At 40.6% G+C, this 144179-nt stretch overlaps 3 protein-coding genes across 3 annotated transcripts; all 3 read right to left on the bottom strand.

Annotated features, from left to right (window-relative positions):
- Positions 1-49175: 49175 nt before the first annotated feature.
- LOC138823770 (zinc finger X-chromosomal protein-like) lies at positions 49176-72954 on the bottom strand. The gene is made up of 6 exons (XM_070017325.1): positions 72896-72954; positions 61048-61136; positions 55052-55201; positions 53352-53501; positions 52249-52389; positions 49176-51174 (listed from the first exon to the last, which is right to left on the bottom strand). Exons 2-6 carry the CDS (start codon positions 61106-61108, stop codon positions 50579-50581), a joined length of 1098 nt encoding a protein of 365 aa, XP_069873426.1. The 5' UTR covers positions 61109-61136; positions 72896-72954; the 3' UTR covers positions 49176-50578.
- An 11668-nt stretch (positions 72955-84622) lies between these two features.
- On the bottom strand, positions 84623-108188 carry LOC138823771 (zinc finger X-chromosomal protein-like). Its single transcript, XM_070017326.1, has 6 exons — positions 108130-108188; positions 96333-96421; positions 90336-90485; positions 88636-88785; positions 87533-87673; positions 84623-86458 (listed from the first exon to the last, which is right to left on the bottom strand). The coding sequence occupies exons 2-6, from the start codon at positions 96391-96393 to the stop codon at positions 85863-85865; spliced, it is 1098 nt and encodes a 365-aa protein (XP_069873427.1). The 5' UTR covers positions 96394-96421; positions 108130-108188; the 3' UTR covers positions 84623-85862.
- An 11163-nt stretch (positions 108189-119351) lies between these two features.
- Positions 119352-143432, bottom strand: LOC138823772 (zinc finger X-chromosomal protein-like). Its single transcript, XM_070017327.1, has 6 exons — positions 143374-143432; positions 131563-131651; positions 125567-125716; positions 123867-124016; positions 122764-122904; positions 119352-121689 (listed from the first exon to the last, which is right to left on the bottom strand). Exons 2-6 carry the CDS (start codon positions 131621-131623, stop codon positions 121094-121096), a joined length of 1098 nt encoding a protein of 365 aa, XP_069873428.1. The 5' UTR covers positions 131624-131651; positions 143374-143432; the 3' UTR covers positions 119352-121093.
- Positions 143433-144179: the final 747 nt, after the last annotated feature.

Raw genomic sequence — 144179 nt, forward strand, 5'->3', positions numbered from 1 at the left:
TATGTTCAACTAAATACTATTTCTATATACATTTGAGAAAGACAAAAAAGTTAAAGGGAAAAGGAAAGACAAGAAAGAGGCTTCAAAAAAGGAATGAAGGAAAAAATACAGCAAAAAAATGAGGAAGGTATTAATGAAAGGAAGAACAAGGCAATGAGTGAAGAAAGAATAAAGAAAAGAAAGATTGAAAGGAAAAAAGAAGAAAAATTGCAAAAAAGGAAAGAAAAAATAACAGAGAAAGGAAAGAAGGAAAATGGAAGAAGTTTAAAAAAGTGAAAGAAAGGAAGACACAAAGAATAAAAGGAAGAAGAGAATTAAAATCAAGATGTAAAAGAAGAAAATTAGGAGGCAAACCTGGCTCAATATATGCAAATCAATTAATATTATTCATCACCTCAACAGGAGCAAGGATAAGAGCCACATGGTTATCTCAATAGATGCAGAAAAAGCATTCGACAAGATCCAAGATCCCTTTATGATGAAGATTTTGGAAAAAGTAGGAATCCATGGAACATTCCTCAATACAATAAAGGCTGTATATGACAAACCTACAGCCAGCATTATACTTAATGGTGAAAAATTAAAGCAATTTCCTCTTAACTCAGGATGAGACAAGGATGTCCACTCTTTCCACTTCTCTTCAATCTAGTATTAGAATGCCTAGCTACAGCAATAAGACAAGATGCAGACATAAAGGGGATCCAAATAGGGAAAGAAGAAATAAAACTCTCCCTCTTTGCAGATGACATGATCTTGTATTTAAAGAATCCCATAGACTCCACTCCCAAATTACTCAAGCTGTTTGAAAATTTTGGCAAAGTAGCAGGGTATAAAATTAACCCTCAAAAATCAATGGCTTTTCTGTATGCCAACAATGAGAAAAGTGTGGCTGAAATTAGAAAAGCAACTCCATTTTTAATAGCCCCACAAAAAATAAAATACCTAGGGATTAACTTAACTAAAGAAGTGAAGGACCTCTATGATGAAAACTTTAAAATCTTGAAAAAGGAAATCAAAACAGAACTTAGAAAATGGCAAAAACTCCCATGCTCCTGGATTGGAAAGATTAACATTGTGAAAATGGCAAAAGTTCCCAAGGCTATCTAAAAATTCAACACAATACCTATCAAAATTCCAACCTCATTCTTCAAGGAAATAGAAGAGGCAATCCAAAAATTCATATGGAACAATAAAAAAACCCCGAATAGCAAAAACACTCCTCAACAGAAAGAACACTGCTGGAGGAATATCAATACCAAATTTCAAACTCTACTATAAAGCCATAGTAATCAAAACAGCTTGGTACTGGACAAGAACAGACCTCAGGACCAATGGAATAGAATTGAAAACCCAGAAATGAACCTACAGACCTATAGCCATCTAATCTAAGGGAGCTAAAACAACAGAATGGAAGAAAGCCTCTTCAGTAAATGGTGCTGGCAAAATTGGTTAACTACTTGTAGAAAACTAAAGCCAAATCCTTACATATCACCCTGCACCAGAATCAACTCCAAATGGATCAAAGACCTTGGAGTCAAAGCAGGCACTCTGAAAACATTACAGGATGGAATAGGAGAAACCCTAGGTCTCCTTGGCACATGGCAAAATTTTCTTAATAGAGACCCAGAAACACAACAAATCAAAGGAAGGTTGGACAAATGGGATTGCATGAAGTTGCAGAGTTTCTGCATGGCAAAGAACATAGCTAGCAAGATCAATAGAAAGCCCATGGATTGAGAGAAGATCTTCACTAGCCATACAATGGACAAGGGTCTTAAATCTGAAATATACTTGGAACTCAAAAAATTAAATCCCCCAACAAATCCTCAAAGAAACAACAGCCCAATAAATAAGTGGGCTAAAGACTTAAAGAGAAACTTCTCTGAAAAGGAAAGAAGGATGGCCAATAGACACATGAAGAAATGCTCACCTCCCTAGCCATAAAAGAAATGCAAATCAAAACAACATTAAGATACCACCTCACCCCAGTTAGAATGACAGAAATCAAGAACTCTAATAAAAACAGATGCTGGAGGAGATGTGGACAGAAGGGAATCTTACTTCATTGTTGGTGAGAGTGTAAACTCGTTCAACCACTGTGGAAAGTAGTATGGAGGTTCCTCAAAAGACTCCACATAGAGCTCCCCTATGTCCCAGCAATCCCACTTTTGGGCATTTACCCAAATGTTTACAAGCAAGACCACACTAAAGCTACCAGCAGAACAATGTTTATTGCAGCATTATTTACCATAGCTAAGATATGGAACCAACCGAGATGCCCCTCAGTAGATGAATGGATCAAGAAAATGTGGTATATATACATTCTTTCCATCAGAAAGAATGACATTGCCCCATTTGTTAGGAAAAGGAAAGGCTTGGAAAAATTATATTAAGTGAAGTAAGCCAGGCCCAAAGAAACATAGGTCCCATGGTTTCCCTTATTTGCAGTATCTAGTATATGTCTGAGTTAAGCAGAAAAGGTCAGATAAGGTGATGTTAGGAAAATGAACCCTAAGATATGTACTTAAATGTTTTTTTTCTTTCATTCAATTGTTTCTAATACATTTATAAGATTATTTCTTTGTTGCTTTGTATGTCCCTCCCCTATGGTATAACCCCTGCTTTAACTGTTTTTGATGCTGGTATAATTTGTGGAGGGGAAGGGGAAAAAGAAATCATTTAAATAGGGATACAGGTGGACCCATTGCAACAATGAGATGTACAACTGATTATGTCAAAAATTTACAAATTTACAAATTTGATGCGGGGAGGGGGGCGCGGGGAGGATTGCAAAGTTGGGCAAGGGGGAAGGATGGAAAGGGATGGGAAGGGGAAACAAAGGAGGAGGCTACAATCCTTGATAAGAAATGTACTCATTATCTTGCCCATGTAATTTTAACTCCTTTGTACAGTATTTTCACAATAAAAAAGAAAATCAATACTTAGTGTAAAAGATGATGGTTATAATACCACTTGTAATTATTCCACAATCAAGATATTTCTAAGTACTGTATTTAAATGTTTTTTTCTTTCATGCATTTGTTTCTAACGCATTTATAAGATTATTTCTTTGTTGCTTTGTATGTCCCTCCTCCCCAGTATAACCCCTGCTTTCACTGTATTTGATGTCAGTATAATTTGTGGAGGGGAAGGGGAAAAACAAGTCGTTTAAATATGGATACAGGTGGACCTGTTGCAACAATGAGAAGTACAAGTTGTCATGTCGAAAACGATCTTTACTACTTTGGTGGGGGGGTGGGGAGAGGATTGGATGGGAGTGTGAGGGGAGGCTGGGAAGGGATGGGAAGGGTAAACAAAGGAGGAGGCTACAATGCTTGATAAGAAATGTACTCATTATCTTGCCCATGTAATTATAATCCCTCTGTACAGTATGTTCACAATAAAAAATAAAAAAATCAATAAAAAAGATACTTCTAAGTAGAAGGGAGATATATGAGAAAAAGAGTCAGATACCATTAAAAAATAATAGATGTAGAAAAGGAAAACACATACAGAGGGAAGGACAAGGGATTTTTACTGAAACAGAGATCTTCAATACAGTCACTGCAAAGGAAAACTGTTGAAGGCTTTTGTTTCTTCTGCAGACAATTTTTTTTTTTGGGGTCCAGTCGTGGGGCCTGAACTCTGGGCCTGGGCGCTGTCCCTCAGCTCTTCAGCTCAAGGCTAGCACTCTACCACTTGAGCCACAGCGCCACTTCCGGCTTTATTTTTTGCTTATGTGGTGCTGGGGAATCGAACCCAGGGCCTCAGGCATGCAAGGCAAGCGCTCTACCACTGAGCCACCTTCCCAGCCCCTGCAGACAAATTTTTTTAAATACATTTTTTAATGTAACCATAGTGCACAGAGGAGTTAGTTACATGAGTAAGGTATTGAGTTATTTCCTATCAAGCATTGTTACCTCCTCCTCTGTTTTTCCCCTATCTATCATTCCCTCTCTCCTCACCTCCCCAACTCCTCCCTCTTCCCCCCCAACAAGTTGTGAAGTTCGTTTTCAACATAGTGTCTTTTACATCTCTTGATTACAATGGGTCAATCAGTACCCCTACTTAAGCATTTTGTTTTTTCCTTTCCCCTCCCCAAATTATAAAAGTATATATACAAGATGCAGGGCACTGGAATCAAATTCAGTGGAAATGGGATATACCATGGAGGAAAAACATACAAAAGAAAAAAAATCACATAGTATGTTATAACTATGTTATAGCAAGAAAGAAAAAATCTTATCTCCCTGTCGGGGTTCATTTCATTAACATCATCTTATATGGTCATTTGTACATAGCTTTTGACCTTTTCTGCTTGTCTTAGACATATACTAGTTATTGCAAATAAGTGAAACCATGGTACCTATGTATCTTTGGGCCTGGCTTACTTCACTTAATATATTTTTTCCAAGTCTTTCCATTTCCTAACAAATGGGGCAATGTCATTCTTTTTGATAGAGTCATAGAATTCCATTGTGTGTGTATGTGTATGTGTATACATATATATAAGTATATATATATATATACACACATATAAATAAATAAATAAATAAATATTTCACATTTTCTTGATCCATTCATCTACTGAGGGGCATCTGGGTTGGTTCCATATCTTAGCAATAGTAAATAATGCAGTGAAAAACATAATTGTGCTGGTAGCTTTAGTGTGATGTTGTTTGTAAACATTTGGGAAAATGCCCAAAAGTGGGATTGCTGCGTCATAGGGGAGCGCTATGCGGAGTCTTTTGAGAAACCACCATACTGTTTTCCAAAGTGTCTGAACAAGTTTACATTCCTACCAACAATGAAGTAGGGTTCCCTTTTGGCCACAAGCCCCTCCACCATATGTTGTTATTAGAGTTCTTGATTATAGCCTTTGTGACTAGGGTGAGGTAGAATCTTAATGTTGTTTTGATTATGGCTACAGAAGTTGAGCATTTTGTCATGTGTCTATTGGCCATTCTTATTTCCTCTTTAGAGAAGTTTCTCTTTAAGTCTTTAGTCCACTTATTTAACAAGCAGTTGTTTCTTTGAGGATTTGTTTTTTTGGGATTTAATTTTTTGAGTTCAAAGTATATATATATATATATATATATATATATATATATATATAAAGAGTGTTTATTAAAAGGTTTTTGAACATAAATTTTTTTATTATTTTTTATTGTGAAAATACTGTACAGAGAGGTTACAATTACATGGGCAAGATAATGAGTACATTTCTTATCAAGCATTGTAGCCTCCCCCTTTGTTTACCCTTCCCATCCCTTCCCATCTTCCCCCAGCCCTGCACCCCCCAATCCTCCCTACCCACCTCCCAAAGTTGTAAAGTTGGTTTTCGACATGACAACTTGTACTTTTCATTGTTGCAATGGGTCCACCTGTATCCTTATTTAAACGACTTTTTTTCCTCCTTCCCCTCCACAAATTATACTGACATCAAATACAGTGAAAGCAGGGGTTATACTGTGGGGGAGGGGCATACAAAGCAACAAAGAAATAATCTTATAAATGTGTTAGAAACAATCGCATGAAAGAAAAAAATATTTGAATACATATCTTAGGGTTCATTTTCCTAACATCACCTTATCTGACCTTTTCTGCTTGACTCATACATATACTAGTTCAAAGTATATTTTAGATATGAGACCCTTGTTCATTGTATGGCTAGTTATCTCCCAATCCATGGGCTTTCTATTGACCTTGCTAGCTATGTCCTTTGCCATGCAGAAGCTCTGCAATCTAATGCAATCCCATTTGTCCAACCTTCTTTAATTTGTTATGTTTCTGGGTCTCTATTAAGAAAATTTCGGCCTGTGCCAAGGAGCCCTAGAGTTTCACCTATTCCTTCCTGTAATGTTTTCAGAGTGATGCAGATAAAGTATCTTTCTGTTTTTCTTTCTTTCTTTTTCTTTTTTCTTTTTTTGTTTAAATTTCTTTATTTACATTGTTATGGTAAATTATACACAATAACTTTGAATAAAAGTTTTTGCTTAATACCTCCTAATTTTGCACAGATATTCTTAACTGCATTTTAAAGAAAAGGATATATGCTTTATATATGATATATATGTGTTACATACATCAACATGTACATGTATATTTTATCTACAAAATATGTGTATGTGTGATATATATGGATATATTTCACACACATATATGTATATGTGATATTTATTATTATATCCATGAATAGTATATATGTATACATGCAGGTATATATATGCATAAATATATTTGTGTTTATAAATGTGTACACATATAAAATCTAATATGACAGAAATAATGTATATTTCTTTAAATATAATCAAACATGAAAATGAGTCTCTATAGACTGAGTATTATGGGGCCCTCTGGTAATCCCAGTGAAATGGGAGGTATAAGGATAAGAATTGAGGTTCAATATAAACCTGGGCAACGTCACAAGATACTATCATAAAAATATAATTAAAAATAAATCTTGCCTAGAATATTCAAGGTCTCTGTTTCAAAGCTCAGCTGCCAAGCAAAAGTATTTCTTACACTGTTGTCAAGCTGAGTCAAGTTGTCAAGTTAAGACACACAGCGTGTGATAAGTAGATGAGTCACATCTATTCCAAAGTGATAGCTAAGGATTTTGTTTTATACATTAAAAAAAGAACAAGAAGAAAACTAAAGAAAGTTGTTTTAATTAAATTGTCCCAAGTTAATAATAACCATGGCTCAATCATTATGTGTTGCTTCTGAGTTAGGTAAGAATGAGACCAACAATCACAAGGTGTTCTCTGAGCTGTTCATACTCTAATAACATCCATATGTCTATCAGGAATTAAGTTCCAGGAGGTGAAAATTGAATTAATGGGCCCATAAGATTTTGGGATCTAGGCAAGTGTGTTTTCTGCTGTACACCCAAATCCCACTAGGCCTGATAGAAATTTTCAAGGCCCTTCCTTTTTTTCCTTTATGTCTTCATTATTGAAGTAGCTTTACCTTTGACAGGTAAATATTTTTTTTAATTTTTTATTGTAAAGATACTATACAGAGGGTTACAGTTATATGAGCAAGGTAATGAGTACACTTCCTATTGAGCATTGTTACCCCCTCCATTGTTTTCCCCCTACCATCCGTTCCCTCCCTCCCTTCCCCGAGGTTCTTTTTTTTTTAATTGTGATTAAGTGATTACATAATTTCCCAAATTTCACAGTATTGTGGAATAATGATGTTCATTTAAAGTCCCAAGTTCATTCTAACTTTCCTGGAGCAAATTGTCTATCACAGTCTATAACATATAACGGTGTACACATATACACCATACATGTGATCAGCAGCATGGGGATATGTAGTAGTGGTTGGACCAGATGAGTGGGAGTTCTTTGTTTCTTAAGTGACAGGTAAATATTTTAAATAATAAACATTTAAATTGAAAATTAAGAATAGGTGACTTAGATAGCCATGTTTCTACTTGAAAGAAAATCCCCCATGTTAAATAAATGTTCTATAAATACATAATTACATCATGATACATCTTCAAACATCAAGCATCTTTTTTCTTTTTTTGTCTGTGGGGCTTGAACTCTGGGCCTGGGCATTGTCCATCAGCTCTTCAGCTCAAGGCTATGCTTTACCACTTGAACCACAGCATACTTTTTAGTTTTCTGTTGATTTATTGGAGCTAAGAGTCTCACTGACTTTTCTGCCCAGATTGGCTTTGAACCATGATCCTCATATCTTAGCCTCCTGAGTAGCTATGATTACAGGCGTGAGCCACCAATGAACACTGAGTTATGTAGACAAAACTCTTAATGAGGACCGTGTAGTCAGTAAGGGTTATCATTAGGAAAATATTCATTCCAAGTCATGTCCTGAATGGGTCACCTGTTGGTGAGAATATACACATTTAAATTCAACTTATATGTATTGGTGTTTGAAGGAAGAAAGGTTGCTTGGAATACTGCATGAAAAAATAGAGTTTAGCTATTGCTAAATTAAAACACTGAGAGAAAAAAAATCATGAAATCACAAAGAAAAATTCCAGATGAATATTAAAGAAAAATTTCCAGACTTCAGTGAATTAACAACAGAAAAAGGAAACCCAAGCAAGAAGAGAACATGGCTGTACTGCAAGGCTGCAGCTTGCAGAAACTGAGGCTTTGGACTTAAACCAAATGAACTGCCTCAGTTGAGTATCTTCTAGTCTTTTCAATTTCCATAACATACATGGTACATGCTGGATAAGAATCTGTTTGCATTCAGACAGGTCATCTTCTCCTCAAAAAAATTTTTTTGCCTGTCTTAGGGCTTTAAGTCTATCTAGACCTGAGCTCTGTCCTTGAGCACCATTTGCTAACTTTCTAACACTCAAGCTACTTCTGGTTTTCTGGTGGTTAACTGACATGTTGTCTCATGGACTTTCCTGCTCAGGTTGGCTTTGAACCACAATCCTCACATCTCAGCCTCTGAGTAGCTAGGATTATAGGCATCAGCCACCAATGCATAATTCTTTTTTTCCTCTTTGAGAGCCTTTTTATCTTTCTTTCCTCGTTTCTTAATTTTTTTCCTTTCTCTCAATTGAGGACAATAAAAAGAAAAAGGAAGGAAGACGTCCACAAGTGGTGAAAAAATTAGGATTAAGATCACTACATCAGTTTTCCACAATTACTTTAACTGAAAGATTGAGATAAAGGAGATTAAGCATGATATTAATCATAGAAAAAAATAAAATATATAGAGAGAAGTATGTGTGAAGACTGAAAAAACAATTATAATTATGAAAACATAAGTGCTCACCCCTGACTTGAAATGGTCACCTGCTGATATGAACACGCACATATTCATTGAATTTAACTGTGTTGGAAGTCTGAAGGAAGAAAGGCTGCTTTGAATATTGCAGTGGAATTGACAAGCTATAGGCTAAATTGAATCCCTGTGGGAAATCAGCTAGAATATATCACAGAGAAGGACTCCATGTTGAGGGAAGAGAGGAAAGGAAAAAACAGATGTCAGTAAATCAATAGTAGGGAAAGGAGACCAGAAGTGGAAGAATCAATAGTTGGAATTCTAAACTAGAACAGTTGGAGAGGACCACACCACTGAAGCTCTTCTGTGGACTACTGAAGCTCTTCTATGGACTAGTGGGGTAGATAGAAGAGAACTAGGATGTCTGGTGTGGGCCTATTGTCTGATAATTAAGACTACTGAAAATAGAAAAAGAGTGATAGGGAAAGAACTTTGCTTTAAAGAACCACCCACTGTAATCACACTGTTACCAGACAGACAATGGCAAGGAAACAGTCATACACCAAGACCTTTCTATAGCTCAGAGCCACTTAGAAACAGAAATGGCATGGTAAACTTGTTTGACCAGTCAGCCAGAATGAGGTATGGAGCCCTTCCTGTGAAATTACAGGGTTTATACAAACCTACTGAGAAGTATAGAGAGAAGGGAGATTTCTTCTTGGGGAAATAAGGAAAGTTTCACTAAGATTCCCAAGCTACTCTTTGTCAAGTTGGGCTCATTTCTTCTCAGATTTTACTACTCCCTTGTTTAATACACAAAGCAGATTGGGCAATTTCATATTTCTCTAAACCTGCAATGGAGAGCCAGACTGTCAAATCAGCCCAAGATCTCTGTGAAAAACTAGATTTGTCCCATATTGTTGGCCCTTGTACTTTTTGCCAAAAGTCAGTCTTGAGCTGTTCAAGTAAAGGGGCATTTATATTTGGTTTTTATCCTGGTATTCTGTCATGTGCTGAATTCACAGCTTGCATAGTTCCAAATGGGTTTGCACACTTCAGATACCAGAACCAAAATTCTAATACAAAGAGCCAATGATTCATTACTATGAGTTCAAATATCTATTCAAGATATTATGTCATAAAAGGAAGGAATTAATGGAGGAAAAAGGAAAGATGAACATGAAAGTAGGAAGAAGAAAAAGAGTGAAAGACAAAAACACAAAATAAGAGAGCAAAAGAGACAGACAGGCAAATGGACAGATACACAGAGGGCCAGGCAAAGAAAGGGATAGAGGAAAGGAGAGATACAGAGAAGAACAAGAGAAAGAGGAGGGGAAAGATAAGCATTATTGGGATAAAAAAGGATGAATAAAATAAAGCCGCTATTAACATGTGGGGAAACAGACTAGTAATAATTGGTACTTGTCTTTATTACACATTTATTTTGACTTAGTCTAATATGAAGAAATTATGAGAGGCAAACTCACCAGAATATTAAACATAAAAGCTTTTCATGGCCATTGGGGGGAAATGGGAAAGTTTTGTTCACTTTGCATACAGTAATGTGCTTCAGTGCTGACACCATTTTAAAATGACATTTGGAGGCCTAAAGAGACTTTGTCATCTATTCTGAGAACACATTATCTTCAAGAAGAACTTGAGAGGAAGAAAGATTCCTTTTGGAATTCACACAACTTTAGTTGTAGATTAAATGAAATCCCTAAGAAGAAAGGATCTGTTAATTATAAAAACTATTTCCAAGTAAGGAAGGCTGGAAGAGGAATGGAATAGACAGAGTAGGAGGAACTAGAGGATGAAAAGTGGATAACTGTACTCTAAGGCTGGGATTTTCAAAAAATAAAATTCAATTCCATAAAACTATCTAGTGGTAGAGGTTGTAAAGAACTAAGGAGACCTCTACTGAATGTACTACCTGGGAGTTAGAGGTACATTGATAATATGGATAAGAAAATAGCTTTCAGGAGAAGGTCAAGGGGACTCCATTGCAAATAACCCATTTGCAATTAGCAACACAATGACAATGAAAAAGCTACAAGCAACTAATCTGCCAATGCTGCTAATGCTCACAGTACTAATTAGGAGAGCAGTATTATTTCTAGTTAGGGATAATACTTGGGTCAATTGTTTTAAGCAGTAAATGAAAGTGGAACAGTTGTACCCAAAATGCAAAAATCCTAGGGCTTAGAGGAAGTAATGTGGAATACTAGGGTTTTCTTACAGCACAGAGGAACTCTTTCTCACCGGGATTTATACTTCTTCTTTGCCCATTTTTATCTCATTCATCCCTTAAGAAGGTTTCTCACTTCTTATTCAAGTACACAAAGTAGACTTAGGAGTTTTTGTTTTTTTTTTTAATTTTTTTCCCCCAAACTTTGTTTGTAACTGTTCCAGAACACACCACCAGAAGATTTCCAGTCCTGGAAATTTGTGTTTAAAACATCAGAATGCAAGGTTACAGGTTAGACAAACCCATCCAAAAATTCACTCTTCTCAATTCATCCCTTTATTTTTAAAAGCATTGTAGAGATGAAAATAATGTATATATAAAAGAATACACCAAAGAAAAAAAGAAGAGACAACAAAATGAAGCAAGGATAAGAAAATGATGAGGAATAAATGAAGGAGAGAGGGAAGGAACTAACAAAACAAGAAAAGAAAGGAATGAATGAAAGAAAAGGAGGAAGGAGAGAAGAAGAAGAAAGGATGGAAGAAAGGAAGCAATGAAGGAAGAATACATATGACCATATAAGATGATGTTAAGCGAAATGAACCCTAAGATAGAGACACAAATACCTTTTTTTCTTTCTTGCTATTGTTTCTAACGTATTTATAATGTACCATGTGATTTTTTTTTGTTGCTTTGTATGTTCCTTCCCCATGATATAACCCCTATTTTCACTGTATTTGATGGCAGTGCCCTGCATTTTGTATATACACTTCTCTAATTCGGGGAGGGAAAGGAAAAAAACAAAATGCTTAAATAAGGATACAGGGTGAACCACTGTAACAATTGCTTGAAAAGGAACTTTACAACTTGTGGAGGGTGGGAGTTGTGGAGGTGGGAGGGAAGAGATGGCAGGGTGAAAACAAAGGAGGAGGCAATGATGCTCAATAGGAAATGTACTCATTACCTTGCTCATGTAACTGTAATTCCTCTGTACATTTTTTACAATAAAAACGTAGAGAAAAAAGAAAACAGGCAAACCAAGACTTGGTGAAAAATAAGACCATTAAGTACTACTTTTCATTATTCCACAATTACATTGTCTCAAAAGAAGAGATAAAGTATGTAAAGCAAGAAAAATGATAGCTACAAAAAATAATATTACAAATAGTCATTTCTAAAATTTATCTTTGGTTCAACTCAATCTTCATTAACAATCCAATAACATTCCTCACAGAAATGTAATGGTCATATTGACCTTAACTAAAGCAATGTCTTAGTGAAAACAACAATCTTGGGGGTATTCAAATACTTGACTTAAATTCTTACTTACAATTCAGAGTAATAAAACAAGTACTGTAAGGCATTAAAAATACATACTGCCTGGTGCCAGTGGCTCACTCCTGTAATCCTAACCGTGATCTGAGGATCACGGTTCAGAGGCAGCCCAGGCAGGAAAGTCCATGAGACTCTTATCTCCAATAAACCACTAGAAAACCAGAAGTGATGCTGTGGCTCAAGCGGTAGAGTGCTCACCATGAGCTGAAGAGCTGAGGGATAGTGCCCAGGCCCAGAGTTCAAGCCCCATGACTGACAAAAAAAAATACATATAGAACTACAGGATATAGGACTGAATCCAGAAATAAGCACACACATAATTATAGCTACTGGATTATCCACAAAGTTGACAGAAACTGTTGAAGAAAAGACACTATCTTCAATAAGTAGTGAAAAAAATCACTTTGTGCACATGGAAAGCATTAAAAAATTTCTCTAACATGTAAACAAATCAGTTAAAATAGTTTAAAGACAATAATGTAAACCTAACACTATGAAACTACAAGAAGAAAATGAGCATACTTGGATAAAATACTTTAAGTAAAAGTAGACACAACAACTTTAAAGACAGAACTTCAATAACTCAAGAAATAATAAGAATTTATAGGTGAAAACACTGGCAACAGTGGCTAACACCTATAAGACTAGCTACACAAGAGTCTGAGATTAGAGAATGTAGTTCCAAGACAACCAAGGGACTCATATGTCTAATTAACTACTAAGAAAGCTTTAAGTGTAACTATGGCTCAAAATAGAATATTAGCTTTAAGCAGAACAGCTTATATGCAATGCCCAGCCCTGAGTTCAAGCCCAGGATAGCCTCATCTTTTATGAAAATGAATTGACAGGTAAGGTTTAATCAATATTTTCATAAATGTCACAAATGTATTTAGTGATAGAAGCCAGTAATCCACTACTTATTTTTTTTAAAGTAAATGTCTCTTTACAGAATGGAAATAAAGTTAGAATTGAGCAGAATGAGAAAACCATCAATGAATTTCATTTTTAGAAAGCTGATTTTGAGCAGGCTTTGAGGGCTCCATCCTATAATCCTAGTTACTTAGAAGAATGATATCAGAAAATAAGAGATTCCAAACCATCCTAGGAAGAAAATTTTGTGACCTTCTCCCATTTATTTGGTGATGGTGGCTCAGCAATGTCATCATAGCTCCCAGTAGTCTGATATCTCAGGATCATGGCACAAAGCCAGGCTGATAAGGAAAGTCCAGGAGACTTATCTCAATGAACCAACAAAAGAGCCAGAAGTAGTGCTGTGGCTCTTATGGTAGAGAGACAGCGATCAGTACAAAAAGCACAGAGACAGCCAATGTCCCTGAACTTATAGACCAGGATTGACAAAACAACAACAACAAGGAAACTTAAAATATATTGAGCTTAAAGTGAGGATCTAGTGAATCTGAGTAATGGTAGTAAGCTTGTGAATGACCTACGAAGTACAAGCCAGAGTACTGGGAAAACAGAAGGAAAAAAAAAACGCACCAAAGCAATAAAAACTTAAAACACCTAAGATTTTAAATCTTTATCATCTCCTGTGTATTGCTTTGATTTCTACAAGATAAACACCAGTGGCTCATGCCTGAAAAATCAAACTTCTCCAGAGGTGAGATGTGAGGATGGATGTTCAAAGTGAGTGTAGGCAGAAAAATCTCTACAGAGATTGTTATCTCCAATAACCACTAAAAATCTGGAAGAAGACCTGTGACTAATGTGATAGAGCTCAAGCCCTAACCAAAAGTGACCAGGGAGGGCACATAGGCCTGTGTTCAACTCCAACAACTCACAAACAAACAAAAACCAAAGATAAACCAAAAGAAACTCCTATTTTATTTCAAGCAATTCCTTTGTACCAGAAGGAGCTAACATTGGACATTCTTTTAACCAATTATCTTTTAGATTGCTTGATTGTTTAAAATGTATTTCTATCTGTTTGTTTTAATGTAGGGTCTACATATTCCAACTGAAATTGAAGAAATGAAATGATCCTGTTGTCTAGCTTCTCTAGTTTATTACAGATCTTTTCAGATATCTGAAAAGACTGTCTGTCTGAAGAGATGAGTCTGTCAACATTTACCTCTGAAACAAAGACCAAATGTTTCACTATGGAATTCACACCAACATTTGAAGAATTAAAACCAATTCTTATCAAACTTTTCCAAAAATTTGAAGAGGATGAAAGACTGCATCATTGCTAGTATACTAGACCCTTGGTACAGATAGTACAAGGTTCCCAGGAGACCATTACTGAGAAAAGCCCTTAGAAGGTCAGGATGCAAAAAGCTCAGTACTCCACAACCACTCATTAACTTATACCACAGGAGCATTACAGATGAACATCCTTAAACTGAAACCTAATGGAATGGTAAACTGAAACCTCATGGAAAGGTGACATTAATCTCACTGAATTGTTAGGTTCTTATTTATTGGCTCTTAAATTTTTTGGGGGGGGTCTGGTCGTGGGGCCTGAACTCTGGGCCTGGGCGCTGTCCCTCAGCTCTTCAGCTCAAGGCTAGCACTCTACCACTTGAGCCACAGCGCCACTTCCATTTTTTTTCTTTTTGCTTATGTGATTCTGAGGAATCAAACCCAGGGCCTCAGGCATGCAAGACAAGTGCTCTACCACTGAGCCAACTTCCTAGCCCCATTGGCTCTTAATTTTTATTTTTAAAAATTTTTATTGTGAAAATACCATACAGAGGGGTTACAATTACATGAGCAAAGTCAAGCATTGTTGCCTCCTCCTTTGTTTTTCCCCTACCATCCCTCCCCTCCCATCTCCACAACTACACTCCCCCACTTAATTTTTAATACTTGATTCATTTTCCCATAACACTAACTAGTACCTACAAAGAACATACTGCTTTCATAAAATCTAATTTCCCATTATCATTTATATTACACATAATGTATCTTTATGGCAGGGGAGGTTACTGTTACTGTTTGCCTTGCTTCATTGAAACAGTATGTATTTGTTAAGCTTGGCTGAGCATGCTACTGCTAAGTGGATAGGAAACCATGACTGTGATAGGCTTACTGTGTAATGCCAACAGTATGAGAGTATCACAGCCAGACAAAGATATTAAAAGAACACAAAATGAATTGGTCTCTGTGCCAAGCATCCCTAAAGTTCTTCTGTCTGGTCTCTTTGTGATAGGTCAGAACACTGAGTGATGATTGGTTGAATCATAATGGATGTCTTCATGAATGAACTAATTCACTGATAAATAAATAAGTAAATAAATAAATAAATAAATTTCTGGGAAAAGATCCTGATTTACTTATTATTTTTTTCACTACATCTGGCAGTTGACCTTTGGGGCCAGGTGCTAGCCCTGACTTTTGGTGCACGAAGCTACTTTATCCACAGCACTGCTTCCCAATTTTTCTGGTTAACTGGAGTTAAGAGTCTCATGGTCCCTTCTCCCTGGGCTGTATTTGTACATGAACTTCAGATCTCAGCTTCCTAAGTCATTAGGATTATAGGCCTCAGCCACCAGTACCCAGTAAAGATGGACTTCTCAACGGCCTCCATTTCCATTTTCTGTCTCTCTCTGTTTAGAACTGAAATATGGTGAACAGGTGCCCTCACCTCATCATCTGAGATACGTACATTTCCACCACATTCTTCTTAACCCAGATCCCTAGGCAGTAATGTGGTGGTAGACTGAAACCTCAAACACCATGAGCCAAAGTGAATTAATTATCATTTAAGATTTTACTTTTCAGGGGCTGGGAAGGTGGCTTAGTGGTAGAGTCATTAATTTGCAGGCATGAGGCCCTGGATTTGATTCCTCAGCACCACATAAACAGAGAAAGCCAGAAGTGTTGTTGTAGGGCAACTGGTAGACCATACCCTTGAGCTGAAGAGCTCAGGGACAGCTCCCTGCCCAGAGTTCAAGCCCCATTACTGACAAAAAAAATTACATTTCACATGATGGAAGACTGACCAACTATATTCCTCATTCATGATAGGATGCCAGGTCATAAAAAAACTCTAGGGTTTGTAGCTCACTAAGATAAATATTCATATAAAATATTTAAAAATGAACTTAGTATATACAAACATGATAAATCTCAATTGATTAAGTATTTTAAAAAGTCACAGGGGATTTGTATTTAGCTCTTTATAGTATGAGAATAACAGTGTTAGCTGGAAGCTAAACAGAATTGAGTGTGGCTCAAGTGGTGGTCATCACCTATGAAGCCTAATTCCCTGAGAATCATACTAAATTTGATGAAATAAAAAAATTCTCTTTTTGCATGTCATTCTAAAACACACATTTCCAACAATGCATACATTTACGTTTCTTAAATAATTGATATTTTAAGTAACGTGTGCAAAAGTACATAAAATATCTAATAGGAAATATCAGTGAAATCATAACTTGCCATGCTAAGATCTTCTACTCTTGGAAATTTTTAATGGAAATAACTTCTTTAACTTAGCCAACAAATTTAAAACAAAAACCAGGCTATAATCCCAACATTCTAGTAATCTGGAAAAATTTCATTTTTCTTTGAGGCAATTTTTTATTATTTACTTGTCCAAAGTTTTCTTTCTTTTCATTCTGCAATTCCACAAGCTCAAAGCAACACAATTATGACTCCAGTGAGGCTGAGAAACAGGAAGCATGTAAAATGTTCTGTTATCTTTCTGTTTAATGAATGTCACCATATTAATGTTTTCGTACTTTTTAAATATCTCATGTTAAATTTTCATCTGAATATTTTTTATTAAAAATGAAATTCAAAGAAAACTTTGAAAACATCCTTACACATACAAAAATTTATTCTCCACAATACCTTAATATTAGACTAAAAGCCAAGGGAATATGTAGAGGTGATAGGAAGGCATAAGAGGCTTCAAAACTCAATCTGTATTTATGGTTGGATGTCAGCCTTGAAAATGAGAGTGAAGAAATTGTGTGTGTGTGTGTGTGACACTGGAAAATAAAATAAAAGCCTATTAGCAGATGTAGATTGGAGTATCATGAACCAGAAGATCCTTCTCAGGTCAGAATATGCTTTTTAAAATCAATTCTATTAGATGCTTCATTTGGCAGTGTCCCTTTGTATTTTTTTTCAGAATTTATTTTTATTTTTATTTTTTTTAATTGTGAAAATACTGTACTGAGGGTTACAATTACATGGGCAAGATAATGAGTACATTTCTTATCAAGCATTGTAGCCTCCTCCTTTCCCCCCCCTTCCCTTCCCATCTGCCCTACCTCCCACTCCCCCACCCAACCTCCTCTCCAGCCCCCAACCAAAGTTGTAAAGTTCATTTTTGACATAACAACTTGTACATCTCATTGTTGCAATGGATCCACCTGTATTCCTATTTAAACAATTTGTTTTTTCCCTTCCCCTCCACAAATTATACCAACATCAAATACAGTGAAAGCAGGGGTTATGCCATGGGGAACAGATATACAAAGCAACAAAGAAATAATCTTATAAATGTGTTAGAAACAATTGCATGAAAGAAAAAAAGCATTTGAATACATACTTTAGGGCTCATTTCCCTAACCTCAACTTATCTGACCTTTTCTACTTGACTCAGATATATACTAGTTATTCCAAATAAGGGAAACCATGGGATCTATGTTTCTTTGGGCTTGGCTTACTTCACTTAATATAATTTTTTCCAAGTCTTTTCATTTCCTGACAAATGGGGCAATGTCATTCTTTCCAATGGAGGCATTGAATTTGATTGTGTATATATACCACATTTTCTTGATCCATTCATCTACTGAGGGGCATCTGGGTTGGTTCCATATCTTAGCTATAGTAAAGAAGGCTGCGATAAAAGTAGTTGTCCTGGTAGCTTTAGTAAGGCTTTGTTTGTGATCCTCTGGATAAATGCCCAAAAGTAAGTTTGCTGGGTCATTGGGGAGCGCTATATGTCGTGTTTTGAGGAACCTCCATACCCCTTAGGGACTATCTTATGGGCACATTCATATCGAGACCAGAAAATGCCTTGCTTCCAAACTCAGTAATCTCCTAAAGGGGTCAAGTCACCAGTCATGAATCAGCATAGTCTGTCTCTTTCTAATATAACATTAGCCACCCAGGAAACTCAGGGCAAAATCCGTAGGGAAAAAAGAAAACCCATCTGAGAGTTCCTCACCTCTCCTTAAACCAACACAAATTCATTTCCCACTGCTAAACTCTCAATAGCACAGATGCCAGTTTTTTCAATAATCAGAGACTCAATTCCCCAAATTCTATGCGACTTACCATAAACTGCTGCCCATGTGATTGGCCTCAAGGCTTTCACCTCATGTCACCCACTTGCTGTTCATGTATAGCAGAAGATGCTGATGCTACAGCTGCGGCATCTTCCTCTCCTGCAATCACATCTATATATCCTTCACCAGTAATTTCAGCAAAACCTAAGTACAAAATTAAGTAAATGCACAAAAATATTACTGAGATGAATTGTTAATTTCTGAGACTCTGCTGTAATTCATACTTTGATTTTTTATACAGAATCTTGCTAGCCCAGGCTGGCTGAAATCCTCCTGTCTCAGTTTCCCAAAGTGCTATGAATGAAGGTGTACCCCACAAACCCCTTCCATAAACTTTCAAAGCACCCATGTAGCAAAGGAGGGCTCATATGTGTAACCTTAACTTCTGTGGAGGCTGAGATGTGAAGATCTGAGGTTCAAAGCCAGACTGGGAAGAAAAGCATGTGTCACTCTTGTCTACAGTTAAACATCAGAACCTCAAGCTGTAAGAGATGCTGTTGCTCAAGTGATAGACCTCCAGTCCTGAAAACACAAAGGTAAAGCACAGAATTCCACCACTGAATGTAAACCCCAAGGGGAAGAAAGGGAAAGACAGAAAGAAAATGAGACAGAGAGGAGGAAATATGGAACAAAGGAAGAAGGGAGGGAAAGAAGAAAGGAAGAAAGGAACAAAGAAAGAGAAGCAGGGAGGAAACAAGAAAACAAAGAATGAAAACAGGAAGGAAGAAAATAAGTAACAATGGCGAGAAGAATAAAGGCAAAAAGAAGAACAGAAAGAAAGAGTTCATGAAAGAAAGCAAGAAGGAAAGAATCAACAATCTAAGGATTTCTTGCTGACTTAAAAGACAAGGATGCCTTCTTTGAAAAAAGAGACCATAATAATTACTGAAACAGTGTTCCTTACTTCATTCAAATACTGCTTGCATTAGTTACCATGTGTATAATCCAGCCATTAAAGAAGAGAACAGCCCTTGGAAAAAATGCAGACAGCCTGTGTGTGTGCCCCAGCTACTTTCTCAGTAGACTATATTTAGGAGTAATACAATCTGAGACAACAACAATCTGGATGTGTGATTCGAGCTACGCAAGAGGGTACAGTTAGCAGCAATATAAGCTGAGGCTGTCCTTGGACAAAAATGTTAGTTCTGCCTGAAATATAATAATAAAATGGAGGAAACATTCAGTTAGCGGAGTGCCTTCATAGTAAAACTTACTGTCCAAAATACAAAATTCGAGTAGCTCTTTATCCCCAAAACTTACAGACATGTTTCCCACCACATGCCTTCTTCTTACTTAAGACTTCTTCTTGCCTGGAGTCCCTGACAGGCATATTCATTATCTTTTCCCTGGGAACACAAATTCTTTTGCTTTGATACACTAGTTCCACTCCAAGATTACTCTCAGGTGGCACTTTCTACCATATCTGCATGGCCACCGGTCAGGGAATAAGACAAGAAATTCATTTGAACCTTCATTTCAACACTGTCATCTGTAATACTTTTACCATACATTGCAAATAAATCTTAAAAGATGTCTCCAAAGAAAATATTAATTATTGTGGTCTAGGAAAGCTAAGGTTCAACCATTTAAGGAATTAAGATGAGTAATTTGGGTCAGCATATACAACATGCTGAAGTTTTCCTCTTTACCTAAGTCATCTACTCCACCATCAGATTTTAAAGTGGACATCTTCATGACTTCAGGGCAAGTGTCATCTACTTTACAAGAACTGGCTTCTGGTTCCATGTCCGTGTTCAATCTAATGGAATCACCATGATCTAGTTTGCACGCATCATCCACTACAGAGCTGGGAAATAAATTAGAATCATTACATTTATATACATGAAGTACTGCTATTTTCTTACATCTTTTTCACAAACACAATCTCTAACCTGATTCACAAAAAACTAAATAATAGATCTTTGAGAAAAAATTGTCCCAGCATATCACATAAATTTATTGTATTGCTAAATTGGGAAATAGTAAACAAGAGATATACTTTATTTTCATTACTTTTGCCTTATACCCTGATCCTCCACTCAACCTCCTGAGTATTACAGGCCTGATCCAACAGTGCCCAGCTGAGTATCTCCAATTCTTAATCCTAGTTTTAAATAACTGCTTATTTTGGAGCTAGGTGAGCTAGGTTTTGGAATCTTGGAACTATTTTAAAATCGTCTAATTAAAATTGCTTCATTATTTGTAGCAATTGCAAAGCCAACATTATAAGCAAAACAGCAGTAAAAGTTAAACCTCTTGACATCTTTCTTTACAAAGAACCAAGACTGTCAGGTAAGAATATACTGAAACCTTCCTTCTTACAAACATGCTGTAAAATGTAGCAATCAGACAAGCAATAATCCCAAAATCTTAGGCCCTACAACAAGTGATATTATTAGTTGTTGTTTATTTTAGTATTTTTAAATTGTGATTAAGTGATTACATAAATTTCACAGTATTGTGAGATAGTGATGCTTAGTGAAAGTCACAAACACATTAAACTTTCATGAGGCAAATTATCTTTATCGTGTTCTATAGAGTTTATGAGTTCTAATATGAGCTTTGACAATACAGTTATTTCTTCCACATCAGGTGATATGTACATTTCTTTCCTTTTGCTCTCAGCTGTTCCCTCTTTCCTGCTCATTCATGCTCTCCCATTGCTGCCATTGAGATGAGTCCCATTTCCTTCTGTTATTGTGTCCTTTTCTTAGTATCTCTCAGATGTGCATATATATATATATATATATACCATATATGTGCAAAACCTTTTACACTCAGTAATATACCTCCAAGTCCTATTATCCTTATCCTTTTCCTCCTTCCCTCACTCCATTTCTTACTTCCTCTCTTACTCTCTCAGTTTTGTCCTCTCCTTCTTGCTTTTCTATTCAGTTCCTCTTTCCCTTCTTACCTCATCTCTTCACACACTACCTTTTTTCTTTGTGGGCCTGGAATCGAGAATTGATTCTCTTGTGAAACCTTTAAAAAATATGATTTCAGGCGCTGGGAAGGTGGCTCTGTGGTAGAGCACTTGCCTTGCATGCACGAGGCCCTGGGTTTGATTCCTCAGCACCACATAAGCAAAAAGAAAAACGCTGGAAGTGGCACTTTGACTCAAGTGGTAAAGTATTAGCCTTGAGCTGAAGAGCTGAGGGAAAGTGCCCAGGCCCAGAGTTCAGACCCCATGACCGGATAATATCCCCCCCCACACCAAAAAATATGATTTTATTGTTAGTATTAAAAAGTTGTGGAGAGGTGTCACAGTTCCATCCATGAGTCTGGTTATGAGTATAATACTCTAGATAATGTATCTCCTTCCTTTTTTCCTCCCAGTTTCATCTTGCCTGCCACACTTACCCACAAGTTGCTTATTACACTGTTCCTGTAAGGTATACTGAATATCACATCTACATTTGTCCACCTTCTGTTTGCCCACCCTAAAAGTACAACCAATCTATCAGGAAAACAGAAAAAGAAATATCACCAATAAAATGAATTGCATTTGATGGAAATCATTTTCATAAATAGTAATTAAGATGTACACTTTTGGGTTCCTCAAGGAAGAGTATACTCTTTGAGTCTGTCTGTTGTGTCTGCTCATGAGTAAACACACAGAGCCCTGTAGAAGTTATCATGTACCACTGAACTTTAGGAGGCAGCATCCACATATGAGAGAAAATATCACATAACATTTTGGACAAGACGAGTGCCCTAAAATTTATGCCTCATCCCCACTTCCTGCTCTTTGGTCCTTAATTGGAGAGAAGAGTTCCCTGAATTTGCTGGCCATAGTTGGTTTCAAAGCAACATCCTCAGATCTCAGCTCCTGAGTAACTACGATCAGAGACATGATCTACCAGTGCGTGCATGGCTTGCAAGCTACATTTTTAAACACAATTAGTATCAGAATCAAAATGTGATTCATTTCACAACCTATTGTATGAAAAGTAAGCAATTTCTTACAAAAATGTACAACAGCTAGCAAATCCCAGGTGGTGGTGCATGCCTACATGCAGTAAGAAAGCTGAGTTCTAAGGATGGGGATTTTAAACCAGTCCAGGAAAAGAAAGTCTGTAAGACTCTTTCTCCAATATATTATCCAAAAGAAACAGAATATGAAACTGTGGCTCATTTGCAAGAGAGTTAAACTTAAGCAAAAGAATACAATGACAGGAAAAGAAAACACTCTGGGACAGCACCCACTCTCAGAGATCAACCTCTAGCACATGTACATACATGCATGCAAGCACGCATATACACACACACACACACACACACACACACACACACACACACACACAGGTGCATGCAACAGTTAGGGGTTATAGACCAAAAAGAAAACGTAAGTAAAATTCAGAGACAAAGACAGCAGAAATTCAAGGTAGACATACATCAGAAATGCAACCGAATCTCAGGATAAACATACTTCAGACAAGTTGAATACAGCTGAGAATACAAAACAAATAGAAGCATGTGTGGTAAGCTAACTTTTTTAATAATAAGAGTTCTAAAAATGATGTAGGACAAAGAATAATATCTTCATGAAAGGATGACTTGAATTTTGTGTGCTTAATTTTCTTGTTTTTTTAGGAACCTGTCCTGGGAATGGGGCTCAGGACCTGGATACTATCTCTGAGAGTTTTTGCTCAGGGCTAGTGCTCTACCACTTGACCCACAGCTCCACTCCAGGCACTTTTTGGTAAGTCATTGGAGATAAGAGTCTCACCAGCATTCTTGCCCTGGCTGCCTTTGAAACACAATCCTTAGATCTCAGCCTCCTCATTAGCTTAGATTGGGCAGGAGCCAACAGTGCCTGGATTCCTTAATCATGTTTAAGACAAGGTCTCACTATATAGCCGGGGTGCTTTCAAACGTAAGATACTCCCACTTCAGTCTTCTGAGGACCCCAATTACATGTGTGTAGCACTAGAGCTAGCTAAGATGGCTTTCCCCAGAAAGTCTTCCTGTACCTCTACCAATGCTACTACCTCCTAAAACTGTCTTTTGTAATTTCCCTTTTCTTTTTCCTATGTTGTCTTGCCTTTCCTGGGGCTAAAATTAACGACTTGACAATGTCTCTGAGAGGACTTTGGCTCCAGCTTAACTCTCTATCTTTCCTGCCCAGAATGGCTTGGAATCAGAATCCTGAGATCTCAACATCCTGAGTAGCTTGCATTGCAGTTAGGAGACACCTGTGAACTGAGGTCTTTCTCCATGTTTATCAGGTGTCAGGCAATTTGTGTTTGTAACTTTTGTCAACTCAGAAGAGAAACTGTACTGCAGAAGGTTGTTGCACTTCCTAACCTTGTTGCACTTCCTAACCTATGCCCACAGGATCTTTAGTATCAGACTTAAATGTTCTTTTACAACTCAAAAGGGCTAAACTTCAGTGCAATTTCAGTGACATTCATGGACTGGAAACACTGAGAATGGCCTTTTATATTTCACTAATTAGGTAGGTACCACATGGTACCTCTCATGGTAGAAACTCCTACTTCCTGATATTGTAAAAATGACATTTGACTGTATATGTGAGATTATTCTGTGAGCACATGTGTGTGTGTGTGTGTGTGTGTGTGTGTATGTGTGTGTGTGTGTGTGTGTGTGTGCATACAAAAGAACTGGAAATGTAATTAAGAGGATAAATTCTAAAGCTAGAACAATAGCCTGGATTTCTAAAGATAACCATACCAATTCTTAGAGGGAATAGTTTTCTGGCTGGAGTCCAGATGTGATGGAGGACACAGCATGGAAAATACAATACATGAGAAAACTCCTTTCACTGTTGCCTGAGGGAATCCTGTGCAATGTACAAGGAGCAAAAATCTGGTGGATAAATGGAAAGCAAAGAAGGACTGAAACCTTACAACCAAAGGAATTTAATGTGGCCCCAAATCTGCATAGTGAGGAGAATCTAAAGGAAGCCAGACAGAAACCCTGAGTTTGCCCTTATGGAAGAAACTCCAGAATCCTGAAGTCAAATACTACCAGCGCTGCTGGTAAAGAACTGTGGTAATACACTAATAGACACATCCAGCACATTCAACTAGAAACACTTTGATTGTGATAGCTACTAGGATGGAAGTGTGTAACCGGGATAATTAGAGAAACCAAGTGACCAGAGTAAAAGATCAATGAATTAACTATAAGAATCTGGCAGAATAATAAGGCCAATAAATCTTAGATCAGGACATTTCTTCTCTTAATAAACAACTCCAATAGGACATGGTAAGACACACTTATACTATTGCTGGACAGAATGAGTTTGGTTCTTTTTTTTAATTTATTTTTTATTGTGAAAATACTGTACAGAGGGGTTACAATTACATAGGCAAGATAATGAGTACATTTCTTATCAAGCATTGTAGCCTCCTCCTTTGTTTCCCCTTCTCATCCTCCCCCTGCAAAACCACCAAAGTTTTAAAGTTCGTTTTCGACATGACAACTTGTACTTCTCATTGTTGCAATGGGTGAGTTTGGTTCTTGTGACTGCATCTCAAATCCATATTCATCCATGACCTTTTTGTTGAGTGGTCACAGCACCTACGACAAGGCATAAAGTACAACCACCAATCATATTCATAAATCATTAAAAGGATCATGATTTGGGCTCAACCTGAGCCCATAAAGTACGACAAGGCATAAAGTACAACCACCAATCATATTCATAAATCATTTAAAGGATCATGATTTGGGCTCAACCTGAGCCCATTACTATAGGGATTTCTGTAAGTGTTCATTATATCTTAAATGGTAACAATTACAAATATCTAAGAAGTATAAACGCTTTCTGTATTTTTGGGTTGTCACCTGTGTCACTTTATAATGACCTTCTGATTACAGCAACAGTAAGGAATATGTAATTATATGTCAATCTCTTTCATTCATTCCCTGGTGTAAAAGCAAACTCTTCTCGGCCATTAAAGAAGAAAAATTCATATACGCACAATAAAAACCCACTTTCATAACCTGTGTGAAACCCTAACTAAGCAACCCTCTCTCTCACTGTAGCTGAAATGTATAGAAAAAGAGTAAAATTATTCACTGTATATTTAGTTTCCATGAGAAAATTAAACTCTCAGATATAGATAGATACATAGACACATTCATACATAGATAGGTAGATACATAGATACATAAATTGATAGGTATTTCTATTCAGAAGATATGCTAGCTGGGCAACAGTAGCTCACATATGTTATCCTAGCTACTCAGAAGGCTAAGATCCAAACTTGTAGTTTACAGAAAATCCAAATAAGAAAGTCTGTGACATCTTGTCTCCAATAAGCTATTCAGAAAAAGCGATAACTGTTGCTGTGGCTCAAGCTTTCAATACAGCCAGGCTCAGGGACAGAGACCAGGCCTAGTACATGCAAACATTAAAAAAAAAAGATTATGTGTCCTGAAAACAAATGCAAGTAGGTGACTCAACTGTAATTTATATATAAACAATGGCTTTTCAACATTCCATTTTATTTACTATTCACTGGTAAGAAACATACTTTAGGACAATCACATTGCTTCAAATTACAAGACCACAGTGGCTATACTAATGTATCATCAACCCAAAGGAAAAGGGAACACATACTGGCTATAAATCCATAATTGATGTTCTTGATTTCAAATCTAGGTTTCATTCCATATTTCTATTATTTCTCTTAAAAATGTAAATGCAAGTAAGGTACGTGCTCCTGGCTCAAATAATATGACTCATTCAAAATTTGAGCTCATACTTTGAAGCTAGTCTGGCTAGAAACAGTGTTTGCAAGGATGCTTTCTCAATGAAGAGCCTGATAAATGCCATGGTCCTGTTATGCTAGCTAGTAGGGGATCTAAAAATGAATCTTTTTTCAGGCTCATGGACAGTGTCAAGGCCCTGAGCTCTATTTCCAGGACTGGCACTCACACAACAATTAAACCCAAATTAATCTTCTCTAACAAAATAGATGCAACTTAATTAAGGGAATTTTCAGTTTATCTAAAAAAATTCAATACAATTAATGTAATAAAATGCTAATGCTCAGGAGGAAGGGACTGCTCTGCCATGCTGGCCCATAGAAAATTTAAGGCCAAAACAAAAGCTTGCTACATATATAAGTAGACTCTCTCTAAAAACCAACACAAAGGCACACATGGAAACATGGAAACAAACAGAGTTCAATTGATAGAGGAGAGTCCACAACACTGTTATTTCAAAATCCACAAGGGAAGCTAAGGCTCATATAGTAGTGTTCTCACCTTGAGCTGAAGACCTCAAAGACAGCACTCATGTCCATAGTTCCAGCCCCATGACAGACAAAAAAACACTTCCATTGACATAGTAGCTTTTCTTTTTAACTACTTATCCTTTTGGCTGCTCAGGATTTGGCACACAATTCCTTCCCTTTCCTTAAGTGATAGCCTAGTTTTCCTCCCATGTTTCTCAGGGCTACTGTAGCCTTGTCCTTTCACATTTCTGATTTTCTCCCATATTGTTGCTTTTGTTTTTCCAACAGGAAGAACATGTCCAAACCCACAAACTAAGGGAGAGTCCTAATGTATAACACATTACAGTTTTCTTCACTCCCTGCCAGACTCGGTATCATCTCTTGTCAATTCCTCATTCACAATTTCTCTTCCTTTTACTTCTTTTTTTAACATAACAATACATAATTTCCTGATGTCTGAAACCAATACAGTCCTTCAAGTGGATTTAATACTTCAAGACACAACCACATCTGACTAGAAACCCTATAAACAAAAGTTGATTTTTATGTATAAATCCTACAATTGTGTTGAGCAGAGGGTATCCCAACAATCTGTAGGCAGATGAGTATTCCAACAGAATTCCTTTGATCCCAACAATCTGTAGGCAGATGAGTATTCCAACAGAATTCCTTTGATCATCCATAGAGGTTTGCTGCTCAGAAAATTTTACACAGATGTTAATATTCCAAAGACCCTGCACTATTAGGCTAAGCCTATCACCGGCTTACCTGCTATAAATACTAATTTTGCCTGGTAAGAGGGTGCTAAGTACATCACTACTCCAACAAGAGGTGTGTTTGCTTCCTTTCCACTTTGGAAAGGTTCTTTGGTGCTCAGCCTTCTGAGATTCACTTGTACTTTAATCATTTGTGACCAACCAATGAAAAAGATGAAAGAGCTCCAGCACATAGGAAAGAAATCAGCCAATGCTACATGCTGTAGACGATCTGGCAAAGACAGCAACTATTTTTAAAGCCTGAAGTCTGGGTCTGTGAAGAGTCACTGAATGCTTTCCTTTCCTAACACATACTGGGGCACAGGAGAGGTGAACACACCTCTCATATGAGCAATTTCTAATATGAGCAACCATCTCCTCTTTTTATAGGAAGCAACAGTGCATTTGATGTCCTACTTTCCCCTTCCCCCATTATCGTCAGAACAAAAGAAATAGGGATGCAACCTATCAGCAGAACATATGTTCTCCATGTATGAGGGGCCTGGATAAAATTCCCAGCTCAGGTGTAGTAGTGGAGGTACTAGAAGAGTTTTTACTTTCTATTTCAGAGCACCTTAAACCTCTTCTGGTAATGTTTTAGTGGGAGCCCACTACTGCTAACTTCCTCTAATTATTCAATGACACCACTCTTATCAGTGAAACATATGGCAAATGTATCTACAAGAAGGGAGAAAGAATATACTAGTAACATTGGACTGAAACACCCACAACAATACAGCCAGCACAAGTAAGTGTCTCAAGACAGATGATACAAGGAGTCCAAGTCTATATGCAAATGTAGAAGAAGACCAAGTGATCACACGGGTCACCAGATGGTTGCCCTGAACACACTATTTGACCCTCAGTCTGTTTCTCTCTATCTCTCCATATGAGTCTGACTCTCAGCCTTCACTGTACCTTAAACTTCACGAAGACTTGCAAAATTAAGACCATAAACCTCCTGTGAAGAGCTCATTTGGAAGTTTTAATTAAGGAACAGAATCTAGGAAATACATGGGGAAAAACATGTACGTTAATTAGACTTTGAGAAAAACTGTTAAATAACACATGTACTACCTTTTTACTACACATATTACTTTCTCAGCCTACCTTATCTTGTCTACATGTTCTCCACATTTCCACAGCTTAAAATAAGGCTGCAAAGGAAAACCAAAGGCTTAAAAACACATTCAACGAGGCACTACCTTTCAAAGTGACACATTTACTCAGTCAGGTATGTAAAAAGATAACTTAGAGCTTTTCTTTGTGGACCTTGTTTTAAAATCTACTGTGTCTAGATACTCAGATACCTTGATTTAAAATTTCCTATATCTAGATACTAATATCTAAAGATCACAGTTCAAAGCCAGGCTGTCCATGTATGAAAGTCTACAGTACATTCTTGGCTCCAAGTAAATAACCAAAGCAGGAAGTGGAGCTGTGGCTCAAGTAGTAGAGTGCTAGTCTTGAGAGAAAAATTTAAAGGAAGGACAGTGCTCAGGTCCTGAGTTCCAGGTCCCAAATCCCAGAATTCAAACAGAATAGAAACAGCACCAGTGCCAGCACTCCATCTACTCCACCCAAACTAATGAAAATGTAAACAACAACAACAACAAAAATAAACCAAATATGTATTTTGAATTTTTTTCTTTTTTTTGGGTCCGGTTGTGGGGCCTGAACTCTGGGCCTGGGCGCTGTCCCTCACGTCTTCAGCTCAAGGCTAGTGCTTTACCACTTGAGCCACAGTGCCACTTCCGGCTTTTTTCCTATGTGGTGCTGAGGAATTGAACCCAGGGCTTCATGCATTACAAGCCAAGCACTCTACCACTGAGCCACCTTCCCAGCCCCTAAATTTTTTTTCTTTCATGCATTTGTTTCTAATGCAATTATAAGATTATTTCTTTGTTGCTTTGTATGTCCCTCTCCCACAGTATAACCCCTGCTTTCACTGTATTTGATATTGGTATAATTTGTGGAGGGGAAGGGGAAAAACAAGTCGTTTAAATAAGGATACAAGTGGACCCGTTGCAACAATGAGAAAGTACAAGTTGTCATGTCGAAAACGAACTTTACAACTTGCGGGGGGGTGGTGGTGGTGGGGGTGGAAGGATTGAATGATAGGGGAGGAAGGATGGGAAGGGATGGGAAGGGTAAACAAAGGAGGAGGCTACAATGCTTGATAAGAAATCTACTCACTATCTTGCCCATGTAATTGTAACCCCTCTGTACAGTATTTTCACAATAAAAAAATTAAAATTAAAAAAAAACCAAAACAAGTGGAAATCCTTAGCATACTTTGATCACTGACTTACATTTGGGCTCTCCCCTGTTCTACTCATTATAAGAGAACAATTTTATAAAATGACAAAAATGAGATAATACTTTAGTGAAAGAAAATTGTATGAATATCAACTAGACAAATACAATTGAGTCTGTGGCAACCAGCATATAACTTCAGTTCCTCTGGAGACACTGGCCAAGAGGACCAAGACTGAGAAAAAAAAATCCAAGAAAAACAGAACAAAACAAAAAAGTGTATTCCTCATGCAGTACAATATTTCTAAAGCAAGCTTTGGTTACTCTTATTGTAAGCGTACATATGTACAAAAAAAGTAATTTTTAAAGATACTTTATATTTTCAGTCATGGGACCTGAACTCTAGGCCTCAGCGCTGTCTCTGAGCTTTTCAGCTCAAGGCTAGTACTCTACCACTTGATCATTTATTGGAGATAAGGTTCATGGAGTTTCTTGCCCAGGCTGGCTTTGAACCATGATCCTCAGATTTCTGCCTCCTGAGTAACTAGGATTACAGGCGTGAGTCTCCGGCACCTGGCTTCTACTCAATGCTGCTCAATTATTTTGCAAAAGTACTATACTGAGATTTTGTACTACTGCAGTATAAAAATCATGTCAAATCATAATCTAGCACAATTCAAATTTTTATTTAGGTATTAATTCAGAATAATGCTTACCTTGTTATATCTGAGTCTATACCTGGTTTGTTTTTAAAACATCTATACATGTGTTGGCCTAGGAGAGCTGCTAGTTAAGGTATGGTACTTTGGAAAGTGAGAGAGAGGCAAGATTATGGTTCAAAGCCAGTCTGGCAACTCCTGGTCTCCACAGAGACCAGGGGACACACTGAGACATGCCTGTAAAGCAAGTCACCAGGAGGAGAACTAGAGTCAGAGCCTAGCCCAGTCAAAAAGAGAAGGCTCTGTTTCAAAAATAACTAAAGCAGTTCAAGGGCCTGTAATCCTAGCTATTGAGGAGGCTGAGATGTGACCGGCCATGTTTGAAACCACACTGGGCAGGAGAGCCTGTGAGACTACTAACTCCAATGAATTATCACCAAAAAAGCCCAAAGTGGAGTTGCCACCGATGCCTAGCCCTATAAACCAATTTTATGCAAGCCAGTGGACATGAACCTATGAGGGGCACACAGTGACCCAGTTATCTGGCTGAAAAGACGTTTTTGACCATGCAATATCAGACACCCACTACTAATTAGAACCGTTGTTGAAAGAGGTCTACAATTGTCGGCAAAGTTCAAACTTTGAAACTGTACTCACAACAGATGACATCATTTCCACTTTGATAATACATTTATTTATTGATGTGTTATTTAGTTATGTAATTAGATAGCTGGCTAGCTAGTCAGTTAACATAGACCCTTCCCTACTGTTAGGCTCTTGTGATCCTTTGGCTTCAACTTCTCAAGCAGCTGGATCAACTGAGTTCCCAGGCATCCAGCGCAATTCCTCCTAAAACAACTGAGAAAAACTGTGCAAACCTCCTCATAGGAGAGGTGAGGATAAGTGGCAAGAAAAACTAAGATAGAAACCCCTCACCAACTGATTCCTGACAAATGGGGCACCTGTAGTCCTAGCTACTGAGGAGGTTGAGAGCCAGCATGGCCAGGAAAGTTCCTGACATTCTTATCATAAATTAGTCACTCAGAAAGGTAGAAGTGGTGCTGTGGCTCTAAGTGGTAGAGTGCTAGCCTTGGGAAAAACTGCTGAAGGACACAACCCAGGTCAAGCCCCAGGACTGCTCTCCCAAACCCCCATCCGCCATACCAAAAGAGAGAGACAGAGACAGAGAGACAGAGAGACAGAGAGACAGAGAGAGACAGAGAGAGACAGAGAGAGACAGAGAGAGTGAGAGAGAGAGAGAGAGAGAGAGAGAAGAAAAAAAAGAAAGAAAACACCAGCTTCTTTACAACTTATTTAGTATACTCAGCCATTTCAAACTTCTAATAAATGTCAACAAAAATAACGCCAATAATCAAGAGCACTTAGAACATTCATCCTTACCTACTTTGGCCTTCCAGTTCTTTGTGCTCTCCTCTCTAGCACATTGAGAGCTACTTCTCAAATACACTATTGAGCACCTTAAAAAGTCATATACAATATGTTTACCTAAATTATCTGAATGGAAAGTGATCAACAAAATGATGAGACAAAGGAAAAAGGGCAAACCAAACAACAGTAATACTCACAAGACACTATGTTAAAAATGTACTGTACAAGAGGGGGGACCAAGATGGCGACGGGACAGTAGGGAAACGCCACAGCTCTCTCCAACCAAAAAGGGAGTTTGAGTTCCAACGCTTAATCTCCCCAAGAGACCGACAACAACAAAAAGACGAACACTTAGAGAAAAACCAGAGGCGGAGAACAACAAAAAAAGAAAGAGAGGAAAAGAAGAATTTCAGAACAGAGAAAAGCGAAGACCCCTCCCCCAACCTTTACTGGCCGCGCGGCAGTGCGCCAAGCCGCTGGCCAGCTGGCCCGGCGGGGGCTGGCGGGGGCTGCGGGAGCCCCAGAGACACAGCAGAGACACAGGGGGGCGCTTTCAGATCACCAGGTACTGGTTTGCAGAACAGCGGATCGCCAGGAACAGAGAAACCTACCAGCCAGGAGTCTCCTCGAGGATCCCACCCCCCACCCCTCACTATCCACCCAAGCAGAGAGGCTCCATCCCACCAAAGCCGCTCGGCACTAGCACCGCAACAAAGGGACCTGTCGGCAGACCACACGCCCGCCTGATCGCCGCCTGCCCGATCGCCGCCCGCCCGATCATGATCGCAATGACCCGGCGGGGCGCTCTGGCCCCAGAGGTACCGCAAAGAAGCTGCCTGAGCATGGACACTTTTGACCCAACAGCTTCGACAGAGGCAGAGACAGAAAAGAATCACACAGAGCCACCACCGCCCAACCCAGCCCGGATTGCAACAACAACTGACGACCTACACCACACAGAAACAACCAGCTCCAGGGTGAGTACCCCACAGGGGAAGTGTATCCCTCAAGGGAGACCAGAGCTGGAGGGAATCCCCAGACCCTGACCTAGACTCCCTACCCCAACACCCGGACCACAGGACCCACTAAAACTGGGAACTGTTTGAGAGCTCCACCAGCCTGTGGAGCACACTCAGCTGGCCAGGCTAGAGCAAGAGCACCCCTGGAAGGGAGCTTAAATGCCCAAGCCAGGAACAGCGCCCCTGGGTCAAGACTACCAACAGTAGAAGAAATTTGAACTGTGTCCCCCAGGCTGTATAACCTAGGTGGTATACACATCAGCACAGGCCTAACGAGTGCGCTCCAGGCTGCATAACCTAGGTGGTACACACATCAGCACAGGCCTAACAAGCGCGCTCCAGGCTGGGGCCAGAACCAGGCCTGGGGATCCGGCGCCTGAACAACACAACCAACTCCTCCCAATTGAAGTAAAAAGCTGAGCATACGCCTCAACAGAGGGGAGAAAACCAGGAAACAACAATCCCCAGGAAGCACGCCTGTGACAACAAAAGACCTGGAGGCCCAGGACAAGAGAAGCCCAAACCCCACCAAAACTCCACCCATATACCCTAGACTGGGAATTGGACAACACAGGCTGCCAGCACCTGATAGTAAGCAGGAGCTCAGACTGTTAAGGCGGCTCAGCAATAGAGTGATAGTCTTGGATGTATGAGGCCCTGGATCTGATTCCTCAGCATCACAAAAGCAAAAAGGGTCAGAAGTGGTGCTGTGGCTCAAATGGTAGGGTGCCAGCCTTGAGCTGAAAAGCTGAGGGACAGCACCCAAACCTAGAGTTCAAGCCCACAACCAGCCCAAAACAAACAAACAAAAACACATCAGGAGCCCATAGCAGACTCCAGTATTTGGGAGAGTGCATCCAGAGCATCTGTTCTTCACAAGAGCACCCGTAGGAGCAAACACAAGCAGTCTAGGCTGCTCAACCCTTCCAAAGGCGGGAACTGCCAGCAATCTACAGCAGAGAGCTGAGAATCCTAAGTAAGTCAGAATAGCAGCTGGAAATAGGCTCCCAACAGAACCCAGATCAGGCACAGACTCTCTCTACCAATACAGAATCAGCAACCAAGCAAAGACAGACACACCAAAACAAAATTGAAGAGCAGTCTCCTGAACCTCCATGCGAAAATCACAGAGAAAAATCACAAGGTTTACCACCACCCAGGACAGCAAGCTCACCTCAAAAGCCAGCAGCCATGCAGGGGAGAGCCCCAGTGGGAGCAAAGCAGGAATGGAAGACAAAAGCTACATTCAAGGGTTGCTGGAGGCAATGACTCAAGAAATAAAGCGAGAAATTGATCAGAAATTGAAAGAGCACAAGGATGAACTATCCAAAGAGATACAAGGTATCAAACAAGAGATGCATGCAAAAATAGAAGCTGCACAAACCTCAGTAAGAAGTGAGATAAATGCCAAATTAGAGGTAATGCATACCTCATTGAGAGGTGAGATCAGTACTCTGAGAACCAACATTGAATCCATAAAGGGATCCATTTCCTCCATGCAAACCACAATAGAAGCCACTGTCAACAGAGTGAATGAAATGGAAGGTAGAGTGTCAGATACAGAAGACAGAATACACCAACTGGACCAAAAAGTGACAGATATGGAAAAATCACTCAAATTAAACCAAAGGGATATTCAAGAGCAAGCAGATAATGCTAAAAAATTTAACCTTCGCATAATTGGAGTGGACGAAGGTGAGGAATTCCAGAGCAAGGGAATGCAACACCTATTTAACAATATAATTAATGAAAATTTTCCCCACCTCAAAAACGACCATCTTAACTACATCACAAAAGCTTACCGAACACCCAACAAGCAAGACCCCAGGAGAAACACTTCTAGACACATTATAGTAAAAATGATAGATCTGAATAATAAGGAAACAATCCTGCCTGCAGCAAAAATGAAGAAGGAGCTATACTACAACGGGAAAAGAATAAGAATTACTGCAGATCTCTCCACACAAACAATGAATGCAAGAAAAGCCTGGGAAAGCACCATACGACCCCCGAGAGCCAATAACTGCCAACCCAGACTGATCTACCCGGCAAAGCTAGCATTCACATTCGATGGAGAACTGAAAACTTTTAATAGCAAAGAAAAACTAAATGAATACATAAACATTAAGCCAGCATTACAAAGAATTCTAAGAGGGGGGACACAACCTGAAGAAAGCAACCAGGAACTGGGGCCTGCCCCAAACAGGCGTTACTCAAAGTCTAACTGAGCAAGCACAGGAGGAAAGGAAAGAAGAAAAACTTAGGAAAACGGAATGGCAGGGACAACAATGCATCTCTCTATACTTTCTCTTAATATAAATGGGCTGAATTCGCCAATTAAAAGAAAACGAACTGAGGACTGGATCAGAAAACAAGACCCATCCATCTGTTGCCTTCAGGAGACCCACCTCTCAGCCAAACATACAAACAAACTCAGAGTGAAGGGGTGGAAAAGGATCTACCAATCAAACGCCCCCAGTAACAAAGCAGGTGTAGCTATCCTGATATCTGACAAAATAAACTTTTCATTAAAATCAGTACAGAAAGACAAGGACGGACACTACATACTAATAAAGGGAACAATCCAAGAGGAGGATATAACCATCATCAACTTATATGCCCAGATATGTCAAACAAATGCTCTCAAACTTACAGAATAAAATAGATCCCAATACGATAATACTAGGAGACTTTAACACACCACTCTCACCAAAGGACAGGTCTACCAACCAGAGGATTGGCAAAGAAGCTACCGAATTAAGAGAGGCCATACTTCAAGCGGAATTAACTGACATCTACTGAGTATTTCACCCTAAAACAACACAGTACACATTCTTCTCAGCAGCTCATGGAACTTTCTCCAAAATAGACCATATCATAGTTCATGCAAGGAACTTAAGCAAATACAAAGGGATCGACATAATCCCCTGTATCCTATCTGACCACAGTGGAATCAAGCTAGCTCTCAATAACAAAGCATACCGCAGAAATTTCTCTAATACATGGAAATTGAACAGCACACTCCTTAACAATGCCTGGATAACAGAAGAGATCAGAGAAGAAATAAAGCATTTCCTACAACTCAATGAAAATGAAAACACCTCACAAAGAAACTTGTGGGACACAGCAAAAGCAGTCCTGAGGGGCAAATTTATTGCCCTCAGTGCCCACATCAAGAGAATGGAGACAGACCAAGTAAATAATCTCATGTTGCAATTAAAACAGCTAGAAAAACAAGAAAAAATGGGACCTAAAGCTACTAGATGAAGCCAGATAACCAAATTAAAAGCAGAGATTAACCAATTAGAAAATCAGAAAACCATAACCAAAATAAACCAAACAAAAAGCTGGTTCTTTGAAAAAATAAACAAAATTGATGGCCCATTGGCTAGATTAATTAAAAAAAGAAGAGAGGAAACCCATATTAATAGGATTAGGGATGCCACGGGAAACATCACAACATGTACCCAAGATATCCAAACAATTCTAACAGACTACTTTCAAAAGCTATACTCTCTAAAGGAAGAAAATCAGGCAGAAATGGACGCATTTTTAGAGAAATACAAGTTGCCCAAACTGAGCAAAGAAGAAGTTAACCAATTAAATAAGCCAATATCCTATAATGAGATACAGGAAGCTATCAAAAGTTTTCCAACAAGAAAAAGCCCAGGACCAGATGGATTCACAGCAGAATTCTATAAGACCTTTAAACAAGAACTAATACCCATACTCCTCAACCTCTTCAGAGAAACAGAGAAGGAGGGAGCTATCCCAAACTCATTCTACGAAGCCAATATCACACTCATCCCCAAACCAGGCAAAGACCCAACCAAAAAGGAGAATTACAGGCCAATCTCCTTGATGAACACAGATGCAAAGATCCTTAACAAGATTCTAGCTAACAGAATCCAGAAACACATAAAAAAAATAATTCATAATGACCAGGTAGGCTTCATCCCAGAGACACAGGGATGGTTTAACATACGTAAGTCAATAAATGTAATCCAACATATCAACAGAGCCAAGGTCAAGAATCACATGATTATCGCCACAGATGCAGAAAAGGCCTTTGACAAAATTCAACATTCATTCATGCTAAAAGCTCTGGAGAAAATAGGAATAGAAGGAACTTTCTAAAAACAATAAAAGCCATTTATGACAGACCAATAGCCAATATTATACTTAATGGGGAAAAGCTACAACCAATTCTCCTAAAATCAGGAACAAGGCAAGGATGCCCACTGTCTCCACTCCTCTTCAATATAGTCCTAGAACCCTTAGCCAGGGCAATAAGGCAAGAAAAAGACATTAAAGGGATCCGCATAGGGAAAGAAGAAGTTAAGCTATCCCTTTTTGCAGACGACATGATACTATACCTCCACGATACCAAAAACTCCATCCCCAAACTCTTAGAAATCATAAATCACTTTGGCAAAATAGCAGGATACAAAATAAACCCACAAAAATCAGTTGCCTTCCTATACACTGATAATGTACAGGAAGAGAGGGAAATAAAGGGAGCAACCCCATTCACAATAACCTCCCGAAAAATAAAATATTTAGGAATTAACCTAACCAAAGATGTAAAAGAACTATTTAATGAGAACTATAAAAAGTTAAAGAAAGAAATTGCAGAAGACACTAGAAAATGGAAAGACCTCCCATGCTCTTTGATAGGCCGACTTAATATAGTAAAGATGGTAATACTTCCAAAACTAATATACAAATTCAACGTAATTTCTATTAAAATCCCAATGATGTACATCACTGAAATACAGAAAACAGTCCAAAAATTCATATGGAACAACAAAAGACCTAGAATAGCCAAAACAATTCTAGGGGATAAAGACAATATGGGAGGGCTATCCATGCCGAACTTCAAACTCTACTACAGAGCTATAATAACAAAGACAGCATGGTACTGGCACAAAAACAGACCCGAAGACCAATGGAACAGAATAGAAGATCCAGAAATAAATCCGCAGGCCTACAGCCAGCTGATATTCGACAAAGGAGCCAAAGACATACAATGGAAGAAACACAGCCTCTTCAACCGCTGGTGCTGGGAAAACTGGGCAGCCACATGCAGAAAACTAAAAGTGGACCCCAGCCTATCACCATGCACCAACATCAACTCAAAATGGATTAAAGACCTTAACATTAAACCTGAATCTCTGAAACTACTGCAGGACAGAGTAGGAGAGACACTTGAACTAATAGGCACAGGAAGGAACTTCCTGAACAGAGTCCCAGGGTCACAACAAATTGGAGAGAGACTCAACAAATGGGACTACCTTAAAATAAAAAGCTTCTGCACAGATAAAGCTACACAACCAAACTAGAAAGACAACCAACTAAGTGGGAAAAAATATTTACCAGCAATATATCAGACAAGGGGTTAACATCCTGTATATACAGGGAACTCAAGAAACTAATCCCTCCCAAACCAAACAAACCAATTACTAAATGGGCAAGGGAACTAAAGAGGGACTTCTCAAATGAAGAAATAAAAATGGCAAAGAAACACATGAGGAAATGTTCATCATCCCTGGTGGTGAAGGAAATGCAAATAAAGACAACCCTGAGATACCACCTTACCCCAGTCAGAATGTCCCACATCCACAAATCAGCCAATGACAAATGCTGGAGGGGATGTGGAGAACGAGGAATGCTATTACACTGCTGGTGGGAATGTACACTCATACAACTACTTTGGAAAGCAGTCTGGAGGGTCCTTAGAAAGCTAAAGATTGACCTCCCTTACGACCCAGTCATACCACTTCTAGGCATCTACCCTGAACAACAGGAACCAATATACAAGGACACGTGCACCTCCATGTTTATTGCAGCACTGTTCGCAATAGCTAGGATATGGAAACAACCTAGATGCCCCACCACAGATGAATGGATCCAAAAATTGTGGTATCTATACACAATGGAATACTATGCAGCCATTAGAAATGACAAAATAATGGCATTTGCAGGGAAATGGATGGAGCTAGAAGGAATCATGTTGAGCGAGGTAAGTCAAGAACGAAGAGACAAACAGTACATGGTCTCCCTGATTAGTGGAGATAAATCCAAAATGTTAGGTGATATGACAAAACTAACAGGACTTAAGAAACAAAGAACTCCCACTCATCTGGTTGAACCACCACTAAATATCCCCATGCTGCTGATCACATATATGGTATATAACATGTGAGCACCGTTATATATTACAGACTGTGATAGACAATTTGCTCCAGGAAAGTTAGAATGAACTTGTGACTTTAAATGAGCATCATTATTCCACAGTACTGTGAATTTCCAGAAATTAAGTAATCACTCAATCACAATAAAAAAAAAAAAAGAACCTGAGGGGAAAAATGTACTGTACAACTTGAGGCGATTGGGAAGGATGGAAAGTGGGAGACTAATGAGGTATGGGGTAATGGGTATGACAAGAAAGGGAGTGGTTGCTTTTCATTTGTAACTCTAAATCCTCTGTACACCACCTTGAAGATAAAAGTAAATTGACAAAATTGACAAATTGACAAGTCCCATTCCCAGAACACAAGCTGTGAATATATATAGGTATGTATATATGTACAAAGGAAATATATTTATACACAGCAAAGATATATGCACATATATAAATACATAAATTTATATACATACATATATATATATGGGATGAAAGGAAGAAAGGAAGGAAGCAGCAAAGGAAAAGAGAAAGGAAGAAAAGAAGGATGAAAGTCAATCAGTCAGTCATATACGAACAATTTTTGGGCTCAACTATGACTTCATCTCAGCTTTTACCATCCCTAGACAAATACTTGAGGCAAACATCCAGCTTCTTTGGCTTGGGTTACTTTTCAGGGAAGCTAGCCTAGTTTCAGTTCAAGATACTCTTACCTCATGTAACTGGGATCAAAATCCTGTGTCATGAGTCCCAGTTTACATGTCATCTTGCTAGCATAACCTTTTGCCCTTCCAGGCTTCAAAGTCATCCCGTTATGCAAGTATCATTACAAGCAAAAGCCACCATACTCAGCCCTCAAAACACTAATTTTTAAACAGGGAAAGGGACTGTCTTTCTAAAATGTGTGTATATTATAAAATAACACATAATTTTGACCAAAAGCAATTACTACCAAACTAAGTATCCCTCCAGTTTTCCAGCTCATCTCAGTCTACCCTGCTAAGAAAAAAAATAAAACAGTACAAAGAAAATAAAAGAAGTACTGCTGTAAATATGCACACATATAAAATCATTTTCATAGGACTGCCTGCCAAAGACAATCGCACTTCTTTCTAACGCTTCAGTCTGATTTACTCTTCATCGAGCACCTGTCCTGAAACACCTCTGACAGATGTAATGTTCACGATATAATTCTCTCTTCTCTGTAGGACTTCAGCTCTCCCAATACAAATCAACTACTTCTACAGTCCACAAAAACAATGGCATAAACAATTTATTTCATAAGGCAGCAAAAAATGCCTGTACAAATAGCTGCTTCTCTGTTTTTGCCATACTCCTTTCCAAACCTCTACCTGTTGTAGTAAACATGGACAACTGCTAAAAGCATTGCTGCTGTAATCTGTTGCAGTCCAGAAAAGGTGTGGAAAGCTTGGTATTTATACCATAACATTGTCGGAAACACGTGCTCCTCTTGTTCAGGAATGCCCGTAACTCAACTACTAAGTCACAAGAGGTGCTTAAAGGTTTGAACAAGTAAAGAATGATGCAAGGGTTATTGCCTTTCAGTAAGTTTCACCAGGACAGAGTTTTTGTGAGGACAATGGAGGCTACCCAAGTTCAGGAGCTGTTTTATAAAAACCAATGTCTCCAAAATTAACCTAAGGATCGGACAGACTTCCTAAATATCCTCTCAGTAAGCCACCTTAACACCCTTGCTATTAAGTGTACTGCTGTACTTGGGGAGATAGGAAAAATAGTAGCAAGCAACCATGAGAGAAGAGGCACCATTTCTTGGTAACCGTTAGTAGTGGGAGCACATATTGAATTCCTTGGTATATTTCTCAGCCTTGAAACTTCTGCGGTGTACAAGAGCTGCTAGTCAAATGTCACACATATCTCAGAAATGATGATCACAACTGCACCCTCATGAACTTTCTAGTCTAAATATCTCAGATTGTCTGAACTGGAGCCATCCTGTAAATAATTGCAACTTTCCCAGTTTTCAACTTACAGATGGATGCCTTTTCCCTTCTTCTGCCTCTATACTGTATCTCAGTAATTCTTGATCAAAATACCATCATCCTACTTTTTCTTAATGCTATGCAATAAGCTAAGATGAGGTGACACTGTTCAAAGACATATATACTGATTATATGTACTGTGTAACTGTAACCACTGTGTACATCTCCTTTATCATATGAACAAGTAACGCTTTTGGGAATTGTAAACACAGAAGATTTACAGTTACATGAATCCTACCCACAGGATACACAGTCCATTTTCCACAAAGGGCCTAGTGAGTATCCCTATTGCATATGTTCATCCTTGTTCCACCTTTGCAGTGCCCTTTCTTACCTTCCCAAATACAAATAATCCAAGAAGCCAGACCAAAAGAAAATGAAAGTGAAACAGCAACAATGTCTTGTTTCCCTTTCTTGAAGTACCGTGTCATAGAATATTATTCTGTATGGTCATCTGTACATAGCTCGCGATTCTTTATGCACCACTCCGAAGCTTGCTCAATGTGTTATATTAGTTGGAATATTCAAACTTGTATGGAAAATAATAAGACTTAACACACAATACCAGTTTGTCTGGGGCACAACAAAGGCAGTACTCAGAGGAAAATGTAGAGCTCTGAGTGCTGACTTACTTCAAGAAGTTGGCGAAAATTCAAGTCAGCATTTTAGTGATGCAGCTCAATCTCCTGGAAAAACAGGAATAAGCCAAATCGCCTATCAATAGATGGAAACAAATAATCCAAATCAAATCAGAAATAGCTAATTAGAGCATAAAAGATCATATAATCAACAAAACAAAATGCTGGCTCTCTGAAGACATAACAAAATGGACACCCTATCAAGGAAGCACACCCAAATAAAAGAATTTAGAGATGAAAGTGGGACACATCCCAACAGAAATATGCAAGATTCCAAGCATTATACTTCACAAATCTTTATGCCAATAACTTTGAGAATCTAGGAGGATGGTGGCATTCCTAGAGAACATTGACAGCCCCAACTGGCCCCCAAAGTGAAGATTTAACTTTAATTTAGATCAGTAACGAGTAATGAAATTGAAATGGCAGTAAAGGACCACCCATCCAAGAAAAGCCTGGGACCAGATGGATTCACAGCCTGAGTCTATAAGACCTTCCAAGGAGAACTCTTTCCTAATCTCTTCAAACTCTTCAGTGAAATAGAAACGGCTATATCACCTCCAAACACACTCAACAAATAACTTTTTTTTTTTTTTTTAAAGGCCCAAGACGTTATTCTGTAGTTGACTACAGGAGTAAGTTTAACTACTGGTAAATTGTTTTGCTTCCTGGTTGAAAGTGGTTAGAATGTCTATGCTACTGGGTGTGCATGTGTGTGCATTTGGGGGTGGGGAATGATTGAACTCAGGGCTTGGGTGTTCTGATCAAGGCTACGCACTCTTCCACTGGAGACACACTCCACTCCGTGTCTTCTGGTGTTGAATTGAAGATAAGAGTCTCACAGCCTTTCCTGCTCCATCTGGCATAAAACTTCAATCCTCATATCTTAGCTTTCTGAGTAGCTAGGACTATAGGCCTCACGTGGCACTTGCAAATGGCTCAGCTCCACTCTTTCATGGCACTAACAAATAGCTACTTGGCAATCTCATTGTACATTAACCTAAAACAAAGTCCTGTGAGCGAGAGAAAAAATAAAGATACTGAAGATGAGAAGTTGATGTGATAGGAAAATACAAACAATAATGCAGAAATAATCTAGTAGGCCCTTGATTCAATCTATGAACTTACCAGAAACGGTCATTATGCATGTTATGTGGTATTTTCAAGATCTTATTTGAAGGGCCCACTACATTCTATATTGTGTTTTTGTTGTTCACTGCCTTATGACAAAAATTCAGAAACGGAGGTCACCACATATTTGCTGAGTAACTGCCTTTGAAACACTTTTTACAACGAATTTTTTGGGGGGTGGCAAGTGCAGCATAAGCTGTAGGGTGACTGCCCAAGACCCTGAGTTCAACCACCAGTACAGCTTACAACAACAGCAAAATGCCTAGTAGCCCAACTACTCAGAGGCTGATGTCTGAGAATTAGGCTTCAGAAATAGCCTAGGCAAACAAATCTGAGATACTCTGATCATCACAAAGCAATCAGCAGCAAGCTCTGCTATCAGGAACAGCAACAACAACAGCAAAAACAACAGCTTCAAACAAACAGACAAACCCACAAAATCCACAATAGACAAGAGGAAAAAGATTCTACATGGTTTCCATTGTACTTTTACAAATAAGCACCAAGGAAAGGCTATCTATTGGTGGAGACAAGAACATTCCAGAAGCACATGCTGTGAATACAAAACAGGTAGCTGTGAAGGAGGCAAGGATTTTGGTTTTGATTTGTTTGTTTGTTTGTTTGTTTAACTGTAATAGGTACATGGGTAGGACCTCTGGGCCTTGAGCTTGCTCTGCCTGTGTGCTTGCTTGCATGCCTGGCTCTCTAGGACATGAGACAGGCCTTCTGACGGGCTTTGTGTTGGTAATTGTGGAAAAGGGTTGTAACCGACTTTTCCCTCCAGGCTGGTTTTGAACTTGATCCTCCAGCTTCTCAGAGATCTCAACCAACTGTCCTCTCCTGAGGATCAGGCAGCTGGCTACACCAGAGAATTCATCTGTTGCTCAGAACTGCTCATGGTCACAAACCTATCCCATATCAAACTTAAACACATTTGATTGGGCTTAAAGACAACAAAGATAGCATGGGAAGTAGAGAGACACATGGATTTGTTCATGTGCTTATTTCTAGAAACTGAACACAAGCCTTCATTCATTATATTGGTAAATACACTTCCACAGAGCAAAGTTGGTGACATTGTTTTTCCCAAAGAAAATGAGGTAAAAAGCAAAGCATAGCAAAGCAAAACAACAACAAAATCCAGTGGCTTTACATTTTACATCACACCACTGGCTTGTACATAAGATAGAGAATAGATTTGAGTAGGCTGAGACATTTCAATATAACAATAACTCCTTTCTTTTTTATTTGGAAGTTTACAAACATGTAACATCCAGTGCAAAGGTTGTTGAAGGTTTACTGAATTAAGTGCATTAATATAGAAAGGTTGCCATAATATGCTCCAACTGGTGGCTCAAATAACACAAACTTGTTCTCTCACACTTTTTAAGTCTCAGAATTTTTGGGGGGGTTGGGGGGCCCGGTCATTGGGCCTGAACTCTCGGCCTGGGCACTGTCCCTCAGAAATTCAGCTGAAGGCTAGCACTCTACCACTTGAGTCACAGCGCCATTTCCGACTTTTTTCTTTTTGCTTATGTGGTGCTGAGGAATCGAATACAGGGCCTCAGGCATGCAAGGCAAGCGCTCTACCACTGAGCCAACTTCCCAGCCCAAGTCTCAGAATTTTTAAAGTGCTTGATTTCCTCCTAGAGACAAAGCAGCATTCTCACTGTTACCTCTTCACAAGCTCTTCCTTCTGTATGTTTCTGAGTCCTAACACCAAATATAGCCATTAGTTATGTAAGCCTAGGCCCTATGCTTAGTACTTTTTGTGGATTTTATGGAATGATTGCTGTGACTATCCTATCACTTATGTAGGTGCTGAAGAGCTCTGGTCTCCCTAGTTTACTAGGACATGTAATTCACTCCATAATGTTGTTCTCTACTTTACTCAACTCCAAATTCTTTCACACCAGTTAAAGATGTTCAATCATGCCCACTAATAGTGTCTGGAGCCACCGCCTTCCCTTCTCTTCTCTTTCTGAGGGCGAACCTGCATTCTGACCACCCTTCCATGGGCCCTAAATGCTGGAGGAGCTCCATGCTGGATTTCTCGGCTTTGGCATTGCTGGCCCTACATCCACATCACACCACTCTCTCCCTACCCCTTTTTGTAGTGATAACTACCTGTGGGCCCTCTGACTCTCTCTGTTTCTCTCTTGATGTGGCACTCCAGAAGCATCCTTATGCCTCCTTGGCCGGTCCTTCCCGTTTGGGACAATGTGAAGCTCAGTATAAGATAATCTCTGGGTGCACATTGTACAAATAAATACAGCCATCCACTCTAGCCTCTTTTCACTCACCATACTCCACTGGGAGATACCAGTTCCTTCCCACCTAAGACACTCCTTTAGGGTGTCTCCTCGGCTCCCTGGATGTCTTTTCACTCAAGGAGTCTATAAAGACAATACACCTTATGTTTTATTGAAATAAGGCTTAGCCAGTATACATACCACACAACCAGGCTTAATGGCCCCTAAACCAGACTTGTGGTTAAAATATTCTCGGAGACTTGGACAATTATTGCTACAACCGTGGTAATTGGCTAGTAGTTCTATACAAGTTCAGGCTTTCCTTGCTCTCCATGCTTGTTCTTCCCTCTGCCCATCCTGTCCAGCTTTCCCTATGCTCCTGGCACATGGGTAGCAGCCCATCGCTGACAAGTCACCAGGGAGCCCAAAGATTGCCCAGAGACCCAGTGACTATCCATTTGAATTTCTGAATTGCCTCAAGGTGGTGCTTCAGCACTATACTTAGTTGGACCCAGAGTCAAAGGAAAGCATCATTGTTTTTAAATTTCACTCTATACAATAAGGACCAACCATGGCCCTCAAACCCCACAAGATCAAGTGAGCATGGCCTTTCGGGTTTTCATTAGGAGATGCCTGATAAGGCTGTCTGGAATTGGGGAAAGATCCTGCTCCTGGTGGCTGCTCTCTGGACTACTCAACCAAGAGGCACCCAACACACACCACCCAGCCTAAAACTTGCCCTGCTAAGCAATCACTGCCTGGATCTTGTGCAACCGGGAGTCAGAGTCAATTGTCCTCCCCATCTGTACAAGGTGGGCCATACTCTAGCTAGTACCTTCAAAAGGCATACTGCCTTTCATTAAATCTAATTTCCTATTATCATTTAAATTAAAGATAACATGTACCTTTATGGCAGGAGAATTTATTGTTACTGTTTGCCTTGCTTTATGGAAACAGTATGTTTTTGCTAATCTTGGCTGAGCATGCTACCTCAAAGTGGTTAGGAAAAGATGTTTTTGGTATACTTACTATGTAATGCTAACAGTATGAGAGTATCACAGCCAGGCAAAGATTAAAAGAACACAAAATGAATTGGTCTCAGCGCCAAGCATCCCTAAAGTTCTCCTCTTGAAAGCCTGGCCTCTGTAGTAGAGCAAAACACTGAGTTATGATTGGTTGAATCATAATGGATATCTTCATGAATGGATTAATTCACTGGTAAGTAACTATGGTATTTCTGTGAAAAGATTCTGGTTTATCATTTTTTCCCACTACATCTGGCAGTTGACCTCATGGCCGGTGCTGTCCCTGACTTTTGGTGCACGAAGCTACTTTATCCACAGCACTGCTTCCCAATTTTTCTGGTTAACTGGAGCTAAGAGTCTCACGGTCTCGTCTTCCTGGGCTGTACTTGTACACAGAACTTTGGATCTAAACCTCCTGGGTCACTAGGATTACAGGCCTCAGCCACTGGTACCCAGCAAAGGTAGACTTCTTAAAGGCCTCTATCTCCATTCTCTTCTGTCTCTCTCCATTTAGAACTGACATGAGGTGAGCAGGTGGCCTCACCTCATCACCTGAGATACCCAGTTTTCCACCATGTTCTTCTTAACCTAGATCACAAATAAGGCAGCCAGGTGGCAGTGGACAGAATCCTTGGACACCATGAGCCAAAGTGAATTGTCTCTTTTCGGGCTAGGAAGGTTTCTCAGTGGTAGAGCGCTTGCCTTGCATGGCTGAGGCCCTGGGTTCGATTCCTCAGCACCACATAAGCAAAAAGAAAAAAGCCGGAAGTGGCACTGTGGCTCAAGTGGTAGAGTGCTAGCCTTGAGCTGAAGAGCTGAGGGACAGCGCCCAGGCCCAGAGTTCTGGCCCCACGCTGAACCCCCCGAAATTTATTTTTAAAAGAGATTTTACTTTTCATGTAATGGAACAGTGATCAACTATTATTCCTCATTAATAGTAGGATGCCAGCTCCTAAAGAAACACTCTAGAGCCGGGCCCTGGTTGCTCACGCCTGTAATCCTAGCTACTCAGGAGGCTGAGATCTGAGGATCGCGGTTCAAAGCCAGCCCGGATAGGAAAGACCATGAGACTCCTATCTCCAATAAAGCACCAGAAAACCGGAAGTGGCGCTGTAGCTCAAGTGGTAGAGCGCTCGCCTTAAGCTGAAGACCTGAGGGACAGCACCCAGGCCCAGAGTTCAAGCCCCACGACCGACAAAAAAAAAAAGAAAGAAAGAAACACTCTAGGGGTTTGGCTTACTAAGATCAACATTCATATAAAATATGCCAAGTTAAAATATAAAAGACAGCGCAGGGAAGGTGGTTCAGTGGTAGAGTGCTTCCTTTGCATTCATGAGGCCCTGGGTTCGATCCTCAGCACCACATAAGCAATAAGAAATAAGCAGGAAGTGGTGCTGTGGCTCAAGTGGCAGAGCACTAGCCTTGACCTGCAAAGCTGAGGTACATCACCCAGGCCCAGAGTTCAGGCCCCATAACCGGACCCTCCCCCCCCAAAATAAAAAAAATATATATATAAAAGAAACAATGTGATGAACATGAAGAAGATAAACCTCAACTGATTAAGTACTTAAAAAGTCACCGGGCTTTGTATTTAGCTCTTTATAGCATGAGAATAACAGTGTTGTCTACCATCAATTTGAGATACTATCTCAAACAGAATGGAAGCTAAACAGGGCTGTTTGTGGCTCAACTGGTGGCTCATCACCTATGAAGCCCAAATCCCTGAGAGTCATATTAACCTTTTATAAAACAAAAATATTCTCATCTAATTTTTGCAATCAAACACATATTTCCAACCATGTATACACTAGCATTTCTTAAATAATTGATATTTTTCACAACGAGTACAAAAGGACATAAAATATCCAAAAGTGAATTTCAGTGAAATCATAACTAGCCATGCTAAGATCTTTCTACTCTTGGAAAAGTTTAACAGAAACAACTTCTTTAACTTAGCCAACTGAATATAAAACAAAAAGCAGACTATTATCCCAACAGTTTAGTAATCTACAACAATTTCATTTTTCTTTGAAGTGATTTTTTAATTGTGAAAATAGTGTACAGAGGTGTTACAATTACATGAGCAAGATAATGAGTACATTTCTTATCAAGCATTGTAGTCTCCTCTTTTGTTTCCCCTTCCCATCCCTTCCCATCCTCCCCCTGCCTCCACATGCATTCCTCCCCACTCCTTCACCCTCCTCCACTCACCAGTTGGTTTTGGACATAACAACTTGTACATCTCAATGTTGCAGTGGGTCTACCTGTATCCCTATTTAAATGATTTGTTTTTCCCCTTCCCCTCCACAAATTATACCAACATCAGGTACAGTGAAAGCAGGGGTTATACTGTGGGTGGGTGGCATACAAAGCAACAAAGAAATAATCTTATAAATGTGTTAGAAACAATCGCATGAAAGAAAAAAAAACATTTGAATACATATCTTAGTGTTCATTTCCCTAACATCACCTTGTCTGACCTTTTCTGCTTTACTTTGAGGTGATTTTTTTTGTCCAAAATTTTCTGGCTTTTCACTCTGCAATGCCACAAGTTAAAATCAACACACTTGACTCCAGGGAGGCTGAGAAATATGAAGCATGTAAAGTGTTCTCTTATCTTTCTGTTTATTTAACAAATGTCACCAAATTAATGTTTTTGTACTTTTTAAATATCTTATGTTAAATTTTCATTTGAATATTTGTATTAAAAATGAAATTCAAAGAAGACTTTGAAAATTGTTACACATACAAAAATTTATTCTCCACAATACCTTACCATCGGACTAAACACCATGGGAATATGTAGAGGTAGTAAGAAGCTATAAGAGGCTTCAAAACTCAATCTGTATTTATGGTGGGATGTCAAACTTGAAAATGAGTGTGAAGAAGTTGTGTGTGTGTGTGTGTGTGTGTGTGTGTGTGTGTGTGTGTAACACTACAAAATAAAAGCCTATTAGCACATGTAGCCTGGAGTATCATGAACCAGAAGATTCTTCAGAATGTGCTTCTTAAAATCAGTTCTATTAGTTGCCCCATTTGGCAGTGTCCCTTTCTATATTAAGAGATGTAAAAAATTTCCTCTTTTCTAAAAAGCTTAATGCCTCAAGACGAGCAAAGTGAATTAATTTCATATTTCATTTATAGTCAAGTTAGTGACTTAACATGGAGTGAACTCTTAGACAAAATGGAAAGACTGGCTGATATTTGAAAGCCAAACTTCACATCTGAACTCTGTGTGTGTGTATGAGTGTGTGTGTGTGTGTTTGTGTGTGTGTGAAGATGTGTGTGTGTTGGGCTTATCGTCTGTCTGTCTGTCTGCCTGCCTGCCCAAACTCAGGCCTTAGGTGCTGCCTCTGAGCTTCTTTTGCTCAAGGCAAATCTGAGCCCCTCCACTGCTTCCATCTTAAGCTTTAATAAAAGCCAGCCTGCATAGGAACTCTTCAAGCATTGTTTTCTAACAAACAAAAAGAAGGCTTAATCTGCCACTCTAGGAATTACTTCTCATTCATTTATTAAATGGAGTTATAATTCCTCCTCATGTCCCTTTCATTGCAAAACAGAAAGTATCTTTACCAGCTTCTCAGAACAGAAGGACCATGTCTGAGTTAATTTCCCAGAACAATTCAAGGCAGGAATAAAAGTTATTAGGGAAAACTTTCTACACAGTTCACTCGTTTTATCTCTCTACTTCACATGAACTCTACTCTTTTATATCAAGTTTACAGAAAGATCGCAGACATTTCTAGATATTCAAGCTCTATATTGTCGAATAGTTTTCACCCTAGACATAAGATTTGAGGAATACCCAAGAAAAACAGCTAAGTGGCCAAAAGTGTCACCAGGTACCATGCACTTCTGAGAGTCTTATAAAGCCTGACTACATGAGGTCTCATTTATAAAACACAATCTGAACACACAGAGCAAAAATCAAAATTACTTGGAAAGGTAGCTCTGCTGAAAAATAGAGAGACAGTACAAAGGAAATCTTATGCTCAGTAGTAGCATTCTTTTCCCACTGGACAAAATGAAAACTTTGGGCAAATACGGTCAATGTGTATTCAGCTTCACTAGTGTGCTCACACGGAAAGTCTCACAGTCCAAAAGGCTGAAGAAACTAAGACCAGGAAATGATTCCTTGTAAAGTTCAGTTAAGATCTGACACTATTTATATTACCAAAATCATCTCATCTCCAAGGAATGTGAAAATGTCTGCCCCAACCTGGTTAAGATGATTACTTTTTAGAGTGACTCATCTTGTTGAGATGAGGAAAGTTAGGTAAGTAAGCATGCATTAAAGCTTCAAAGACTAAAACTTCAGTAAAGAGAAGGATTGGCTACTTTCTACAAAGCAACTTGTTGATGATTTTTAATCTTTTTTCTTTTTGCTCATCTGTTAAAGAAAGAGAGTAAGATCCAGAACGCTCTACTGAATAAAGCCTACAGAGAACTCAGCTGTATTTGTACATCAACAGCTGCCTATGACCAAGGATGACTGCCTTTAAGAAAGTCTCTTGCTTCACAGCACAGGTTTATAAAGATCCGTGGACACACTGAGAGGACAAGCTCTCATCTGTATGGTGTCGCTGTATGTGCTGGTTCTTTTCAGAGGGTCTTCGAAATCCCTTCTTGCAGTACTCACAGCGGTGAGGGTAGTCTTTTGTATGAATGGAGATAACATGCCGTTTAAAGCCTGAGGCATCTGTGGTGCTGTACTCACAGTGCTCACACTGAAACACTTTCCGACCACTGTGTGTGTTCATGTGCTTTTCAAGCTCATCCTGTTGTTGAAATCCCTTTCGGCACCTCTTACATCTAAAGGGAGGATCCTTGGCGTGAACTGACAGAATGTGGCTACTTAGCAGAAATGGATCTGAAATCTTGAAATCACAATGTCTACACTGATGCATTTTTTCATCCGTGTGGACAGCGGCATGTTTCTTGAGTTCGGAAGGCCTGTGAAAACCTTTACCACACATGTCACACTTATGGGGGTACTCCTTGGTGTGAACTGAAATTATATGTCGTTTCAAATCACCTGAGCTTGAGCTCCTGTGGTCACAATACCAACACTGGTGTCTTTTGCTTCCTGGGTTGATAAAGCCATGTTGCCTTGCTTCTCTGGTATCTGGGGAAGTCAGAAGATAAATGTCACCCTTAAATGGCATCTCTTTGCTGGGCTTAGACTTTGGATGTGTTTTCAAGTTAGAAGAGTCCGCAGACTCATATTCCCAGGACAAGTGCTAATAGAGCTCCCTCCGCCCCATCTCCCTACTCCCCCCCCCCACCTCCACAACCCATAACCTCTCCAATGGATTCTCATGTGGATTCTGTGCTCTAATACGGGCCAAAACATTTTCTGCACCCTACACAATTGTGGGGAGAGTTCTTGCTAAAAGGTGATGACTCAATATCCCTTGTAAAACAGCTGTCTCGCATTCACAGAATTTACACCTAAGTACCTTTTGGTGGCACCTTTTCTTTACATATCACTTTATGATAAAACAAAAGTCTGAGAATGAGAAAAATATCATCCTATATGCCTGCAGAGGGACCACAGCTGTACTTGACGATTTGGTTCTTTGTCTATTGGAGATAATGGTCTCATGTATTTTCCTGCCCAGGCTGGCTTATCTTGACAATAATGAGTGAAATTTGAGTGCATGTGGCTCATGCTAGTAATCCCAGATACTCATGAGCCTGAGGATCTGAGGATTGAGGTTCCAATCCAGACAGGGCAGAGAAGTTCCTGAGACTCTTATCTCCAATTATACATATGAGAGAGCTGTAAGGGATGTGCCAGCTCACTTCATTCAGTGCTAGACCCAAATAAGAAAAAAATGCAAGGGGAAAAAGAAAGGAGAGCTAGCACCCTAGCCATGTACCTTAGCTCAGGGGTCGATGACCTAGAATAAAACAAACAAACAAGAAAAATCCTGTGAGTTGAAACTCACAGGACCCTAAAAACAATGACCAGACCCATAAGGTGGGTTGGGAATTTTGTTTCATCTCCACTAAAATCAGCTTACAGTTTTGATTCCTTTCCTTCATTCTGAACCACAATCAGATTTTTCCAAGGAACTCATTCATGACTCTCCCTGAATTCTAGAAACTCTATTTTCAAAAACAAAAGCTACTTGTAGCTCATCAATTTCTTCTAAAACCTCACCAACGTGTGGAGTGAAAACTACCCTTCCCTCACCCATTTGCTGTTGCTGGGAATCATCTCTCTTCCTTTTCCCTGGGTTTTGTTTAGCGAGTCGATCTTGGCCACCACACTCATCTGCATGCAAGAGGGTACCTGCTCCAGAAGTCTGGTTTTCAGGTCCATCAGAGATATCACCTAGTAAGTGAGTATTAAAAACATTTTTACAAAGTATTATGAGGCATAAAACAGTAGGGACTCTTAGCCCCAAACATGAAAACAAGTGCTGACACTCATGAGATATAGAAACTCCTTATTTCAGTCACTGTGTCTTTTTAAAATTCTTACTTTATTTTTAATGTGTACAGTAGCAACAGGGGATATGCCATAGGGGAAAGAACATACAAAGAAACAACAAAAACAACAGAAAGTAATAAAATCACATGGTACTTTTAAAACAGTAACAATTAAGACAGACCTCTTGTGTCCATATCTTGGGGTTCCTTTCACTTGGCACCAGCTTATATGGTCATTTGTACAAGGTTTCTGAGCTTTTCAGCTCTCTGATAAGATTATCCTCTATGGATACTAATTATTGCAAATAAGGGAAACCATGAGACCTAAATGTCCTTGGGACTGGTCAACTTCACTTAATACGATCTTTTCCAAGTCTTTCCATTTCCTAACAAAAGGGACAGTATGGTTCTTTCTGATGGAAGCCAGAATTCCATTGTATATATGTATAATATCTTCTTGATCTACTCTTCTACTGAGGGGCATCAGAAGTCAGATTGCTGGGTCACAGGGGAGCTCTATGTGTTTTGAGGAACCTCCATACCGCTTAGGGACTGTTTATGGACACATTCATATCGAGACCAGGAAACACCTTGCTTCCAAACCCAGCAATCTCCTAAAGAGGTGGTCAAGTCATGAGCCATGTACAAGCAAAATTATAAGCTAACACATTGAAAGTCTGTCCCTTTCTAACGTACCTGGAAACTCAGAGCAAAATGCATAGGGAAAAAGAAAACCCATCTGAGAATTCCTCACCTCTCCTTAAACCACCACAAATTCATTTCTCAGTGCTAAACTCTGAATAACACAGATGCCAGTTTTTTCATTATTCAAAGACTGAATTCTTCAACTACTATGTGACTTACCGTAAGCAACTGTCCATGAGACTGGCATCAGAGCTTTCATTTCATTGTCACCCACTTGCTGTTCATGTATAGCAGAAGATGCTAGAGCGGTAGCATATTCCTCTCCTTTAATCACATCGATATATCCTTCATCAGTAATTTCAACAAAACCTAAGTACAAAATTAAGTAGATGCACAAAAAGTTAGAGATATTAATTTCTGAGACTCTGCTGTAATTCATACTTTGATTTTTCATACAGAATCTTGCTAGCCCATGCTGGCTGAAATCCTCCTGACTCAGCTTCCCAAAGTGCTATGAATGAAGGTGTATACCATCGACCCCTTCCATAAACTTTCAAAGCACCAATGTCGCTGGGCACCGGTAGGCTCATATGTGTAACCCTAACAGCTCAGGAGGCTGAGATGTGAAGATCTGAGGTTCAAAGCCAGACTGGGAAGAAAAGCATGTGTCACTCTTTTCTGCAGTTAAACACCAAAACCTCAAGCTGAAAGAGACACTGTTGTTCAAGTGATAGACCTCCAGTCCTGAAAACACAAAGGTAAAGCACAGAATTCCACCACTGAATGTAAACCCCAAGGGGAAGAAAGGGAAAGACAGAAAGAAAATGAGACAGAGAGAAGGAAAAATGGAACAAAGGATGAAGGGAGGGAAAGAAGACAGAAAGAAAGGAAGGAAAGCGGGGAGGATAGAAGGAAAGGTGCAAGAAAACAAGGAATGAACACAGAAAGGAAGAAAGGAAGTAACAAAGGCTGAGAAGGAAAGAATAAAGGCAAAAAGAGGACAGAAAGACCGAGTTCATGAAAGGCAAGAAGGAAAGAATCAACAACCTAAGGATTTCTTGCTGACTTAAAAGACAAGGATGCCTTCTTTGAAAAAAGAGACCATAATAATGACTAAAACAGTGTCCCTTACTTCATTCAAATACTGCTTGCATTGAATACCCAGTGTAGGCTGGGTAGAGCATCTTACGTGTATAATCCAGCCACTAAAGGAGAGCTGCTTGGAAAAAACGCAGAGACAGCATCTCAACAGACATCCTGTGTGTGAGCCCCAGCTACTTACTCAGTAGACTATATTTAGGAGTAATACAATCTGAGACAACAACAATCTGGATGTGGGATTCCAGCTTCGCAACAGTCTACAGTTAGCAGCAATATAAGCTGAGGCTGTCCTTGGACAAAAATGTTAGTTCTGCCTGAAATATAATAATAAAATGGAGGCATAGACACATTCAGTTAGCAGAGTACCTTCATAGTAAACTTACTGTCCCAAATACAAAATCCTGAGTAGCTCTTAATCCCCACAACTTATGGACATGTTTCCCACCACATGCCTTCTGCTTACTTAAGACTTCTTCTTTTGCCTGCAGTCACTGACAGGCATACATGTTTCTATTCCCTGGAAGTAAAAATTCTTTTGCTCTGACACACTAGTTCCTCTCCAAAATTACTCTCAGGTGGCACTTTCTACCATGTCTGCATGGCCACCGGTCAGGAAACAAGACAAGAATTCATTAGAACCTTCATTTCAACACAGTCCTCTGTAATACTTTTACCATACATTTCAAGTACATCTTAAAAGATGTCTCCAAAGAAGATGTCAATTATTCTGGTCTAGGAAAGCTAAGGGTCGACCATTTAAGGAATCAAGATGAGTAATTTGGAACAGCATATAAACATGCTGAAGGTTTCCTCTTTACCTAAGTCATCCATTCCACTGTCAGATTTTAAAGTGGACATCTTCATGACTTCAGGGCAAGTGTCATCTACTTTACAAGAACTGACTTCTGGTTCCATGTCCATATTCGGTCTAATGGGACCACCATGATCCAAGTTGCATGCATCATTCACTACAGAGGTGGGAAATATATCAGAATCAACCAGCTGATATACATGAAGTAGTGCTATTTTCTTAGTCTTTTTGTCCAATACAATCTCTAATCTGACTCACAGAAAAGAAAATAATTTAAGAGATGTTTGAGAAAAAATTGTCCCAGCATACCACATAAGTCAAATTTCTGGTATTGCTAAATTAGGTTACAGTAAACAAAAAACAAGACATATACTTTCTTTCCTTTACCCAAAGGTGCCCAGGCTGATCCTCCAATCTGAACCTCCTGAATACCTAGTATTATAGGCCTGATCCAACGGTGTTAGGCTGGGTATCCCCAATTCTTTTTCTAAATTTTTATTATTATTACTTTTTAATTGTGAAGATACTGTACAGAGGGGTTACAATTACATGGGCAAGATAATGAGTACATTTCTTTTTTTTTAAATGTATTTAAATGTATTTTTCTTTTTTTGTGAACATACTGTACAGAGGGGTTACAATTACATGGGCAAGATAATGAGTACATTTCTTATCAAGCATTGCAGCCTCCTCCTTTGTTTACCCTTCACATCCCTTCCCTGTGTCCCCCCACCCCCTCACCCAATCCTCCCCACCCCCCCCCCCACCAAAGTAGTAAAGTTCGTTTTGGACATGACAACTTGTACTTCTCATTGTTGCAACGGGTCCACCTGTATCCTTATTTAAACGACTTGTTTTTCCTCGTCTCCTCCACAAATTATACCGAAATCAAATACAGTGAAAGCAGGGGTTATATTGTGGGGGAGGGACACACTAAGCAACAAGGAAATAATCTTATAAATGGGTTAGAAACAAATGCATGAAAGAAAAAAACATTTAAATACATATCTAAGGGTTCATTTTCCTAACATCTCATTATCTGACCTTTTCTGTTTGACTCATACATATATTAGATATTGCAAATAAGGGAAACCATGGGACCTATGTTTCTTTGGGCTTCTCTTACTTCACTTAATAGAATTTTTTCCAAGCCTTTCCATTTCCTAACAAATTGGGCAATGTCATTCTTTCTGATGGAGGCATAGAATTCCGTATCCCCAATTCTTAATCCTAGTTTTAAATAACTGCTTGTAAACAGGTGAGCTATGTTGTGGAATCTTGGAACTATTTTACAATCTTCTAATTAAAATTGGTTCATTGTTTGTAGCAATTGTAAAGCCAACATTATAAGCAAATCAGCAGTGAAAGTGAATCCTCTTGACTCTCTTTCCCTACAAAGAACCAAAACTGATAGGTAGGAATATACTGAAATCTTCCTTCCTACAAACATGAGGTGTAAAATGTAGCAATCAGACATGCAATAATTCCAAAGCCTTAGGCCCTATAACTGGTGATTTAGTTGTTGTAGTTGTTTTAGCAAATTTTTTATTGTGACTAAGTGATTACATGAATTCCACAGTATTGTGAGATAGTGATACTTAGTTAAAAGTCACAACCACATTCTAACTTTCATCAGGCAAATTGTCTTTATCATGTTCTATAGAGTTTATGAGTTCTATGAGCTTTGACAATACAGTTATATCTTCCACATCAGGTGATATGTAACATTTCTTTCCTTGTGCTTAGTATCAGCAGTTTCCACTTTCCTGCTCATTCCCTTCCCTCCCATTGATGCCATGAGTTGCTTAGTTTGTTTTGATCAATGACCTGTGAAGCTGATGGGTCCTTCTGATGGATTTTTTTCCATTTCGCTCTGTTTTTGTTTTCTCCATCTAGTATCCATCAGATGTGCACACATGTACCATATATGTGCTAAAACTCTTTACACTCAGGAATATAATTCCAAGTCCTATTATCCTTATGCTTTTTCTCCTTCCCTCCCTCCATTTTTTTTTTATTGTGAAAATACTGTACAGAGGGGTGACAATTACATGGGCAAGATAATGAGTACATTTCTTATCAAGCATTGTAGCCTCCTCCTTTGTTTCCCCTTCCCATTTCTTCCAATCCTCCTTCCCCCCTCCGCCCCCACAAAAGGTCTAAAGCTTGTTTTCCACTTAAGGACTTGTACATCTCATTATTGCAATGTATCCACCAGTATCCCTATTTAAATGATTTGTTTTTTCCCTTTCCCTTCACAAATTATACCAAATCTCAAATACAGTAAATGAAGGGGTTATACCATGGGGGAGGGACAAACAAAGCAACAAAGAAATAATCTTAATACTGTGTTAGAAACAATCACATGAAAGAAAAAAACATTAGAATACATATCTTAGGGTTCATTTCCCTAACATCAACTTATCTGACCTTTTCTGGTTGACTCATACATACACTAGTTATTGCAAATAAGGGAAAGCATGGGACCTAAGTTTCTTTAGGCCTGGCTTACTTCACTTATTATCCCTTCCTCCATTTGTTACTTCCTCTCTTACCCTCTCAGTTTTGTCCTCTCCTTCCTGCTCTCCTATTCAATGCCTCCTTCCCTTCCTACCTCGTCCCTTCACACGCTCCCTTCCTTAGTTGTGTTCCTGGAACTGAGGTTTCATTCTCTTGTGTAACTTTTTTCTTTTTTGGGGTCCGGTCGTGGGGCCTGAACTGTGGGCCTAGGCACTGTCCCTCAGCTCTTCAGCTCAAGGCTAGCGCTCTACCGCTTGAGCCACAGCGCCACTTCCGGCTTTTTTCTTTTTGCTGATGTGGTGCTAAGGAATCAAACCCAGGGCCTCAGGCATGCAAGGCAAGCGCTCTACCACTGAGCCACCTTCCCAGCCCTCTTGTGTAACTTTTTAAAAATACAATTTCTTTTTTAATATTAAAGAGTTGTACGGGAAGATGAAGGGGTGGGTCACAGTTCCATAAGTCAGGTTATGAGTAAAATACTCTCTAGATAATGTGTCACCATCCGTTTTTCCTCCCAGATTTGTCCTGCCGTCCTTGCCCACAAGTTGCACATAGTACATTGTTTCTATAAGGTATATTGAATATCACATCTACATTTGTCCACCCTAACAGTACAACTAATCCACCAGGAAAAAAGAATAAGAAACAACACCAACGAAATGAATTCCATTTGTGGCAATCGTTTTCATGAACAGTATTTAAGATGTACACTTTTGGATTCCTCAAGGAACAGTATCCTCTTCGGGTGTGTCTGCTGTGTCTATTCATGAGTAAACACAGAAGGCCCTGCAGAAGTTTTCATGTACCACTGTTGTTTAGGAGGCTTCGTTCACATCTGAGAGAAAACGTAACAGTTTGGACCAAGACCTTAAGCCACATCCCCACTTCCTGCTCTGTGGTGCTTAATTGGAGATAAGAGTCCCTTGAATTTGCTGGCCACAGTTGGCTTCAAACCAACATCCTCAGATCTCAGCTTCTTGAGCAATAAGGATCAGAGGCATGATCCACCAGAGCCTACTTGGCTTGCAAGCTACATTTTTAAACACAATTGGTCTCAGAATGAAAACATCTTTTAATGAAAGGAAACTGATATATTTCACAACCTAACGTATGAAAGGTAAATATTTTCTTACAAAAATGTTCGACAGCTAGCAAATCCCAGGCAGTAGTGCATGCCTATAATCCTCCTTAGTAGGAGATCTGAGATCTGGGGATGGGGTTTAAACCAGCCCCTGGAAAGAAAGTCTGTGAGACTCTGAATTCCAATACATTATCCAAAAGAGCCAGAAGTGGATCTGTGGCTCAACCCCAAGAGAGTTAGCCTTAAGCAAAATAACACAAAGACAGCAAAGGGAAACACTCTGGGATAGCACCTATTCTGAGCGATCAACCTTCAGCACACACACACACACACACAAACACACACACACACACACACACACACACGCACACACGCACACACGCACACACGCACACACACAAACACCTGTCCAGTCCCCTGGTGCCTTCCTCCTCCAACTCCCGCACTGGGCTGAAGGCAACAGTAAGGAGCTAGAGACTAAAAAGAAAAGGTAGGTCAAATTAAGAGTTAAGACAGCAGAAATTCAAGATAGACATACATCAGAAATGCAACAGAATTTCAGGATAAACATACTTCAGACAAGTTGAATAGAGATGAGAACACAAAACAAAGTTAATCTTGTGTGGCAAGCTGACTTTTTCTTATAACAAGAGTTCCAAAAATTATGTAGGTCAAAGAGTAAGACCTTCATGAAAGGATGAGTTGAATTTTGTGTATTTTAATTTCTTGTTTTTTAGGGTACCTGTCCTGAGAATGGGGCTCAGAACCTGGATACTATCCCTGAGAGTTTTTGCTCAGGGCTACTGCCATTTGACCCACAGCTCCACTCTAGGCTCTTTTCAGCAAGTCAGTGGAGAAAAGAGTCTCACCAGCATTCTTGCCCCGGCTGCCTTTGAAACACAATCCTTAGATCTCAGCCTCCTGAGTAGCTTAGATTAGGCAGGAGCCAACAGGGCCTAGATTCCTTAATCATGCTTAAGACAAGGTCTCACTATATAGCCGGGGTGCTTTCAAACGTAAGATACTCCCACTTCAGTCTTCTGAGGACCCCAATTACATGTGTGTAGCACTAGAGCTAGCTAAGATGGCTTTCCCCAGAAAGTCTTCCTGTACCTCTACCAATGCTAATACTTCCTAAAACTGTCTTTTGTGCTTACTTTCTTTTTCTTTTTCCTGTGTTGTTGTGTCTCTCCTGGGGATAGACTAAAAGACCTGAAAATGTCTTGGAGAGGATTTTGGCTCCAGCCTAACTCTCTATCTTTCCTGCCCAGAATGGCTTGGAATCAGAATCCTGAGATCTCAACATCCTGAGTAGCTTGCTTTGCAGTCAGGAGACACCTGTGAACTCAGGTGTTTCTCCATGTTTATCAGGTGTCAGGCTATCTTGAACTTAGTAACAGGCAATTTGTGTTTATAACTTTTGTCAATTTACAAGAGAAACTGTATTCCAGAAGGTTGCTGCACTTCCTAACCTATGCCCACAGGATCATTAGTATCAGATTTAAATGTTCTTTTACAACTAAAAAGGGCTAAACTTCAGTACAACTTCAGTGACATTCATGGACTGGGAACACTGAGAATGGCCTTTTATATTTCACATTTGTGAGAGAGATAACAACAAACTCCTACTTCCTAATATTGTAAAAATGCCATGTGTCTGTATATAAGAGGTTATTCTGTGTGTGCATGTGAGTGCATGTTTGTAAATGTGTGTGCCCACCTGTGTCAGTGTGTGTATACCAAAACAACTGGAAATACACATAATAGGATAAATTCTAAGGTTGGAGCAATGGCTTGGATTTCTAAAGATAACCGTACACATTCTTAGGGGGAATAGTTTTCTGGCTGGAGTCCAGAAGTGATGGAGGACATGGTATGGAAAATACAATACATGAGAAAACTCCTTTCACTGTTGCCTGAGGGAATCCTGTGCAAAGTACCAGGAGCAAAAATCTGAAAGGGAAAATCAATATGGTGGATAAGTGGAAAGCAAAGAAGGACTGAAAAAATCTTTATAGTCAGGAGAATCTAAAGGAAGCCACACAGAAACCCTGAGTTTGCCCTTATGGAAGAAATTCCAAAGGGAATCCAGTTATGTATCTCAGAATCCCGAGGTCAAGTACTACCAGTCTTGCTGGTAGGAACTGTGATAATACACTAATAGACACAAATAACACATCCAACTACGAACACTTTGATTGTGATAGCTACTAGGATGGAAGTGTATAACTGGGAAAATTAGAGAAGCCAAGTGACCAGAGTAAAAGACCAATGAATTAGCTATGAGAATCTGGCAGAATTACAAGGCCATCAATGAATCTTAAATTGGGACATTTCTTCTCTCAATAAAAAACTCCAAGTTTGATACATTAAAAGTAGGATCATGTAAGACACACTTATACCTATTGCAGGACAGAATGAGTTTGGTTCTTGTGGCTGCATCTCAAATCCATCTCCATCCATGACCTTTAATGTTGAGTCGTCACAGCACCTATGACAAGGCATAAAGTACAACCAACAATGAAACGTTAAAAGTATCATGATTTGGCTCAACCTGAGCCCATTTAATAAAGGGATTTCTGTGAGAGTTTCTTATACCTTAAGTTTAAGGTACCTTAATCTTGCTATCACCAATTCACAAAATGGTAACAATTCAAAATATCTAAGAAGTGTAAACACTTGTTGCATTTTTGGGTAGTCACTGGCCGCCTCCCTTTATAATGACCTTGTGATTACAGAAATAGGGAGGAACATGTAACTGTATGTCAGTCTCTTTCATTTGCTCTCTGGTCTAAAAGGGAACTCTTCTCCGCCATTAAAGAAGACAAGTTCATATGAGCAGAATAAAAACCCACTTTCATAACCTGTGTGAAACCCTAATCCCTCTCTTTCTCTCATTGTAGCTAAAATGCTAACAGAGGTATAGAAAAAGAGTAAAGTTATTCACTTTATATTTAGTTTCCAGTAGAAAAATTAAGTCTCAGGTATAGATAGATATGTACATAGACACATCAATACATAGATAGGTAGATACATAGATACCTACATTGATGTGCATTTCTTTCTTTCTTTCTTTCTTTCTTTTTTTTTGTCCATGGTTGAGTGCTGTTCCTGGGCTCTTCAGCTCAAGGGGAGAACTCCACTGCTTGAGCCACTGCACCACTTCCTGTTTTTGAGTGGCTTATTGGAGATAAGAGTCTCACAGCCTTTCCTGCCCAAGCTGGCTTTGAACTGTGATCCTCAGATCTCAGCCTCCTGAGTAGATAGGATTACAGGTGTGAGCCACTAGTGCCCGGCTATTAATATGCATTTCTATTCAGAAGACATGCTACCTGCCCAACAGTGGCACACAAGTTATCCTAGCTACTCAGGAGGCTCAGATCTGAACATCCTGCTTCACAGACAATATAAAGGAGAAAATCTTTGACATCTTACCTCCAATAAGCTATTCAGAAAAAGCTGTTGCTGTGGCTCAAGAGATAAGGTCTTATCTTTGAGTACAACAGGCTCAGGGACAGAGATCAGACCTAGTATATGAAAAGAGTTTATTTTTTTCAAAAAAGGTTATGTGGTCCTGATAAACACATACAAGTAAATAACACACTCAACTGTAATTTATATATAAACAATGGCTTTTCAACATCCCAGTTTTTCTCTATTCACTGGTAAGAAACATAGTTTAAGACAATCACGTTGCTTCAAATAACAAGACCACAGTCATCAACCCGAATGAAACAGAGAACCAATACTGGCTGCAAATCCATTATTGTTATTCCTGATTTTCAAAACTAGGTCTCACTACATATTTCTATTTCTTCTCTTAAAAATGTAAATGCAAGTAAGGTACGAGCTCCTGGCTCAAACATAATTCATTGAAAAGTTGAGATTACTAACTGGCATTATACTTTGAAGCCAGTCGGCGTAGAAACTGTTTGCAAGGATGCTTTCTCAATGAAGAGCCTGATAAAGTGCCAGGGTCCTGTTATCCTAGCTAGTAGGGAGCCTAAAAGTAATCCTTTTTCAGTCTCATGGACACCAGGCCCTGAGCTCAATCTCCAGGACTGGCACCCACACAATTAAATCCAAATTAATCTTCTCTAACCAACTAGATGAAACTGAATTAAGGGCATTTTCGGTTTATCTACAAAAGCCAATCCAATTAATGTAATAGAAATGCTAGTGCTTTGGATGAAGCGTGTGCTCTGCCATGCAGGTCAATAGAAAGTTTAAGGCCAAAGCAAAAGCTTGCTACATATGGAAGTAGACTCTCTCTAAAGACCAACACAAAGGCACACATGGAAACAAAAGTGCCATTGATATCCATAGCTGATGGTCACGTCTGTAATCTCTAGCTACTCAGGAGGATGAGATTGGAGGACTGTGGTTCAAACTAGTCCCCGAGACACTTATCTCCAAAAAAACACACAAAAAAACAGAAGTGAAGCTGTGGCTCAAGTGGTAGTGTTCTAACCTTCAGCTGAAGAGCTCAGTTACAGCGCCCAGGCACAGAGTTCAAGCCCCATGACAGACAAAAAAAAAAAAAAAATTCCATTGATATAACAAGATTTTCTTTTTAACTACTTATCCTGTGGCTGTTCAGGATTTGGCACACAAGTTCCTTTGACATACCAGCTTTTCTTTTTTAACTACTTATCCTTTAGGCTGCTCAGGATTTGGCACACAATTCCTTCCCTTTCCTTAAGTGACATCCTAGTTTTCCTCCCATGTATCTCAGGGCTACCTTATCCCTGACCTTTCACCTTTCTGATTTCCTCCCATATTGTTGCTTTTGTTTTTTTCCAACAGGAAGAACATGTCCAAACCCACAAACTAAGGGAGAGTCCTAATGTATAACACATTACAGTTTTCTTCACTCCCTGCCAGACTCGGTATCATCCCTTGCCAATTCCTCATGAACAATTTCTCTTCCTTTTACTTCTTTTTTAACATTACAGTTCATAATTTCCTGATGTCTGAAATCAATACAGTCCTTCAAGTGGATTTATTCCTTCAAGACACAACCACATCTGACTGGAAACCCAATAAACAAAAGTTGATTTTTATGTAGAAATCCTACAATTGTGTTGAGCAGAGGGTATCCCAACAATCTGTAGGCAGAATTCCTTTGATCATCCATAGAGGTTTGCTGCTCAGAAAATTTTACACAGATGTTAATATTCCAAAGACCCTGCACTATTAGGCTAAGCCTATCACCGGCTTACCTGCTATAAATACTAATTTTGCCTGGTAAGAGGGTGCTAAGTACATCACTACTCCAACAAGAGGTGTGTTTGCTTCCTTTCCACTTTGGAAAGGTTCTTTGGTACTCAGCCTTCTGAGATTCACTTGTACTTTAATCATTTGTGACCAACCAATGAAAAAGATGAAAGAGCTCCAGCACATAGGAAAGAAATCGGCCAATGCTACATGCTGTAGACGATCTGGCAAAGACAGCAACTATTTTTAAAGCCTGAAGTCTGGGTCTGTGAAGAGTCACTGAATGCTTTCCTTTCCTAACACATACTGGGGCACAGGAGAGGTGAACATACCTCTCATATGAGCAGTTACTAATATGAGCAACCCCATCTCCTCTTTTCATAGGAAGCAACAGTGCATTTGATGCCCTACTTTCCCCTTCCCCCATTATCGTCAGAACAAAAGAAATAGGGATGCAACCTATCAGCAGAACATATGTTCTCCATGTATGAGGGCCCTGGATAAAATTCCCAGCTCAAGAACCGTGGTGGAGGAACTGGAAGTGTTTTCATTTTGTATTTCAGAGCACCTTAAACCTCTTCTGGTAATGTTTTAGCAGGGGCCCACTACTGCTAACTTCCTCTAATTATTCAATGACACCACTCTTATCAGTGAAACATATGGCAGATGTATCTACAAGAAGGGAGAAAGAATATGCTGGTAACATTGGACTGAAATACCCACAACAATACAGCCAGCACAAGCGTCTCAAGACAGATGATACAAGGAGTCCAAGTCTATATGCAAATGTAGAAGAAGACCAAGTGATCACACGGGTCACCAGATGGTTGCCCTGAACACACTATCTATTTGACCCTCAGTCTGTTTCTCTCTGTCTCTCCATATCAGTCTACCTCTCAGCCTTCACTGCACCTTGAGCTTGACTAAGACTTGCAAAATTAAGACCATAAACCGCCTGTGAAGAGCTCATTTGGAAGTTTTAATTAAGGAACAGAATCTAGGAAATACATGGGGAAAAACATGAATGTTAATTAGACTTTGAGAAAAACTGTTAAATAGCCCATGTACTACCTTTTTTACTACACATACTACTTTCCCAGCCTACCTTATCTTGTCTCATGTTCTCCACATTTCCACAGCTTAAAATAAGGCTGCAAAGGAAAGCCAAAGGCTTAAGAGCACCTTCAACAAGGCACTACCTTTCAAAGTGACACATTTACTCAGTCAGGGATGTAAAAAGACAACTCAGAGCTTTTCTTTGTGTACCCTGTTTTAAAATCTCCTATATCTTGATACTCAGATACCTTGACTTAAAATTTCCTATGTCTAGATACTAAGGATCACAGTTCAAAGCCTGGCTGTCCATGTATGAAAATCTACAGTACATTCTTGGCTCCAAGTAAATAACCAAAGCAGGAAGTGGAGCTGTGGTTCAAGTAGTAGAGTGCTAGTCTGGAGAGAAAAATGTAAAGGAAGGACAGTGCTCAGGTCCTGAGTTCCAGCTCCCAAATCCCAGAATTCAAGCGTCCCAAACAGAATAGAAACAGCACCAGTGCCAGCACTCCATCTACTCCACCCAAACTAATGAAAATGTAAACAACAACAAAAATAAACGAAAAACCAAAACAAGTGGAAATGCTTAGCACACTTATGATCACTGAATTTCATCTAGGGCTCTCCCCTGGTCTACTCATCATTAGAGAACTATTTTACAAAATGACAAAAATGAGATCATATTTCACAAAAGAAAATTGTATGAATATCAACTAGACAAGTACAATTGAGTCTGTGGCAACCATCATATAATCTCAGTTCCTCTGGAGACACTAGCGAGAGAACCAATAGTAAGAAGGCTCATGTCCCACAGCCAGTGTGACCAAACTTCAAAAGCATATTCCATAGGCAAAAAACAAGGGTAGGGATAGAAAGTTTGAAAAAAAATAAGAAAAACAGAACAAAACAAAAAAGTATATTCCTCACGCAGTACAGTATTTCTAAAGCAAGCTTTGGTTACTCTTACTATATGGATACATGCATACAAAAAAAGCAATTTTAAAAGATACTTTTTTTTCTTTCAGTCGGGGAACTTGAACTCTGGGCTTGAGCACTGTCCCTCCGTTTTTCAGCTCAAGGCTAGCACTCTACCACTTGACCTACAGAGCCACTTCTGGTTTTCTGATGGTTTATTGGAGATAAGAGTTTCATGGAGTTTCTTGCCCAGGCTGGCTTTGAACCATGATCCTTAGATCTCAGCCTCCTGAGTAACTAGGATTACAGGCGTGAGTCTCCGGCACCTGGCTTCTACTCAATGCTGCTCAATTATTTTGCAAAAGTACTATACTGAGATTTTGTACTACTGCAGTATAAAAATCATGTCAAATCATAATCTAGCACAATTCAAATTTTTATTTAGGTATTAATTCAGAATAATGCTTACCTTGTTATATCTGAGTCTATACCTGGTTTGTTTTTAAAACATCTATACATGTGTTGGCCTAGGAGAGCTGCTAGTTAAGGTATGGTACTTTGGAGAGTGAGAGAGAGGCGAGATTATGGTTCAAAGCCAGTCTGGCAACTCCTGGTCTCCACAGAGACCAGGGGACACACTGAGACATGCCTGTAAAGCAAGTCACCAGGAGGAGAACTAGAGTCAGAGCCTAGCCCAGTCAAAAAGGGAAGGCTCTGTTTCAAAAATAACTAAAGCAGTTCAAGGGCCTGTAATCCTAGCTATTGAGGAGGCTGAGATGTGACCAGCACATTTTAAACCACACTGAGCAGGAGAGCCTTTGGGACTCTTAACTCCAATGAATCATCACCAAAAAAGCTGAAAGTGGGAGTTGCCACCAGAGCCAGCCCTATAAACCAGTTTTATGCAAGCCAGTGGATATGAACCTATGAGGGGCACACAGAGATGCAGTTATCTTGCTGAAAAGACATTTTTGACCATGCAATATCAGAGAAACACTACTCATTCGAACCGTTGTTGAAAGAGGTCTACAATTGTCGGCAAAGTTCAAACTTTGAAACTGTACTCACAACAGATGACATCATTTCCACTTTGATAATACATTTATTTATTGATGTGTTATTTAGTTATGTAATTAGATAGCTGGCTAGCTAGTCAGTTAACATAGACCCTTCCCCACTGTTAGGCTCTTGTGATCCTTTGGCTTCAACTTCCCAAGCAGCTGGATCAACTGAGTTCCCAGGCATCCAGCGCATTTCCTAAAACACCTGAGAACACTGTGCAAACCTCCTTACAGGAGAGGTGAGGATAAGTGGAAAGAAACACTAAGACAGAAACCCCTCACCAATCGATTCCTGACAAATAGCACATCTATAGTTCTAGCTACTCAGGAAGCTGAGAGCCAGCATGACCAGGAAAGTTCCTGACATTCTTATCACAAATTAATCACTCAGAAAGCTAGAAGTGGTGCTGTGGCTCTAAGTGGTAGAGTGCTAGCCTTGGGAAAAACAGCTCAAGGACTCAACCCAAGTCCTACTTCAAGCCCCAGGACTGCTCTCCCAAACCCCCGACCACAATACAAGAGAGAGAGAGAGAGAGAGAGAGAGAGAGAGAGAGAGAGAGAGAGAGAGAGAGAGAGAGAGAGAGAGAGAGAGAGAGAGAGAGAGAGAAGAAAAAAAAGGAAATACCCAGCTTCTTTACAACTTATTTATTATACTCAGCATCTCAAACTTCTAATACAAAAGTAACAAAAGTAACAAAAGTTAACAAAAGTAACACCAATAATGAAGAGCACTGGGAACCTTAATTCTTACCTACTTTGCCTTCCAGTTCTTTGTCCCCTCCTCTCTAGCACATTGATAGCTACTTCTCAAATTCCCAAAAAGTCAAATACAATATGTTTACCTGAATTATCTGAATGGAAAGGGATCAACAAAGGAAACAAAGGAAAAACAAAGGAGACAAAGGAAAAAAGCTAAACCAATGCCCAGTGATACTCACAAGACACTATGTTGGAAACGCACTGTAAAACTTAACTGAGTTGGGAAGGATGGAAAGTGGGAGACTAATGAGGTATGGGGTAATGGGTACGACAAGAAAGGGAGTGGTTGCCTTTCATTTGTAACTCTAAATCCTCTGTACACCACCTTGAAGATAAAAGGAAATTGACAAAATTGACAAATTGACAAGTCCCATTCCCAGAACACAAGCTGTGAATATATATATAAAGATATACATTAATGTAGAAAGTATATATATATATATATATATATATGTATATATATGCATACTTACATACATAAAAAAGAAAGGAAGAAAAAAAGAAAGGACGCAAGTCAATCAGTCAGTCATATACGAACAATTTTGGGGCTCAACTATGACTTTATCTAGGCTCTTACCAACCCTAGACAAGAAATTCAGGAAAACATCCAGCTTCTTCGGCTTGTATTACTTTTCAGGGTAATCTAACGTATCCTCAGTTCAAGATGCTCTTACCTCATGTAACTAGGATCACAATCCTGTGCCATCAGACCCAGTTTACATGTCATCTTGCTAGCCTAACCTTTTGCCCTCCCAGGCTTCAAAGTCATCCCGTTATGCAGGTATCATTACAAGCATAAGCCACCATACTCAGCCCTCAAAACACTAAGTTTTAAACAAGGACAGGGACTGTCTTTCTAAAATGTGTGTAAATTGTATGGCTGAGCAAACGGCTGTGCATACTTCCGGAGATATGTACAGTTTCGTGGCTCTCATGCCCAGGAACTGTAAATTTAAAACTAATATTTAGTCGCGATTACTCATTTTTAGAGTTAGAATATATATAGTTCTTTTATATCTTCGACTTTGTATTTTATAAAATACTCTGTAATGTGGCATTTTTACTTAGAGTTTGACTTTTATTCCCCTCATGGCGTTTTGTAAAGTATCATCCTCCTATGTTAAATCTTGTGAATCATTCTAATTATCCTTTCCAAATTATTTTATCAACTATCTGCCTCACTTTTATAGCTTTAAATAAATAATTAGTTTATGCAAAAAATAAACTGTGTGTAAGTTATAAAATAACACATCCTTTGGCCAAAAGCGACTACTACCAAAATATGTATACCTCTGGTTTTCCAGTTCATCACCGACTACCCTTCTAAACACACAAAATAAAAACAGTAAAAAAAAATAAAAGAACTACTCATATAAACATGGACACATATAAACTCATCACATGATTTCCTGCTAAAGATAATCTCACCTGATTCTTTCTTATGCTTGAGGCTAATTTACTCTTCATCAGCCACAACTAACCGATGTCCTGAAACACCTCATGTTGATGTAATGTGCAGGATATCATTCTATCTTCTCTGTAGGACTTCAGCTCTCCCAATACAAATCAGCTACTTCTATAATCCACAAAAACAATGGCCTAAGCATTTTATTTCACAAGGCAGCCAACAAAGCCTGTACAAATGGCCGCCTCTCTGTTTTCACTCACTCCTTTCAAAACCTCATCCTGATGTAGTAAACATGGAGAACTGCTGAAACATTGCTGCTGTGATCAGTTGCAGTCCCGAAAAGGTGTGGAAAACTTGGCTTTTATACCATAAGATTGTTGGAAACACATGCTCTACATGTTCAGGAACTCCAGTAACTGGACAGTCACAGGAGGTGCTTCAAGATTTCAATAACTGAAGAATAATGAAAGGGTTATTGCCATTTGGTAAGTTCTTTCACCAGGCAGGGTTTTTGTGAGGACAGTGTAGGCTACACAAGTTTAGGAGCTACTCTGTAAATACCTGTGTCTTCATAATTAACCTAAGGACAGGGCAGACATCCTAAATCTTCTCTCTAGTCAGCCACCATAACACCCTTGCTATTAAGCGCATTGTTCTACTCAGCAAGATAGGAAAAATCAGAGCAACCAACCATGAGAGAAGAGGCACCATTTCTTGATAACGATTAGTAGTGGCAGCCCACATTGACTCCCCTGGTATATTTCTCTGCCTTGAAACTTCTGCAGTGAACAAGAGCTTCTAGTCCAATGTCACACATACCTCAGCAATGCTGCTCACAACTGCACCCTCATGAACTTTCTAGTCTAAGCATCTCAGATTGTCTCAACTGGAGCCATCCTGTAAATATCTGCAACTTTCCGAGTTTTTAACTTACAGATGGATTACCAAAAATTTACATGTATGCTTGATTCCAGTCTTCATGAAAAGGAGAACCAAAACAAAATCCCTCAAGAAAACTTCCACACCACACGCCCACTGTGACTCGGCAACCGTCAGTGCCCCCTGCTGCTTCCCATGGACCAGGCTACAAAGCACACAACCCACAACTATAGCTCACGGAAGGGGTACAAAGACAGGTCTACACCATTTGTCATTTGCTGTGATATACCAAACCAGTTCCTACTTATCAATGGTACATACCAACGAGTACAGCAATATGAGATGTGTGAGCCACCTACAAGTGTCCACCAGTGATGCAGTGACAGGAGGGACCAACCAGAGGCATCAATCAGAACACCAACTCTTCAAGAGAGCAATCGCTCAAAATTCATGTCTGATGAATCATGGCCAGATTCTTATTCCTATATTTCCAACGGATAAGGTATCATCACACAATTTTACAAGCTAAAATGTCACTTGTGACTATGGTATCTCGGATTCTATAACCTGAGACACTAAAAGAAAAAAAGTATGAAAGCCACATGTCATTAGCTGTATGTGACAGAGCAAGAGTTCACACGCACCCTCACAGCTTCCTATGGTCAAAAATTCTCATTATTTTCTGAGTGGAAAACCTCAAAGCGTATTATCATATAATTTTTTTTCATGCCATATAGCTATTTGGCTTATCTATTAATTAAAAAGATATCCAAGCACGATTTCATCTCCCAGAGCCAGGCTGTCCCACTGATTAGCAGTAATTAAAGTGTCCAACTCATCTGAGCAGCAGTGGTGTCCTGGCCACGGTGCCCCCTGTCTCATGCCCACAGCCCCTGAGTGCAGCTGCTGAGGAACTGCTGGCTCTACCAACACGGACTTGTGGCACTGCTATGCTCATGCCTGGGAATCTCTCTAAAAGCCAAGGTGTAACTCCATGAGCACTGGAAGCTGGGGGTGAAGAGCAGAGGATGGTGGACCCTGCTCACCCCCTCCTCCAGCCAAAATGGGACCCCAAGGACCTGCCAGCATCTATACAATATGTTAGTCTGAGCTCAACAGATCAATTATTTCTGACTTTGTTTGGTCAGTAATCTGACAACTCTAAAAGTTAATTCCCATGTTTCTTTAACAGGCATTTGAAGCGTATTAGCACCGCATGTTTCTATGTATTTAAATAATGACAATTGATACATCAGGTATGGTTTCCATGGCAGGATAAATCACACTTAGCAATATATGATTTCATTAGAAGATTATTTTTTACTTTCATTTGAAGGAACTGCCAGTTTCTACTTTCCAAATTGTGTTCTAAACCATTTCCCATTAGACATGATTAGCACTTATTCACATACTTCTTACAAGAATGGAAAAATCTGGATGATCTAATACTTTCCATTTTCTTTATTGCAGCAAAGAGGCAGAAACAGTTCCACACACCAGTATAAGAAAAAAAAAAAAAAAGAACACCTCAACACATTAAAATACCTACTTTTTCATAATGCTGTGCATGTAAGCTAAAATCCCCAGCGGCCAGCTTTCTGAGCCGTATACTGCCCCACAGAAGACCCTAGTCAGCTCTCCTTACACCTTCCACAGTGCATCGACTATGGTTCTCTCACTGCTCAGCAACCAGTAAGACCAAAGTCCTCTGAGAGAAGAACGTTTTTATTTTGCTCTCGTCCCCCAACCCCCACCACTAGAGGACAAACACCCCCATAAGCATGTAAGGTCTCCAGTATGCACTAATAACACTTAGCATTTCTTCAGAGGAAAAAACGTACAGCCAACTTCCAAACCCACTGTCATGCCAAGGATATTGAAAGGAAAAAGGGACAGGAAAACGACAGGGAAAAATAAAAGGGAAACAAAAAGATAAATCATCGTTCATTCAAGAAGTGAAAAACTTTCTCCCGATACATGACAATATAACCTCCAGACCTTTTCATTGTCCTAATTTACACTAGTCTTCCACTGGACACACTAGGAAGCAGTTTTTTCGCATCGAATTTGAGTTTGCATTTTCAGACAGTGGGGGCAATACTGGCTGAAATCGGCACCGCCTCAACTTAAGGGCTCATATGAGTGTACTCGAGCAAAAATTGAATTTCCTGGGGTCTCACTGCAGCCACCCAGGGGACAAACCATGTGAGAAAGCGCCAGGCAGCAACGGGCAGCACCAAGCAGCACTAGGCAGCACCAGGCAGCACCAGGCACCACTAGGCAGCACCAGGAAATGAAGCTGAAGTGCAGAGAAAGACAGCCCAGCAAAGAAGGCGCACAGGCAGAGAGGGCAGGGCCGGCTCACTGCGCGTGCGGCCTCCCACTCTCTTGCTGTACATCCTCCTCACCCACCAGAGAGAAATCTTTCTCTCCAGAGGCCGCCTTCAGAATGGTGCTCCCCCTCTCCTGCAATCCCTGGTCGTTTCCTGGAGAAGGTAGGCTTACAGACACTCCAGCATCTTTTCCCCCACAGGGAGTTAGTCCACCACTGCCGATGTTTACACAGTGAAAAATGTGTGCGGCGCGGCTGCGGCCTTCGTCGCAGGCCTGGACCTTTGGCCTTTGCCCGTCTCCTTTCGCCCCCACTTTGGATCACTTGTCGGTCCACTAGGGCCGCTTCGGCTGCCTCGCACCGCTGGGCCACCCAGCCACCACCTCCACCCGCTTCCTCCCAAGAGCGCGCCATGGCCACCACTCCCTGCAGCCGACTCCCACTGCGGCCTACTCCCACTGTGGCCTTCCCCGGCCTGCTCGGCATCGCAAGCTGCGTCTTCAGGGCCTACTGAGGCTCTGGAGCAGCGTCGCCCAGCCCGACGCAGGGGAGGGACCATGGGGGGCGCCGCCCAGACCACCGCACTGACACTAGGGCCCAAGGACACAGAGGCGTCCAGGACTCACCGGACTACACCGGCTGAGCAAGGGTCGGAGATGGCGCGGATAACACGGGAAGGCCTTGCCCAGGTGGCACTGAGCCAGGCTGTGGCTGGTGGGGCAGGGGAGGAACGAAGGGGTCCGAGCTCCCCAGCACAGGACAACCGTTACCAAGTACGTCACTTACTTACGTCATCACCAGACAGACACACCCGGGAACAGGCGGAAGGGCACATAGGCGCCTCCTGCCGGCTCCTGGAGGACCTCTTGGAGGACCCCTTGGTGATTGACAACAGGGGACCCGCTGGTCACGTGAGGCGGGGTCTCCTAGGGGCGGGTCACAAGGTTCTCTTTGCCTCCACAGCCACCACTGACCTGCGCCCAGACGCCTGCCCTGCCCCAAAGCTGCAGCAAGGCCCTCCTTCAAGCAAGCCCCCTTGGAGAAGTTAGCAGTCCAGGCCATGGCCTGACCTAATCTTCACCTCCAGTCCTACCTGGCAGGCCTGCAGACCACCTCAACGAAACCTTTGAATGGAAAGGGAAGCCGGAGAGGAGGTCCCAGTGCAACACTAAACCGTTTGCTCACAACCTTATTAAGGCAGTCGGCAATCTGAGATTCTGACTTGAAATGTGGAAAGACAGTGCATTCTAACGATGGCATCCGCACATTTTCCATATTCGTCGATACACGAAAAGGAACAGGATTACATGTGAACCTCCGTCAGCATCATGGGATATGAATCCTGGATGATTACAAACCAACTACACATACTCATACCTACGCTGGATTCCACAGGATCGACCAGCTCTCAAATCCTATAGTTCTGGTTTGCATTGCATTCTGTTCATTGATGTATTTAGTTATTTGCCACAATGCGCTTACTTACTCGTTTACTGCTTCATTCGTTTCAACACATGATCTGCCTAGGAAGCTTTACTACACCAAACTTAGGATCTTCCATCCTTCCTCTCGAGGTCTTCTCAGAGATGGGCTCACAGGCCTTCATTCCCTTAAAATTGGACAGACAGAGTGAGAGAGAAAGAGAGAGAGACACAGACAGACAGACAGACAGACAGAAATACACGCAGAAGGAGAGAGTTCGCTTGCCCTTTGAAATGGAGATCTGCAGGTGTGACTCCTGTGGCAGAGGTCTTAGCATCAGCAAGAGACCAGGCACAGCTGTCACCCGAAGTTTCAGGCCCCAGTGCTGGCACACATGTGGAGACAAAAGGTACCTAAAGGAAAACACCCAGTAAGTAGATGTGAAATCTTTAAATGGCCCATGTTTAGTTTTGCTTTTTAAATTTTCTATCATACTTCACTAGTGTATCGCTTGTACTCTCATCTAAGTACAAAAACCAACCAACACATAGGAGGCACATGCTTGTCATCCAAGCTACTCAGGAGGCTGAGATCTGAGGATTGAGGTTGAAAGCCACCCTGGGCAGAAAAGTTGGTGAGACTCCTATCTTCAATAAACCACGCAAAATATCGGAATTGGCTTTGTGGCTCAAGTGGTAGAGTACTAGCCATGAGGTGAAGAGCTGAGGGACAGTGTCCAGGCCCAGAGTTCAAGCCCCAGGAACCCACAAAAGAAAAAAAAAAGAAAAAAGGCAAAAAGAACCAACAAAACATAAACACCACTTAAGAGAGTAAAACATCTTACAGACGAAACCCAAAGCTCTGCAGAAGTCACTGGAAATGTTCTACATGGTTACTTACCTTTCAAAGCTTCAGTGTTTTCTGACAACTGAGTGAAGTTGGTATTTTGTTGTTCTGTTCTGATCTGTTCTGTTCTTTGCTTTTGTTTTGTTTTTAATGTGAAGTGATAATATGTTTGTGTTTATACTAAGACCTCACTAGCATATCACCTAACCAGTATCCTTCATGGGAGACTAGCACCCTTTTCCAAGTAAAAACTACAACTCCTTTACCTGTATTAAAGACATACTCCACCTTGCCTGCTATATTGTGGAGGCATACATTGTATACATTCAGTACGCAGTACTGAAATGCTTCCCCCCTAACCCATGTAATGCTTCACTACAAACCAAAGAGCAAGCCAGGCATGGTAGTACACTTCCGTGATTCCAGAAACTGGGCAGGTGAGGGGGAAAGTGAGTTGGGAGGCAGCACCAGTAATTGAGTGAGAGAAAACTGCTCAAAGAAAACAGAAAAGAAAAATCGGAGACAAGGCAAGTAATGGTAGATTACTTGTTTTGTTTCGGTAGATATTCCAAGAGCAACTTGGTTGTGCAGGCTTGGCAAGGACAGTGAAGCCCTAGTTGTGAGCAGGAGTGAAAGGGCCACCTGGAGAAGCCAAATGAGGGCCCTGAGGCCTTGAGGTCAAGCCCCAGGCCTGGCACAAGTCACTCTATCAAACAAACAAACAAAACACCCACAAACAAGTTCAACAACAATTCAGGGTGCAAAAGCAAAAGCAAAACCAAAACATGATAAAAATCAAACCCATAAAGCCACTTTCTAAATGTTCATGGATATTACTTTCCATTGGTAAACTCAGCTTTAATGAAAGGATGTTACCCAGACTTACACATTGCACAAAATGTCACTTGGCACCCTCTTAATATGTACACATTTTAGACAATCTGTAGTAACTACTTTTCATACATCCATGGAAAATACATTCACGCTCAACTGGGTGACGTGTGCCTGTAACTAACTCATAGCTGCTCAGGTAAAGAAAACTAGAGTATTTCAGTTTCCGTAGGCATACAAAATGTTGGGGCCTCATCTAAACAAGCTGTGCAAGTGGTGCATGTCTGTAATCCTTGAGTCTCCAGAGGACACAAGCAGGGAAAGTGCAGTTAGACACAGGTCTATAATAAATAAAGAGAAAAACATGCAGACCCTATCCCTGTGTCTATGGCTAAACCCTACAGGCCTAGGGACTCAAACAGGCCAATGTTAGAAGCCAGCAATCCAAGAGACCCTTCTCATTTTTTCCCAGCAAAGAACTCAAAGTAATAGTAGAGATGTGGCTCAAGGGACAAAAAGCCATGAGCTTTGGCTGCAAGTTTAAACCCCAGACCTGGTGCAGCACACACAAACACATTGCCACACACAGAACAACACATCAAACATTGTCTAAAACTAAGCATACTGAAAAAAAGAGAAGCGGGCATGGGGGCATTGGGATTTGGTGTGTGATGCAAAACACTGCTTGCCTAGCCAACGAGACCAGGCCAAGTTCAAAACAGAGGACAGCCCCCAAAAGATAAAGTAGAAAAAGCAACTTACAATAAAAAGAACAGAATGTTAAAAAAGAGGGGGGAAGGGGAGTGAGATGAGAAGGGATGGTAAGGGGAAACAAAGGAAGAAACAACAATATTGGATACAAAATGTACTCAAGGACTTGCTCATGTAATTATAACCCTCTAGACTGTATTTCCCAGTAAAAAAAAAAATTAAAAGAAGAAATTGTATGGCTGGTAGTATGTTAAGAAATCCTTTATTAAAAGCCCAAGAAAGCAGAGTGGGGATGAGGTGACACTGTTCAAAGACATATATACTGATTATATGTACTGTGTAACTGTAACCACTGTGTACATCTCCTTTATCATATGAACAAGTAACGCTTTTGGGAATTGTCACGGCAAAGTTTAAACACAGAAGATTTACAGTTACATGAATCCTACCCACAGGATACACAGTCCATTTTCCACAAAGGGCCTAGTGAGTATCCCTATTGCATATGTTCATCCTTGTTCCACCTTTGCAGTGCCCTTTCTTACCTTCCCAAATACAAATAATCCAAGAAGCCAGACCAAAAGAAAATGAAAGTGAAACAGCAACAATGTCTTGTTTCCCTTTCTTGAAGTACCGTGTCATAGAATATTATTCTGTATGGTCATCTGTACATAGCTCGCGATTCTTTATGCACCACTCCGAAGCTTGCTCAATGTGTTATATTAGTTGGAATATTCAAACTTGTATGGAAAATAATAAGACTTAACACACAATACCAGTTTGTCTGGGGCACAACAAAGGCAGTACTCAGAGGAAAATGTAGAGCTCTGAGTGCTGACTTACTTCAAGAAGTTGGCGAAAATTCAAGTCAGCATTTTAGTGATGCAGCTCAATCTCCTGGAAAAACAGGAATAAGCCAAATCGCCTATCAATAGATGGAAACAAATAATCCAAATCAAATCAGAAATAGCTAATTAGAGCATAAAAGATCATATAATCAACAAAACAAAATGCTGGCTCTCTGAAGACATAACAAAATGGACACCCTATCAAGGAAGCACACCCAAATAAAAGAATTTAGAGATGAAAGTGGGACACATCCCAACAGAAATATGCAAGATTCCAAGCATTATACTTCACAAATCTTTATGCCAATAACTTTGAGAATCTAGGAGGATGGTGGCATTCCTAGAGAACATTGACAGCCCCAACTGGCCCCCAAAGTGAAGATTTAACTTTAATTTAGATCAGTAACGAGTAATGAAATTGAAATGGCAGTAAAGGACCACCCATCCAAGAAAAGCCTGGGACCAGATGGATTCACAGCCTGAGTCTATAAGACCTTCCAAGGAGAACTCTTTCCTAATCTCTTCAAACTCTTCAGTGAAATAGAAACGGCTATATCACCTCCAAACACACTCAACAAATAACTTTTTTTTTTTTTTTAAAGGCCCAAGACGTTATTCTGTAGTTGACTACAGGAGTAAGTTTAACTACTGGTAAATTGTTTTGCTTCCTGGTTGAAAGTGGTTAGAATGTCTATGCTACTGGGTGTGCATGTGTGTGCATTTGGGGGTGGGGAATGATTGAACTCAGGGCTTGGGTGTTCTGATCAAGGCTACGCACTCTTCCACTGGAGACACACTCCACTCCGTGTCTTCTGGTGTTGAATTGAAGATAAGAGTCTCACAGCCTTTCCTGCTCCATCTGGCATAAAACTTCAATCCTCATATCTTAGCTTTCTGAGTAGCTAGGACTATAGGCCTCACGTGGCACTTGCAAATGGCTCAGCTCCACTCTTTCATGGCACTAACAAATAGCTACTTGGCAATCTCATTGTACATTAACCTAAAACAAAGTCCTGTGAGCGAGAGAAAAAATAAAGATACTGAAGATGAGAAGTTGATGTGATAGGAAAATACAAACAATAATGCAGAAATAATCTAGTAGGCCCTTGATTCAATCTATGAACTTACCAGAAACGGTCATTATGCATGTTATGTGGTATTTTCAAGATCTTATTTGAAGGGCCCACTACATTCTATATTGTGTTTTTGTTGTTCACTGCCTTATGACAAAAATTCAGAAACGGAGGTCACCACATATTTGCTGAGTAACTGCCTTTGAAACACTTTTTACAACGAATTTTTTGGGGGGTGGCAAGTGCAGCATAAGCTGTAGGGTGACTGCCCAAGACCCTGAGTTCAACCACCAGTACAGCTTACAACAACAGCAAAATGCCTAGTAGCCCAACTACTCAGAGGCTGATGTCTGAGAATTAGGCTTCAGAAATAGCCTAGGCAAACAAATCTGAGATACTCTGATCATCACAAAGCAATCAGCAGCAAGCTCTGCTATCAGGAACAGCAACAACAACAGCAAAAACAACAGCTTCAAACAAACAGACAAACCCACAAAATCCACAATAGACAAGAGGAAAAAGATTCTACATGGTTTCCATTGTACTTTTACAAATAAGCACCAAGGAAAGGCTATCTATTGGTGGAGACAAGAACATTCCAGAAGCACATGCTGTGAATACAAAACAGGTAGCTGTGAAGGAGGCAAGGATTTTGGTTTTGATTTGTTTGTTTGTTTGTTTGTTTAACTGTAATAGGTACATGGGTAGGACCTCTGGGCCTTGAGCTTGCTCTGCCTGTGTGCTTGCTTGCATGCCTGGCTCTCTAGGACATGAGACAGGCCTTCTGACGGGCTTTGTGTTGGTAATTGTGGAAAAGGGTTGTAACCGACTTTTCCCTCCAGGCTGGTTTTGAACTTGATCCTCCAGCTTCTCAGAGATCTCAACCAACTGTCCTCTCCTGAGGATCAGGCAGCTGGCTACACCAGAGAATTCATCTGTTGCTCAGAACTGCTCATGGTCACAAACCTATCCCATATCAAACTTAAACACATTTGATTGGGCTTAAAGACAACAAAGATAGCATGGGAAGTAGAGAGACACATGGATTTGTTCATGTGCTTATTTCTAGAAACTGAACACAAGCCTTCATTCATTATATTGGTAAATACACTTCCACAGAGCAAAGTTGGTGACATTGTTTTTCCCAAAGAAAATGAGGTAAAAAGCAAAGCATAGCAAAGCAAAACAACAACAAAATCCAGTGGCTTTACATTTTACATCACACCACTGGCTTGTACATAAGATAGAGAATAGATTTGAGTAGGCTGAGACATTTCAATATAACAATAACTCCTTTCTTTTTTATTTGGAAGTTTACAAACATGTAACATCCAGTGCAAAGGTTGTTGAAGGTTTACTGAATTAAGTGCATTAATATAGAAAGGTTGCCATAATATGCTCCAACTGGTGGCTCAAATAACACAAACTTGTTCTCTCACACTTTTTAAGTCTCAGAATTTTTGGGGGGGTTGGGGGGCCCGGTCATTGGGCCTGAACTCTCGGCCTGGGCACTGTCCCTCAGAAATTCAGCTGAAGGCTAGCACTCTACCACTTGAGTCACAGCGCCATTTCCGACTTTTTTCTTTTTGCTTATGTGGTGCTGAGGAATCGAATACAGGGCCTCAGGCATGCAAGGCAAGCGCTCTACCACTGAGCCAACTTCCCAGCCCAAGTCTCAGAATTTTTAAAGTGCTTGATTTCCTCCTAGAGACAAAGCAGCATTCTCACTGTTACCTCTTCACAAGCTCTTCCTTCTGTATGTTTCTGAGTCCTAACACCAAATATAGCCATTAGTTATGTAAGCCTAGGCCCTATGCTTAGTACTTTTTGTGGATTTTATGGAATGATTGCTGTGACTATCCTATCACTTATGTAGGTGCTGAAGAGCTCTGGTCTCCCTAGTTTACTAGGACATGTAATTCACTCCATAATGTTGTTCTCTACTTTACTCAACTCCAAATTCTTTCACACCAGTTAAAGATGTTCAATCATGCCCACTAATAGTGTCTGGAGCCACCGCCTTCCCTTCTCTTCTCTTTCTGAGGGCGAACCTGCATTCTGACCACCCTTCCATGGGCCCTAAATGCTGGAGGAGCTCCATGCTGGATTTCTCGGCTTTGGCATTGCTGGCCCTACATCCACATCACACCACTCTCTCCCTACCCCTTTTTGTAGTGATAACTACCTGTGGGCCCTCTGACTCTCTCTGTTTCTCTCTTGATGTGGCACTCCAGAAGCATCCTTATGCCTCCTTGGCCGGTCCTTCCCGTTTGGGACAATGTGAAGCTCAGTATAAGATAATCTCTGGGTGCACATTGTACAAATAAATACAGCCATCCACTCTAGCCTCTTTTCACTCACCATACTCCACTGGGAGATACCAGTTCCTTCCCACCTAAGACACTCCTTTAGGGTGTCTCCTCGGCTCCCTGGATGTCTTTTCACTCAAGGAGTCTATAAAGACAATACACCTTATGTTTTATTGAAATAAGGCTTAGCCAGTATACATACCACACAACCAGGCTTAATGGCCCCTAAACCAGACTTGTGGTTAAAATATTCTCGGAGACTTGGACAATTATTGCTACAACCGTGGTAATTGGCTAGTAGTTCTATACAAGTTCAGGCTTTCCTTGCTCTCCATGCTTGTTCTTCCCTCTGCCCATCCTGTCCAGCTTTCCCTATGCTCCTGGCACATGGGTAGCAGCCCATCGCTGACAAGTCACCAGGGAGCCCAAAGATTGCCCAGAGACCCAGTGACTATCCATTTGAATTTCTGAATTGCCTCAAGGTGGTGCTTCAGCACTATACTTAGTTGGACCCAGAGTCAAAGGAAAGCATCATTGTTTTTAAATTTCACTCTATACAATAAGGACCAACCATGGCCCTCAAACCCCACAAGATCAAGTGAGCATGGCCTTTCGGGTTTTCATTAGGAGATGCCTGATAAGGCTGTCTGGAATTGGGGAAAGATCCTGCTCCTGGTGGCTGCTCTCTGGACTACTCAACCAAGAGGCACCCAACACACACCACCCAGCCTAAAACTTGCCCTGCTAAGCAATCACTGCCTGGATCTTGTGCAACCGGGAGTCAGAGTCAATTGTCCTCCCCATCTGTACAAGGTGGGCCATACTCTAGCTAGTACCTTCAAAAGGCATACTGCCTTTCATTAAATCTAATTTCCTATTATCATTTAAATTAAAGATAACATGTACCTTTATGGCAGGAGAATTTATTGTTACTGTTTGCCTTGCTTTATGGAAACAGTATGTTTTTGCTAATCTTGGCTGAGCATGCTACCTCAAAGTGGTTAGGAAAAGATGTTTTTGGTATACTTACTATGTAATGCTAACAGTATGAGAGTATCACAGCCAGGCAAAGATTAAAAGAACACAAAATGAATTGGTCTCAGCGCTAAGCATCCCTAAAGTTCTCCTCTTGAAAGCCTGGCCTCTGTAGTAGAGCAAAACACTGAGTTATGATTGGTTGAATCATAATGGATATCTTCATGAATGGATTAATTCACTGGTAAGTAACTATGGTATTTCTGTGAAAAGATTCTGGTTTATCATTTTTTCCCACTACATCTGGCAGTTGACCTCATGGCCGGTGCTGTCCCTGACTTTTGGTGCACGAAGCTACTTTATCCACAGCACTGCTTCCCAATTTTTCTGGTTAACTGGAGCTAAGAGTCTCACGGTCTCGTCTTCCTGGGCTGTACTTGTACACAGAACTTTGGATCTAAACCTCCTGGGTCACTAGGATTACAGGCCTCAGCCACTGGTACCCAGCAAAGGTAGACTTCTTAAAGGCCTCTATCTCCATTCTCTTCTGTCTCTCTCCATTTAGAACTGACATGAGGTGAGCAGGTGGCCTCACCTCATCACCTGAGATACCCAGTTTTCCACCATGTTCTTCTTAACCTAGATCACAAATAAGGCAGCCAGGTGGCAGTGGACAGAATCCTTGGACACCATGAGCCAAAGTGAATTGTCTCTTTTCGGGCTAGGAAGGTTTCTCAGTGGTAGAGCGCTTGCCTTGCATGGCTGAGGCCCTGGGTTCGATTCCTCAGCACCACATAAGCAAAAAGAAAAAAGCCGGAAGTGGCACTGTGGCTCAAGTGGTAGAGTGCTAGCCTTGAGCTGAAGAGCTGAGGGACAGCGCCCAGGCCCAGAGTTCTGGCCCCACGCTGAACCCCCCGAAATTTATTTTTAAAAGAGATTTTACTTTTCATGTAATGGAACAGTGATCAACTATTATTCCTCATTAATAGTAGGATGCCAGCTCCTAAAGAAACACTCTAGAGCCGGGCCCTGGTTGCTCACGCCTGTAATCCTAGCTACTCAGGAGGCTGAGATCTGAGGATCGCGGTTCAAAGCCAGCCCGGATAGGAAAGACCATGAGACTCCTATCTCCAATAAAGCACCAGAAAACCGGAAGTGGCGCTGTAGCTCAAGTGGTAGAGCGCTCGCCTTAAGCTGAAGACCTGAGGGACAGCACCCAGGCCCAGAGTTCAAGCCCCACGACCGACAAAAAAAAAAAGAAAGAAAGAAACACTCTAGGGGTTTGGCTTACTAAGATCAACATTCATATAAAATATGCCAAGTTAAAATATAAAAGACAGCGCAGGGAAGGTGGTTCAGTGGTAGAGTGCTTCCTTTGCATTCATGAGGCCCTGGGTTCGATCCTCAGCACCACATAAGCAATAAGAAATAAGCAGGAAGTGGTGCTGTGGCTCAAGTGGCAGAGCACTAGCCTTGACCTGCAAAGCTGAGGTACATCACCCAGGCCCAGAGTTCAGGCCCCATAACCGGACCCTCCCCCCCCAAAATAAAAAAAAAATATATATAAAAGAAACAATGTGATGAACATGAAGAAGATAAACCTCAACTGATTAAGTACTTAAAAAGTCACCGGGCTTTGTATTTAGCTCTTTATAGCATGAGAATAACAGTGTTGTCTACCATCAATTTGAGATACTATCTCAAACAGAATGGAAGCTAAACAGGGCTGTTTGTGGCTCAACTGGTGGCTCATCACCTATGAAGCCCAAATCCCTGAGAGTCATATTAACCTTTTATAAAACAAAAATATTCTCATCTAATTTTTGCAATCAAACACATATTTCCAACCATGTATACACTAGCATTTCTTAAATAATTGATATTTTTCACAACGAGTACAAAAGGACATAAAATATCCAAAAGTGAATTTCAGTGAAATCATAACTAGCCATGCTAAGATCTTTCTACTCTTGGAAAAGTTTAACAGAAACAACTTCTTTAACTTAGCCAACTGAATATAAAACAAAAAGCAGACTATTATCCCAACAGTTTAGTAATCTACAACAATTTCATTTTTCTTTGAAGTGATTTTTTAATTGTGAAAATAGTGTACAGAGGTGTTACAATTACATGAGCAAGATAATGAGTACATTTCTTATCAAGCATTGTAGTCTCCTCTTTTGTTTCCCCTTCCCATCCCTTCCCATCCTCCCCCTGCCTCCACATGCATTCCTCCCCACTCCTTCACCCTCCTCCACTCACCAGTTGGTTTTGGACATAACAACTTGTACATCTCAATGTTGCAGTGGGTCTACCTGTATCCCTATTTAAATGATTTGTTTTTCCCCTTCCCCTCCACAAATTATACCAACATCAGGTACAGTGAAAGCAGGGGTTATACTGTGGGTGGGTGGCATACAAAGCAACAAAGAAATAATCTTATAAATGTGTTAGAAACAATCGCATGAAAGAAAAAAAAACATTTGAATACATATCTTAGTGTTCATTTCCCTAACATCACCTTGTCTGACCTTTTCTGCTTTACTTTGAGGTGATTTTTTTTGTCCAAAATTTTCTGGCTTTTCACTCTGCAATGCCACAAGTTAAAATCAACACACTTGACTCCAGGGAGGCTGAGAAATATGAAGCATGTAAAGTGTTCTCTTATCTTTCTGTTTATTTAACAAATGTCACCAAATTAATGTTTTTGTACTTTTTAAATATCTTATGTTAAATTTTCATTTGAATATTTGTATTAAAAATGAAATTCAAAGAAGACTTTGAAAATTGTTACACATACAAAAATTTATTCTCCACAATACCTTACCATCGGACTAAACACCATGGGAATATGTAGAGGTAGTAAGAAGCTATAAGAGGCTTCAAAACTCAATCTGTATTTATGGTGGGATGTCAAACTTGAAAATGAGTGTGAAGAAGTTGTGTGTGTGTGTGTGTGTGTGTGTGTGTGTGTGTGTGTGTAACACTACAAAATAAAAGCCTATTAGCACATGTAGACTGGAGTATCATGAACCAGAAGATTCTTCAGAATGTGCTTCTTAAAATCAGTTCTATTAGTTGCCCCATTTGGCAGTGTCCCTTTCTATTTTAAGAGATGTAAAAAATTTCCTCTTTTCTAAAAAGCTTAATGCCTCAAGACGAGCAAAGTGAATTAATTTCATATTTCATTTATAGTCAAGTTAGTGACTTAACATGGAGTGAACTCTTAGACAAAATGGAAAGACTGGCTGATATTTGAAAGCCAAACTTCACATCTGAACTCTGTGTGTGTGTATGAGTGTGTGTGTGTGTTTGTGTGTGTGTGAAGATGTGTGTGTGTTGGGCTTATCGTCTGTCTGTCTGTCTGCCTGCCTGCCCAAACTCAGGCCTTAGGTGCTGCCTCTGAGCTTCTTTTGCTCAAGGCAAATCTGAGCCCCTCCACTGCTTCCATCTTAAGCTTTAATAAAAGCCAGCCTGCATAGGAACTCTTCAAGCATTGTTTTCTAACAAACAAAAAGAAGGCTTAATCTGCCACTCTAGGAATTACTTCTCATTCATTTATTAAATGGAGTTATAATTCCTCCTCATGTCCCTTTCATTGCAAAACAGAAAGTATCTTTACCAGCTTCTCAGAACAGAAGGACCATGTCTGAGTTAATTTCCCAGAACAATTCAAGGCAGGAATAAAAGTTATTAGGGAAAACTTTCTACACAGTTCACTCGTTTTATCTCTCTACTTCACATGAACTCTACTCTTTTATATCAAGTTTACAGAAAGATCGCAGACATTTCTAGATATTCAAGCTCTATATTGTCGAATAGTTTTCACCCTAGACATAAGATTTGAGGAATACCCAAGAAAAACAGCTAAGTGGCCAAAAGTGTCACCAGGTACCATGCACTTCTGAGAGTCTTATAAAGCCTGACTACATGAGGTCTCATTTATAAAACACAATCTGAACACACAGAGCAAAAATCAAAATTACTTGGAAAGGTAGCTCTGCTGAAAAATAGAGAGACAGTACAAAGGAAATCTTATGCTCAGTAGTAGCATTCTTTTCCCACTGGACAAAATGAAAACTTTGGGCAAATACGGTCAATGTGTATTCAGCTTCACTAGTGTGCTCACACGGAAAGTCTCACAGTCCAAAAGGCTGAAGAAACTAAGACCAGGAAATGATTCCTTGTAAAGTTCAGTTAAGATCTGACACTATTTATATTACCAAAATCATCTCATCTCCAAGGAATGTGAAAATGTCTGCCCCAACCTGGTTAAGATGATTACTTTTTAGAGTGACTCATCTTGTTGAGATGAGGAAAGTTAGGTAAGTAAGCATGCATTAAAGCTTCAAAGACTAAAACTTCAGTAAAGAGAAGGATTGGCTACTTTCTACAAAGCAACTTGTTGATGATTTTTAATCTTTTTTCTTTTTGCTCATCTGTTAAAGAAAGAGAGTAAGATCCAGAACGCTCTACTGAATAAAGCCTACAGAGAACTCAGCTGTATTTGTACATCAACAGCTGCCTATGACCAAGGATGACTGCCTTTAAGAAAGTCTCTTGCTTCACAGCACAGGTTTATAAAGATCCGTGGACACACTGAGAGGACAAGCTCTCATCTGTATGGTGTCGCTGTATGTGCTGGTTCTTTTCAGAGGGTCTTCGAAATCCCTTCTTGCAGTACTCACAGCGGTGAGGGTAGTCTTTTGTATGAATGGAGATAACATGCCGTTTAAAGCCTGAGGCATCTGTGGTGCTGTACTCACAGTGCTCACACTGAAACACTTTCCGACCACTGTGTGTGTTCATGTGCTTTTCAAGCTCATCCTGTTGTTGAAATCCCTTTCGGCACCTCTTACATCTAAAGGGAGGATCCTTGGCGTGAACTGACAGAATGTGGCTACTTAGCAGAAATGGATCTGAAATCTTGAAATCACAATGTCTACACTGATGCATTTTTTCATCCGTGTGGACAGCGGCATGTTTCTTGAGTTCGGAAGGCCTGTGAAAACCTTTACCACACATGTCACACTTATGGGGGTACTCCTTGGTGTGAACTGAAATTATATGTCGTTTCAAATCACCTGAGCTTGAGCTCCTGTGGTCACAATACCAACACTGGTGTCTTTTGCTTCCTGGGTTGATAAAGCCATGTTGCCTTGCTTCTCTGGTATCTGGGGAAGTCAGAAGATAAATGTCACCCTTAAATGGCATCTCTTTGCTGGGCTTAGACTTTGGATGTGTTTTCAAGTTAGAAGAGTCCGCAGACTCATATTCCCAGGACAAGTGCTAATAGAGCTCCCTCCGCCCCATCTCCCTACTCCCCCCCCCCACCTCCACAACCCATAACCTCTCCAATGGATTCTCATGTGGATTCTGTGCTCTAATACGGGCCAAAACATTTTCTGCACCCTACACAATTGTGGGGAGAGTTCTTGCTAAAAGGTGATGACTCAATATCCCTTGTAAAACAGCTGTCTCGCATTCACAGAATTTACACCTAAGTACCTTTTGGTGGCACCTTTTCTTTACATATCACTTTATGATAAAACAAAAGTCTGAGAATGAGAAAAATATCATCCTATATGCCTGCAGAGGGACCACAGCTGTACTTGACGATTTGGTTCTTTGTCTATTGGAGATAATGGTCTCATGTATTTTCCTGCCCAGGCTGGCTTATCTTGACAATAATGAGTGAAATTTGAGTGCATGTGGCTCATGCTAGTAATCCCAGATACTCATGAGCCTGAGGATCTGAGGATTGAGGTTCCAATCCAGACAGGGCAGAGAAGTTCCTGAGACTCTTATCTCCAATTATACATATGAGAGAGCTGTAAGGGATGTGCCAGCTCACTTCATTCAGTGCTAGACCCAAATAAGAAAAAAATGCAAGGGGAAAAAGAAAGGAGAGCTAGCACCCTAGCCATGTACCTTAGCTCAGGGGTCGATGACCTAGAATAAAACAAACAAACAAGAAAAATCCTGTGAGTTGAAACTCACAGGACCCTAAAAACAATGACCAGACCCATAAGGTGGGTTGGGAATTTTGTTTCATCTCCACTAAAATCAGCTTACAGTTTTGATTCCTTTCCTTCATTCTGAACCACAATCAGATTTTTCCAAGGAACTCATTCATGACTCTCCCTGAATTCTAGAAACTCTATTTTCAAAAACAAAAGCTACTTGTAGCTCATCAATTTCTTCTAAAACCTCACCAACGTGTGGAGTGAAAACTACCCTTCCCTCACCCATTTGCTGTTGCTGGGAATCATCTCTCTTCCTTTTCCCTGGGTTTTGTTTAGCGAGTCGATCTTGGCCACCACACTCATCTGCATGCAAGAGGGTACCTGCTCCAGAAGTCTGGTTTTCAGGTCCATCAGAGATATCACCTAGTAAGTGAGTATTAAAAACATTTTTACAAAGTATTATGAGGCATAAAACAGTAGGGACTCTTAGCCCCAAACATGAAAACAAGTGCTGACACTCATGAGATATAGAAACTCCTTATTTCAGTCACTGTGTCTTTTTAAAATTCTTACTTTATTTTTAATGTGTACAGTAGCAACAGGGGATATGCCATAGGGGAAAGAACATACAAAGAAACAACAAAAACAACAGAAAGTAATAAAATCACATGGTACTTTTAAAACAGTAACAATTAAGACAGACCTCTTGTGTCCATATCTTGGGGTTCCTTTCACTTGGCACCAGCTTATATGGTCATTTGTACAAGGTTTCTGAGCTTTTCAGCTCTCTGATAAGATTATCCTCTATGGATACTAATTATTGCAAATAAGGGAAACCATGAGACCTAAATGTCCTTGGGACTGGTCAACTTCACTTAATACGATCTTTTCCAAGTCTTTCCATTTCCTAACAAAAGGGACAGTATGGTTCTTTCTGATGGAAGCCAGAATTCCATTGTATATATGTATAATATCTTCTTGATCTACTCTTCTACTGAGGGGCATCAGAAGTCAGATTGCTGGGTCACAGGGGAGCTCTATGTGTTTTGAGGAACCTCCATACCGCTTAGGGACTGTTTATGGACACATTCATATCGAGACCAGGAAACACCTTGCTTCCAAACCCAGCAATCTCCTAAAGAGGTGGTCAAGTCATGAGCCATGTACAAGCAAAATTATAAGCTAACACATTGAAAGTCTGTCCCTTTCTAACGTACCTGGAAACTCAGAGCAAAATGCATAGGGAAAAAGAAAACCCATCTGAGAATTCCTCACCTCTCCTTAAACCACCACAAATTCATTTCTCAGTGCTAAACTCTGAATAACACAGATGCCAGTTTTTTCATTATTCAAAGACTGAATTCTTCAACTACTATGTGACTTACCGTAAGCAACTGTCCATGAGACTGGCATCAGAGCTTTCATTTCATTGTCACCCACTTGCTGTTCATGTATAGCAGAAGATGCTAGAGCGGTAGCATATTCCTCTCCTTTAATCACATCGATATATCCTTCATCAGTAATTTCAACAAAACCTAAGTACAAAATTAAGTAGATGCACAAAAAGTTAGAGATATTAATTTCTGAGACTCTGCTGTAATTCATACTTTGATTTTTCATACAGAATCTTGCTAGCCCATGCTGGCTGAAATCCTCCTGACTCAGCTTCCCAAAGTGCTATGAATGAAGGTGTATACCATCGACCCCTTCCATAAACTTTCAAAGCACCAATGTCGCTGGGCACCGGTAGGCTCATATGTGTAACCCTAACAGCTCAGGAGGCTGAGATGTGAAGATCTGAGGTTCAAAGCCAGACTGGGAAGAAAAGCATGTGTCACTCTTTTCTGCAGTTAAACACCAAAACCTCAAGCTGAAAGAGACACTGTTGTTCAAGTGATAGACCTCCAGTCCTGAAAACACAAAGGTAAAGCACAGAATTCCACCACTGAATGTAAACCCCAAGGGGAAGAAAGGGAAAGACAGAAAGAAAATGAGACAGAGAGAAGGAAAAATGGAACAAAGGATGAAGGGAGGGAAAGAAGACAGAAAGAAAGGAAGGAAAGCGGGGAGGATAGAAGGAAAGGTGCAAGAAAACAAGGAATGAACACAGAAAGGAAGAAAGGAAGTAACAAAGGCTGAGAAGGAAAGAATAAAGGCAAAAAGAGGACAGAAAGACCGAGTTCATGAAAGGCAAGAAGGAAAGAATCAACAACCTAAGGATTTCTTGCTGACTTAAAAGACAAGGATGCCTTCTTTGAAAAAAGAGACCATAATAATGACTAAAACAGTGTCCCTTACTTCATTCAAATACTGCTTGCATTGAATACCCAGTGTAGGCTGGGTAGAGCATCTTACGTGTATAATCCAGCCACTAAAGGAGAGCTGCTTGGAAAAAACGCAGAGACAGCATCTCAACAGACATCCTGTGTGTGAGCCCCAGCTACTTACTCAGTAGACTATATTTAGGAGTAATACAATCTGAGACAACAACAATCTGGATGTGGGATTCCAGCTTCGCAACAGTCTACAGTTAGCAGCAATATAAGCTGAGGCTGTCCTTGGACAAAAATGTTAGTTCTGCCTGAAATATAATAATAAAATGGAGGCATAGACACATTCAGTTAGCAGAGTACCTTCATAGTAAACTTACTGTCCCAAATACAAAATCCTGAGTAGCTCTTAATCCCCACAACTTATGGACATGTTTCCCACCACATGCCTTCTGCTTACTTAAGACTTCTTCTTTTGCCTGCAGTCACTGACAGGCATACATGTTTCTATTCCCTGGAAGTAAAAATTCTTTTGCTCTGACACACTAGTTCCTCTCCAAAATTACTCTCAGGTGGCACTTTCTACCATGTCTGCATGGCCACCGGTCAGGAAACAAGACAAGAATTCATTAGAACCTTCATTTCAACACAGTCCTCTGTAATACTTTTACCATACATTTCAAGTACATCTTAAAAGATGTCTCCAAAGAAGATGTCAATTATTCTGGTCTAGGAAAGCTAAGGGTCGACCATTTAAGGAATCAAGATGAGTAATTTGGAACAGCATATAAACATGCTGAAGGTTTCCTCTTTACCTAAGTCATCCATTCCACTGTCAGATTTTAAAGTGGACATCTTCATGACTTCAGGGCAAGTGTCATCTACTTTACAAGAACTGACTTCTGGTTCCATGTCCATATTCGGTCTAATGGGACCACCATGATCCAAGTTGCATGCATCATTCACTACAGAGGTGGGAAATATATCAGAATCAACCAGCTGATATACATGAAGTAGTGCTATTTTCTTAGTCTTTTTGTCCAATACAATCTCTAATCTGACTCACAGAAAAGAAAATAATTTAAGAGATGTTTGAGAAAAAATTGTCCCAGCATACCACATAAGTCAAATTTCTGGTATTGCTAAATTAGGTTACAGTAAACAAAAAACAAGACATATACTTTCTTTCCTTTACCCAAAGGTGCCCAGGCTGATCCTCCAATCTGAACCTCCTGAATACCTAGTATTATAGGCCTGATCCAACGGTGTTAGGCTGGGTATCCCCAATTCTTTTTCTAAATTTTTATTATTATTACTTTTTAATTGTGAAGATACTGTACAGAGGGGTTACAATTACATGGGCAAGATAATGAGTACATTTCTTTTTTTTTAAATGTATTTAAATGTATTTTTCTTTTTTTGTGAACATACTGTACAGAGGGGTTACAATTACATGGGCAAGATAATGAGTACATTTCTTATCAAGCATTGCAGCCTCCTCCTTTGTTTACCCTTCACATCCCTTCCCTGTGTCCCCCCACCCCCTCACCCAATCCTCCCCACCCCCCCCCCACCAAAGTAGTAAAGTTCGTTTTGGACATGACAACTTGTACTTCTCATTGTTGCAACGGGTCCACCTGTATCCTTATTTAAACGACTTGTTTTTCCTCGTCTCCTCCACAAATTATACCGAAATCAAATACAGTGAAAGCAGGGGTTATATTGTGGGGGAGGGACACACTAAGCAACAAGGAAATAATCTTATAAATGGGTTAGAAACAAATGCATGAAAGAAAAAAACATTTAAATACATATCTAAGGGTTCATTTTCCTAACATCTCATTATCTGACCTTTTCTGTTTGACTCATACATATATTAGATATTGCAAATAAGGGAAACCATGGGACCTATGTTTCTTTGGGCTTCTCTTACTTCACTTAATAGAATTTTTTCCAAGCCTTTCCATTTCCTAACAAATTGGGCAATGTCATTCTTTCTGATGGAGGCATAGAATTCCGTATCCCCAATTCTTAATCCTAGTTTTAAATAACTGCTTGTAAACAGGTGAGCTATGTTGTGGAATCTTGGAACTATTTTACAATCTTCTAATTAAAATTGGTTCATTGTTTGTAGCAATTGTAAAGCCAACATTATAAGCAAATCAGCAGTGAAAGTGAATCCTCTTGACTCTCTTTCCCTACGAAGAACCAAAACTGATAGGTAGGAATATACTGAAATCTTCCTTCCTACAAACATGAGGTGTAAAATGTAGCAATCAGACATGCAATAATTCCAAAGCCTTAGGCCCTATAACTGGTGATTTAGTTGTTGTAGTTGTTTTAGCAAATTTTTTATTGTGACTAAGTGATTACATGAATTCCACAGTATTGTGAGATAGTGATACTTAGTTAAAAGTCACAACCACATTCTAACTTTCATCAGGCAAATTGTCTTTATCATGTTCTATAGAGTTTATGAGTTCTATGAGCTTTGACAATACAGTTATATCTTCCACATCAGGTGATATGTAACATTTCTTTCCTTGTGCTTAGTATCAGCAGTTTCCACTTTCCTGCTCATTCCCTTCCCTCCCATTGATGCCATGAGTTGCTTAGTTTGTTTTGATCAATGACCTGTGAAGCTGATGGGTCCTTCTGATGGATTTTTTTCCATTTCGCTCTGTTTTTGTTTTCTCCATCTAGTATCCATCAGATGTGCACACATGTACCATATATGTGCTAAAACTCTTTACACTCAGGAATATAATTCCAAGTCCTATTATCCTTATGCTTTTTCTCCTTCCCTCCCTCCATTTTTTTTTTATTGTGAAAATACTGTACAGAGGGGTGACAATTACATGGGCAAGATAATGAGTACATTTCTTATCAAGCATTGTAGCCTCCTCCTTTGTTTCCCCTTCCCATTTCTTCCAATCCTCCTTCCCCCCTCCGCCCCCACAAAAGGTCTAAAGCTTGTTTTCCACTTAAGGACTTGTACATCTCATTATTGCAATGTATCCACCAGTATCCCTATTTAAATGATTTGTTTTTTCCCTTTCCCTTCACAAATTATACCAAATCTCAAATACAGTAAATGAAGGGGTTATACCATGGGGGAGGGACAAACAAAGCAACAAAGAAATAATCTTAATACTGTGTTAGAAACAATCACATGAAAGAAAAAAACATTAGAATACATATCTTAGGGTTCATTTCCCTAACATCAACTTATCTGACCTTTTCTGGTTGACTCATACATACACTAGTTATTGCAAATAAGGGAAAGCATGGGACCTAAGTTTCTTTAGGCCTGGCTTACTTCACTTATTATCCCTTCCTCCATTTGTTACTTCCTCTCTTACCCTCTCAGTTTTGTCCTCTCCTTCCTGCTCTCCTATTCAATGCCTCCTTCCCTTCCTACCTCGTCCCTTCACACGCTCCCTTCCTTAGTTGTGTTCCTGGAACTGAGGTTTCATTCTCTTGTGTAACTTTTTTCTTTTTTGGGGTCCGGTCGTGGGGCCTGAACTGTGGGCCTAGGCACTGTCCCTCAGCTCTTCAGCTCAAGGCTAGCGCTCTACCGCTTGAGCCACAGCGCCACTTCCGGCTTTTTTCTTTTTGCTGATGTGGTGCTAAGGAATCAAACCCAGGGCCTCAGGCATGCAAGGCAAGCGCTCTACCACTGAGCCACCTTCCCAGCCCTCTTGTGTAACTTTTTAAAAATACAATTTCTTTTTTAATATTAAAGAGTTGTACGGGAAGATGAAGGGGTGGGTCACAGTTCCATAAGTCAGGTTATGAGTAAAATACTCTCTAGATAATGTGTCACCATCCGTTTTTCCTCCCAGATTTGTCCTGCCGTCCTTGCCCACAAGTTGCACATAGTACATTGTTTCTATAAGGTATATTGAATATCACATCTACATTTGTCCACCCTAACAGTACAACTAATCCACCAGGAAAAAAGAATAAGAAACAACACCAACGAAATGAATTCCATTTGTGGCAATCGTTTTCATGAACAGTATTTAAGATGTACACTTTTGGATTCCTCAAGGAACAGTATCCTCTTCGGGTGTGTCTGCTGTGTCTATTCATGAGTAAACACAGAAGGCCCTGCAGAAGTTTTCATGTACCACTGTTGTTTAGGAGGCTTCGTTCACATCTGAGAGAAAACGTAACAGTTTGGACCAAGACCTTAAGCCACATCCCCACTTCCTGCTCTGTGGTGCTTAATTGGAGATAAGAGTCCCTTGAATTTGCTGGCCACAGTTGGCTTCAAACCAACATCCTCAGATCTCAGCTTCTTGAGCAATAAGGATCAGAGGCATGATCCACCAGAGCCTACTTGGCTTGCAAGCTACATTTTTAAACACAATTGGTCTCAGAATGAAAACATCTTTTAATGAAAGGAAACTGATATATTTCACAACCTAACGTATGAAAGGTAAATATTTTCTTACAAAAATGTTCGACAGCTAGCAAATCCCAGGCAGTAGTGCATGCCTATAATCCTCCTTAGTAGGAGATCTGAGATCTGGGGATGGGGTTTAAACCAGCCCCTGGAAAGAAAGTCTGTGAGACTCTGAATTCCAATACATTATCCAAAAGAGCCAGAAGTGGATCTGTGGCTCAACCCCAAGAGAGTTAGCCTTAAGCAAAATAACACAAAGACAGCAAAGGGAAACACTCTGGGATAGCACCTATTCTGAGCGATCAACCTTCAGCACACACACACACACACACAAACACACACACACACACACACACACACACACGCACACACGCACACACGCACACACGCACACACACAAACACCTGTCCAGTCCCCTGGTGCCTTCCTCCTCCAACTCCCGCACTGGGCTGAAGGCAACAGTAAGGAGCTAGAGACTAAAAAGAAAAGGTAGGTCAAATTAAGAGTTAAGACAGCAGAAATTCAAGATAGACATACATCAGAAATGCAACAGAATTTCAGGATAAACATACTTCAGACAAGTTGAATAGAGATGAGAACACAAAACAAAGTTAATCTTGTGTGGCAAGCTGACTTTTTCTTATAACAAGAGTTCCAAAAATTATGTAGGTCAAAGAGTAAGACCTTCATGAAAGGATGAGTTGAATTTTGTGTATTTTAATTTCTTGTTTTTTAGGGTACCTGTCCTGAGAATGGGGCTCAGAACCTGGATACTATCCCTGAGAGTTTTTGCTCAGGGCTACTGCCATTTGACCCACAGCTCCACTCTAGGCTCTTTTCAGCAAGTCAGTGGAGAAAAGAGTCTCACCAGCATTCTTGCCCCGGCTGCCTTTGAAACACAATCCTTAGATCTCAGCCTCCTGAGTAGCTTAGATTAGGCAGGAGCCAACAGGGCCTAGATTCCTTAATCATGCTTAAGACAAGGTCTCACTATATAGCCGGGGTGCTTTCAAACGTAAGATACTCCCACTTCAGTCTTCTGAGGACCCCAATTACATGTGTGTAGCACTAGAGCTAGCTAAGATGGCTTTCCCCAGAAAGTCTTCCTGTACCTCTACCAATGCTAATACTTCCTAAAACTGTCTTTTGTGCTTACTTTCTTTTTCTTTTTCCTGTGTTGTTGTGTCTCTCCTGGGGATAGACTAAAAGACCTGAAAATGTCTTGGAGAGGATTTTGGCTCCAGCCTAACTCTCTATCTTTCCTGCCCAGAATGGCTTGGAATCAGAATCCTGAGATCTCAACATCCTGAGTAGCTTGCTTTGCAGTCAGGAGACACCTGTGAACTCAGGTGTTTCTCCATGTTTATCAGGTGTCAGGCTATCTTGAACTTAGTAACAGGCAATTTGTGTTTATAACTTTTGTCAATTTACAAGAGAAACTGTATTCCAGAAGGTTGCTGCACTTCCTAACCTATGCCCACAGGATCATTAGTATCAGATTTAAATGTTCTTTTACAACTAAAAAGGGCTAAACTTCAGTACAACTTCAGTGACATTCATGGACTGGGAACACTGAGAATGGCCTTTTATATTTCACATTTGTGAGAGAGATAACAACAAACTCCTACTTCCTAATATTGTAAAAATGCCATGTGTCTGTATATAAGAGGTTATTCTGTGTGTGCATGTGAGTGCATGTTTGTAAATGTGTGTGCCCACCTGTGTCAGTGTGTGTATACCAAAACAACTGGAAATATACATAATAGGATAAATTCTAAGGTTGGAGCAATGGCTTGGATTTCTAAAGATAACCGTACACATTCTTAGGGGGAATAGTTTTCTGGCTGGAGTCCAGAAGTGATGGAGGACATGGTATGGAAAATACAATACATGAGAAAACTCCTTTCACTGTTGCCTGAGGGAATCCTGTGCAAAGTACCAGGAGCAAAAATCTGAAAGGGAAAATCAATATGGTGGATAAGTGGAAAGCAAAGAAGGACTGAAAAAATCTTTATAGTCAGGAGAATCTAAAGGAAGCCACACAGAAACCCTGAGTTTGCCCTTATGGAAGAAATTCCAAAGGGAATCCAGTTATGTATCTCAGAATCCCGAGGTCAAGTACTACCAGTCTTGCTGGTAGGAACTGTGATAATACACTAATAGACACAAATAACACATCCAACTACGAACACTTTGATTGTGATAGCTACTAGGATGGAAGTGTATAACTGGGAAAATTAGAGAAGCCAAGTGACCAGAGTAAAAGACCAATGAATTAGCTATGAGAATCTGGCAGAATTACAAGGCCATCAATGAATCTTAAATTGGGACATTTCTTCTCTCAATAAAAAACTCCAAGTTTGATACATTAAAAGTAGGATCATGTAAGACACACTTATACCTATTGCAGGACAGAATGAGTTTGGTTCTTGTGGCTGCATCTCAAATCCATCTCCATCCATGACCTTTAATGTTGAGTCGTCACAGCACCTATGACAAGGCATAAAGTACAACCAACAATGAAACGTTAAAAGTATCATGATTTGGCTCAACCTGAGCCCATTTAATAAAGGGATTTCTGTGAGAGTTTCTTATACCTTAAGTTTAAGGTACCTTAATCTTGCTATCACCAATTCACAAAATGGTAACAATTCAAAATATCTAAGAAGTGTAAACACTTGTTGCATTTTTGGGTAGTCACTGGCCGCCTCCCTTTATAATGACCTTGTGATTACAGAAATAGGGAGGAACATGTAACTGTATGTCAGTCTCTTTCATTTGCTCTCTGGTCTAAAAGGGAACTCTTCTCCGCCATTAAAGAAGACAAGTTCATATGAGCAGAATAAAAACCCACTTTCATAACCTGTGTGAAACCCTAATCCCTCTCTTTCTCTCATTGTAGCTAAAATGCTAACAGAGGTATAGAAAAAGAGTAAAGTTATTCACTTTATATTTAGTTTCCAGTAGAAAAATTAAGTCTCAGGTATAGATAGATATGTACATAGACACATCAATACATAGATAGGTAGATACATAGATACCTACATTGATGTGCATTTCTTTCTTTCTTTCTTTCTTTCTTTTTTTTTGTCCATGGTTGAGTGCTGTTCCTGGGCTCTTCAGCTCAAGGGGAGAACTCCACTGCTTGAGCCACTGCACCACTTCCTGTTTTTGAGTGGCTTATTGGAGATAAGAGTCTCACAGCCTTTCCTGCCCAAGCTGGCTTTGAACTGTGATCCTCAGATCTCAGCCTCCTGAGTAGATAGGATTACAGGTGTGAGCCACTAGTGCCCGGCTATTAATATGCATTTCTATTCAGAAGACATGCTACCTGCCCAACAGTGGCACACAAGTTATCCTAGCTACTCAGGAGGCTCAGATCTGAACATCCTGCTTCACAGACAATATAAAGGAGAAAATCTTTGACATCTTACCTCCAATAAGCTATTCAGAAAAAGCTGTTGCTGTGGCTCAAGAGATAAGGTCTTATCTTTGAGTACAACAGGCTCAGGGACAGAGATCAGACCTAGTATATGAAAAGAGTTTATTTTTTTCAAAAAAGGTTATGTGGTCCTGATAAACACATACAAGTAAATAACACACTCAACTGTAATTTATATATAAACAATGGCTTTTCAACATCCCAGTTTTTCTCTATTCACTGGTAAGAAACATAGTTTAAGACAATCACGTTGCTTCAAATAACAAGACCACAGTCATCAACCCGAATGAAACAGAGAACCAATACTGGCTGCAAATCCATTATTGTTATTCCTGATTTTCAAAACTAGGTCTCACTACATATTTCTATTTCTTCTCTTAAAAATGTAAATGCAAGTAAGGTACGAGCTCCTGGCTCAAACATAATTCATTGAAAAGTTGAGATTACTAACTGGCATTATACTTTGAAGCCAGTCGGCGTAGAAACTGTTTGCAAGGATGCTTTCTCAATGAAGAGCCTGATAAAGTGCCAGGGTCCTGTTATCCTAGCTAGTAGGGAGCCTAAAAGTAATCCTTTTTCAGTCTCATGGACACCAGGCCCTGAGCTCAATCTCCAGGACTGGCACCCACACAATTAAATCCAAATTAATCTTCTCTAACCAACTAGATGAAACTGAATTAAGGGCATTTTCGGTTTATCTACAAAAGCCAATCCAATTAATGTAATAGAAATGCTAGTGCTTTGGATGAAGCGTGTGCTCTGCCATGCAGGTCAATAGAAAGTTTAAGGCCAAAGCAAAAGCTTGCTACATATGGAAGTAGACTCTCTCTAAAGACCAACACAAAGGCACACATGGAAACAAAAGTGCCATTGATATCCATAGCTGATGGTCACGTCTGTAATCTCTAGCTACTCAGGAGGATGAGATTGGAGGACTGTGGTTCAAACTAGTCCCCGAGACACTTATCTCCAAAAAAACACACAAAAAAACAGAAGTGAAGCTGTGGCTCAAGTGGTAGTGTTCTAACCTTCAGCTGAAGAGCTCAGTTACAGCACCCAGGCACAGAGTTCAAGCCCCATGACAGACAAAAAAAAAAAAATTCCATTGATATAACAAGATTTTCTTTTTAACTACTTATCCTGTGGCTGTTCAGGATTTGGCACACAAGTTCCTTTGACATACCAGCTTTTCTTTTTTAACTACTTATCCTTTAGGCTGCTCAGGATTTGGCACACAATTCCTTCCCTTTCCTTAAGTGACATCCTAGTTTTCCTCCCATGTATCTCAGGGCTACCTTATCCCTGACCTTTCACCTTTCTGATTTCCTCCCATATTGTTGCTTTTGTTTTTTTCCAACAGGAAGAACATGTCCAAACCCACAAACTAAGGGAGAGTCCTAATGTATAACACATTACAGTTTTCTTCACTCCCTGCCAGACTCGGTATCATCCCTTGCCAATTCCTCATGAACAATTTCTCTTCCTTTTACTTCTTTTTTAACATTACAGTTCATAATTTCCTGATGTCTGAAATCAATACAGTCCTTCAAGTGGATTTATTCCTTCAAGACACAACCACATCTGACTGGAAACCCAATAAACAAAAGTTGATTTTTATGTAGAAATCCTACAATTGTGTTGAGCAGAGGGTATCCCAACAATCTGTAGGCAGAATTCCTTTGATCATCCATAGTGGTTTGCTGCTCAGAAAATTTTACACAGATGTTAATATTCCAAAGACCCTGCACTATTAGGCTAAGCCTATCACCGGCTTACCTGCTATAAATACTAATTTTGCCTGGTAAGAGGGTGCTAAGTACATCACTACTCCAACAAGAGGTGTGTTTGCTTCCTTTCCACTTTGGAAAGGTTCTTTGGTACTCAGCCTTCTGAGATTCACTTGTACTTTAATCATTTGTGACCAACCAATGAAAAAGATGAAAGAGCTCCAGCACATAGGAAAGAAATCGGCCAATGCTACATGCTGTAGACGATCTGGCAAAGACAGCAACTATTTTTAAAGCCTGAAGTCTGGGTCTGTGAAGAGTCACTGAATGCTTTCCTTTCCTAACACATACTGGGGCACAGGAGAGGTGAACATACCTCTCATATGAGCAGTTACTAATATGAGCAACCCCATCTCCTCTTTTCATAGGAAGCAACAGTGCATTTGATGCCCTACTTTCCCCTTCCCCCATTATCGTCAGAACAAAAGAAATAGGGATGCAACCTATCAGCAGAACATATGTTCTCCATGTATGAGGGCCCTGGATAAAATTCCCAGCTCAAGAACCGTGGTGGAGGAACTGGAAGTGTTTTCATTTTGTATTTCAGAGCACCTTAAACCTCTTCTGGTAATGTTTTAGCAGGGGCCCGCTACTGCTAACTTCCTCTAATTATTCAATGACACCACTCTTATCAGTGAAACATATGGCAGATGTATCTACAAGAAGGGAGAAAGAATATGCTGGTAACATTGGACTGAAATACCCACAACAATACAGCCAGCACAAGCGTCTCAAGACAGATGATACAAGGAGTCCAAGTCTATATGCAAATGTAGAAGAAGACCAAGTGATCACACGGGTCACCAGATGGTTGCCCTGAACACACTATCTATTTGACCCTCAGTCTGTTTCTCTCTGTCTCTCCATATCAGTCTACCTCTCAGCCTTCACTGCACCTTGAGCTTGACTAAGACTTGCAAAATTAAGACCATAAACCGCCTGTGAAGAGCTCATTTGGAAGTTTTAATTAAGGAACAGAATCTAGGAAATACATGGGGAAAAACATGAATGTTAATTAGACTTTGAGAAAAACTGTTAAATAGCCCATGTACTACCTTTTTTACTACACATACTACTTTCCCAGCCTACCTTATCTTGTCTCATGTTCTCCACATTTCCACAGCTTAAAATAAGGCTGCAAAGGAAAGCCAAAGGCTTAAGAGCACCTTCAACAAGGCACTACCTTTCAAAGTGACACATTTACTCAGTCAGGGATGTAAAAAGACAACTCAGAGCTTTTCTTTGTGTACCCTGTTTTAAAATCTCCTATATCTTGATACTCAGATACCTTGACTTAAAATTTCCTATGTCTAGATACTAAGGATCACAGTTCAAAGCCTGGCTGTCCATGTATGAAAATCTACAGTACATTCTTGGCTCCAAGTAAATAACCAAAGCAGGAAGTGGAGCTGTGGTTCAAGTAGTAGAGTGCTAGTCTGGAGAGAAAAATGTAAAGGAAGGACAGTGCTCAGGTCCTGAGTTCCAGCTCCCAAATCCCAGAATTCAAGCGTCCCAAACAGAATAGAAACAGCACCAGTGCCAGCACTCCATCTACTCCACCCAAACTAATGAAAATGTAAACAACAACAAAAATAAACGAAAAACCAAAACAAGTGGAAATGCTTAGCACACTTATGATCACTGAATTTCATCTAGGGCTCTCCCCTGGTCTACTCATCATTAGAGAACTATTTTACAAAATGACAAAAATGAGATCATATTTCACAAAAGAAAATTGTATGAATATCAACTAGACAAGTACAATTGAGTCTGTGGCAACCATCATATAATCTCAGTTCCTCTGGAGACACTAGCGAGAGAACCAATAGTAAGAAGGCTCATGTCCCACAGCCAGTGTGACCAAACTTCAAAAGCATATTCCATAGGCAAAAAACAAGGGTAGGGATAGAAAGTTTGAAAAAAAATAAGAAAAACAGAACAAAACAAAAAAGTATATTCCTCACGCAGTACAGTATTTCTAAAGCAAGCTTTGGTTACTCTTACTATATGGATACATGCATACAAAAAAAGCAATTTTAAAAGATACTTTTTTTTCTTTCAGTCGGGGAACTTGAACTCTGGGCTTGAGCACTGTCCCTCCGTTTTTCAGCTCAAGGCTAGCACTCTACCACTTGACCTACAGAGCCACTTCTGGTTTTCTGATGGTTTATTGGAGATAAGAGTTTCATGGAGTTTCTTGCCCAGGCTGGCTTTGAACCATGATCCTTAGATCTCAGCCTCCTGAGTAACTAGGATTACAGGCGTGAGTCTCCGGCACCTGGCTTCTACTCAATGCTGCTCAATTATTTTGCAAAAGTACTATACTGAGATTTTGTACTACTGCAGTATAAAAATCATGTCAAATCATAATCTAGCACAATTCAAATTTTTATTTAGGTATTAATTCAGAATAATGCTTACCTTGTTATATCTGAGTCTATACCTGGTTTGTTTTTAAAACATCTATACATGTGTTGGCCTAGGAGAGCTGCTAGTTAAGGTATGGTACTTTGGAGAGTGAGAGAGAGGCGAGATTATGGTTCAAAGCCAGTCTGGCAACTCCTGGTCTCCACAGAGACCAGGGGACACACTGAGACATGCCTGTAAAGCAAGTCACCAGGAGGAGAACTAGAGTCAGAGCCTAGCCCAGTCAAAAAGGGAAGGCTCTGTTTCAAAAATAACTAAAGCAGTTCAAGGGCCTGTAATCCTAGCTATTGAGGAGGCTGAGATGTGACCAGCACATTTTAAACCACACTGAGCAGGAGAGCCTTTGGGACTCTTAACTCCAATGAATCATCACCAAAAAAGCTGAAAGTGGGAGTTGCCACCAGAGCCAGCCCTATAAACCAGTTTTATGCAAGCCAGTGGATATGAACCTATGAGGGGCACACAGAGATGCAGTTATCTTGCTGAAAAGACATTTTTGACCATGCAATATCAGAGAAACACTACTCATTCGAACCGTTGTTGAAAGAGGTCTACAATTGTCGGCAAAGTTCAAACTTTGAAACTGTACTCACAACAGATGACATCATTTCCACTTTGATAATACATTTATTTATTGATGTGTTATTTAGTTATGTAATTAGATAGCTGGCTAGCTAGTCAGTTAACATAGACCCTTCCCCACTGTTAGGCTCTTGTGATCCTTTGGCTTCAACTTCCCAAGCAGCTGGATCAACTGAGTTCCCAGGCATCCAGCGCATTTCCTAAAACACCTGAGAACACTGTGCAAACCTCCTTACAGGAGAGGTGAGGATAAGTGGAAAGAAACACTAAGACAGAAACCCCTCACCAATCGATTCCTGACAAATAGCACATCTATAGTTCTAGCTACTCAGGAAGCTGAGAGCCAGCATGACCAGGAAAGTTCCTGACATTCTTATCACAAATTAATCACTCAGAAAGCTAGAAGTGGTGCTGTGGCTCTAAGTGGTAGAGTGCTAGCCTTGGGAAAAACAGCTCAAGGACTCAACCCAAGTCCTACTTCAAGCCCCAGGACTGCTCTCCCAAACCCCCGACCACAATACAAGAGAGAGAGAGAGAGAGAGAGAGAGAGAGAGAGAGAGAGAGAGAGAGAAGAAAAAAAGGAAATACCCAGCTTCTTTACAACTTATTTATTATACTCAGCATCTCAAACTTCTAATACAAAAGTAACAAAAGTAACAAAAGTTAACAAAAGTAACACCAATAATGAAGAGCACTGGGAACCTTAATTCTTACCTACTTTGCCTTCCAGTTCTTTGTCCCCTCCTCTCTAGCACATTGATAGCTACTTCTCAAATTCCCAAAAAGTCAAATACAATATGTTTACCTGAATTATCTGAATGGAAAGGGATCAACAAAGGAAACAAAGGAAAAACAAAGGAGACAAAGGAAAAAAGCTAAACCAATGCCCAGTGATACTCACAAGACACTATGTTGGAAACGCACTGTAAAACTTAACTGAGTTGGGAAGGATGGAAAGTGGGAGACTAATGAGGTATGGGGTAATGGGTACGACAAGAAAGGGAGTGGTTGCCTTTCATTTGTAACTCTAAATCCTCTGTACACCACCTTGAAGATAAAAGGAAATTGACAAAATTGACAAATTGACAAGTCCCATTCCCAGAACACAAGCTGTGAATATATATATAAAGATATACATTAATGTAGAAAGTATATATATATATATATGTATATATATGCATACATACATACATAAAAAAGAAAGGAAGAAAAAAAGAAAGGACGCAAGTCAATCAGTCAGTCATATACGAACAATTTTGGGGCTCAACTATGACTTTATCTAGGCTCTTACCAACCCTAGACAAGAAATTCAGGAAAACATCCAGCTTCTTCGGCTTGTATTACTTTTCAGGGTAATCTAACGTATCCTCAGTTCAAGATGCTCTTACCTCACGTAACTAGGATCACAATCCTGTGCCATCAGACCCAGTTTACATGTCATCTTGCTAGCCTAACCTTTTGCCCTCCCAGGCTTCAAAGTCATCCCGTTATGCAGGTATCATTACAAGCATAAGCCACCATACTCAGCCCTCAAAACACTAAGTTTTAAACAAGGACAGGGACTGTCTTTCTAAAATGTGTGTAAATTGTATGGCTGAGCAAACGGCTGTGCATACTTCCGGAGATATGTACAGTTTCGTGGCTCTCATGCCCAGGAACTGTAAATTTAAAACTAATATTTAGTCGCGATTACTCATTTTTAGAGTTAGAATATATATAGTTCTTTTATATCTTCGACTTTGTATTTTATAAAATACTCTGTAATGTGGCATTTTTACTTAGAGTTTGACTTTTATTCCCCTCATGGCGTTTTGTAAAGTATCATCCTCCTATGTTAAATCTTGTGAATCATTCTAATTATCCTTTCCAAATTATTTTATCAACTATCTGCCTCACTTTTATAGCTTTAAATAAATAATTAGTTTATGCAAAAAATAAACTGTGTGTAAGTTATAAAATAACACATCCTTTGGCCAAAAGCGACTACTACCAAAATATGTATACCTCTGGTTTTCCAGTTCATCACCGACTACCCTTCTAAACACACAAAATAAAAACAGTAAAAAAAAATAAAAGAACTACTCATATAAACATGGACACATATAAACTCATCACATGATTTCCTGCTAAAGATAATCTCACCTGATTCTTTCTTATGCTTGAGGCTAATTTACTCTTCATCAGCCACAACTAACCGATGTCCTGAAACACCTCATGTTGATGTAATGTGCAGGATATCATTCTATCTTCTCTGTAGGACTTCAGCTCTCCCAATACAAATCAGCTACTTCTATAATCCACAAAAACAATGGCCTAAGCATTTTATTTCACAAGGCAGCCAACAAAGCCTGTACAAATGGCCGCCTCTCTGTTTTCACTCACTCCTTTCAAAACCTCATCCTGATGTAGTAAACATGGAGAACTGCTGAAACATTGCTGCTGTGATCAGTTGCAGTCCCGAAAAGGTGTGGAAAACTTGGCTTTTATACCATAAGATTGTTGGAAACACATGCTCTACATGTTCAGGAACTCCAGTAACTGGACAGTCACAGGAGGTGCTTCAAGATTTCAATAACTGAAGAATAATGAAAGGGTTATTGCCATTTGGTAAGTTCTTTCACCAGGCAGGGTTTTTGTGAGGACAGTGTAGGCTACACAAGTTTAGGAGCTACTCTGTAAATACCTGTGTCTTCATAATTAACCTAAGGACAGGGCAGACATCCTAAATCTTCTCTCTAGTCAGCCACCATAACACCCTTGCTATTAAGCGCATTGTTCTACTCAGCAAGATAGGAAAAATCAGAGCAACCAACCATGAGAGAAGAGGCACCATTTCTTGATAACGATTAGTAGTGGCAGCCCACATTGACTCCCCTGGTATATTTCTCTGCCTTGAAACTTCTGCAGTGAACAAGAGCTTCTAGTCCAATGTCACACATACCTCAGCAATGCTGCTCACAACTGCACCCTCATGAACTTTCTGGTCTAAGCATCTCAGATTGTCTCAACTGGAGCCATCCTGTAAATATCTGCAACTTTCCGAGTTTTTAACTTACAGATGGATTACCAAAAATTTACATGTATGCTTGATTCCAGTCTTCATGAAAAGGAGAACCAAAACAAAATCCCTCAAGAAAACTTCCACACCACACGCCCACTGTGACTCGGCAACCGTCAGTGCCCCCTGCTGCTTCCCATGGACCAGGCTACAAAGCACACAACCCACAACTATAGCTCACGGAAGGGGTACAAAGACAGGTCTACACCATTTGTCATTTGCTGTGATATACCAAACCAGTTCCTACTTATCAATGGTACATACCAACGAGTACAGCAATATGAGATGTGTGAGCCACCTACAAGTGTCCACCAGTGATGCAGTGACAGGAGGGACCAACCAGAGGCATCAATCAGAACACCAACTCTTCAAGAGAGCAATCGCTCAAAATTCATGTCTGATGAATCATGGCCAGATTCTTATTCCTATATTTCCAACGGATAAGGTATCATCACACAATTTTACAAGCTAAAATGTCACTTGTGACTATGGTATCTCGGATTCTATAACCTGAGACACTAAAAGAAAAAAAGTATGAAAGCCACATGTCATTAGCTGTATGTGACAGAGCAAGAGTTCACACGCACCCTCACAGCTTCCTATGGTCAAAAATTCTCATTATTTTCTGAGTGGAAAACCTCAAAGCGTATTATCATATAATTTTTTTTCATGCCATATAGCTATTTGGCTTATCTATTAATTAAAAAGATATCCAAGCACGATTTCATCTCCCAGAGCCAGGCTGTCCCACTGATTAGCAGTAATTAAAGTGTCCAACTCATCTGAGCAGCAGTGGTGTCCTGGCCACGGTGCCCCCTGTCTCATGCCCACAGCCCCTGAGTGCAGCTGCTGAGGAACTGCTGGCTCTACCAACACGGACTTGTGGCACTGCTATGCTCATGCCTGGGAATCTCTCTAAAAGCCAAGATGTAACTCCATGAGCACTGGAAGCTGGGGGTGAAGAGCAGAGGATGGTGGACCCTGCTCACCCCCTCCTCCAGCCAAAATGGGACCCCAAGGACCTGCCAGCATCTACACAACATGTTAGTCTGAGCTCAACAGATCAATTATTTCTGACTTTGTTTGGTCAGTAATCTGACAACTCTAAAAGTTAATTCCCATGTTTCTTTAACAGGCATTTGAAGCGTATTAGCACCGCATGTTTCTATGTATTTAAATAATGACAATTGATACATCAGGTATGGTTTCCATGGCAGGATAAATCACACTTAGCAATATATGATTTCATTAGAAGATTATTTTTTACTTTCATTTGAAGGAACTGCCAGTTTCTACTTTCCAAATTGTGTTCTAAACCATTTCCCATTAGACATGATTAGCACTTATTTACATACTTCTTACAAGAATGGAAAAATCTGGATGATCTAATACTTTCCATTTTCTTTATTGCAGCAAAGAGGCAGAAACAGTTCCACACACCAGTATAAGAAAAAAAAAAAACAAAGAACACCTCAACACATTAAAATACCTACTTTTTCATAATGCTGTGCATGTAAGCTAAAATCCCCAGCGGCCAGCTTTCTGAGCCGTATACTGCCCCACAGAAGACCCTAGTCAGCTCTCCTTACACCTTCCACAGTGCATCGACTATGGTTCTCTCACTGCTCAGCAACCAGTAAGACCAACGTCCTCTGAGAGAAGAACGTTTTTATTTTGCTCTCGTCCCCCAACCCCCACCACTAGAGGACAAACACCCCCATAAGCATGTAAGGTCTCCAGTATGCACTAATAACACTTAGCATTTCTTCAGAGGAAAAAACGTACAGCCAACTTCCAAACCCACTGTCATGCCAAGGATATTGAAAGGAAAAAGGGACAGGAAAACGACAGGGAAAAATAAAAGGGAAACAAAAAGATAAATCATCGTTCATTCAAGAAGTGAAAAACTTTCTCCCGATACATGACAATATAACCTCCAGACCTTTTCATTGTCCTAATTTACACTAGTCTTCCACTGGACACACTAGGAAGCAGTTTTTTCGCATCGAATTTGAGTTTGCATTTTCAGACAGTGGGGGCAATACTGGCTGAAATCGGCACCGCCTCAACTTAAGGGCTCATATGAGTGTACTCGAGCAAAAATTGAATTTCCTGGGGTCTCACTGCAGCCACCCAGGGGACAAACCATGTGAGAAAGCGCCAGGCAGCAACGGGCAGCACCAAGCAGCACTAGGCAGCACCAGGCAGCACCAGGCACCACTAGGCAGCACCAGGAAATGAAGCTGAAGTGCAGAGAAAGACAGCCCAGCAAAGAAGGCGCACAGGCAGAGAGGGCAGGGCCGGCTCACTGCGCGTGCGGCCTCCCACTCTCTTGCTGTACATCCTCCTCACCCACCAGAGAGAAATCTTTCTCTCCAGAGGCCGCCTTCAGAATGGTGCTCCCCCTCTCCTGCAATCCCTGGTCGTTTCCTGGAGAAGGTAGGCTTACAGACACTCCAGCATCTTTTCCCCCACAGGGAGTTAGTCCACCACTGCCGATGTTTACACAGTGAAAAATGTGTGCGGCGCGGCTGCGGCCTTCGTCGCAGGCCTGGACCTTTGGCCTTTGCCCGTCTCCTTTCGCCCCCACTTTGGATCACTTGTCGGTCCACTAGGGCCGCTTCGGCTGCCTCGCACCGCTGGGCCACCCAGCCACCACCTCCACCCGCTTCCTCCCAAGAGCGCGCCATGGCCACCACTCCCTGCAGCCGACTCCCACTGCGGCCTACTCCCACTGTGGCCTTCCCCGGCCTGCTCGGCATCGCAAGCTGCGTCTTCAGGGCCTACTGAGGCTCTGGAGCAGCGTCGCCCAGCCCGACGCAGGGGAGGGACCATGGGGGGCGCCGCCCAGACCACCGCACTGACACTAGGGCCCAAGGACACAGAGGCGTCCAGGACTCACCGGACTACACCGGCTGAGCAAGGGTCGGAGATGGCGCGGATAACACGGGAAGGCCTTGCCCAGGTGGCACTGAGCCAGGCTGTGGCTGGTGGGGCAGGGGAGGAACGAAGGGGTCCGAGCTCCCCAGCACAGGACAACCGTTACCAAGTACGTCACTTACTTACGTCATCACCAGACAGACACACCCGGGAACAGGCGGAAGGGCACATAGGCGCCTCCTGCCGGCTCCTGGAGGACCTCTTGGAGGACCCCTTGGTGATTGACAACAGGGGACCCGCTGGTCACGTGAGGCGGGGTCTCCTAGGGGCGGGTCACAAGGTTCTCTTTGCCTCCACAGCCACCACTGACCTGCGCCCAGACGCCTGCCCTGCCCCAAAGCTGCAGCAAGGCCCTCCTTCAAGCAAGCCCCCTTGGAGAAGTTAGCAGTCCAGGCCATGGCCTGACCTAATCTTCACCTCCAGTCCTACCTGGCAGGCCTGCAGACCACCTCAACGAAACCTTTGAATGGAAAGGGAAGCCGGAGAGGAGGTCCCAGTGCAACACTAAACCGTTTGCTCACAACCTTATTAAGGCAGTCGGCAATCTGAGATTCTGACTTGAAATGTGGAAAGACAGTGCATTCTAACGATGGCATCCGCACATTTTCCATATTCGTCGATACACGAAAAGGAACAGGATTACATGTGAACCTCCGTCAGCATCATGGGATATGAATCCTGGATGATTACAAACCAACTACACATACTCATACCTACGCTGGATTCCACAGGATCGACCAGCTCTCAAATCCTATAGTTCTGGTTTGCATTGCATTCTGTTCATTGATGTATTTAGTTATTTGCCACAATGCGCTTACTTACTCGTTTACTGCTTCATTCGTTTCAACACATGATCTGCCTAGGAAGCTTTACTACACCAAACTTAGGATCTTCCATCCTTCCTCTCGAGGTCTTCTCAGAGATGGGCTCACAGGCCTTCATTCCCTTAAAATTGGACAGACAGAGTGAGAGAGAAAGAGAGAGAGACACAGACAGACAGACAGACAGACAGAAATACACGCAGAAGGAGAGAGTTCGCTTGCCCTTTGAAATGGAGATCTGCAGGTGTGACTCCTGTGGCAGAGGTCTTAGCATCAGCAAGAGACCAGGCACAGCTGTCACCCGAAGTTTCAGGCCCCAGTGCTGGCACACATGTGGAGACAAAAGGTACCTAAAGGAAAACACCCAGTAAGTAGATGTGAAATCTTTAAATGGCCCATGTTTAGTTTTGCTTTTTAAATTTTCTATCATACTTCACTAGTGTATCGCTTGTACTCTCATCTAAGTACAAAAACCAACCAACACATAGGAGGCACATGCTTGTCATCCAAGCTACTCAGGAGGCTGAGATCTGAGGATTGAGGTTGAAAGCCACCCTGGGCAGAAAAGTTAGTGAGACTCCTATCTTCAATAAACCACGCAAAATATCGGAATTGGCTTTGTGGCTCAAGTGGTAGAGTACTAGCCATGAGGTGAAGAGCTGAGGGACAGTGTCCAGGCCCAGAGTTCAAGCCCCAGGAACCCACAAAAGAAAAAAAAAAGAAAAAAGGCAAAAAGAACCAACAAAACATAAACACCACTTAAGAGAGTAAAACATCTTACAGACGAAACCCGAAGCTCTGCAGAAGTCATTGGAAATGTTCTACATGGTTACTTACCTTTCAAAGCTTCAGTGTTTTCTGACAACTGAGTGAAGTTGGTATTTTGTTGTTCTGTTCGGATCTGTTCTGTTCTTTGCTTTTGTTTTGTTTTTAATGTGAAGTGATAATATGTTTGTGTTTATACTAAGACCTCACTAGCATATCACCTAACCAGTATCCTTCATGGGAGATTAGCACCCTTTTCCAAGTAAAAACTACAACTCCTTTACCTGTATTAAAGACATACTCCACCTTGCCTGCTATATTGTGGAGGCATACATTGTATACATTCAGTACGCAGCACTGAAATGCTTCCCCCCTAACCCCTGTAATGCTTCACTACAAACCAAAGAGCAAGCCAGGCATGGTAGTACACTTCCGTGATTCCAGAAACTGGGCAGGTGAGGGGAGAAAGTGAGTTGGGAGGCAGCACCAGTAATTGAGTGAGAGAACACTGCTCAAAGAAAACAGAAAAGAAAAATCGGAGACAAGGCAAGTAATGGTAGATTACTTGTTTTGTTTCGGTAGATATTCCAAGAGCAACTTGGTTGTGCAGGCTTGGCAAGGACAGTGAAGCCCTAGTTGTGAGCAGGAGTGAAAGGGCCACCTGGAGAAGCCAAATGAGGGCCCTGAGGCCTTGAGGTCAAGCCCCAGGCCTGGCACAAGTCACTCTATCAAACAAACAAACAAAACACCCACAAACAAGTTCAACAACAATTCAGGGTGCAAAAGCAAAAGCAAAACCAAAACATGATAAAATCAAACCCATAAAGCCACTTTCTAAATGTTCATGGATATTACTTTCCATTGGTAAACTCAGCTTTAATGAAAGGATGTTACCCAGATTTACACATTGCACAAAATGTCACTTGGCACCCTCTTAATATGTACACATTTTAGACAATCTGTAGTAACTACTTTTCATACATCCATGGAAAATACATTCACGCTCAACTGGGTGACGTGTGCCTGTAACTAACTCATAGCTGCTCAGGTAAAGAAAACTAGAGTATTTCAGTTTCCGTAGGCATACAAAATGTTGGGGCCTCATCTAAACAAGCTGTGCAAGTGGTGCATGTCTGTAATCCTTGAGTCTCCAGAGGACACAAGCAGGGAAAGTGCAGTTAGACACAGGTCTATAATAAATAAAGAGAAAAACATGCAGACCCTATCCCTGTGTCTATGGCTAAACCCTACAGGCCTAGGGACTCAAACAGGCCAATGTTAGAAGCCAGCAATCCAAGAGACCCTTCTCATTTTTTCCCAGCAAAGAACTCAAAGTAATAGTAGAGATGTGGCTCAAGGGACAAAAAGCCATGAGCTTTGGCTGCAAGTTTAAACCCCAGACCTGGTGCAGCACACACAAACACATTGCCACACACAGAACAACACATCAAACATTGTCTAAAACTAAGCATACTGAAAAAAAGAGAAGCGGGCATGGGGGCATTGGGATTTGGTGTGTGATGCAAAACACTGCTTGCCTAGCCAACGAGACCAGGCCAAGTTCAAAACAGAGGACAGCCCCCAAAAGATAAAGTAGAAAAAGCAACTTACAATAAAAAGAACAGAATGTTAAAAAAGAGGGGGGAAGGGGAGTGAGATGAGAAGGGATGGTAAGGGGAAACAAAGGAAGAAACAACAATATTGGATACAAAATGTACTCAAGGACTTGCTCATGTAATTATAACCCTCTAGACTGTATTTCCCAGTAAAAAAAAAAATTAAAAGAAGAAATTGTATGGCTGGTAGTATGTTAAGAAATCCTTTATTAAAAGCCCAAGAAAGCAGAGTGGGGATGAGGTGACACTGTTCAAAGACATATATACTGATTATATGTACTGTGTAACTGTAACCACTGTGTACATCTCCTTTATCATATGAACAAGTAACGCTTTTGGGAATTGTCACGGCAAAGTTTAAACACAGAAGATTTACAGTTACATGAATCCTACCCACAGGATACACAGTCCATTTTCCACAAAGGGCCTAGTGAGTATCCCTATTGCATATGTTCATCCTTGTTCCACCTTTGCAGTGCCCTTTCTTACCTTCCCAAATACAAATAATCCAAGAAGCCAGACCAAAAGAAAATGAAAGTGAAACAGCAACAATGTCTTGTTTCCCTTTCTTGAAGTACCGTGTCATAGAATATTATTCTGTATGGTCATCTGTACATAGCTCGCGATTCTTTATGCACCACTCCGAAGCTTGCTCAATGTGTTATATTAGTTGGAATATTCAAACTTGTATGGAAAATAATAAGACTTAACACACAATACCAGTTTGTCTGGGGCACAACAAAGGCAGTACTCAGAGGAAAATGTAGAGCTCTGAGTGCTGACTTACTTCAAGAAGTTGGCGAAAATTCAAGTCAGCATTTTAGTGATGCAGCTCAATCTCCTGGAAAAACAGGAATAAGCCAAATCGCCTATCAATAGATGGAAACAAATAATCCAAATCAAATCAGAAATAGCTAATTAGAGCATAAAAGATCATATAATCAACAAAACAAAATGCTGGCTCTCTGAAGACATAACAAAATGGACACCCTATCAAGGAAGCACACCCAAATAAAAGAATTTAGAGATGAAAGTGGGACACATCCCAACAGAAATATGCAAGATTCCAAGCATTATACTTCACAAATCTTTATGCCAATAACTTTGAGAATCTAGGAGGATGGTGGCATTCCTAGAGAACATTGACAGCCCCAACTGGCCCCCAAAGTGAAGATTTAACTTTAATTTAGATCAGTAACGAGTAATGAAATTGAAATGGCAGTAAAGGACCACCCATCCAAGAAAAGCCTGGGACCAGATGGATTCACAGCCTGAGTCTATAAGACCTTCCAAGGAGAACTCTTTCCTAATCTCTTCAAACTCTTCAGTGAAATAGAAACGGCTATATCACCTCCAAACACACTCAACAAATAACTTTTTTTTTTTTTTTAAAGGCCCAAGACGTTATTCTGTAGTTGACTACAGGAGTAAGTTTAACTACTGGTAAATTGTTTTGCTTCCTGGTTGAAAGTGGTTAGAATGTCTATGCTACTGGGTGTGCATGTGTGTGCATTTGGGGGTGGGGAATGATTGAACTCAGGGCTTGGGTGTTCTGATCAAGGCTACGCACTCTTCCACTGGAGACACACTACACTCCGTGTCTTCTGGTGTTGAATTGAAGATAAGAGTCTCACAGCCTTTCCTGCTCCATCTGTCATAAAACTTCAATCCTCATATCTTAGCTTTCTGAGTAGCTAGGACTATAGGCCTCACGTGGCACTTGCAAATGGCTCAGCTCCACTCTTTCATGGCACTAACAAATAGCTACTTGGCAATCTCATTGTACATTAACCTAAAACAAAGTCCTGTGAGCGAGAGAAAAAATAAAGATACTGAAGATGAGAAGTTGATGTGATAGGAAAATACAAACAATAATGCAGAAATAATCTAGTAGGCCCTTGATTCAATCTATGAACTTACCAGAAACGGTCATTATGCATGTTATGTGGTATTTTCAAGATCTTATTTGAAGGGCCCACTACATTCTATATTGTGTTTTTGTTGTTCACTGCCTTATGACAAAAATTCAGAAACGGAGGTCACCACATATTTGCTGAGTAACTGCCTTTGAAACACTTTTTACAACGAATTTTTTGGGGGGTGGCAAGTGCAGCATAAGCTGTAGGGTGACTGCCCAAGACCCTGAGTTCAACCACCAGTACAGCTTACAACAACAGCAAAATGCCTAGTAGCCCAACTACTCAGAGGCTGATGTCTGAGAATTAGGCTTCAGAAATAGCCTAGGCAAACAAATCTGAGATACTCTGATCATCACAAAGCAATCAGCAGCAAGCTCTGCTATCAGGAACAGCAACAACAACAGCAAAAACAACAGCTTCAAACAAACAGACAAACCCACAAAATCCACAATAGACAAGAGGAAAAAGATTCTACATGGTTTCCATTGTACTTTTACAAATAAGCACCAAGGAAAGGCTATCTATTGGTGGAGACAAGAACATTCCAGAAGCACATGCTGTGAATACAAAACAGGTAGCTGTGAAGGAGGCAAGGATTTTGGTTTTGATTTGTTTGTTTGTTTGTTTGTTTAACTGTAATAGGTACATGGGTAGGACCTCTGGGCCTTGAGCTTGCTCTGCCTGTGTGCTTGCTTGCATGCCTGGCTCTCTAGGACATGAGACAGGCCTTCTGACGGGCTTTGTGTTGGTAATTGTGGAAAAGGGTTGTAACCGACTTTTCCCTCCAGGCTGGTTTTGAACTTGATCCTCCAGCTTCTCAGAGATCTCAACCAACTGTCCTCTCCTGAGGATCAGGCAGCTGGCTACACCAGAGAATTCATCTGTTGCTCAGAACTGCTCATGGTCACAAACCTATCCCATATCAAACTTAAACACATTTGATTGGGCTTAAAGACAACAAAGATAGCATGGGAAGTAGAGAGACACATGGATTTGTTCATGTGCTTATTTCTAGAAACTGAACACAAGCCTTCATTCATTATATTGGTAAATACACTTCCACAGAGCAAAGTTGGTGACATTGTTTTTCCCAAAGAAAATGAGGTAAAAAGCAAAGCATAGCAAAGCAAAACAACAACAAAATCCAGTGGCTTTACATTTTACATCACACCACTGGCTTGTACATAAGATAGAGAATAGATTTGAGTAGGCTGAGACATTTCAATATAACAATAACTCCTTTCTTTTTTATTTGGAAGTTTACAAACATGTAACATCCAGTGCAAAGGTTGTTGAAGGTTTACTGAATTAAGTGCATTAATATAGAAAGGTTGCCATAATATGCTCCAACTGGTGGCTCAAATAACACAAACTTGTTCTCTCACACTTTTTAAGTCTCAGAATTTTTGGGGGGGTTGGGGGGCCCGGTCATTGGGCCTGAACTCTCGGCCTGGGCACTGTCCCTCAGAAATTCAGCTGAAGGCTAGCACTCTACCACTTGAGTCACAGCGCCATTTCCGACTTTTTTCTTTTTGCTTATGTGGTGCTGAGGAATCGAATACAGGGCCTCAGGCATGCAAGGCAAGCGCTCTACCACTGAGCCAACTTCCCAGCCCAAGTCTCAGAATTTTTAAAGTGCTTGATTTCCTCCTAGAGACAAAGCAGCATTCTCACTGTTACCTCTTCACAAGCTCTTCCTTCTGTATGTTTCTGAGTCCTAACACCAAATATAGCCATTAGTTATGTAAGCCTAGGCCCTATGCTTAGTACTTTTTGTGGATTTTATGGAATGATTGCTGTGACTATCCTATCACTTATGTAGGTGCTGAAGAGCTCTGGTCTCCCTAGTTTACTAGGACATGTAATTCACTCCATAATGTTGTTCTCTACTTTACTCAACTCCAAATTCTTTCACACCAGTTAAAGATGTTCAATCATGCCCACTAATAGTGTCTGGAGCCACCGCCTTCCCTTCTCTTCTCTTTCTGAGGGCGAACCTGCATTCTGACCACCCTTCCATGGGCCCTAAATGCTGGAGGAGCTCCATGCTGGATTTCTCGGCTTTGGCATTGCTGGCCCTACATCCACATCACACCACTCTCTCCCTACCCCTTTTTGTAGTGATAACTACCTGTGCGCCCTCTGACTCTCTCTGTTTCTCTCTTGATGTGGCACTCCAGAAGCATCCTTATGCCTCCTTGGCCGGTCCTTCCCGTTTGGGACAATGTGAAGCTCAGTATAAGATAATCTCTGGGTGCACATTGTACAAATAAATACAGCCATCCACTCTAGCCTCTTTTCACTCACCATACTCCACTGGGAGATACCAGTTCCTTCCCACCTAAGACACTCCTTTAGGGTGTCTCCTCGGCTCCCTGGATGTCTTTTCACTCAAGGAGTCTATAAAGACAATACACCTTATGTTTTATTGAAATAAGGCTTAGCCAGTATACATACCACACAACCAGGCTTAATGGCCCCTAAACCAGACTTGTGGTTAAAATATTCTCGGAGACTTGGACAATTATTGCTACAACCGTGGTAATTGGCTAGTAGTTCTATACAAGTTCAGGCTTTCCTTGCTCTCCATGCTTGTTCTTCCCTCTGCCCATCCTGTCCAGCTTTCCCTATGCTCCTGGCACATGGGTAGCAGCCCATCGCTGACAAGTCACCAGGGAGCCCAAAGATTGCCCAGAGACCCAGTGACTATCCATTTGAATTTCTGAATTGCCTCAAGGTGGTGCTTCAGCACTATACTTAGTTGGACCCAGAGTCAAAGGAAAGCATCATTGTTTTTAAATTTCACTCTATACAATAAGGACCAACCATGGCCCTCAAACCCCACAAGATCAAGTGAGCATGGCCTTTCGGGTTTTCATTAGGAGATGCCTGATAAGGCTGTCTGGAATTGGGGAAAGATCCTGCTCCTGGTGGCTGCTCTCTGGACTACTCAACCAAGAGGCACCCAACACACACCACCCAGCCTAAAACTTGCCCTGCTAAGCAATCACTGCCTGGATCTTGTGCAACCGGGAGTCAGAGTCAATTGTCCTCCCCATCTGTACAAGGTGGGCCATACTCTAGCTAGTACCTTCAAAAGGCATACTGCCTTTCATTAAATCTAATTTCCTATTATCATTTAAATTAAAGATAACATGTACCTTTATGGCAGGAGAATTTATTGTTACTGTTTGCCTTGCTTTATGGAAACAGTATGTTTTTGCTAATCTTGGCTGAGCATGCTACCTCAAAGTGGTTAGGAAAAGATGTTTTTGGTATACTTACTATGTAATGCTAACAGTATGAGAGTATCACAGCCAGGCAAAGATTAAAAGAACACAAAATGAATTGGTCTCAGCGCTAAGCATCCCTAAAGTTCTCCTCTTGAAAGCCTGGCCTCTGTAGTAGAGCAAAACACTGAGTTATGATTGGTTGAATCATAATGGATATCTTCATGAATGGATTAATTCACTGGTAAGTAACTATGGTATTTCTGTGAAAAGATTCTGGTTTATCATTTTTTCCCACTACATCTGGCAGTTGACCTCATGGCCGGTGCTGTCCCTGACTTTTGGTGCACGAAGCTACTTTATCCACAGCACTGCTTCCCAATTTTTCTGGTTAACTGGAGCTAAGAGTCTCACGGTCTCGTCTTCCTGGGCTGTACTTGTACACAGAACTTTGGATCTAAACCTCCTGGGTCACTAGGATTACAGGCCTCAGCCACTGGTACCCAGCAAAGGTAGACTTCTTAAAGGCCTCTATCTCCATTCTCTTCTGTCTCTCTCCATTTAGAACTGACATGAGGTGAGCAGGTGGCCTCACCTCATCACCTGAGATACCCAGTTTTCCACCATGTTCTTCTTAACCTAGATCACAAATAAGGCAGCCAGGTGGCAGTGGACAGAATCCTTGGACACCATGAGCCAAAGTGAATTGTCTCTTTTCGGGCTAGGAAGGTTTCTCAGTGGTAGAGCGCTTGCCTTGCATGGCTGAGGCCCTGGGTTCGATTCCTCAGCACCACATAAGCAAAAAGAAAAAAGCCGGAAGTGGCACTGTGGCTCAAGTGGTAGAGTGCTAGCCTTGAGCTGAAGAGCTGAGGGACAGCGCCCAGGCCCAGAGTTCTGGCCCCACGCTGAACCCCCCGAAATTTATTTTTAAAAGAGATTTTACTTTTCATGTAATGGAACAGTGATCAACTATTATTCCTCATTAATAGTAGGATGCCAGCTCCTAAAGAAACACTCTAGAGCCGGGCCCTGGTTGCTCACGCCTGTAATCCTAGCTACTCAGGAGGCTGAGATCTGAGGATCGCGGTTCAAAGCCAGCCCGGATAGGAAAGACCATGAGACTCCTATCTCCAATAAAGCACCAGAAAACCGGAAGTGGCGCTGTAGCTCAAGTGGTAGAGCGCTCGCCTTAAGCTGAAGACCTGAGGGACAGCACCCAGGCCCAGAGTTCAAGCCCCATGACCGACAAAAAAAAAAAGAAAGAAAGAAACACTCTAGGGGTTTGGCTTACTAAGATCAACATTCATATAAAATATGCCAAGTTAAAATATAAAAGACAGCGCAGGGAAGGTGGTTCAGTGGTAGAGTGCTTCCTTTGCATTCATGAGGCCCTGGGTTCGATCCTCAGCACCACATAAGCAATAAGAAATAAGCAGGAAGTGGTGCTGTGGCTCAAGTGGCAGAGCACTAGCCTTGACCTGCAAAGCTGAGGTACATCACCCAGGCCCAGAGTTCAGGCCCCATAACCGGACCCTCCCCCCCAAAATAAAAAAAAAATATATAAAAGAAACAATGTGATGAACATGAAGAAGATAAACCTCAACTGATTAAGTACTTAAAAAGTCACCGGGCTTTGTATTTAGCTCTTTATAGCATGAGAATAACAGTGTTGTCTACCATCAATTTGAGATACTATCTCAAACAGAATGGAAGCTAAACAGGGCTGTTTGTGGCTCAACTGGTGGCTCATCACCTATGAAGCCCAAATCCCTGAGAGTCATATTAACCTTTTATAAAACAAAAATATTCTCATCTAATTTTTGCAATCAAACACATATTTCCAACCATGTATACACTAGCATTTCTTAAATAATTGATATTTTTCACAACGAGTACAAAAGGACATAAAATATCCAAAAGTGAATTTCAGTGAAATCATAACTAGCCATGCTAAGATCTTTCTACTCTTGGAAAAGTTTAACAGAAACAACTTCTTTAACTTAGCCAACTGAATATAAAACAAAAAGCAGACTATTATCCCAACAGTTTAGTAATCTACAACAATTTCATTTTTCTTTGAAGTGATTTTTTAATTGTGAAAATAGTGTACAGAGGTGTTACAATTACATGAGCAAGATAATGAGTACATTTCTTATCAAGCATTGTAGTCTCCTCTTTTGTTTCCCCTTCCCATCCCTTCCCATCCTCCCCCTGCCTCCACATGCATTCCTCCCCACTCCTTCACCCTCCTCCACTCACCAGTTGGTTTTGGACATAACAACTTGTACATCTCAATGTTGCAGTGGGTCTACCTGTATCCCTATTTAAATGATTTGTTTTTCCCCTTCCCCTCCACAAATTATACCAACATCAGGTACAGTGAAAGCAGGGGTTATACTGTGGGTGGGTGGCATACAAAGCAACAAAGAAATAATCTTATAAATGTGTTAGAAACAATCGCATGAAAGAAAAAAAAACATTTGAATACATATCTTAGTGTTCATTTCCCTAACATCACCTTGTCTGACCTTTTCTGCTTTACTTTGAGGTGATTTTTTTTGTCCAAAATTTTCTGGCTTTTCACTCTGCAATGCCACAAGTTAAAATCAACACACTTGACTCCAGGGAGGCTGAGAAATATGAAGCATGTAAAGTGTTCTCTTATCTTTCTGTTTATTTAACAAATGTCACCAAATTAATGTTTTTGTACTTTTTAAATATCTTATGTTAAATTTTCATTTGAATATTTGTATTAAAAATGAAATTCAAAGAAGACTTTGAAAATTGTTACACATACAAAAATTTATTCTCCACAATACCTTACCATCGGACTAAACACCATGGGAATATGTAGAGGTAGTAAGAAGCTATAAGAGGCTTCAAAACTCAATCTGTATTTATGGTGGGATGTCAAACTTGAAAATGAGTGTGAAGAAGTTGTGTGTGTGTGTGTGTGTGTGTGTGTGTGTGTGTGTGTAACACTACAAAATAAAAGCCTATTAGCACATGTAGACTGGAGTATCATGAACCAGAAGATTCTTCAGAATGTGCTTCTTAAAATCAGTTCTATTAGTTGCCCCATTTGGCAGTGTCCCTTTCTATTTTAAGAGATGTAAAAAATTTCCTCTTTTCTAAAAAGCTTAATGCCTCAAGACGAGCAAAGTGAATTAATTTCATATTTCATTTATAGTCAAGTTAGTGACTTAACATGGAGTGAACTCTTAGACAAAATGGAAAGACTGGCTGATATTTGAAAGCCAAACTTCACATCTGAACTCTGTGTGTGTGTATGAGTGTGTGTGTGTGTGTTTGTGTGTGTGTGAAGATGTGTGTGTGTTGGGCTTATCGTCTGTCTGTCTGTCTGCCTGCCTGCCCAAACTCAGGCCTTAGGTGCTGCCTCTGAGCTTCTTTTGCTCAAGGCAAATCTGAGCCCCTCCACTGCTTCCATCTTAAGCTTTAATAAAAGCCAGCCTGCATAGGAACTCTTCAAGCATTGTTTTCTAACAAACAAAAAGAAGGCTTAATCTGCCACTCTAGGAATTACTTCTCATTCATTTATTAAATGGAGTTATAATTCCTCCTCATGTCCCTTTCATTGCAAAACAGAAAGTATCTTTACCAGCTTCTCAGAACAGAAGGACCATGTCTGAGTTAATTTCCCAGAACAATTCAAGGCAGGAATAAAAGTTATTAGGGAAAACTTTCTACACAGTTCACTCGTTTTATCTCTCTACTTCACATGAACTCTACTCTTTTATATCAAGTTTACAGAAAGATCGCAGACATTTCTAGATATTCAAGCTCTATATTGTCGAATAGTTTTCACCCTAGACATAAGATTTGAGGAATACCCAAGAAAAACAGCTAAGTGGCCAAAAGTGTCACCAGGTACCATGCACTTCTGAGAGTCTTATAAAGCCTGACTACATGAGGTCTCATTTATAAAACACAATCTGAACACACAGAGCAAAAATCAAAATTACTTGGAAAGGTAGCTCTGCTGAAAAATAGAGAGACAGTACAAAGGAAATCTTATGCTCAGTAGTAGCATTCTTTTCCCACTGGACAAAATGAAAACTTTGGGCAAATACGGTCAATGTGTATTCAGCTTCACTAGTGTGCTCACACGGAAAGTCTCACAGTCCAAAAGGCTGAAGAAACTAAGACCAGGAAATGATTCCTTGTAAAGTTCAGTTAAGATCTGACACTATTTATATTACCAAAATCATCTCATCTCCAAGGAATGTGAAAATGTCTGCCCCAACCTGGTTAAGATGATTACTTTTTAGAGTGACTCATCTTGTTGAGATGAGGAAAGTTAGGTAAGTAAGCATGCATTAAAGCTTCAAAGACTAAAACTTCAGTAAAGAGAAGGATTGGCTACTTTCTACAAAGCAACTTGTTGATGATTTTTAATCTTTTTTCTTTTTGCTCATCTGTTAAAGAAAGAGAGTAAGATCCAGAACGCTCTACTGAATAAAGCCTACAGAGAACTCAGCTGTATTTGTACATCAACAGCTGCCTATGACCAAGGATGACTGCCTTTAAGAAAGTCTCTTGCTTCACAGCACAGGTTTATAAAGATCCGTGGACACACTGAGAGGACAAGCTCTCATCTGTATGGTGTCGCTGTATGTGCTGGTTCTTTTCAGAGGGTCTTCGAAATCCCTTCTTGCAGTACTCACAGCGGTGAGGGTAGTCTTTTGTATGAATGGAGATAACATGCCGTTTAAAGCCTGAGGCATCTGTGGTGCTGTACTCACAGTGCTCACACTGAAACACTTTCCGACCACTGTGTGTGTTCATGTGCTTTTCAAGCTCATCCTGTTGTTGAAATCCCTTTCGGCACCTCTTACATCTAAAGGGAGGATCCTTGGCGTGAACTGACAGAATGTGGCTACTTAGCAGAAATGGATCTGAAATCTTGAAATCACAATGTCTACACTGATGCATTTTTTCATCCGTGTGGACAGCGGCATGTTTCTTGAGTTCGGAAGGCCTGTGAAAACCTTTACCACACATGTCACACTTATGGGGGTACTCCTTGGTGTGAACTGAAATTATATGTCGTTTCAAATCACCTGAGCTTGAGCTCCTGTGGTCACAATACCAACACTGGTGTCTTTTGCTTCCTGGGTTGATAAAGCCATGTTGCCTTGCTTCTCTGGTATCTGGGGAAGTCAGAAGATAAATGTCACCCTTAAATGGCATCTCTTTGCTGGGCTTAGACTTTGGATGTGTTTTCAAGTTAGAAGAGTCCGCAGACTCATATTCCCAGGACAAGTGCTAATAGAGCTCCCTCCGCCCCATCTCCCTACTCCCCCCCCCCACCTCCACAACCCATAACCTCTCCAATGGATTCTCATGTGGATTCTGTGCTCTAATACGGGCCAAAACATTTTCTGCACCCTACACAATTGTGGGGAGAGTTCTTGCTAAAAGGTGATGACTCAATATCCCTTGTAAAACAGCTGTCTCGCATTCACAGAATTTACACCTAAGTACCTTTTGGTGGCACCTTTTCTTTACATATCACTTTATGATAAAACAAAAGTCTGAGAATGAGAAAAATATCATCCTATATGCCTGCAGAGGGACCACAGCTGTACTTGACGATTTGGTTCTTTGTCTATTGGAGATAATGGTCTCATGTATTTTCCTGCCCAGGCTGGCTTATCTTGACAATAATGAGTGAAATTTGAGTGCATGTGGCTCATGCTAGTAATCCCAGATACTCATGAGCCTGAGGATCTGAGGATTGAGGTTCCAATCCAGACAGGGCAGAGAAGTTCCTGAGACTCTTATCTCCAATTATACATATGAGAGAGCTGTAAGGGATGTGCCAGCTCACTTCATTCAGTGCTAGACCCAAATAAGAAAAAAATGCAAGGGGAAAAAGAAAGGAGAGCTAGCACCCTAGCCATGTACCTTAGCTCAGGGGTCGATGACCTAGAATAAAACAAACAAACAAGAAAAATCCTGTGAGTTGAAACTCACAGGACCCTAAAAACAATGACCAGACCCATAAGGTGGGTTGGGAATTTTGTTTCATCTCCACTAAAATCAGCTTACAGTTTTGATTCCTTTCCTTCATTCTGAACCACAATCAGATTTTTCCAAGGAACTCATTCATGACTCTCCCTGAATTCTAGAAACTCTATTTTCAAAAACAAAAGCTACTTGTAGCTCATCAATTTCTTCTAAAACCTCACCAACGTGTGGAGTGAAAACTACCCTTCCCTCACCCATTTGCTGTTGCTGGGAATCATCTCTCTTCCTTTTCCCTGGGTTTTGTTTAGCGAGTCGATCTTGGCCACCACACTCATCTGCATGCAAGAGGGTACCTGCTCCAGAAGTCTGGTTTTCAGGTCCATCAGAGATATCACCTAGTAAGTGAGTATTAAAAACATTTTTACAAAGTATTATGAGGCATAAAACAGTAGGGACTCTTAGCCCCAAACATGAAAACAAGTGCTGACACTCATGAGATATAGAAACTCCTTATTTCAGTCACTGTGTCTTTTTAAAATTCTTACTTTATTTTTAATGTGTACAGTAGCAACAGGGGATATGCCATAGGGGAAAGAACATACAAAGAAACAACAAAAACAACAGAAAGTAATAAAATCACATGGTACTTTTAAAACAGTAACAATTAAGACAGACCTCTTGTGTCCATATCTTGGGGTTCCTTTCACTTGGCACCAGCTTATATGGTCATTTGTACAAGGTTTCTGAGCTTTTCAGCTCTCTGATAAGATTATCCTCTATGGATACTAATTATTGCAAATAAGGGAAACCATGAGACCTAAATGTCCTTGGGACTGGTCAACTTCACTTAATACGATCTTTTCCAAGTCTTTCCATTTCCTAACAAAAGGGACAGTATGGTTCTTTCTGATGGAAGCCAGAATTCCATTGTATATATGTATAATATCTTCTTGATCTACTCTTCTACTGAGGGGCATCAGAAGTCAGATTGCTGGGTCACAGGGGAGCTCTATGTGTTTTGAGGAACCTCCATACCGCTTAGGGACTGTTTATGGACACATTCATATCGAGACCAGGAAACACCTTGCTTCCAAACCCAGCAATCTCCTAAAGAGGTGGTCAAGTCATGAGCCATGTACAAGCAAAATTATAAGCTAACACATTGAAAGTCTGTCCCTTTCTAACGTACCTGGAAACTCAGAGCAAAATGCATAGGGAAAAAGAAAACCCATCTGAGAATTCCTCACCTCTCCTTAAACCACCACAAATTCATTTCTCAGTGCTAAACTCTGAATAACACAGATGCCAGTTTTTTCATTATTCAAAGACTGAATTCTTCAACTACTATGTGACTTACCGTAAGCAACTGTCCATGAGACTGGCATCAGAGCTTTCATTTCATTGTCACCCACTTGCTGTTCATGTATAGCAGAAGATGCTAGAGCGGTAGCATATTCCTCTCCTTTAATCACATCGATATATCCTTCATCAGTAATTTCAACAAAACCTAAGTACAAAATTAAGTAGATGCACAAAAAGTTAGAGATATTAATTTCTGAGACTCTGCTGTAATTCATACTTTGATTTTTCATACAGAATCTTGCTAGCCCATGCTGGCTGAAATCCTCCTGACTCAGCTTCCCAAAGTGCTATGAATGAAGGTGTATACCATCGACCCCTTCCATAAACTTTCAAAGCACCAATGTCGCTGGGCACCGGTAGGCTCATATGTGTAACCCTAACAGCTCAGGAGGCTGAGATGTGAAGATCTGAGGTTCAAAGCCAGACTGGGAAGAAAAGCATGTGTCACTCTTTTCTGCAGTTAAACACCAAAACCTCAAGCTGAAAGAGACACTGTTGTTCAAGTGATAGACCTCCAGTCCTGAAAACACAAAGGTAAAGCACAGAATTCCACCACTGAATGTAAACCCCAAGGGGAAGAAAGGGAAAGACAGAAAGAAAATGAGACAGAGAGAAGGAAAAATGGAACAAAGGATGAAGGGAGGGAAAGAAGACAGAAAGAAAGGAAGGAAAGCGGGGAGGATAGAAGGAAAGGTGCAAGAAAACAAGGAATGAACACAGAAAGGAAGAAAGGAAGTAACAAAGGCTGAGAAGGAAAGAATAAAGGCAAAAAGAGGACAGAAAGACCGAGTTCATGAAAGGCAAGAAGGAAAGAATCAACAACCTAAGGATTTCTTGCTGACTTAAAAGACAAGGATGCCTTCTTTGAAAAAAGAGACCATAATAATGACTAAAACAGTGTCCCTTACTTCATTCAAATACTGCTTGCATTGAATACCCAGTGTAGGCTGGGTAGAGCATCTTACGTGTATAATCCAGCCACTAAAGGAGAGCTGCTTGGAAAAAACGCAGAGACAGCATCTCAACAGACATCCTGTGTGTGAGCCCCAGCTACTTACTCAGTAGACTATATTTAGGAGTAATACAATCTGAGACAACAACAATCTGGATGTGGGATTCCAGCTTCGCAACAGTCTACAGTTAGCAGCAATATAAGCTGAGGCTGTCCTTGGACAAAAATGTTAGTTCTGCCTGAAATATAATAATAAAATGGAGGCATAGACACATTCAGTTAGCAGAGTACCTTCATAGTAAACTTACTGTCCCAAATACAAAATCCTGAGTAGCTCTTAATCCCCACAACTTATGGACATGTTTCCCACCACATGCCTTCTGCTTACTTAAGACTTCTTCTTTTGCCTGCAGTCACTGACAGGCATACATGTTTCTATTCCCTGGAAGTAAAAATTCTTTTGCTCTGACACACTAGTTCCTCTCCAAAATTACTCTCAGGTGGCACTTTCTACCATGTCTGCATGGCCACCGGTCAGGAAACAAGACAAGAATTCATTAGAACCTTCATTTCAACACAGTCCTCTGTAATACTTTTACCATACATTTCAAGTACATCTTAAAAGATGTCTCCAAAGAAGATGTCAATTATTCTGGTCTAGGAAAGCTAAGGGTCGACCATTTAAGGAATCAAGATGAGTAATTTGGAACAGCATATAAACATGCTGAAGGTTTCCTCTTTACCTAAGTCATCCATTCCACTGTCAGATTTTAAAGTGGACATCTTCATGACTTCAGGGCAAGTGTCATCTACTTTACAAGAACTGACTTCTGGTTCCATGTCCATATTCGGTCTAATGGGACCACCATGATCCAAGTTGCATGCATCATTCACTACAGAGGTGGGAAATATATCAGAATCAACCAGCTGATATACATGAAGTAGTGCTATTTTCTTAGTCTTTTTGTCCAATACAATCTCTAATCTGACTCACAGAAAAGAAAATAATTTAAGAGATGTTTGAGAAAAAATTGTCCCAGCATACCACATAAGTCAAATTTCTGGTATTGCTAAATTAGGTTACAGTAAACAAAAAACAAGACATATACTTTCTTTCCTTTACCCAAAGGTGCCCAGGCTGATCCTCCAATCTGAACCTCCTGAATACCTAGTATTATAGGCCTGATCCAACGGTGTTAGGCTGGGTATCCCCAATTCTTTTTCTAAATTTTTATTATTATTACTTTTTAATTGTGAAGATACTGTACAGAGGGGTTACAATTACATGGGCAAGATAATGAGTACATTTCTTTTTTTTTAAATGTATTTAAATGTATTTTTCTTTTTTTGTGAACATACTGTACAGAGGGGTTACAATTACATGGGCAAGATAATGAGTACATTTCTTATCAAGCATTGCAGCCTCCTCCTTTGTTTACCCTTCACATCCCTTCCCTGTGTCCCCCCACCCCCTCACCCAATCCTCCCCACCCCCCCCCCCACCAAAGTAGTAAAGTTCGTTTTGGACATGACAACTTGTACTTCTCATTGTTGCAACGGGTCCACCTGTATCCTTATTTAAACGACTTGTTTTTCCTCGTCTCCTCCACAAATTATACCGAAATCAAATACAGTGAAAGCAGGGGTTATATTGTGGGGGAGGGACACACTAAGCAACAAGGAAATAATCTTATAAATGGGTTAGAAACAAATGCATGAAAGAAAAAAACATTTAAATACATATCTAAGGGTTCATTTTCCTAACATCTCATTATCTGACCTTTTCTGTTTGACTCATACATATATTAGATATTGCAAATAAGGGAAACCATGGGACCTATGTTTCTTTGGGCTTCTCTTACTTCACTTAATAGAATTTTTTCCAAGCCTTTCCATTTCCTAACAAATTGGGCAATGTCATTCTTTCTGATGGAGGCATAGAATTCCGTATCCCCAATTCTTAATCCTAGTTTTAAATAACTGCTTGTAAACAGGTGAGCTATGTTGTGGAATCTTGGAACTATTTTACAATCTTCTAATTAAAATTGGTTCATTGTTTGTAGCAATTGTAAAGCCAACATTATAAGCAAATCAGCAGTGAAAGTGAATCCTCTTGACTCTCTTTCCCTACAAAGAACCAAAACTGATAGGTAGGAATATACTGAAATCTTCCTTCCTACAAACATGAGGTGTAAAATGTAGCAATCAGACATGCAATAATTCCAAAGCCTTAGGCCCTATAACTGGTGATTTAGTTGTTGTAGTTGTTTTAGCAAATTTTTTATTGTGACTAAGTGATTACATGAATTCCACAGTATTGTGAGATAGTGATACTTAGTTAAAAGTCACAACCACATTCTAACTTTCATCAGGCAAATTGTCTTTATCATGTTCTATAGAGTTTATGAGTTCTATGAGCTTTGACAATACAGTTATATCTTCCACATCAGGTGATATGTAACATTTCTTTCCTTGTGCTTAGTATCAGCAGTTTCCACTTTCCTGCTCATTCCCTTCCCTCCCATTGATGCCATGAGTTGCTTAGTTTGTTTTGATCAATGACCTGTGAAGCTGATGGGTCCTTCTGATGGATTTTTTTCCATTTCGCTCTGTTTTTGTTTTCTCCATCTAGTATCCATCAGATGTGCACACATGTACCATATATGTGCTAAAACTCTTTACACTCAGGAATATAATTCCAAGTCCTATTATCCTTATGCTTTTTCTCCTTCCCTCCCTCCATTTTTTTTTTATTGTGAAAATACTGTACAGAGGGGTGACAATTACATGGGCAAGATAATGAGTACATTTCTTATCAAGCATTGTAGCCTCCTCCTTTGTTTCCCCTTCCCATTTCTTCCAATCCTCCTTCCCCCCTCCGCCCCCACAAAAGGTCTAAAGCTTGTTTTCCACTTAAGGACTTGTACATCTCATTATTGCAATGTATCCACCAGTATCCCTATTTAAATGATTTGTTTTTTCCCTTTCCCTTCACAAATTATACCAAATCTCAAATACAGTAAATGAAGGGGTTATACCATGGGGGAGGGACAAACAAAGCAACAAAGAAATAATCTTAATACTGTGTTAGAAACAATCACATGAAAGAAAAAAACATTAGAATACATATCTTAGGGTTCATTTCCCTAACATCAACTTATCTGACCTTTTCTGGTTGACTCATACATACACTAGTTATTGCAAATAAGGGAAAGCATGGGACCTAAGTTTCTTTAGGCCTGGCTTACTTCACTTATTATCCCTTCCTCCATTTGTTACTTCCTCTCTTACCCTCTCAGTTTTGTCCTCTCCTTCCTGCTCTCCTATTCAATGCCTCCTTCCCTTCCTACCTCGTCCCTTCACACGCTCCCTTCCTTAGTTGTGTTCCTGGAACTGAGGTTTCATTCTCTTGTGTAACTTTTTTCTTTTTTGGGGTCCGGTCGTGGGGCCTGAACTGTGGGCCTAGGCACTGTCCCTCAGCTCTTCAGCTCAAGGCTAGCGCTCTACCGCTTGAGCCACAGCGCCACTTCCGGCTTTTTTCTTTTTGCTGATGTGGTGCTAAGGAATCAAACCCAGGGCCTCAGGCATGCAAGGCAAGCGCTCTACCACTGAGCCACCTTCCCAGCCCTCTTGTGTAACTTTTTAAAAATACAATTTCTTTTTTAATATTAAAGAGTTGTACGGGAAGATGAAGGGGTGGGTCACAGTTCCATAAGTCAGGTTATGAGTAAAATACTCTCTAGATAATGTGTCACCATCCGTTTTTCCTCCCAGATTTGTCCTGCCGTCCTTGCCCACAAGTTGCACATAGTACATTGTTTCTATAAGGTATATTGAATATCACATCTACATTTGTCCACCCTAACAGTACAACTAATCCACCAGGAAAAAAGAATAAGAAACAACACCAACGAAATGAATTCCATTTGTGGCAATCGTTTTCATGAACAGTATTTAAGATGTACACTTTTGGATTCCTCAAGGAACAGTATCCTCTTCGGGTGTGTCTGCTGTGTCTATTCATGAGTAAACACAGAAGGCCCTGCAGAAGTTTTCATGTACCACTGTTGTTTAGGAGGCTTCGTTCACATCTGAGAGAAAACGTAACAGTTTGGACCAAGACCTTAAGCCACATCCCCACTTCCTGCTCTGTGGTGCTTAATTGGAGATAAGAGTCCCTTGAATTTGCTGGCCACAGTTGGCTTCAAACCAACATCCTCAGATCTCAGCTTCTTGAGCAATAAGGATCAGAGGCATGATCCACCAGAGCCTACTTGGCTTGCAAGCTACATTTTTAAACACAATTGGTCTCAGAATGAAAACATCTTTTAATGAAAGGAAACTGATATATTTCACAACCTAACGTATGAAAGGTAAATATTTTCTTACAAAAATGTTCGACAGCTAGCAAATCCCAGGCAGTAGTGCATGCCTATAATCCTCCTTAGTAGGAGATCTGAGATCTGGGGATGGGGTTTAAACCAGCCCCTGGAAAGAAAGTCTGTGAGACTCTGAATTCCAATACATTATCCAAAAGAGCCAGAAGTGGATCTGTGGCTCAACCCCAAGAGAGTTAGCCTTAAGCAAAATAACACAAAGACAGCAAAGGGAAACACTCTGGGATAGCACCTATTCTGAGCGATCAACCTTCAGCACACACACACACACACACAAACACACACACACACACACACACACACACGCACACACGCACACACGCACACACGCACACACACAAACACCTGTCCAGTCCCCTGGTGCCTTCCTCCTCCAACTCCCGCACTGGGCTGAAGGCAACAGTAAGGAGCTAGAGACTAAAAAGAAAAGGTAGGTCAAATTAAGAGTTAAGACAGCAGAAATTCAAGATAGACATACATCAGAAATGCAACAGAATTTCAGGATAAACATACTTCAGACAAGTTGAATAGAGATGAGAACACAAAACAAAGTTAATCTTGTGTGGCAAGCTGACTTTTTCTTATAACAAGAGTTCCAAAAATTATGTAGGTCAAAGAGTAAGACCTTCATGAAAGGATGAGTTGAATTTTGTGTATTTTAATTTCTTGTTTTTTAGGGTACCTGTCCTGAGAATGGGGCTCAGAACCTGGATACTATCCCTGAGAGTTTTTGCTCAGGGCTACTGCCATTTGACCCACAGCTCCACTCTAGGCTCTTTTCAGCAAGTCAGTGGAGAAAAGAGTCTCACCAGCATTCTTGCCCCGGCTGCCTTTGAAACACAATCCTTAGATCTCAGCCTCCTGAGTAGCTTAGATTAGGCAGGAGCCAACAGGGCCTAGATTCCTTAATCATGCTTAAGACAAGGTCTCACTATATAGCCGGGGTGCTTTCAAACGTAAGATACTCCCACTTCAGTCTTCTGAGGACCCCAATTACATGTGTGTAGCACTAGAGCTAGCTAAGATGGCTTTCCCCAGAAAGTCTTCCTGTACCTCTACCAATGCTAATACTTCCTAAAACTGTCTTTTGTGCTTACTTTCTTTTTCTTTTTCCTGTGTTGTTGTGTCTCTCCTGGGGATAGACTAAAAGACCTGAAAATGTCTTGGAGAGGATTTTGGCTCCAGCCTAACTCTCTATCTTTCCTGCCCAGAATGGCTTGGAATCAGAATCCTGAGATCTCAACATCCTGAGTAGCTTGCTTTGCAGTCAGGAGACACCTGTGAACTCAGGTGTTTCTCCATGTTTATCAGGTGTCAGGCTATCTTGAACTTAGTAACAGGCAATTTGTGTTTATAACTTTTGTCAATTTACAAGAGAAACTGTATTCCAGAAGGTTGCTGCACTTCCTAACCTATGCCCACAGGATCATTAGTATCAGATTTAAATGTTCTTTTACAACTAAAAAGGGCTAAACTTCAGTACAACTTCAGTGACATTCATGGACTGGGAACACTGAGAATGGCCTTTTATATTTCACATTTGTGAGAGAGATAACAACAAACTCCTACTTCCTAATATTGTAAAAATGCCATGTGTCTGTATATAAGAGGTTATTCTGTGTGTGCATGTGAGTGCATGTTTGTAAATGTGTGTGCCCACCTGTGTCAGTGTGTGTATACCAAAACAACTGGAAATATACATAATAGGATAAATTCTAAGGTTGGAGCAATGGCTTGGATTTCTAAAGATAACCGTACACATTCTTAGGGGGAATAGTTTTCTGGCTGGAGTCCAGAAGTGATGGAGGACATGGTATGGAAAATACAATACATGAGAAAACTCCTTTCACTGTTGCCTGAGGGAATCCTGTGCAAAGTACCAGGAGCAAAAATCTGAAAGGGAAAATCAATATGGTGGATAAGTGGAAAGCAAAGAAGGACTGAAAAAATCTTTATAGTCAGGAGAATCTAAAGGAAGCCACACAGAAACCCTGAGTTTGCCCTTATGGAAGAAATTCCAAAGGGAATCCAGTTATGTATCTCAGAATCCCGAGGTCAAGTACTACCAGTCTTGCTGGTAGGAACTGTGATAATACACTAATAGACACAAATAACACATCCAACTACGAACACTTTGATTGTGATAGCTACTAGGATGGAAGTGTATAACTGGGAAAATTAGAGAAGCCAAGTGACCAGAGTAAAAGACCAATGAATTAGCTATGAGAATCTGGCAGAATTACAAGGCCATCAATGAATCTTAAATTGGGACATTTCTTCTCTCAATAAAAAACTCCAAGTTTGATACATTAAAAGTAGGATCATGTAAGACACACTTATACCTATTGCAGGACAGAATGAGTTTGGTTCTTGTGGCTGCATCTCAAATCCATCTCCATCCATGACCTTTAATGTTGAGTCGTCACAGCACCTATGACAAGGCATAAAGTACAACCAACAATGAAACGTTAAAAGTATCATGATTTGGCTCAACCTGAGCCCATTTAATAAAGGGATTTCTGTGAGAGTTCCTTATACCTTAAGTTTAAGGTACCTTAATCTTGCTATCACCAATTCACAAAATGGTAACAATTCAAAATATCTAAGAAGTGTAAACACTTGTTGCATTTTTGGGTAGTCACTGGCCGCCTCCCTTTATAATGACCTTGTGATTACAGAAATAGGGAGGAACATGTAACTGTATGTCAGTCTCTTTCATTTGCTCTCTGGTCTAAAAGGGAACTCTTCTCCGCCATTAAAGAAGACAAGTTCATATGAGCAGAATAAAAACCCACTTTCATAACCTGTGTGAAACCCTAATCCCTCTCTTTCTCTCATTGTAGCTAAAATGCTAACAGAGGTATAGAAAAAGAGTAAAGTTATTCACTTTATATTTAGTTTCCAGTAGAAAAATTAAGTCTCAGGTATAGATAGATATGTACATAGACACATCAATACATAGATAGGTAGATACATAGATACCTACATTGATGTGCATTTCTTTCTTTCTTTCTTTCTTTCTTTTTTTTTGTCCATGGTTGAGTGCTGTTCCTGGGCTCTTCAGCTCAAGGGGAGAACTCCACTGCTTGAGCCACTGCACCACTTCCTGTTTTTGAGTGGCTTATTGGAGATAAGAGTCTCACAGCCTTTCCTGCCCAAGCTGGCTTTGAACTGTGATCCTCAGATCTCAGCCTCCTGAGTAGATAGGATTACAGGTGTGAGCCACTAGTGCCCGGCTATTAATATGCATTTCTATTCAGAAGACATGCTACCTGCCCAACAGTGGCACACAAGTTATCCTAGCTACTCAGGAGGCTCAGATCTGAACATCCTGCTTCACAGACAATATAAAGGAGAAAATCTTTGACATCTTACCTCCAATAAGCTATTCAGAAAAAGCTGTTGCTGTGGCTCAAGAGATAAGGTCTTATCTTTGAGTACAACAGGCTCAGGGACAGAGATCAGACCTAGTATATGAAAAGAGTTTATTTTTTTCAAAAAAGGTTATGTGGTCCTGATAAACACATACAAGTAAATAACACACTCAACTGTAATTTATATATAAACAATGGCTTTTCAACATCCCAGTTTTTCTCTATTCACTGGTAAGAAACATAGTTTAAGACAATCACGTTGCTTCAAATAACAAGACCACAGTCATCAACCCGAATGAAACAGAGAACCAATACTGGCTGCAAATCCATTATTGTTATTCCTGATTTTCAAAACTAGGTCTCACTACATATTTCTATTTCTTCTCTTAAAAATGTAAATGCAAGTAAGGTACGAGCTCCTGGCTCAAACATAATTCATTGAAAAGTTGAGATTACTAACTGGCATTATACTTTGAAGCCAGTCGGCGTAGAAACTGTTTGCAAGGATGCTTTCTCAATGAAGAGCCTGATAAAGTGCCAGGGTCCTGTTATCCTAGCTAGTAGGAAGCCTAAAAGTAATCCTTTTTCAGTCTCATGGACACCAGGCCCTGAGCTCAATCTCCAGGACTGGCACCCACACAATTAAATCCAAATTAATCTTCTCTAACCAACTAGATGAAACTGAATTAAGGGCATTTTCGGTTTATCTACAAAAGCCAATCCAATTAATGTAATAGAAATGCTAGTGCTTTGGATGAAGCGTGTGCTCTGCCATGCAGGTCAATAGAAAGTTTAAGGCCAAAGCAAAAGCTTGCTACATATGGAAGTAGACTCTCTCTAAAGACCAACACAAAGGCACACATGGAAACAAAAGTGCCATTGATATCCATAGCTGATGGTCACGTCTGTAATCTCTAGCTACTCAGGAGGATGAGATTGGAGGACTGTGGTTCAAACTAGTCCCCGAGACACTTATCTCCAAAAAAACACACAAAAAAACAGAAGTGAAGCTGTGGCTCAAGTGGTAGTGTTCTAACCTTCAGCTGAAGAGCTCAGTTACAGCGCCCAGGCACAGAGTTCAAGCCCCATGACAGACAAAAAAAAAAAAATTCCATTGATATAACAAGATTTTCTTTTTAACTACTTATCCTGTGGCTGTTCAGGATTTGGCACACAAGTTCCTTTGACATACCAGCTTTTCTTTTTTAACTACTTATCCTTTAGGCTGCTCAGGATTTGGCACACAATTCCTTCCCTTTCCTTAAGTGACATCCTAGTTTTCCTCCCATGTATCTCAGGGCTACCTTATCCCTGACCTTTCACCTTTCTGATTTCCTCCCATATTGTTGCTTTTGTTTTTTTCCAACAGGAAGAACATGTCCAAACCCACAAACTAAGGGAGAGTCCTAATGTATAACACATTACAGTTTTCTTCACTCCCTGCCAGACTCGGTATCATCCCTTGCCAATTCCTCATGAACAATTTCTCTTCCTTTTACTTCTTTTTTAACATTACAGTTCATAATTTCCTGATGTCTGAAATCAATACAGTCCTTCAAGTGGATTTATTCCTTCAAGACACAACCACATCTGACTGGAAACCCTATAAACAAAAGTTGATTTTTATGTAGAAATCCTACAATTGTGTTGAGCAGAGGGTATCCCAACAATCTGTAGGCAGAATTCCTTTGATCATCCATAGAGGTTTGCTGCTCAGAAAATTTTACACAGATGTTAATATTCCAAAGACCCTGCACTATTAGGCTAAGCCTATCACCGGCTTACCTGCTATAAATACTAATTTTGCCTGGTAAGAGGGTGCTAAGTACATCACTACTCCAACAAGAGGTGTTTGCTTCCTTTCCACTTTGGAAAGGTTCTTTGGTACTCAGCCTTCTGAGATTCACTTGTACTTTAATCATTTGTGACCAACCAATGAAAAAGATGAAAGAGCTCCAGCACATAGGAAAGAAATCGGCCAATGCTACATGCTGTAGACGATCTGGCAAAGACAGCAACTATTTTTAAAGCCTGAAGTCTGGGTCTGTGAAGAGTCACTGAATGCTTTCCTTTCCTAACACATACTGGGGCACAGGAGAGGTGAACATACCTCTCATATGAGCAGTTACTAATATGAGCAACCCCATCTCCTCTTTTCATAGGAAGCAACAGTGCATTTGATGCCCTACTTTCCCCTTCCCCCATTATCGTCAGAACAAAAGAAATAGGGATGCAACCTATCAGCAGAACATATGTTCTCCATGTATGAGGGCCCTGGATAAAATTCCCAGCTCAAGAACCGTGGTGGAGGAACTGGAAGTGTTTTCATTTTGTATTTCAGAGCACCTTAAACCTCTTCTGGTAATGTTTTAGCAGGGGCCCACTACTGCTAACTTCCTCTAATTATTCAATGACACCACTCTTATCAGTGAAACATATGGCAGATGTATCTACAAGAAGGGAGAAAGAATATGCTGGTAACATTGGACTGAAATACCCACAACAATACAGCCAGCACAAGCGTCTCAAGACAGATGATACAAGGAGTCCAAGTCTATATGCAAATGTAGAAGAAGACCAAGTGATCACACGGGTCACCAGATGGTTGCCCTGAACACACTATCTATTTGACCCTCAGTCTGTTTCTCTCTGTCTCTCCATATCAGTCTACCTCTCAGCCTTCACTGCACCTTGAGCTTGACTAAGACTTGCAAAATTAAGACCATAAACCGCCTGTGAAGAGCTCATTTGGAAGTTTTAATTAAGGAACAGAATCTAGGAAATACATGGGGAAAAACATGAATGTTAATTAGACTTTGAGAAAAACTGTTAAATAGCCCATGTACTACCTTTTTTACTACACATACTACTTTCCCAGCCTACCTTATCTTGTCTCATGTTCTCCACATTTCCACAGCTTAAAATAAGGCTGCAAAGGAAAGCCAAAGGCTTAAGAGCACCTTCAACAAGGCACTACCTTTCAAAGTGACACATTTACTCAGTCAGGGATGTAAAAAGACAACTCAGAGCTTTTCTTTGTGTACCCTGTTTTAAAATCTCCTATATCTTGATACTCAGATACCTTGACTTAAAATTTCCTATGTCTAGATACTAAGGATCACAGTTCAAAGCCTGGCTGTCCATGTATGAAAATCTACAGTACATTCTTGGCTCCAAGTAAATAACCAAAGCAGGAAGTGGAGCTGTGGTTCAAGTAGTAGAGTGCTAGTCTGGAGAGAAAAATGTAAAGGAAGGACAGTGCTCAGGTCCTGAGTTCCAGCTCCCAAATCCCAGAATTCAAGCGTCCCAAACAGAATAGAAACAGCACCAGTGCCAGCACTCCATCTACTCCACCCAAACTAATGAAAATGTAAACAACAACAAAAATAAACGAAAAACCAAAACAAGTGGAAATGCTTAGCACACTTATGATCACTGAATTTCATCTAGGGCTCTCCCCTGGTCTACTCATCATTAGAGAACTATTTTACAAAATGACAAAAATGAGATCATATTTCACAAAAGAAAATTGTATGAATATCAACTAGACAAGTACAATTGAGTCTGTGGCAACCATCATATAATCTCAGTTCCTCTGGAGACACTAGCGAGAGAACCAATAGTAAGAAGGCTCATGTCCCACAGCCAGTGTGACCAAACTTCAAAAGCATATTCCATAGGCAAAAAACAAGGGTAGGGATAGAAAGTTTGAAAAAAAATAAGAAAAACAGAACAAAACAAAAAAGTATATTCCTCACGCAGTACAGTATTTCTAAAGCAAGCTTTGGTTACTCTTACTATATGGATACATGCATACAAAAAAAGCAATTTTAAAAGATACTTTTTTTTCTTTCAGTCGGGGAACTTGAACTCTGGGCTTGAGCACTGTCCCTCCGTTTTTCAGCTCAAGGCTAGCACTCTACCACTTGACCTACAGAGCCACTTCTGGTTTTCTGATGGTTTATTGGAGATAAGAGTTTCATGGAGTTTCTTGCCCAGGCTGGCTTTGAACCATGATCCTTAGATCTCAGCCTCCTGAGTAACTAGGATTACAGGCGTGAGTCTCCGGCACCTGGCTTCTACTCAATGCTGCTCAATTATTTTGCAAAAGTACTATACTGAGATTTTGTACTACTGCAGTATAAAAATCATGTCAAATCATAATCTAGCACAATTCAAATTTTTATTTAGGTATTAATTCAGAATAATGCTTACCTTGTTATATCTGAGTCTATACCTGGTTTGTTTTTAAAACATCTATACATGTGTTGGCCTAGGAGAGCTGCTAGTTAAGGTATGGTACTTTGGAGAGTGAGAGAGAGGCGAGATTATGGTTCAAAGCCAGTCTGGCAACTCCTGGTCTCCACAGAGACCAGGGGACACACTGAGACATGCCTGTAAAGCAAGTCACCAGGAGGAGAACTAGAGTCAGAGCCTAGCCCAGTCAAAAAGGGAAGGCTCTGTTTCAAAAATAACTAAAGCAGTTCAAGGGCCTGTAATCCTAGCTATTGAGGAGGCTGAGATGTGACCAGCACATTTTAAACCACACTGAGCAGGAGAGCCTTTGGGACTCTTAACTCCAATGAATCATCACCAAAAAAGCTGAAAGTGGGAGTTGCCACCAGAGCCAGCCCTATAAACCAGTTTTATGCAAGCCAGTGGATATGAACCTATGAGGGGCACACAGAGATGCAGTTATCTTGCTGAAAAGACATTTTTGACCATGCAATATCAGAGAAACACTACTCATTCGAACCGTTGTTGAAAGAGGTCTACAATTGTCGGCAAAGTTCAAACTTTGAAACTGTACTCACAACAGATGACATCATTTCCACTTTGATAATACATTTATTTATTGATGTGTTATTTAGTTATGTAATTAGATAGCTGGCTAGCTAGTCAGTTAACATAGACCCTTCCCCACTGTTAGGCTCTTGTGATCCTTTGGCTTCAACTTCCCAAGCAGCTGGATCAACTGAGTTCCCAGGCATCCAGCGCATTTCCTAAAACACCTGAGAACACTGTGCAAACCTCCTTACAGGAGAGGTGAGGATAAGTGGAAAGAAACACTAAGACAGAAACCCCTCACCAATCGATTCCTGACAAATAGCACATCTGTAGTCCTAGCTACTCAGGAAGCTGAGAGCCAGCATGACCAGGAAAGTTCCTGACATTCTTATCACAAATTAATCACTCAGAAAGCTAGAAGTGGTGCTGTGGCTCTAAGTGGTAGAGTGCTAGCCTTGGGAAAAACAGCTCAAGGACTCAACCCAAGTCCTACTTCAAGCCCCAGGACTGCTCTGCCAAACCCCCGACCACAATACAAGAGAGAGAGAGAGAGAAAGAGAGACAGAGAGAGAGAGAGAGAGAGAGAGAGAGAGAGAGAGAGAGAGAGAGAGAGAGAGAGAGAAGAAAAAAAGGAAATACCCAGCTTCTTTACAACTTATTTATTATACTCAGCATCTCAAACTTCTAATACAAAAGTAACAAAAGTTAACAAAAGTAACACCAATAATGAAGAGCACTGGGAACCTTAATTCTTACCTACTTTGCCTTCCAGTTCTTTGTCCCCTCCTCTCTAGCACATTGATAGCTACTTCTCAAATTCCCAAAAAGTCAAATACAATATGTTTACCTGAATTATCTGAATGGAAAGGGATCAACAAAGGAAACAAAGGAAAAACAAAGGAGACAAAGGAAAAAAGCTAAACCAATGCCCAGTGATACTCACAAGACACTATGTTGGAAACGCACTGTAAAACTTAACTGAGTTGGGAAGGATGGAAAGTGGGAGACTAATGAGGTATGGGATAATGGGTACGACAAGAAAGGGAGTGGTTGCCTTTCATTTGTAACTCTAAATCCTCTGTACACCACCTTGAAGATAAAAGGAAATTGACAAAATTGACAAATTGACAAGTCCCATTCCCAGAACACAAGCTGTGAATATATATATAAAGATATACATTAATGTAGAAAGTATATATATATATATATATATATATGTATATATATGCATACATGCATACATAAAAAAGAAAGGAAGAAAAAAAGAAAGGACGCAAGTCAATCAGTCAGTCATATACGAACAATTTTGGGGCTCAACTATGACTTTATCTAGGCTCTTACCAACCCTAGACAAGAAATTCAGGAAAACATCCAGCTTCTTCGGCTTGTATTACTTTTCAGGGTAATCTAACGTATCCTCAGTTCAAGATGCTCTTACCTCACGTAACTAGGATCACAATCCTGTGCCATCAGACCCAGTTTACATGTCATCTTGCTAGCCTAACCTTTTGCCCTCCCAGGCTTCAAAGTCATCCCGTTATGCAGGTATCATTACAAGCATAAGCCACCATACTCAGCCCTCAAAACACTAAGTTTTAAACAAGGACAGGGACTGTCTTTCTAAAATGTGTGTAAATTGTATGGCTGAGCAAACGGCTGTGCATACTTCCGGAGATATGTACAGTTTCGTGGCTCTCATGCCCAGGAACTGTAAATTTAAAACTAATATTTAGTCGCGATTACTCATTTTTAGAGTTAGAATATATATAGTTCTTTTATATCTTCGACTTTGTATTTTATAAAATACTCTGTAATGTGGCATTTTTACTTAGAGTTTGACTTTTATTCCCCTCATGGCGTTTTGTAAAGTATCATCCTCCTATGTTAAATCTTGTGAATCATTCTAATTATCCTTTCCAAATTATTTTATCAACTATCTGCCTCACTTTTATAGCTTTAAATAAATAATTAGTTTATGCAAAAAATAAACTGTGTGTAAGTTATAAAATAACACATCCTTTGGCCAAAAGCGACTACTACCAAAATATGTATACCTCTGGTTTTCCAGTTCATCACCGACTACCCTTCTAAACACACAAAATAAAAACAGTAAAAAAAAATAAAAGAACTACTCATATAAACATGGACACATATAAACTCATCACATGATTTCCTGCTAAAGATAATCTCACCTGATTCTTTCTTATGCTTGAGGCTAATTTACTCTTCATCAGCCACAACTAACCGATGTCCTGAAACACCTCATGTTGATGTAATGTGCAGGATATCATTCTATCTTCTCTGTAGGACTTCAGCTCTCCCAATACAAATCAGCTACTTCTATAATCCACAAAAACAATGGCCTAAGCATTTTATTTCACAAGGCAGCCAACAAAGCCTGTACAAATGGCCGCCTCTCTGTTTTCACTCACTCCTTTCAAAACCTCATCCTGATGTAGTAAACATGGAGAACTGCTGAAACATTGCTGCTGTGATCAGTTGCAGTCCCGAAAAGGTGTGGAAAACTTGGCTTTTATACCATAAGATTGTTGGAAACACATGCTCTACATGTTCAGGAACTCCAGTAACTGGACAGTCACAGGAGGTGCTTCAAGATTTCAATAACTGAAGAATAATGAAAGGGTTATTGCCATTTGGTAAGTTCTTTCACCAGGCAGGGTTTTTGTGAGGACAGTGTAGGCTACACAAGTTTAGGAGCTACTCTGTAAATACCTGTGTCTTCATAATTAACCTAAGGACAGGGCAGACATCCTAAATCTTCTCTCTAGTCAGCCACCATAACACCCTTGCTATTAAGCGCATTGTTCTACTCAGCAAGATAGGAAAAATCAGAGCAACCAACCATGAGAGAAGAGGCACCATTTCTTGATAACGATTAGTAGTGGCAGCCCACATTGACTCCCCTGGTATATTTCTCTGCCTTGAAACTTCTGCAGTGAACAAGAGCTTCTAGTCCAATGTCACACATACCTCAGCAATGCTGCTCACAACTGCACCCTCATGAACTTTCTAGTCTAAGCATCTCAGATTGTCTCAACTGGAGCCATCCTGTAAATATCTGCAACTTTCCGAGTTTTTAACTTACAGATGGATTACCAAAAATTTACATGTATGCTTGATTCCAGTCTTCATGAAAAGGAGAACCAAAACAAAATCCCTCAAGAAAACTTCCACACCACACGCCCACTGTGACTCGGCAACCGTCAGTGCCCCCTGCTGCTTCCCATGGACCAGGCTACAAAGCACACAACCCACAACTATAGCTCACGGAAGGGGTACAAAGACAGGTCTACACCATTTGTCATTTGCTGTGATATACCAAACCAGTTCCTACTTATCAATGGTACATACCAACGAGTACAGCAATATGAGATGTGTGAGCCACCTACAAGTGTCAGGAGGGACCAACCAGAGGCATCAATCAGAACACCAACTCTTCAAGAGAGCAATCGCTCAAAATTCATGTCTGATGAATCATGGCCAGATTCTTATTCCTATATTTCCAACGGATAAGGTATCATCACACAATTTTACAAGCTAAAATGTCACTTGTGACTATGGTATCTCGGATTCTATAACCTGAGACACTAAAAGAAAAAAAGTATGAAAGCCACATGTCATTAGCTGTATGTGACAGAGCAAGAGTTCACACGCACCCTCACAGCTTCCTATGGTCAAAAATTCTCATTATTTTCTGAGTGGAAAACCTCAAAGCGTATTATCATATAATTTTTTTTCATGCCATATAGCTATTTGGCTTATCTATTAATTAAAAAGATATCCAAGCACGATTTCATCTCCCAGAGCCAGGCTGTCCCACTGATTAGCAGTAATTAAAGTGTCCAACTCATCTGAGCAGCAGTGGTGTCCTGGCCACGGTGCCCCCTGTCTCATGCCCACAGCCCCTGAGTGCAGCTGCTGAGGAACTGCTGGCTCTACCAACACGGACTTGTGGCACTGCTATGCTCATGCCTGGGAATCTCTCTAAAAGCCAAGGTGTAACTCCATGAGCACTGGAAGCTGGGGGTGAAGAGCAGAGGATGGTGGACCCTGCTCACCCCCTCCTCCAGCCAAAATGGGACCCCAAGGACCTGCCAGCATCTACACAACATGTTAGTCTGAGCTCAACAGATCAATTATTTCTGACTTTGTTTGGTCAGTAATCTGACAACTCTAAAAGTTAATTCCCATGTTTCTTTAACAGGCATTTGAAGCGTATTAGCACCGCATGTTTCTATGTATTTAAATAATGACAATTGATACATCAGGTATGGTTTCCATGGCAGGATAAATCACACTTAGCAATATATGATTTCATTAGAAGATTATTTTTTACTTTCATTTGAAGGAACTGCCAGTTTCTACTTTCCAAATTGTGTTCTAAACCATTTCCCATTAGACATGATTAGCACTTATTTACATACTTCTTACAAGAATGGAAAAATCTGGATGATCTAATACTTTCCATTTTCTTTATTGCAGCAAAGAGGCAGAAACAGTTCCACACACCAGTATAAGAAAAAAAAAAACAAAGAACACCTCAACACATTAAAATACCTACTTTTTCATAATGCTGTGCATGTAAGCTAAAATCCCCAGCGGCCAGCTTTCTGAGCCGTATACTGCCCCACAGAAGACCCTAGTCAGCTCTCCTTACACCTTCCACAGTGCATCGACTATGGTTCTCTCACTGCTCAGCAACCAGTAAGACCAACGTCCTCTGAGAGAAGAACGTTTTTATTTTGCTCTCGTCCCCCAACCCCCACCACTAGAGGACAAACACCCCCATAAGCATGTAAGGTCTCCAGTATGCACTAATAACACTTAGCATTTCTTCAGAGGAAAAAACGTACAGCCAACTTCCAAACCCACTGTCATGCCAAGGATATTGAAAGGAAAAAGGGACAGGAAAACGACAGGGAAAAATAAAAGGGAAACAAAAAGATAAATCATCGTTCATTCAAGAAGTGAAAAACTTTCTCCCGATACATGACAATATAACCTCCAGACCTTTTCATTGTCCTAATTTACACTAGTCTTCCACTGGACACACTAGGAAGCAGTTTTTTCGCATCGAATTTGAGTTTGCATTTTCAGACAGTGGGGGCAATACTGGCTGAAATCGGCACCGCCTCAACTTAAGGGCTCATATGAGTGTACTCGAGCAAAAATTGAATTTCCTGGGGTCTCACTGCAGCCACCCAGGGGACAAACCATGTGAGAAAGCGCCAGGCAGCAACGGGCAGCACCAAGCAGCACTAGGCAGCACCAGGCAGCACCAGGCACCACTAGGCAGCACCAGGAAATGAAGCTGAAGTGCAGAGAAAGACAGCCCAGCAAAGAAGGCGCACAGGCAGAGAGGGCAGGGCCGGCTCACTGCGCGTGCGGCCTCCCACTCTCTTGCTGTACATCCTCCTCACCCACCAGAGAGAAATCTTTCTCTCCAGAGGCCGCCTTCAGAATGGTGCTCCCCCTCTCCTGCAATCCCTGGTCGTTTCCTGGAGAAGGTAGGCTTACAGACACTCCAGCATCTTTTCCCCCACAGGGAGTTAGTCCACCACTGCCGATGTTTACACAGTGAAAAATGTGTGCGGCGCGGCTGCGGCCTTCGTCGCAGGCCTGGACCTTTGGCCTTTGCCCGTCTCCTTTCGCCCCCACTTTGGATCACTTGTCGGTCCACTAGGGCCGCTTCGGCTGCCTCGCACCGCTGGGCCACCCAGCCACCACCTCCACCCGCTTCCTCCCAAGAGCGCGCCATGGCCACCACTCCCTGCAGCCGACTCCCACTGCGGCCTACTCCCACTGTGGCCTTCCCCGGCCTGCTCGGCATCGCAAGCTGCGTCTTCAGGGCCTACTGAGGCTCTGGAGCAGCGTCGCCCAGCCCGACGCAGGGGAGGGACCATGGGGGGCGCCGCCCAGACCACCGCACTGACACTAGGGCCCAAGGACACAGAGGCGTCCAGGACTCACCGGACTACACCGGCTGAGCAAGGGTCGGAGATGGCGCGGATAACACGGGAAGGCCTTGCCCAGGTGGCACTGAGCCAGGCTGTGGCTGGTGGGGCAGGGGAGGAACGAAGGGGTCCGAGCTCCCCAGCACAGGACAACCGTTACCAAGTACGTCACTTACTTACGTCATCACCAGACAGACACACCCGGGAACAGGCGGAAGGGCACATAGGCGCCTCCTGCCGGCTCCTGGAGGACCTCTTGGAGGACCTCTTGGTGATTGACAACAGGGGACCCGCTGGTCACGTGAGGCGGGGTCTCCTAGGGGCGGGTCACAAGGTTCTCTTTGCCTCCACAGCCACCACTGACCTGCGCCCAGACGCCTGCCCTGCCCCAAAGCTGCAGCAAGGCCCTCCTTCAAGCAAGCCCCCTTGGAGAAGTTAGCAGTCCAGGCCATGGCCTGACCTAATCTTCACCTCCAGTCCTACCTGGCAGGCCTGCAGACCACCTCAACGAAACCTTTGAATGGAAAGGGAAGCCGGAGAGGAGGTCCCAGTGCAACACTAAACCGTTTGCTCACAACCTTATTAAGGCAGTCGGCAATCTGAGATTCTGACTTGAAATGTGGAAAGACAGTGCATTCTAACGATGGCATCCGCACATTTTCCATATTCGTCGATACACGAAAAGGAACAGGATTACATGTGAACCTCCGTCAGCATCATGGGATATGAATCCTGGATGATTACAAACCAACTACACATACTCATACCTACGCTGGATTCCACAGGATCGACCAGCTCTCAAATCCTATAGTTCTGGTTTGC

This window comes from Dipodomys merriami, unplaced genomic scaffold (assembly GCF_024711535.1).
Source record: "Dipodomys merriami isolate MVZ:Mamm:240054 unplaced genomic scaffold, mDipMer1.0.p SCAF_123, whole genome shotgun sequence".
Lineage (NCBI taxonomy): Eukaryota > Metazoa > Chordata > Mammalia > Rodentia > Heteromyidae > Dipodomys > Dipodomys merriami.

Bases quoted from the DNA above. Each gene is read 5' to 3' on its own strand.
- LOC138823770 (XM_070017325.1), bottom strand. From the start codon at position 61,108: ATGGATGGAGATGGATTTGAGATGCAGCCACAAGAACCAAACTCATTC. The intron at 55,202-61,047 runs GTATAAGTGTGT...CCACCTCTGTAG, and splicing joins CTCATTCTGTCCTGCAATAG to TGAATGATGCATGCAACTTG. The intron at 53,502-55,051 runs GTAAAGAGGAAA...TTTTGTACTTAG, and splicing joins CAGTGGAATGGATGACTTAG to GTTTTGTTGAAATTACTGAT.
- LOC138823771 (XM_070017326.1), bottom strand. From the start codon at position 96,393: ATGGATGGAGATGGATTTGAGATGCAGCCACAAGAACCAAACTCATTC. The intron at 87,674-88,635 runs GTAAGTCACATA...CTCACTTACTAG, and splicing joins CTCATGGACAGTTGCTTACG to GTGATATCTCTGATGGACCT. The intron at 86,459-87,532 runs GTGAGGGAAGGG...TGACTTCCCCAG, and splicing joins TTCCCAGCAACAGCAAATGG to ATACCAGAGAAGCAAGGCAA.
- LOC138823772 (XM_070017327.1), bottom strand. From the start codon at position 131,623: ATGGATGGAGATGGATTTGAGATGCAGCCACAAGAACCAAACTCATTC. The intron at 125,717-131,562 runs GTATAAGTGTGT...CCACCTCTGTAG, and splicing joins CTCATTCTGTCCTGCAATAG to TGAATGATGCATGCAACTTG. The intron at 121,690-122,763 runs GTGAGGGAAGGG...TGACTTCCCCAG, and splicing joins TTCCCAGCAACAGCAAATGG to ATACCAGAGAAGCAAGGCAA.